Source organism: Oryza brachyantha, chromosome 2, assembly GCF_000231095.2.
Source record: "Oryza brachyantha chromosome 2, ObraRS2, whole genome shotgun sequence".
NCBI classification, from domain to species: domain Eukaryota; kingdom Viridiplantae; phylum Streptophyta; class Magnoliopsida; order Poales; family Poaceae; genus Oryza; species Oryza brachyantha.
Genome location: NC_023164.2, coordinates 4,369,436 through 4,507,188, shown reverse-complemented (window position 1 = coordinate 4,507,188; position 137,753 = coordinate 4,369,436). Strand labels below are relative to the sequence as shown.

The following is a 137,753-nucleotide window of genomic DNA, read 5'->3' as shown; positions in this document are numbered from 1 at the left end:
GACCGGCGAGAACACATCGATCCCCGACGCAGCCGCGAAATCCTTGCACATTCAGGAGGAAAAAAAATTAAGTTGGAATCTTTCTGATTTGCTGGGGAAAAAAATCATTGTTGAGAGGAGTGTAAGTGATCACTGATCACTGACCATGACCTTCTTGTCGCGGGCAAGCGCGTACGGCTCGGTGTCGGATTCGAAGCACAGCTTCCCGATGTTCCACTGCGATGCAAGAACTTAAAATTCGCCGAATATTTTCTGTATTTTGTGGGGGAGAAAATCCATGAGATTGGTGGGTCGCTTACGTCCTTGAGGGCGGCGCAGACGGTGGCGGCCACGTCGCCGTCGCCGTCGCTGGGGGCGCGGAGGAGGAGGAGGCGGGAGCCGAGGCGGCAGAGGCGCGCGTCGAGGTCAGAGAGGCTCTCGAGGAGGAAGCGGACGCGGGCCGCCCCGGCGCGCGCGGACCCCGGGGACGCCGCGACGGGGTCCGGGCGGAGGTACCGCGGGTCGAGCACGAACACCGGGTACAGCCGCCCGCATCCGCGCCGGGCGGCCTCCAGCGCCGGGTTGTCGTGCACGCGCAGCCCCTTCCGGAACCACACCATCGCCGCCGCTGCCGCCGCCGTCGCCGTCGCGGCGGCGTCCATCGCCGGCGGCGGGTTGGGTTGGCTCTGGCTCCGAATTGGGGGGAGGAGTTGGAACCGATTGTGGTGGAGTAGGTGGAACGTGAGCCGTTGATATGAGATCGGACGGAGGAGATTTGAACGTGGAGGGGCAGCAGTAGCGGTTGGCGCCGAGAGTGGCCACGTCGGTTTCTTTCTCTCTCGCCTTCTGGATCCCGTGTGGGTCACTCGGCTGTGCGCCATCTGTGGCTTTGTTCTTAGCCAACCGACATATATGCAACGAAAACTAATTTCTGATAAAATTATATATATATATATATATAATTTTATACATGTTCGTAGCGATCTAACAATCATAATTGAAAAACAAATTATAAAAAGAATTCATAAAATTAATTTTAAACATAAGACTATAGTTTAAATTTTGGCGAAGGATATATTTTAATAAAAGAACTCCCTCTCTTTCCCAATACTCCAATACGTAAGCATTTCTACGATTTAAATTTTAAATTAGAATATAAGCATCTTTTATACTATTTATAATATGATTTATCTTACTAATCACTTAACATTCAAAATTATTCTTATTTTATTCTCACATGCACTCCCACCCTATTTATTTATTATTTATTAAAGGACACCGAAGTCTTTTTCTCAATTTTAATCTCTACTAAACAACGTAAAAATGTTTACACAAAATTAACCAAAGTTAAGCTATTTGGAGTATTATCCAGTTTTTTTTAATATTCAACTGACATTATGTACCCCATTATCTTCAGCTACTTCACCATATAGTTGCCGCAAATTATTTACTCTATATGTTTAAAAATATATTTTCTCATAGTGACATTGGCAACGGGTGATCTTTTGACTTTTACAGAGAAAAAGTTCATATGACATATTTACAAATAAAAAATAATATATAAATAAAACTTTATATATGTGTTCTTGGTGATCTAAAAATAAATGGTGAAAAATAAACTATGATGAAAAATATTTAAATCAACTCGAAATTTGATATTAAAAAAAATCAAATTTTGACTTACAAGTAATGTACATTCAATGAGATTAGAAGATGTCTAAACAAGTTAGATATATAGCTTCAGTCCCCTTTTTATTGATTTTTTATATAAAATTTTAAAAGGATATTTGTGGAGGGCTCCAATAACTTTAATGACTTTAACGGGGCAACAGGGGCTCAAGCCACGCTACATCTGTCCCTGCTTATCAGGATACGTGTTAATCCGTTGCAATAATTTAATTAAAAAATGTTTTAAACGAGGGCTAAATGATTTCTTCAAAAACATTTTACGGATGCATTGCTCAGGTTACCTGTTCCAAACTACTTTTAAGGTTTATAATATACAATCCTCATAGTTCCATAATTTTTATTGATTTGAAAATAGTATGATCAATTTTTAAAAACTTTAACTATTAAAATATTTAGTTTAAAAACACCAGGAATGAATCCTAAAGAGTACTTTAATAAAGAGAAATATTTATTTACTTTCATTTTATAATATAAAATTACAATCAAAATAGATTAAATTATCTAAAATGATACTCTCTAACAGTTCGTCTTATTCAAATTTATATCCAAATATACAAAATTAAGGGCATACTTAAAGTTCCTATAATAATAATATAACCAAATAATCAATAATTATTTAATTTTTTTAATAAAACAAATAGTCAAATATAGAACTAAAAGTCAACGACATCATATAAGAAAATACTAAAAGTCAACGTCATATAAAAAAATATAATCAACGACATCATATAAGAAAATACTAAAAGTCAACGTCATATAAAAAAATATGGAGGAAGTAATAACTATCGGATTAACGTTTAGTTCATCCCTATAAGCACAGTAACCTGCGAGGTAATCCACAAAAAGGAAAACATAGCCTTCATGTGTATGGAACACATCAACGAGGAACCGAGTAACCGACTGCTACGGTGCTACCAGCTGCCATTTTGTTTCTAGTTTTCTACACCATTACTCAGGTAGCAGTAGAGAAACAATATAGGCACATAGGTCAGAGATCATGGGGAATTCAGATCTCCATCAAGTTCAGTAAAAAGTACTTCAATAGGTTTAACTCATTAACTACCACGGCGCACAAGAATTACAGCCAGAAAAACCGTGCTGCAAGTTTAAAAACCTCGTTCGCTAACCTCCGCTTATGATCGTCTAGACAAAGATTCAACCAAATTCACCACCATCCAGAAAAATACATAGAATCTCTACGATGACGAAAACAGCAAGCATCTGGAGCACCTCAAAATGGCTTTGTCTAACCGCACCAGATCAAAACCCAATGCCGCAATGCAGATGGATTGAGCAGCGGCGAAAGCTCGTGTATGCATTTGACGAATTCCTACTTCCCAGCAGAATCAGGGGAGACATCTCCATAGGAAACCAAACCCTTCTTCCCTTCAGAGCTAGCAGAGGGTGACCGGGACTTATCATGACTCGCTCGCTTGGGAGACGGGGAAGCAAGTGGGGAGCGATTGTGTACTGGTGGTGGAGACCTCGATCTTGATCCAGACAGGCTTCTGCTCATCGACATTGAACGCGAGCGATCCCCATGTGACCTTAGTTTTCCACCAGCAGGAGTGCGGCTGCGTACAGGACTCCTGCTGCGTCCGCCTCCCCTTCCTCGGTCTCGATAAACGGGACTCCTTGTCAGGCTTCGGCTCCTCCTCCTGTACCTGCTATGCCTCCAGGGCCAAACAACACACAATCATGGAACGGGAACATAAACTAAACGAGGACAGTGCGTGTCTACAGAATTGGTTCAACGATGATCCTTAGATAATTCACATGCAAAAAACATGCCTTAATCATCAGATAATACAATGGTGAATTTACCTTGGTGATGCTCTTCCTCTGAGTGGGCTGCTTCTATAGCGTCTAGGAGGCGATCGCTGACGGGAGCCTCGATAACCCATGTGTCTGAAAAAAATACATTAAGTTAACTTTTCAGTAATAAAAGGAAACTAGACTCCAAAAAGTTTAGTCAGTTACCTGTCACGATCACCTCTTCCACCATAACGGTAAGAATGATCAGGAGAAGGTGAGCGGTATTGTCTTGCAAATGAGTAACGATGAGTAAAACCCCGTCCCCTTCTTACGCGCTTTGACCCATCAGGAGAGTCACTCCTCGACGGGCTCCTACCATGATTTTGCGCAGGCGATATTGCCCTGCGGGGTGGGCTACCACTTTTGCTGACACTCCGACGAGATCGACCACCTTTTACAGGGCTGATACTCCTTTTAGATTGTCTCACTGGGCTTCTGCTGATGCTTCTCCCAGCACGCTTTCGAGGACTTCTGCTTGCAATCCTCCTATAAGGCCTATCTGGGCTCCGGCTAACACTTCTTCGCAATGGGAATCTTCCAGAGGTTCGGCTCGTGCTTCTTCCCTTGTCCATAGTTGGGGGGCTTCGGCTGGCACTTTTTCGAACAGGGGATCTTTCCAGGCTCCTACTTCGACTTCTCCGCTGCAAGGACCTAGCAGAGCTCCTGCTGATGCTTCTTGTTCGAACTTTAACAGGACTCCTGCTCCTGTGGGCAACTGGGCTTCTGCTTGCACTTCGAGGGGGGCTCTTGCTCATGCTTCTTCTAGGAGGGCTCATACTGATGCTCTTCTCCCGAAGTGGGCTCCTGCTTTCACTTCTTCTAGCACTTCTTCTACGAGGGCTCATGCTGATGCTCTTCTCTTGGGGTGGGCTCCTGCTTTCCCTTCTTTCAGGAGCACGGACAGGACTTCTGCCATGGCTTTGGACAACAGGACTCATGCTTACTGATGGTATCTTCGGGCTGATGGCTGACCTTTTTACTGGGCTTCTCCTTGGACTGATGCTCATACTCTTTGAGTGGTTACCACTCATGCTCTGGCTCCTGCTTATCAATGTCAGATGAAACGCTGCTCGTGGATGCAGTAAGCACAAAGAATGATTGATGTATGAAGAAGTATAGGAAACCTAGATTTGCTTCGATTGCAGGTCAGAGCAATATCGGCATTCCTTTCAGTTTTCGATTCAGTAACACCGTTTGTGCGGGTATCTCCATTCTCCTGAGGAGATTTGTCTTCTTGAGGTAGACTCCTTGGTGTCGCACTCTTGTGTTGAGATGAAGTGGCATCTTTCAAAGCAGCTATTGCCGTGTGATTTTCACCTGGAAATTCAAGTTATAGGCTGGTTATTTGTACACCTCCATAAGTGCCACCGAACCCACCGATACCTAATCCAACATAATTACTGTGACATCTGTGCGCTTTGGACCCACATCATAGACGTAAATAACAAATAAAGGTTTATCTGAATTCCAATGGCAAACATACATTACAGGTACATACATTACAGCTGACTGAGTTCTATCAAATTACATAGATAAAATCAGAGACCATCCATATTACAGTATAACCAAATCACCCCAATATATCACACCCAATACGATCAAATCAAATGAACAAAGAACAGTTAAAAATTGTTCAATTTTCACCATTTTCTCATTTGAAATATTCTGGTTACAACATTGTTCAATTGTTTATCTAAATATGACAGAAAAGTACTTGAGTTGGCATGCACGGCCCTCTATAATGATGGTTGAAGAACTTTAATTAGCGCAATGTGCTCTTTTTTCTGTTACAATAAAGGACGACATAATGTAGTACTGCAGTTTATGGAAATCTCAACAACTAAATATTAAAAAGTTCATTGGCCAATCAAATAATTAAGAAACATAAATATAAGCAGCTATAGACTTTAACAGATAGTCAGTTGCCAAAGAAAATTACCTGAAACTTGGGATGAGGCCTTAGATCTCCGTCCACGGTGGTGCTGCTTACTTCTATCATCCTCCAAGCTGCTGTCACTCGCACTTCCAGTTTCACTGTCACTCTCTACCACTCTGCTTATTCAAAAATACATGTCAGGTGTCAGGGAAGGTCAAAATGTTCACTCTGTTTATGCAAACAAACCTTTTTGACTTTTGCTTTGATTTCCTGTCACGCTTTCTATGCTTTCTCTCACGGCGACGATCACGCTTTCTTTTCCCACGCTTGTGTTTGTCCTTCTTGGAGCGTCTCTTTCTGCGTCTCCGCCTATCATCACTTGAGCTGCTGAGATCAGATGAGTCACTGGAGCAAGTATCAGACTCACTCTCAGAGTCTGACAGCTCAGACTCAGACTCAGATGAGCTTTCTGATTCTGAAGAAGAATATCTCTTCTTCTTCCTTCTCCTCCTTGAAGATTTTTTGTGGTGTCTCTTGTGTTTTCCTTCATTATTTTCCACATCAGAAGATACATCCTTGGATAACTTTGACTTCACAGCTCTCTTTTTATCTGCAGCATGAATCTCATAAATAATGTAAGTCCACTCCCTTCTTTGCAAGAGTGACAATTCTCAAATGATTAGGTAGTGGCTGAGTGTATTAGAAATTTGAACCAAAGTACCAAGTATTACCGTTGTCAATAATGACGGACCCATGATGCCTACCGTCAACGAGCTCTCCACAGTCCACTATTCTTACTGGAACAACAGGTGTGGCGCCAGCACCATGCACATCAACATATTCGATTCTCTTCAGCACATCATTTCCAAGAATAAGTTTGCCAAAAACAGTGCTCTTCCTGCAAGATAGTAAGATATTACCAAAACTCAATCAATCAGTACGAAGTTAGAAAACAATGGCCATCTTGCCATAGTTAACTTGTTATGATGTAGCCCAATCAGATTTGGAACATAAAAATACCATGTCCCACATTAAACCTCAACTAGTCATGTTACCCCAGTGGCCTGTTTTTAACATAAATAAAAATGGACATCCACAATTCCAGTCACGCTGCTTAGTGTAAAAATGTGTGTTGTGTCTCACGCCCAAAAAAAAAAGTCTGTTTTCATAAATGTTGCAGTTGATGGATTAGACTACAAAAATCCAATTTTTCACAGATACAAATACTTCATATACAGATTTGAGAATAATTCATATGATCAGAAGTTGCTAGTTTCATTTTTATAAAGTCTATACACCTAGCTGTTCAAATGGTACTCATATGAACAAACCTGTCAAGACGAGAATTATGTTTGAAAGTTATGAAGAACTGTGAGCCATTGGCGTTAGGGCCAGCATTTGCCATTGACAGGAGACCACGGTCATCATGGCGTAGATCAAAATTTTCATCTGAAATGCACGTCATAGATTTTCAATGCACATGTATTGATTATTAGCATAACTAGATGAGAACTACAGTACCTTTAGTACCAGCAAGGAAATCAACATTACTTTGGCATGTACTATTTTGAGAAAAAAAAATGACGACTCCAATTATTAGTATTAGACATCGTTTAGCACTGAGGTGGCTCAAAAATTTCAAGTCATCCGACTAAGGCGATTTGATTGCCAGATAGTCACCCAATTAGTTGCGATTAGTCCTCCTAATTGGTACTGAGGCAACTAGGCTGGATTTTCCAATTTGAAAACATTGAGGTGGATTAACATAAGCTTATTTGGTGCAACTGCTTTTATTTTAATCAGAGTTAGGAAAGACATTATTGCATTCATAAAGAATGGAACAAGTGTGACATATAACAGTTGCTAAGCATTAATTTGATTTGTAAAATGGAACACAATGATTGTAAATACATGTTCCTGCAGCAACTAAAAATTAAGCACAGTTCAAAATCGTACGGCAACCACAAAGTGATCCTTTAATGAAGAATTTATGTTTCTGCAGCAACATAGAAAAAAAAAAGCACAGCGCAGCAGTGCAGCACAGAAACCACAAACTACAAACTGGGCCTTTGTGCAATCAGCATTCTGAATGGATATAGATTATCTAGAGATTGTCTGTGTATTAAACTTTGAAGGTTGGTGCCATACTGAGTTCAGAGGTTAATACCTTCAAATGTTCCACCATATATACTTTCTCCACCAGATCCTGCAGGTATGTTTAGTCATTTGATTAAAAAAAAAGAATACTAGTACATAGAGAAAGTTTTATCATGAGAGATATCATGACAATACAATCTTGAGAGATTTAATAGTCTGTTTTCCTATATTTATTTCTTCCTCCCATCTAAAGTTCAACCCTTGTCCACAACTCTAGTTATGCCAAATGCTACAATAAATTAAAGTTATTACACCCAGAAACAACTGACCAGGTGAATCAGAATTAACATCCCAACAATCAAATTGCACATGCAAACTCTCCATATGGATGGAAACATGAATATGATAATTATTTCAGTAAAAGACACAGGAACAACCTGTTATCCCACCACCTCATCATATGAATTGAAACATAAACATGGTATGTTATTTTAGCAAAAGACACAAGAAAACCAGGAATAGCATGTTATTTCCACCTCCTCATAGATTCATAGGAAAAGAAGACATGTCAACTCTATAGAAGAAAGGATTTTGCATAACTCACCATCGCCATTTGAGAAGTCGCCGCCCTGAAAGAAGAGAAAGTAAAGTGGTTATAAAATTATGTATAACGAAGCAAATAAGTGTTTCTAGCATTGTAGCTGTTAGTATTGTAAACCATTAAAGAATAACGCAACATACAACCTTAAAAACTATATGATAAGAAATGCAGTCGAGATCATCTGTCTTGCATCCTACATTATACAGGAGAAATGGAACTGGCTAAAGAACAGAATGAAATGGAAACAAATGCTAATCGCAACACACAATCATTGTAATATAATCATCAAGTGTGACATAAAAAATAACAAATAAATAAGGGAGAAGAAAAACTGACTTGTGCCATAAACCCCTTGATTACACGGTGGAAGAGTGACCCCTTGTAATATAGTGGCTTCTTAGTTGTTTGTCCAATTCCCATCTCACCTGGAGATGACAACCTCAATTAGCATGAGCAAAAGTGTCAGAAAAAAGGAAGTGACTTCTCAAAAAGGGAAAAAAAACAAGGTTTGTCTGTCAAGTGCTTCTTGAATATGTGGGCACTTGAGTACTAGGCCAAAATGTAAACAAATGCCAGCACTACCACATTGTTATATTACTTGAATAACATACAGAGTAGATATTAACGTTTTGCTTACAGAAAAAGAGCTCATTATACAGAACATAACTCCTAGGCCTGAATTGCAGCCACACGCTTACAAGTTACAACAGGTTATATTCACATTGCCTGCCATATAGAACATGTATTCTGAATATCTCTAGCTCACACCAGTCATACTGTACATGATGTGGCTACAAAAAAAGATATGGGAAAAAAACAGTCCAAACAGGTGTATTACATATAACATTGCTTGGGATCAATAGAATGCCATTTAATTGTAGGATTCTTTAAATTGTTGGAGCATGAAAAACCCAATACAGGATTTTGAGAGGAAGATCAGTCACTTATATGAAAATTATATAACATATGTTTCTTCAGATAACAACAGATGTTATTAGTGTTTGACTGGGAACAAGCCAAATGAATATTACCTGTGCACAGTGCTCTGAAGTTCTCGGCTGTCCGAGGAGCAACATCTGCGAACAACTGCAAGGGGAAAATTTTTCACCAATAACCAATTACGAGCCTCTTTGGTTTACATCCTCAGACTAAGAGTGCCTAGTTCACAATTTCCAAGAAACTTTCTAACATGGCAAATCACCCCAACAAAGAAATACTTTTCCATGTCAGCCTAAGTGGATTGTACCAAGAGAGCAAAAGGTAAAGGGTACCTCAAAAATCATTCTTTCATCAGGCTCATCACCTATAGCTACATCCATAAAGACAATTGGGTTCTTCTTCTTTGCCATCTGCCCAAATGGGTACTATCCTGGAGCAAAGCAGACGCTTCAAACTGAATAAAATGGAAGGAAATAGATATGGTACGAATAAATTGAGATATAAGAACAGAAGTACTGAACTCATCACAATTTCTTTATGTTTTAATATTGATCCCCATACATAACTCAATCATATATATTAAGATCACGCAAATTATGGAAGCTGTCATTTTCTTAATTCAATTGTATCACTATTCAGATAAAATAACTTCTAAGTTGCATGGATTTATTGAATCAAATCCTGCATATAAAAAACAACTTTTATATTTATTGCCACTAGACAAATGTGATCCCTTGACATTGTCTTTTTTCTGCGAGCTAACCTGGCCCTAATAAATGAGAATCCAATCTTATTATTCAAATGTTCAAACTAGTAAAATCAGCTTCTACCTTAAAAAAGCATGAACCAGAAAGCTAATCGAAATTCAAGATGCTGAGTATGAAGGCCGCCAAGAAATCATCCAAACGACACAACCCCTGCCTGGATACTGTTTTTATAACGAACAACAACCCCTGCCTGCATAATGTTTTTTATAACGAACAACCGGGTGTTCCTATCTTACAGGGCATCCAACTATCCAAGTGTGACAGCCGGGGATCTGAGCTCCAATCACCGTAGCAGCGAAGCTCGGTAACACGACTCCCAACGCTCCTCGACACCCAGATCAGGATCCCACGCACGGCGCCAGCCACAAAAAAAAGCCCTCTCAAAACCCTACCGGCACCGCAATCCCCCCAAACCCTGGACCGCCGCCCTGCCCTGCCCTGCCCTGCCCTAAACCCTCAAACCAGTCCCACCGAGCCAGCCACACAGCAGAGCAGATCAACGAGCGGAGGCGCGATCCGGCCACACACCGTGGTGGGGGAGCGAGCGCGTGGTTAGACGGGACGGCACGAACCGCTGGGAAGGGGAGGTTTCGTGGTGGTGGTGGGGGGGGGGGCAACGTCCGCCCCGGGGATCCGATCGCGCGGCGCCGGAGGTGCGGTGCGCCGCCGCCCAACGCAAGGAGCGAGGCAACGACGACGACGGCGGCGGCCGCAGCGGGAGCAGCAGCCACCACGCGGCGGAGTGAGGTGGGGATAGGAAGAGCAGCGGAGTGGGTCTCGTTAACCTACCCTTCACTTAGGCGCAAGTACGGTTTTGCCCCTTCTCTCTCTTTCTGCGAGTCGGTAATTTGCTACGTGCACCACGCGTGTGGCGGTATGGACGTGGCGTGGGGCCCACGCCGCAGTGTGCGTGAGAGTGGATGGTTCTGGTGACGTGCGATCTTGACTTGTTGAGAGAACAGGGGGGCCGAGGGTAGTTGATGTGTCGATTGGGCATTTAACTTTTTATCACCTTATCAATGGTAGATAATATATTTATCAGTCTGTTAAATATAGAGACGTGTAATGATAGTTTATATCTTATTGTAGAGTAGGTCGTGTCCCGTTGCGACGTGGGTAGGAAAACACATGTTACTCTTTATTTAATGCTGAAGACTTCCGGTTTCTTCGTCTTCACGGAGCGGCGACGACGACGATGAGTGTGGCGAAGACAAAACACCGGCTCACTCTCAAGGGAGAGGCAAAAGAGACTTCTATCAATGGTCGACGAGATGGGGTTGACACGGGTCATGTCTCCTGTTAAGGGGGCAGGCACATACGGGGCTTTGACATGCCTTCGGTCTGCCGTCACATCCATTGGTCCCATAGAACAACTTACCGCGCCACGGGCACGCCGCATTTACTGCGGCGCTCTGCCACGACGCCCTGCGTGTGGCAGAGCGCCATTAAATACGACGACAGGGAGTCGTGTGTGCCCACGTTGGACGCCTCCCACACCCCATGTCCCCTCACGCGCGGGGTGCAAGGACGGAGGGTCGGGCGGCCCGACCCCTGATGCGGGAAGGTGGTTGCCTCTTTGGTCCCAGGCCCAACCCCTCTTGAGATGTGTCACGTGGGTCAAGTGCGACTCCTTTTTTTCGGACGGCATATCACCGAGAGTGGTAATAAACTAAACAAGATTTTACCATCAGGATGAGTCCAAATCTCTTAGAGTTGAGGCCAAATACAATGAGTGGATTTCATAAATCTAAGCCAAAGACAATTAGTGCCACTTAATTTTCTTTCGGACGGCATATCACCGAGAGTGGTAATAAACTAAACAAGACTTTACCATCAGGATGAGTCCAAATCTCTTAGAGTTGAGGCCAAATACAATGAGTGGATTTCATAAATCTAAGCCAAAGACAATTAGTGCCACTTAATTTCCTTTTCACTCGTTCCCTTTGTCTCAGCCTCAGGTCACAGGCAACGTTAGGTGACAATAGCACCAAAGACAATTAATTGTCATGTTCGTGGGCATTGAGAAAAAAAACACCACCTTTCCTATGAGCCCTATCATTAGTAAGTACGCATTATAAAGAGTTGTTATGGGATGGATGCCTTACGTCCTTGCACATGTCCATCTCCATCGTCATGTTGCTCCACCACTTCTTGAATATGAGCTGCTCGGTCACTAATAGATTTGTTGCGATGGTGTTGCTATTAAAGTCCATAAATGGATCTCTATTGCTCTTTTTGAAGTTGTAGTTCACATCGATGTGCACACAACAGAAAAGGTTTGCAGCACAACGGTGTTGAGTATGAGTATGATGTCGCTTTGGATTACTTCTTTGAAACCAAATTAGATTTAAATAATTGGATCAGATAATAAGAAATACAAAACATAGTATGAACCATAGAAATGAATGAATGATTTGGATTTGGCCTAAATTAAGGGCGATATAGACCCCATCACAACATTACTAATTTCTATAAATATTTGGTAGTTCTTGAAAGTTTAAAACTATGCAAGGGTATATTAAATGGTAGAACCTAGTATCGACTCTTTCTTTTACATGACAGTAACACTGACCCATTTTATAATCATATATAGAAAGATATAGTCAGGTATGGTTTCTTCGTCAATACAATAAAATACTTTTTTACAACTCTTCTTGCCTTTTAATCTACTCAATACAACAAAATTTACTTAAATAAATGCTAAGATTTGATTCTAAGTCGTTGTCATACGTAACGACTATTTTTCTCTTTACTCACTTCTCTTTACTCCATATCATCATATTTGTTTATATGAAAGAGCTAGCTAATAATCATTATTGTAAATGCTCTAATCTCTACCTCATTAAACTTTGGTTTTGTCAAATGACAAAAGATTTATTTTAGCGATGGGCTGAAGATGGCCCAAGCCGTCAACACACCCCGAGAAACCGAGATCGGACGTCTACTCCGACGGAAGTTCTCTCTCGAGCTACACCTTCACCGAGACCAAGCCATGGCCGCCCTGGCCCTGGGCGCCGCCGCCACCTGGCCGGAGGCCATCGTCCAGTGCCTCCTCTTCATGCTCGCCGCGGGCATGCTCGTCGCCCTCCACTCCCTCCCCCGCCGCGTCGCCCACCGTCTCCGCCGCCGCGGCGGCGGCGGCTCCTCCTCCTCGGCCGCCGCGCAGTCGCGCCGCCACTTCGCGCAGGGCGCGCAGCTCCTCGCCCGGGCGCGCGCCGCGGCCGCGGCCGCGGGGCCCAAGCCCAAGCCCCCCGGCCCGCTCGCCCGCGCGGCACTCGCCGAGGCGGACCGCGCCATCGCCCTCGACCCTCGCGACGCCGCGCCGCTCATCCTCAAGGGCCTCGCCCTCGACCTCCTGGGCCACCGCATCCCCGCGCTCCGCGCCCTCGACGCCGCCCTCGCCCCGCCGCTCGCGCGCTCCCTCGAGCCCCGGGAGCGCGGGGACGCCCTCGCCAAGCGCGCCGAGATCGCGCTCGCGCTCAACCGCCGCCGCCGCCTCGACCAGGCCGCGGCCGACCTCGCGGAGGCCGTCCGCCTCAGCCCCCAGAACGCCCGCGCGCACTCGCTGCTCGGTGAGTGCTACGAGAGGAAGGGCCTGGCCGCCGAGGCCCGGGACGCTTTCAAGACCGCCGCGTCCATCGACCCGTCGCTCGCCACCGCACGCGACGCTCTCCACCGGACTGACGGGAGCGATGATGGCATCGAGAGTGACTGATGTAAGCAAGCCTACAATCTCAATTCCTGTTCTGATCTTGTGCTCCTTGCAAGGTGCTCCCTATCTATTGACATATCATTGCTTGTGATTGTAGCAAATATTGCAAGGTGCCATTTTTTGCTTTGTTGGTGAAAAAATTGCAAAAATGACACTCTAAATCGTGGTGTTTCGCAGATTAGCACTAGTGCGCATGTACTGTAGTGATTGATGTATATGATTGATAGTCTTAAAAGAAGTCCTCAAAATGAATGTGAATGATTTTGTGCTTAGAACATTACACAGACTTGTATAACAGTAACGAAAAATCCTTAGTATTGAGATTTCTCACTGGCTATCTCTGTTATTTTTAACTGAAAGAAGTATGTTTCTCTGATCTCTCTTTGCAGGAACTTGCTGATGGGTGAATATTTCTAACTCCTGTTATGTCTCTGGGTTCGATTTAACGGTTGCGTTGGAGACAACAATGGTAAATGTGTAATATTATGTGTTCTTTTTGTGGTTGGTTACCTGAAAAGTATGTTATTTATCTCGCTCCGTTGTTGTATATTAGTGGACACACAGATTAAGTAGAATGGGAAATACCCAGTTTACAATTCAGTTGTTGGTATGCTAGTATCTAGCAGGATTTAGTTCAGATATGCTATATCTGTAATTTTGGATTTACTCCCATTATAATTGTTCTGTTTTCTTCTAACCCAGAATTTACATTGGACAAGCACTTGCGAAGTTCTTCTAATATGCCTTCATTCCTTTCATAAAATTTATCTTTGGGTTACTCAGATATTGAACACTGTAATACCTTGCAACAAGCTTCAACAGTCATAATCCATCTTCAGGCCATAAGAAGTGATGCACTCTTCAGATATAGGAAAAATGCTCTATTCCCAACAATGTGATGATTCTTGTTTTGAGAAAGCTTGTCAGCTACTCAGCTCAATGCACATTTCCTTTTCTGAAAAATAGAATGTAAATAGCCACTGACAGAGAAACTGAAATAAACGAAACATAAAAGGATTGGATGAGAAATAATACACAGTTCAGCAAGTACTATAGGAAACTAGGAATAAAATCATGACTTATTAATAACTCAAACAGTTAGAAAAACTGAACTGATTTAACTGGGATACAAAATGGCCAGTACAAGCCCTTTTAACTAAGTATCGGCAGGCTGCCAACAAATGGACATCCACACTCCTTTGTCTATGGGTTCATTGTCTCATCATCACTCAAAAGTGAAGTACTATGAGCATCTAAACAATTTGAAACATCAAACACCAAAACAGTTGATTTATAAAGCTTATGACAGCGTTGCTTTGTTCCAGCAGAAAGGTTGGGATTTTGAAACCTTAGAATGCAGTAATCTAAAGATCATTGAGAATAGTCGATATTATTGTCCATCTGGTGATAGGTTTCAGTTCAATTTAAAGTAAATTAACTAGGAGAAATATAAGCTTGGATAAGCTAAGGCACTGGTTTTTTGAACAAGTTGGACCATGTATCCATGTAAATATTTTACTTGCTTATATCTGCAATATGTGATGTTCACACTTTACACACAATGTTATTTTCACTACTTGAGAGATCAAACAACCATTTCTGTTTGGCTTGTTTAGAAGGCTAGGTCAACAGTATTGATAGTTTCAAAGGGGAATCATATTGACAATTTTCTGCAACATTCACTAACCCATCTCTACAGCTGTTGGGAAACAAATAGCCAACTGTATATTGGATTCTTGGTAGTGATTGATGTCATTTGGCATTCAATTGACAAATAATGGAGATTGTTAGTATTTTCTTTCTATCCTGATAGTTGCTTTTTATCCTGTAGTTGTAAATAATCTGTGGCCTCTCAACTCCTGCTCCTCTTATTACATGAGCAAAATACATCAGGATACGGTCATGTATATTGGTGTTGTACCATACATAATAACAACTTCCTGGTAAGTGATTTGCTGTACTCTTCAGGTTTTGGTATAAGTTGTTGTCCGAGCCAAGCAAATCCCAATCAAACTGCATTTGTAACGAACTTTGTTCAAATTCTTTAGTTCTATCCGTTTTGTTGAATTGAGGAACTGTGATCGGCCTTCAGCAATTACAGGTGTTTGAATGCACCAAGGAATTAAAACACAAGGGCCCGCATGCAGCACGGATAACGCGCGATAACATTGAAAAAATGTGTTCCAAATTTTGAATTCAATTTTTTAACTCCCACAGTAATACACGGTTGAAGCTGAGAAGAAAAAGGAAATGCAGACCATAGTAAAAGTTTTTAAAAAGATGTGGAAAATTCAGGATAATTGTGGATAGGATATCTAGAAAGAAAAAAAAAAGGTAACGTTGCATAAAATTTTTGCATGCCTTTGCTGTGTTTTTTTACAGTTAACATAGTAGAGATCATATTTTAAACCATCACCTTTTTAAATTTTTTTACCAATTAAAATGGAGCTCTAAAATATAAAGTAAACTTCATCATTTCACAAACTTTATTTACCAGATAGGAATAGAATTTAGTAGGTACCAGTTATATATTTTTCTATCTTTTTCAAATTTGAATTTAAACAAAAATTATCAAACCATACGGTTTGTTACTCTTACCAAACACCCACGGTAAGCACAGTTACCGTATGAGGGTGAATCATGGTTACTCCTACTACAACAATATTAAATCGTTTCATTTAATTTAGAGTAAAATTTTCTTTTGGTGATCTTTTATTATCAATGTTTCGTTTTGGATCACCCTTTAGCCTATGTTTCACATTAGAATTAGGATAGGTAAACAATAAAGCACTCTATCAGCTGAATTATTGATACAATAACCAAGCAACTGATTGTTAACCAGCTAACCCTAGAAGATTGGACTCAACCGAGACAGTTCTAGGATTAACTAGACGATTGATCTGTTGATCGCGTTATTATACTTGCATTTAGCAACCGATAAATCTTGTTATGAATCCAATCATGGTAAACCGAATTATTAACTTAATAACCAACACGGACAATATCAAGTGAGTTCGTACATATTCAAATTAAACCTAGAAGATCGGACTAAACCGAGACAATTCAGCATGGTTCATCAACTCATTTTATTAAACCTAGCAGATGAGGAGTGCTTCTAGAGCCAGATCGGATTAGATTAACATAGATCGGACATAACCAATACAGAATACAATCGAAGCCGATATGATTATAGATGAAACAATGATCTAAAAGCTTAATAAATTAACCGACAAAACACTAATATAATGTTGGCTAAAACTCTAGCAAAAGGAATATGCAAGCACTCAATCTAATCTATAAACATGAATAAGATAAACACAATTGATCAGATTAAACCGAGATAGAATCACATCTACTCAATTAATAGTGATAAACACAATCAAATTCAATCATAAACCTTGATCGAGGGTGAGCCATTACTCCAAGCTAGAATATAGATCAAAGTAACCACAAAACCTCAGATAAACCATTGAATAAATTAGATAGAATATCAGAGCTAACCAAGAAAGTCTTATCTAATCAACTCGAAGGGTTGAGAAACACAAACTTACATAGCAAAGTCAGTTAACCTCGCGCCTAGAGCTTGCTCCGTCGAAATAGGCGGTGATGCACCGAAACAAATTTGTTGATTTGTGATTGCTGTCTATTACAAACGATGGACTTTGTATTTATACCCCTACAACCGACTCAAAAATAGATACGAACACATATCTTTTAACTAATCTTAACAAATCTAAACTCTATCTTTCCTAATAGAACAAACACCAAAATTGAAACTACTATTTACATATATTTGTCTCTATGTGGACTTTCTCTCTTTCCCGAATTGTTTTCCATTTGGTTTGCATCCCAATCGAACTCTTCTCCTTGTCCGATTCAACTATTACTTTGGACTCAACCACCAATCCGATCCAACCTCCAATCATCAGTTCGATTGAGCTAATAGTCCGATTCGGTCTTCGATTCCACAATCTTGCTTCTAACGACTAAAATTCAATTTTCGACGTTAACAATACCCCACTTATCATATGTCAAAGAAATGACGGGACAAGTAGAAGATGGGACAAGTAGAAGATGGGACACTCGAGGTTGTTCAAAAGGGAGCTGGGATGATGCAAAGTGGAACAAAGATATAATTACATGCTAAAGTGAAAAATATAGGTCGAAGGGTGGCCCAAAGCGAAACATAAGTAATAAAAGATAAACATAAAGTGGAATTTATCTTTAATTTGCAATAAATTGTCATGTGTCGGAAACAAGCACTATTTGGAAAAAGGTTAACTTGATCCATGCCATTACAAATTATTAGTGTATTGATAAAATGCAATTACTATTTGTAAAATGAGGCGGATGCCATTGAAATTTTAGAAAATTAAAAACATGACACCCTACCATGATTTTTACTAACGAGATGTGCGGCCAAAGGGAGGGGGGGAGGAGCATGAGCTTGGCGTCCACCTACGTGACAGAACTTGTGACGGAAACGTAATAATGATTCTGCTGAAAAATTGGTACGTCGTCCGACTGCACGAGCGTCCGTCGTCAATGTGATGCATAGAGGGCGAGGAAAATCAGGGGTATTTAACTTTTTGTCACTCTTACAAGTGATGATAATAGATTTGTCACTGGATCCATATGTCATAGACTCATAAGGGCTCATATGTCATAAACAACGAGTGACAAATCTGTTTTAACCACCTGTAAGAGTGACAAAAGGTTAAATGCCAGATTAGATCACACTCGCGCACACGGCTTCCTAGACAGGGCGAGGAGAAAAACATCACTATTGTTGTACTGGAGTGGTTATCGGGCACAACTAAAAATCACCTGTGCTCAGGTTCGAATCATGCCAGCCGCACATATTTTCTGAGCTTTCAAACCTTTACTGTTGCATCCTTCTGTCTGATCTGAAGCACAAATCCCAAATCTAGTATATCCTGTACATTCTCAGAATTTCCAGGTTGATTGTTGTGAATGCTGGGCTATAGCTTACGTTCACAAGTTTGATCACATTTATCTTTACAGATTACTCTAGAGACAGATTGCCTCTGCCAGATGATCCTGCCGCTTACAGCTTTACACAAACCTGCTACTGTTGGCTTCCTGCAGAGCTAATGCTTGAAGTTCCTTCTTCTGATGCCCACTTTAAGCAAAGAAGAGAGTTCACTAATGGTGATCAATTTATCTTTACAGATTACTCTAGAGACAGATTGCCTCTGCCAGATGATCCTGCCGCTTACAGTTTTTCCTGTTTGCAGTCTTAGTGAGAAAAAGGCTAAGTAATGATGGTCGAGTAGGTTGAGTGAGACTTGTTAGTTAACTACCGTGTCTCTACCCGACGATAATGATTCATGCTTTTAATCTCCACTAACATATCTTCCATACTTTGCAACAGAGCTTTATTAAAAAAATATTGCTAGCTTATTGGGGGGCGGATCCAGCCGAGTGAGAGGGGGGCTGATTGTCTTTTTCCTCCCTCCTCCCTACTCTTTATATTTTTCTTATTTTTTCCTCTCGTCCTCTTATCTTCCAAGGGAATCCAGCGTGGGTGTTTAGGGGGCACGCTGGATCCGCCCCTAACCATGTTATTAAAGTAAAGTTAATAAAAATAGATTGATGTATAGATCTTAATTATTAATTATTGTTCTTTTTAGAAAATATACTGAGTTGATGGTGGGATAGATGACAGATTCACCATCACCGCTCCTTTTTTATAGGTGGGTAGATAATTGCATCTAGGTTTTTTAACTGTGGTAATTAGATAGATAAAAAAAATTGTCATTCACTGACCCTGAAGGAAATTTACAACATCGCTGATTCTGATAGTGTATTGGGAACTGATGGATTTTTTCTATGAACATAAGTTGATCATTGATGGAAGAAAAGCTTGAACACGGTGAAATTATGGACGACTCATCTATTACAAATTCGCAGTAGCTGATTCAACAGCTAGAGATCACGAGCATGAACACAGCACTGTATCTTTGCAGCGATTACAAATTCACATGTCTACACTTAGGGTTACTACAGTTAATGACAATTGGCAAGTAAAAACTTTAATCTAGCGTCAAACCTGATTTTGATTAATTATAATTAGTAAGTAATCGATTATGAAGTCACATAAGAGTCTGCTCATCAAACCAGTTAGGTTACTTCCGATTGATCCAGTTCATCGAGTCGACGGAGCCACCCCTGTTGCCGCTTGAAAGGGAACGTGAATTCAGTTGGTATTCTTTAGACTGATGTTGAAATTATGAATTAATTTTAGATTTCTCCCATTGTTATGCGTGGACACTTTTATAGTTTTATAAAATTTCAATAGCATCCATTTGATTTCCTAACTATTAGTTAAAGTTAAACCACTCTAAGTTTGATCAAATTTATAAAAATAGCAATGTTTACAACTCAAGACACACATTATAAAAATATATTAATTATAAATATAATAAAACTAATTTGGTGTCGTATATGTTACTTTCTATAAGTTTAGACGACTTATAACGTGAAACGAAGGAAATAAATTTTTTTAATCCAATTAACTCTTAAAATATGACTAAATATGTGATAAAAAATTATGCAAATTTTCACCAGTATTATCCAAACATATTTGCAAAAATGACCAGAGATGTCACGATTCGACTACCAGATCTGATATTTCCCTTGGCGTATAATCAGCCCGAGAGAGACGTGAGGCCCACGTCAATCACATTGACACGCCAGCCCCGCCGCGCGCCCCAAACACGTGTACGAGCTGAGCCATCCCCGACGGGACCACACCTGGGCGGGCCCCAGCTGCCAGCCACGCCCCGCGGCAGCCCCCTCGCAGCCGCCGACAGGTGGCCCCACGGCGCTGCCCCCTCTTTGACCCGCGCGCGCCTCGACGTCGGTGCCGCCGCGTGAAATCTCCCCCCGCCCGTCGCCGAGACGATCAGAAGAACACGTTAGAAGCAAATCTCCCAAAAAAAAAACCCCCAAAAAAAACCGACGCGTGGGTTAAAAGAGGCAGGTTTTTTGATGCTCTCCGCCTTAAATCTCACCCGTTCCGCGTGATTTTTTTTATTTTTTATCTCGTCTTCCTCCTCCGCCTTCGCCTGATCGAGATCGCTTCTGCTCCTCGCCGCCGCCGCCGCAAGCTCGCAAGTGCGAGGAGTCTCAGGTGCGCGCGCGCGTCCTCCTCCTCCTCCTCCTCCTCCTCCCCTCTCCCCGCTCGGTTTGTGTCGTTCGGCTCGGTTCGGTTCGGTGGTGATGTGCTCTGTGCTACTACTGTCTATGGTTGGTGTCGATTCATGTTTGTTCGTGGAGACTGATGGATGATGGACTGGGGGTGGGCGATCGATGCGGGAGGGGTCCGATTGACGGGGGGACGGATCGAGGGCTGGTTTGTGCATTTTGGCTGCGATCGTGGCGTTTCCCTCGCACTCCCCGTGTCGTCGAATTTGGCTATAGCAACGTTCGCGCGCAGTAGGGTTTGGGGGTGGGGAAGAGAGGGGTTCGGTCGGGAAGTCCCCGGCGCCGTCGAGATTCGTGCCGCCGTTGATCGTTCGACAGCTGTTCATCCGATTCGATGCCTGTAGGAGCCGCAGTTGGGGTGGGGCAGAGCTGCTGCTGCTTCTTCTTCTTTTATTTTTTTTCTTTTTGTGCTCTTGGAATTGGAGGCGTGGGGCTGTGGGGCATGCATGGTTCTAGCTTAGTGGTTTGTGGTTTTTTACTCGTACGTATCTTCTCTCGTTGCAAGAGAAAAGGATGAGCTATGTGCCTATGTTGGCTGTGGGTTTGTTGTGTGCTCTGAATTTTTTTAGGCTTTTATAGTTTGTCTTATTTGATGATCTTTGACCGTCATCCATTTTAATCTTTACCAAGATGTTGAGTCATATTAATATATGAAACCATGTTTGGTCATTGATGTATGTGCTATAAAATCAAATAGGATATGAAAGATGAGCTTGGCAGCAATGATTTTATAAATCAATAATCATATAGTAGTATTTCTTCGGAGCGTCCGTATATGCGTGGGGAACGGTGCTGCCAACGCGCAACGCTCAGTTCCTGCATGATGTGCTATCATGTTGTGCACTGTTCATGATACGGCCCATCTGCTGCTGGCTGGGGCTTTGATGCCCTGAGGGACTAACCCAAAGAGAATTATATCTTTTTGTTCATCTCCATGATGCAATGCAGTGCACCACATCGAACGTATACAAGAAAGCTGGTCAGCCATACTGGGTGGCTAACTTTCACCTTGTCAAGGCCAGATTACGTCATCAAGAAACCACAATAGTGCATGCAAGTGTGTTGAATCAATACAGCACACATGCCATGGGAATCTATTGTACCCATGGTGCGTGCATCCAACTTATAACAATATATAATTTAGGTCCGTGTGCTGTAGTGTTGCTCTGTCTTGGGTAGATGCCTTCATCCTAGCCCATACGTGTGCCTTCCCATTGCCATGTGGGTAATGGTGCAGGACACTTAGAGCAAGTTCAATAGTATAGCCAACTAATAGCTCCGATTCATCTATAGTCAATCTAACAGTCAACTCATACAATAGCTAGCTACAAAATATATACTACCATGTCTCATCTGGCATACACATATTATATCTTATAGTCCGTGCTGCAGCTGGCTATAAATCTGTAGTCCACTACTTTCTTTCTCCTCTCTTATCTTATTAAAATATGTTTATAGCTAGCTTATAGTTTACTATTGTACCTGCTCTTGGTTAAACCATATCTATGCCCGTGCAATTCTTGTCAGCGAGGAACTAGAGTTGCATGAACAACTAGAAAACAGGTGTGCTCTGCAGTCTGTCTTTGGAATCTACAGACCAAGATACTCCATGCAAGATTGCAAGTGCAACTAATCATTCAAATTCTAGGAATAAGAGCATACTTAAAGTCTTAAATCAATGTTTACAAAAGTGAGGACTTGGTGTTAAAATTTTGATGCATTGGGACAGCGTATGATTTTTTATGACTGTTTTGATTATTATGTGAGCTCCAATGAGGTCTGGGTTGGTGCCGCATGGCATGGATTTTTGGTTGGGTTATATTCTACTACATATAGTCAAACGGTAATATGGTTTTTACTTTACACTTTGTAGTTTGTTATTTTTTTACCTAGTAATTGGCCATTTAGAACTCAGGTACTTTGAGTCTTAGTCATGTTTTGGCCACACCAATCAAACAAATACTTAGGACTGTGGGACTATTGCTGAAGATTTTGGGTGTTCTATCAGTAATCCTCATACTGGTTTTAGTACGCTTATATTAATACAAAAGCTAAAAGGCCTGAGCTGTTCTTCTTGGTTGTGCAAAAGCAGAGAATCAAAGCATGTTAGGTTATCAAGTGATCGCTTCCTTTGGAGCTTGGTCATGGTCATGCATGGAAGCACTTCCCTAGGAGAGAATCCAAGCTAGCTTTTGGCCCCTCGGTTTTTTTCCCAAGGACTCCATGATTTGTATTTGCTTCTGCTTTCACTTCACCCAAGAGAATGGAATGGAAGAGAAGGCATATCATCCTATGGTTTTGAAACCTATATCCTCCTGGCATCTACTACCAGTCTACCACCACTGCTAGTGCTACCAAGTATAGTACAGTGATACAATAGAAAAAATAGATAGATAAAAAGCAAAAGTAAATCCACTGATGTAAAGCCTCAACCTCAAGGATGAGCACAAGTAAAGGGGTAAGGGAAACAACAGAAGAGATGCAAAACACAACCGGAAATAAAAGGAGGTGAAAAAGAATTGTAAAGAGGATGGTCAATGCACCCTTGAAGACTACTGCCTCTTGATTTCTCTCTATCTTTATTGAAATTCATGCATTATTACCAGTTATACATCAGGCCATCTCTATTTGCTTTCTGCCATCATGTTCATCTTGGGTTGTGAAATGAAGGTTAATTTAAGATGATGGGATCTTTCTCTGTTTTCGGAAATTCTTTCTCAATGTTTGCTCTCTTAAACAAAGATAAAGCCAATTGATCAACACTTACAGCTCAGCAATCCATTATGCCTGTCTTGATTTCAAGTGGTTCCTTCTTTCACTTATCCATCATCACATTCATCCACATATATTGATATTGCCTTGCAGTACAACTCCCTGTCATTTTGCTTTGGGTTTACGTTAGACAAAATTGCACATCTCTATTATGGATGGCCAGAGGGGTACTATTTTTAGTGAACATAAAGTTGTGTTTCAGTAGCACCTTATTGTTGATAAGAGAGGGAATACGGGGACCCAAAGAGGTGCTTGAATTTCTGAAAGGTTACGAGGATGTCCTTCGAAGCAAATAAACTGAGGCAATTGACCGAGCAAAAGTACAACAATTGATAGTTATCAACCTCTTATGTGTTACTCTTGTCATCATAATAAGTACATTAATTACTCCCAGTCTCAGAATAAATATTATTCACTAAGAGATCTTATCTCTGAAAAAAGTAAAGTTCTATTTGGTGAATTTAACTTAGTTGAGATGAACTTTCAGGATTTTAAACTAGTGTCAGTTTTGCTTTGCAACTTGCACATCATGCCATTTCCATGTAGATGTTCACTTGTAGGGTAGGGGGTGGTAATGGGCCAAGACCCTTGGGTTCTTTCCCAACCCTACTTAACGCTTTAAGTTTTTTAGATAAAAAATCTATAAAATTTCAGTCCACCCTATTTTGGATCCAATCTTTAATTTTTTTTTTGGCAAAACTTGCCCATTACCACCCCTACCTATAGGTATGTTGACAAAAGCTTTATGCCCCTTTTTCTCCTTGCATCTCGAATATTCACATGGGGCTATATGATCATGGATTCACCATATTCATGATTGTTCCTTCTTATCCAAAATTTTAGCCAGTCTATTTGTACACTGTTATAATATTTATTTGATATCTTAGTGAATAGTGATAGAAAATGCTCTAGTCAATTTTTATGTTTACATTAGCGTCAATGCGTCATGTCTCAGTTTCCTTACCTATTGAAGGGATTTTCCCTAGTTTAGTGTTTAGATAAACTGTTCTATGTTACACTAACGGATGGTTGATTTGCTCTTTTGGTGGAGAATTCACCAGATATAGGTTTTAGGCTTGAGCCGATGTGACCGATGGTTGGAATGGATGCCATGGAATTTCCTCAATTATTGCTAGTGCTAGAAGGCAAAGTTAGCGTCGAATATAAGGGATGAGAATAGCTTTTTATAGTTGCAAGAATGGATAGTTATATGGCAATAGATATAGCATAAGTTCAGAATGATAACAACCATTCTTGACACCTCATAGGCATATATATTCTCTTTTGTGACCTCATAGATTTACTCATTTTGGTGTATACCCATTTTCCCGTATGATCAAATAATAAGTGCTACTTTTACACTCTTCTTCTCTTCTTTCCCTAAGTTCGCTATAATAGTTGTGTCAATGTAGTATCCTGGTTCTGTTGCACGTGTCTTGATAGCTTTGGAGCACCAGTGGCACAATTGCACAATTGGTTTGATCCGTTGCATTATTAGGCACAATTAGTTAGATTTTGCACTCTTTTAGAGCAGGTATGGTTTGCCATTTGGAATCTGCTAAAGAAGAAGGTGATGTGTTGGCCCTTGGAAAATTGGAATGTCAGGAATTCTGTCGCACAGCAGTTAACACAGCAGGCCTCAACTCATGTCTAACCAAATATGTACCTATTCTTGATGTGAAACTATACATTCGCTGTCCATAAAGTTCCTGATATGTCAGTCTCGGGTGAACACAGATTAAATATCGTGTGGTCCAGACTTGCGTCTCAGTTATCCTCCTTGATTAGAACATTTGAGCTGCATACAATCAAATCAAAACCCTCAGTGGGCACCCTTTTGTTCTCTGATATTTAATCTGAAACTGTTTGTATCTCTTTTATCTAGTCAGAAAGGCCAGTTAAATACTCAAATTAGAATCTTTTCCATTTTTAGACCTGAAACCAGTTTTTGCTTCAACTGATGTTTTCGCCTAAGCACAATAATAACTCAGAACCTAACTTTCAGCCTTTTCTTTTCCTCTTGAAACCATGAGATGTCAGTTTCAATATTATTGGTTATCACTAGCTGAGTATGGTCCAACACTGTGAACTGATATCTTTTACTCGACCTGAAGATGTACAATCCTTTTCATGTGGAAATTTGGGAAATGTCAGATGCACCAGTTTGTGGAGCTGTTCTCTCATGAGACCAATAGCTTTTGACTCAACTTGTACTTAAAAGAACGAAAGGAGATATATCTAATTGAGTGTGCATTTATTTTTCAATTTACAGTCTGATCTAAATCCCCTCTTATTGTCGATCCATAATGCTCCCTAAAAACAGAAATAGTGGATAATACCTATACTAACAATCAGCTTTCTTTCTCTGAAATGATTTACCGATCTTCCTCTGAAATTCCATTTTAGCTTTGGTGGTTTTGATAAATAAATATTCTAGTGTAATAACCACTGTTACATAACTAATTGCATCTTAAATTCCTAAGCACAAGAATATTGCGCACTAGTGCCATCCCTCTACCCCATGTCTCAAAAGATGTTGCCAAGGCAGGCAGAGATGCAGGGTAAAGGAAGCATTCAAACTCCCTATATTTCTTTTGCCCTTTAATGGCTTTCTCTTCTTTTCTTTAACTCCCCTCTTCTTTCTAGTTTTACGTGATTCTCTTGTTCTTCGCGGGCCAAAGTGCACCAGAGAATCAAAGGCACAAAGATATGCCGCCCCTCGGTTTCAGCAACCCCTGCCACCGCACTATAAATACCCCTGCACATTAGCACCTCGCTGCATCACCCTTTCACTTCACAAGATTTTCCACCTTAGAGCTCACCAACACAACAGCTGATCCTTGTTTAGGTAACTGAACTTCCTGTTAGTGTTGGTTCATTCGCATGCATTATGTTGTTGGTTGTGGGTTCCTGGTTCTCGAATGCAAAAGGGAATCATGGTTCAAGTGTGCTGCTGGCTGGTTTCAGTTTGATCATTATATTCTTTTTTTAACCCCATCTTTGATGCATGCATCTTTACAAGCAGTACATTGTTGATGTGCAGGGTGAGACAAGATGAACAGGAAGCCAGGAGACTGGGACTGCAGGGCGTGCCAGCACCTCAACTTCAGCCGCCGGGACCTATGCCAGCGCTGCGGCGAGCCGCGTGGCGCCGCTGATCGTGGCAGTGGCGGGGGTGGCGACTACGCCAACTTTGGCGGCCGTGGTGGCTCCTCCTTCGGTGGAGGCTTTGGCACTGGCTCTGATGTCCGCCCAGGTGACTGGTACTGCAACTGCGGCGCGCACAACTTTGCCAGCCGCTCCAGCTGCTTCAAGTGCGCTGCCTTCAAGGACGACGCTGCCGTCAACAGTGGCGCTGGTGCCTTTGATGGGGACATGTCGCGCTCACGGGGCTACGGCTTCGGCGCCGGCGCCGGCACCGGCGCCGCCGCCCGCGCCAGCCGCCCTGGCTGGAAGTCTGGCGACTGGATTTGCACCAGGTGCGTGTTGTCACTACTCACTTGTCACTTGTGCTATCCTTTTCTTTTGGTTATGATGCCCGTTTGCTTTAGATTATCAACTATTCATCAATTCATGGCCATCATTTAATTTTTGCCCAGCCCTTATTTTGGTATGTGATAGTACATGACATGGATAATTTAGTTGTATTTATGACCTTTTGCCATGGTTATATTATTTCTCCGTACCATTTCTCACATTTTGAGGGTTTAGTTTGTTCAGAAGAGACATGAGAATCAACTAATTATGCTGTCTGTCTCCATGCATGGAAAAGCTAGTTATATCTCCAAAACTTGTAGTACAATCAAGTGATCAACTAACTATTTTTCATGCATGAGAAATCTAGTTATATCCCCGAAGTTTTTGTTTGGCTTGTTCAAAACTTGGATGCAGCCCTGTGTCACTGATGACATGTTTGTTTGCTTTAAACAGTCTATCATTTTTCGCATCTCATCCAACTTTAGCATAACTGGCTCATGAATAAACTGATGGTCATATAATTTGCAGTGCAATACGTTTATACAACCTCTGGTTTCAGAAATGTTAACACTCTTGTGTCTTCTCTGTTTAACGGCAGGTCTGGATGCAATGAGCACAACTTCGCAAGCAGGATGGAGTGCTTCAGGTGCAACGCACCGCGGGACTCCGGTAGCGCTATGACATACGAAAATTACTTGTAAATTATCAAATCTCCCCCTGCCTCCTGCCTCATGTCATGATCGATTGATTTTGCCTTGTTTCATGCATTCCCAGGCACTGAGGTGTAAGTTGCCGAGCCCCAATCGACCCGGCGGCGAGGTTTGCATGCATCAGCAGCAGCGACGACGACGAGCAGAAGCAGCATTAAGAGTTCTGATCTCTACCTACATAAGAAGAAGAAGAAAGTAGAATGCAAAAGAAATCTCCAATGCTTTTACTAGTTTTGTTTCTTCCTGTTTTAGATTTGGTTCTGATTCCCATTTGGGAGGACCCGTCGACCCCTGATTATCTATGTTTTACCCGTTTTAATTGTTTCCTGTTACCTTTCGGCATGTTTGCTCTTCGAGTCGTGTAACCCAAAAACGCTTGCGCTTGAGAAGTATTATTATCGTTAACTAGTACTGTTGCTTCTAATTAGTTGCCATTCGTTATGTGCTTTATTATCCAATATTTGTTTGATATGCTATTCGTTATGTGCTTTATTATCCAATATCTGTTTGATATGCTATTCGTTATGTGCTTTGTTATCCATGTCAAGAAAGAATTTGGAGTCTTACTGGGCCATCCGGGTTGGCTTCGAGACTCACCTTTTACTTTTCATTGTTATGAAAGTTCTTTCCATATCTAGCTTTATTACCCATTTCTAGCAAGCAGAATTGCATAAAAGAGTTGAACTGGAATTAGTAATTCAAAAATAGATGAATTTAGAGAGATACTGTGTTATTAGGATGAACCAGACAAATACATTTTACTCTAGAAAACCAATCAAAATTTTGAACACCCCGGACGGTTCCCGAGTACAGCCGAAGCACAGACAAAACTTAGTAAGCGTGCACACGTGAGATCAACACTCAAATGAGATAAAATACCTAACATTTGACGAGAGATAAAATTTTAGTAGGGGTGCACGTGAGATGGATCAATATTGTATGGTAGGATTCAAACTCCGTAATTTGACTTTAGGAGCAGAGTCTACGGTGAGCTGAAAACCGTTTGATTGATCAATACTTAGTTTCTACAAATTTCATTATGTGGTTTCAACAGTGCTACATCATTAAAATATATTTGAATGGATTAGTGAAACAAGTGTTCTCAATGCAAAATTTTACTTTACGATTTTGTACGCTAATGTTGCATCCAATTGACGAATAGAAATTAATTAAATATATGGAGGTGAAACAAATTACTCTCGGTAGAAGTTTCAATCCAGTTTCATGATCCAGATAACTGTATACACTAATTTTTATTTTTATCTTCATAAAATTTAACTTATCACACTCAAATATACAATACATAGATGGGTAGATGACATTCACTTGATTTACAGACAAGCGCGTGCCGTCAGCACGTGCGGAACGCACCAGAGCCGTTACCGTGGAAACCCGCAGCCCAATGCTATGTGTAGGAGTGCATTGGATGCTCCTTGATGGAACTCTTTTTGTGGCTTCTTGTCTTTACCTCTTTATACATGTAAAAAACACTCCCTACATATCAAAGCAGCCACCCTGCAGTCTGCAGGCACCAGCACACCCCTCCAGTGCCATGCATATGCAGTATCGTCTATCAGAGTGATCTTTTTCGCTTCTCTCTTGCTAGTAATTCAAAATTTAAAATTTCAAAGTTCAATTTTGAGTAAATTTTAGAGTTCTTTTACCGTAGTATACAGTTTTATCTTTTAGATCACAAAGAGCATTATATATAATTTTTTATAGATTATTTATTATTTGTAAATATATCGTTTGATTTTTTCGCCAAACAATCAGCACCTATGCATGCAATGCAGCGTGAGATGACAGAGATACATATGATAGATCTCGGTCCCAGTCTAAAGTGAGCTGTGCGTCGGCAAAGCAGCTTGCTCACCGGCCGGCGAGAGCGAGATTCCAGTTTCCGTGGGCATGTTTGGGAGCTTCTCCTAGGTAGCCTTTCTCAAAAGCTGCTTCTGTCAGAAACTGTCTCAAACTGTTCATAGCTTTTAAGAATATGTAGTTATAGATTCTAAAAAATGAACTAAAAATCCAGAAGCTGAAGAAACTGGATTTAATAGCTTTTTCAGATTCTTAGAAACTGACTATCAAACAACTGCTTATCTAAAACTCCTCCAAACAGTCCCTTTATTTTATACGTGGCCACAGCACAAGCCATGCAGCTTTGCCTCTCACTGCCTTTTTGTCCTTCTGTCTCTCTCTTTGTTCTGCTAGCTTCGTTAATTTTGCTTCTAAGACTCTTAGGCCGTGTTTGATATTGGATGAGAAGGTACTTATTTCTGGTACGAAAAATATAGTAGTAGATTAGTATATGATTAATTAATTATTAAAAATATAAAATAGATTAATATGATTTTTTTGAACAACTTTCCTATAGAAAATTTTTACAAAAAATACACCGTTTAACCGTTCAGGAAACGTGCACGTGGAAAACGAGAGAGATAAGATAACTAATAGAGCTACCGCACACAGCCTTACTTTAGTACCTAACCCCTCTCTTATCTTTTGCTCATGTTTACGAGTTAAAATTTAAGTTTTTTATTTTAAATTTAGAGATGATTTTAAGGTTTTGTCATTATAGTTTATTTCTAGCTTTGGCTTTTAAACCGTTATGGATACGCATATAAAAGTTTTATTCGTAAATTATTTTTCTTTTGTAAATATGGCGTTTTGTATTTTCTTTTAATATGCCAAAAAATAACAATACTCGATTCATATTTTAATACATGACATATTTGTTTTTCATACACATTGTATCATTTTTATTTGAAAATATTTTATGTAAATATAAAAATAACAAAAATAATAATTATAATATATTTAATAATAAATATTATCATAAGAAAATAAATAATAATTTTATAATTCTTTCCTAAGACAGTGATTAAACTTGTGCTAAAATATTAATGTTATTTATTAAAGTACGCAGGGCAGCTTTTATCGTGTCAAAGGCGGCTGCCATGCCTTTGGAGCCAGTCGGACACTGTGCTCATGCTCTACGTTGGAGTAGAAGATTTTCGTCTTTTGCATGCACGAGTTCTCAAGGTGATGATGTTCATTGTATGGGAGTTGCGTCGTGGGAGACGACAGGATTAATGGCTAAGACCAAACAGCTATTCGAATGACCATTAAAAAAAAAATCTTCTATCCATATCACCTTACACTCCTAAAAGATTGTCTATAATACATCATCCATATTTGTTTTATTAATATTTTACAACCACCTACCATTACGAATCTAATATACCAATTCTTATACCCCATACTCTGCTCTTATACATTGCCCGTTGGTTTAGAGTTTGGATGGCTTCGCGGCGAGCTATTTGGGCTGCCAATTACGCCGGGCTTTCACGCCTACCTACGCCAATGCCCATTCTAAACAGGGTTGGAAGAACTTCTTGCTCCCATCGTTTCGCTCTCTAGAAAAAAGAAAACGAAAACACAATTTTACGAATGGAAAATAATTTACAGGTAAAATTTTTATATACATATCTATAGCAACTCAAAAGAGAAACATGCAAAATAAATCATGATGAAAAAACCATAAAATAAAGTTCAAAAATTAAGTTTGAAAATTCAAATTTTAACTTATAAATAGTTGCAACTGTGAAACGATAGGAGCATTTATCTTTCACCCATAGTAGACAGGAAAAATAGGATGGAAAAAATATCTGATGTGCTTTAAGATTTATTTGTGCTGTGAAAAATAACTCGTCGGATGTGCTTTACAATTATTATTGTTAGGTAAAAGGAAAATAAAGAAATAAATTGCACAAGCGCAGAGGCTTGGGATCAAACTCATGCGGTAGCCTTGAAACAGATTAACCCTAAAACACAGGCCAGCTACATTTTTGTTATCACTTCCATATTAAGTCATGCAGAAGTTATATATGTATACTTCCATATTAAGTCTATTAAGTCGTATAGAAGTTATATTTGTATAGTATAGTTGTGATTTAATTCATCAAAACTATATTATAGTTATATTTGAAAGGTTTTTTAAGATTTCCTCATAAAAATTGTATGGATAGTCCCTTAATACATATAGAAATTATGGTTGATGCCTAGTACCCAGGCTCTAATATTTTCTAGTTCTGGATGTTTAGATTGTTATTGGCATGGTCTTTGATCTTCTAAACGATGTGTTTCTTGTAAAAAAAATTATATAAAGTTTTCTTACAATACTTTTGTAGAACACCTTTCTAAATTTATACTAGTTAATTCTTTTACTTATACCCTTTAATAGCTAACATAAAAATAAAAATTAAGATATCACATCAATCCGTCAATTATAGCTATCTCAAATGGAGCCTCCGTGATCTTAATCTGATAAGTTAATCACATTTATTTTTAATGATGGACAACCCCGACACGTGTTTCAGCTAAAGCTATAGCCAAACCAAAATACATGACTAAAGACAAGAAGTCAAGAACATATAAAAGCAAAAATTCCTGGATGACAAGCCATTATTTAGACTACTCTAACACATATTTTTACTGATGGCTAAAACATTTGTTTTGGCTGCCAGATGCCCAAAATGATTACAGGCTTGCTATTTGTCGATCATTTAAAACTTTTAATCTATCGATTAGCTTTTTTATCCATTAAATTTGCTTTAAGATTGGTACCTGTCCACGTACTAATTTATTTAATTTTTCTCGATTTTAATTCAACCTCTAATAAATTTGATTGGTGGATTTAATCACCAATACGTGTCCCAGTGATTCCTGTAGGTCAAAACTTCGAATGCCATCTCGTACCCACAGAACTCACTCTCGAGTGAGTTTGACTTTTGCGGCGGCGCCGCCTCCCCTCCGGAGGCTTCGAGGCGACTGGAATTTTGACATTTGGACCTTTTAAAATTCTTTTTTATAAATAGATTTCGGAAAAAAACTTATTAGATAATAGATTTTTTTACGACGTCTTGTGGTATATAACTGCGTCATCCCGCCATATGAACATAACATTATCACTTGAAGAACGGCGCCAATGATGTTGGCGCGGTCAAAAAGATCCATTCACACGATAAGGGGGTGTTTAGATCAAGAAATATTTTTGGGAGAAGTGTCACGTCAAATATTTGACCGGACGTCGGAAAGAATTTTTAGACACAAATGAAAAAACAAATTTCACGGCTAGCCTGGAAACCGCGAGACGAATCTTTTGAGCCCAATTAATCTGTCATTAGCATATATTGGTTACTGTAGCACTTACGACTAATCATGGACTAATTAGGCTCAAAAGATTTGTCTCAAGATTTCTTCCATGACTGTGCAATCAGTTTTTTTATTCATCTATATTTAATGTTTTATTTAGGTGTTCAAAAATTCGATGTGATGTTTTTGGAAAAAAATTTAGGAACTAACAAGGCCTAAGTTCTTTTATAATCTATTCGTAAAATAAGTTTTTTAAAAGGACTAAAATGTTAAAATTACAGTCCGAGGCGACCTCACCTCACCCGCCATGGCCGGACCCGCTGCCGGTTCTTCTCCTCTTCTGTCAGCTCCAAGCTTCTCCTTGAATAATTAGTCCCCCTTTCCCACTGGGTGATTCTTGGAGCATGTGTCTGCCGAGAAGGCTTGATCCGTGGTGGGCGCGGCTCGCTGGGATCGTGGGATTTGGGGGGCCGCTGGAGTCTGGGGTGGTGAATTAGATGGGTTCGTACGGGGTCGAGATGGATGATTATTGGTTGATTGGGTTGATGTCGAGGTCGATGGCGGGAGTGGTGGGGGTTTTGGTGGTGGTCAGGAGCGTGCACGCCATGTGTTCGTCGGATTGCGGCAGCCAGTGTTGAGTCTTGAATTCTTCGCTAGGCGGGGCTGAGTTGAGTCGCTCTTTGGTTTGGGTTTGGGCGGAGCTGCAGCCAGGAGCGAGGCCATGGACGTTGTGAATGTTCTTGCCTCGGCGACCCAGCTGGTGTCTGCGATGCTGGCCGCGGCCGGCGCGCTGGAGCAGGCGGCTTCCGATTTCGCCGAGGCTCCCAGGAGGCTCCAGGTACTTGAGGATTTCGTGTCCGACCTTGAGTCGTTAATGCAGCAGTCGAAGCAGAAGCACGCGCACAAAAGGCATGCGCCGCAGCTGGAGCGGCAGTTCCAGAGCCTAGGCAGGCTCATGGACCAGCTCCATGCCAACATCACCAAGGCGAGGCGGGTGTTGAAGAAAGGGAAAGGGAAGGGCTTGGCCAGGGTGGTGGTCTGGAGCTCGGTGACAGGGGATCCTCTGGTGAAGTATGTTCAACTGATCAGGGAAGATCTCAACTGGTGGCTGGAGCTACAGAAGCTGACAGAGAGTGTCGGCGATGTCATAGCATCTTCAGCCAAGAGTGCACCGTCCTTGGTGAGAGTGAAATCAGAGCATGGCTATCCAGTGTCAAAGAAGTGCAGCTATGTCAGGGAGCTCCTTGTGAAGGATGGTAGTCATCGAGTTGTCCTGATTGTCGGGTTATCGGGTATCGGGAAGTCGTGTCTTGCTCGACAAATAGCTTCTGACCCACCTGGTAATTTTGTGGATGGTGCAATTGAGATTAGTTTTGGGCGGTGGTGCAGTAGAGCAGCTTGTAATGGTAGTAGGGATGAATACCACAAACGTCTTGTTCGGAAAATATGTAAATTTCTTGTGCAGATTGGTTCCATGACTGTCAATGATGATGTGGGCAAAGATCTTGATGATGTCTGTTTCATGCTTCAGACTGCATTGGTAGGAATGAGCATGCTGATCCTACTTGATGATGTCTGGGAGCAAGATATAGTTGATCGCTTCACAAAGCTATATGATAATGATTGCCGGTATCTTGTAACAACGAGGGATGAGGCAATTTATGAGATTGCAGAAGCTGAAAAGGTGGAAATATCCAAAGATGATATAAAAGAAATTGGCAAGGATATTCTGGTTTATCATAGTCTTCTTACCGTCGAAGAGCTTCCGGTATACTCTTTTATTTGCATCTTTTATGGTTTATTTAATACTCCTTCACTTTAGCCTATGTTAGTTTTACCTAATAAATTATTGTGCACATTTTCGTCACTTACTCTTATAACAACACCCTGCAGCTAACGTATAACCTTCATGTGGATTGTGCATGTGTTACATTTCAGCATTGGTTTCATTTACTATCCTCATGTTTGACATGGCAATTACACTAATATAGTTGGGTAAATATTTATATTCATATTAATCTGCTTTAGATGATTCTTATGCGTGTATCTGTCATATAAGATGTGCTCAATATGTAACTTAGAATTACTAAAGCCCAAGTTTAATGGGTTTGCATGGCTAACAGTCCTATACTTTACAGCCTGTTGCGTATGACTTGCTGGACCGTTGTGGCCACCATCCCCTTACAGTTGCTGTCATGTGCAAGGCTCTCAGAAAGGAGACTAGAGTAGAAAAATGGGAGAGAGCAATATCGAACCTTTCCACATATGCAACTTGTGCACCTGGGCCAGTTTCATATGTGAATGAGAAAGAAGTGGAAACCACATTGACCATCTTTGGCTCTTTTGAGTTCAGCTTAGAGGCAATGCCAGAAAATTCAAGAAGGTTTTTCATGGTGCTTGCAGCTCTCTCATGGGACGAGCCTGTTCCAGAGGTCTGCCTTGAATCCATCTGGTCAGCACTTGTGCAGGACACTTTGTTCCCCCTCGTGGTCTCAAAACTAGTAGAAGGTTCTCTCATCATTAAACTGGAAGATGAACCAATGTATCATATGCATGACATGGTTTCGCTTTACCTTGAGAATAAAACAGATGATGCTGTTCAGACTCTTTTGTTCGGTTCATTTCCTGAATATGCTGCATTGGTCGCTCCTTGGCTTTTCATTTTTGGTAAAGAGAGCACAAAAGAGCGAGCTGAACAGAAGGTGAGATCATTCTTTTCTTTGCTAGAGTTCATGGAGATAGAAATTTTATTGGAAAGCACCACTCAAGCCCTTAGGGCATGCAAATCCATATCTGAATTTGAGGCTAGTAGGCTTGGCTTCAGCAAAATACTTCGTCCTCAAATAGCAGAGCTAATTTCTGTGGGGTCAACATCTCTAATTGTTGCTGTCACCAAATCTATTACAGTCATCTTTTTCCAAGGAGATTATGCCAAACTTGCCCAGTCTCTTGAAACATCAGGTTCTGTGGATAAATTAATCCATGTTCTTCTTGACTGTGAAGATTCTTCTACTATAGCCAATGTTTCAGTTGTTCTTGCCAAGATATGTGAGCATGTTGATGCTACAACTGCTGATGAAATTTTGGCAACCATTCCTATGGACCAAATTGCTGAATTACTATCTCCTGAGAAGGAGGAGTGGCACGAAACTGTGTTTACAACCCTAACATCTTTGATAAAGGTGGGAAAGTTAAGGGCTGTTGAGACAATGATTGAATCAGGAATTGACAAGAAGCTTCTTGTTCTTCTAGGCAGTGATTCTGAGATCTCACAGCATCATGCAATTATCATGCTAAAAACATTCTGTGAGGTTGGTGCGCCACTTCAGGGGTGCATGGGACCTGGAATGTTGGCTCATTTGCCTTGGCACGCTCGTCTTACTTTGGAGAGATTTGTTTTATTTGACCAGAGAGTATCTCCATCACCCAAACCTCAGCAATCCTTTGAGTTGATTCTTCACAAGATAATGCAAAGAGACAACAAAGATAACATTGAGGCGATTCAAGGTTTATTACCTTTTGCTGAGAGGGCTAATGATCCAAGGGTCCAAGATCTCCTTTTGGGAAGCAATCTGTCCAATAGGTTGGCACTGCTGCTGCAACGGAGAGACGTTGAAAGTAACCAAGTGAGGTCTCACACCGCTTTTCTGGTGATGAAATTAGCTTGCACTGGAGGGGAACCATATGTCCATAGGTTCTTAGAGGATAACATTGTTCACGAGCTAATTGACATGATGCAGTGCAACATCAATGATCTCCAGGATTCAGCATACGATGCCCTCCACCAGATTATCTTTGCAAAGGGAGGATCACTCGTCTTACAGAGATTTCTACAAGCAGGAACTATAGAAAAATTGGTAAACTTGCTTGACCGCAAGTCTGTGAAGACAAAGGAACTCACAGTGCAGCTTCTGGTAGACATTGCGGTAGTCGGAACGAAACCTTGCATCGAAAGAATGATTTCCTCCCAAATCATCGAGAAATTTGTTGCCCTCGAGAAAGCAGGTGGGTCTTTCAGTGGAGCAGTGTCAAGATACATCCAGGGGTTGAACATGTGCAAGAACCTCCAGTCTGCTGAGAGAGCAGTCATGAAGCAACAAATTTTGAGGAAAGTGAGATCTGCTGTAAGAGGTCATAATCTGGAGGCAAGTCTAGTTGCCTCTGTGGAGACTTGCATTTATGAAAAAGGAGCCAGCAGCAGCAGGAGGAAAAAATAACCATCTTTCTACAAAGCACGACACCTTTAGAGGTATATACCTAACAGTGCAGGTTGCATATTCAGATAAAATATACTGCCTCCATCTTTAAATGTAAGATATTCTAGACATGAATTTAGACAAACACTTATCCAGATTTACCCCTAGAATATCTTATATTTAAGAATGGAGGCAGTAGTCATGAATAATTCAATACTGAGATTTCTGCATTCAACGTTACAGGGTGTGACATTTGAGTCTTGGACGTTGGGCCTCTCCCATCTTTTCGCTTAAATAATTATGCTTATAAGAAAAAATATTTAAATTTCAAAATTTAAACTTGGAACTGTTGGGCTTTTTTATCGTAATTTATTTTTCAGTCTTTGCTTTAAAATCATAAGAACACTTATATAAAAGTTTATACCCACAAATTACTTTTAATTGTTAATTAATTTCAGCGAAACAATAAGGCTTTAGTTAAGATTTTAGCAGTAACCATCCAAGGAATTGTGAACACCAACAAACCAAATAACACCTGAAAGAAGATCCCATGTATATGTGCTACTATCCAGAAACAGAGAAAACTAATCGGATGCAGATGATACTGAAATATTCATGACTGGTTGTATCATCTGTGGCAATTGTCCTTTTTAGTGCACCGTGGCAATTGTTTCCCTGTGTTCAAAAACAACCCCCATCTTTTCACTTATGTTTTTGCTTATAAACCAAAATTTTAATTTTTCACGTTAAATATAGAGTGGATTTTGGATGTTTTTTCTTGAAGTTTCTATACTGCTATAAACATTGCTAGTGGTCACCAACTCCTTGTTTTTCTTATCTATACTCTATATTTTAAAGAAAAATAATGGTGGATTTCATATATATACCGTTCCCACTAACTCTACTTATTATGAGAAAAGAACCGTGAGATTAGTGACTCATATGTCAATATATGTAACAATTAAACTATGATATATGCAAAAAATAATGTTAACAACCTGTTATGATATTTTTTTAAATTAAATTTCGTTACAACGTACGGACAATGTGCTAGTTTTTTCTAAAGTTTTATTCACAGATTATTTCTCATTTACAAATATACCGCAAACCATCGCCCAAAGAATTCTCATGAGTTGCAAAAGCACTTGCATTCACTGTAGGCGCCAAAATTCGTAGAGGTGGCTGTCATGGATAAATTGAACAAGTGATCACTCCAATTGTTGTCAGGGAAGCGGCTTCTCTGACTTAAGTTAGAGGGATGTGGGTGGGCTGACAGTAGAACTCACCGTTCATAGGCCCACGTGTCAGCCACTCTGACATAGAGGAGCTCGTTCCTGTTGTCGGTGGCTTGGATCAAATTGCTGCAAAGAAATGCTGTTTGCATTCACATCACCATCGAGAGTGCTAGCTGTTGTTAGTGGATATACAGTGCAACACTGTTGTTCATTTGTACTCCTGTTCGCCGTAACACGGAGGATCCGAATTGTAGTTGTATATGATGATGTTTATCAGAGACAATGAGAAACTGCCATACATAATATGTGTATTATGTACGCTGATGGAGTGATCATTTAATTTATCTATTGAGCACTTCCTTGGATCTTCATGCCTCCTTCAAGCCTGCGTAAGCTGATTATAGATTTTAGGGTTTGATTTTGGAATCAAATTTAGTGTTTCTTCTTCACATTCATTCACTAGCTATCTTTTCATTGTCACTAAGAGGATACAAATATTCCTAAAAAATAAAAATTAATTAAGTGTTAATTTTGCAACGTTTTAAATATTCTGGACCATTATTGCAGATATATATTTATGATGATTTAAAAAGGTACAAGTTTAGCATTACTCCTATCGGAAAATTACAGATTAAAGGATTTAGTACTGCAAAACTGTAGATTTACCACTAACTTTATCACAAAATTGTGACGTTTATAACTCTAGGTAAATAATGGTCTTAAGGATGTAAACTCTAGACTATATAATTTGTGATAGCTTTACTGTTAAATTAATAGCTTTAGGACAAAATTGATGCTAAATAATAGGTTTGTGATACACCACCTTAAAAATGTAGTTTTACAACGGCCCGATCAAAATTTTGTGAAATTTACGCAAAATTTAAACTATGCTCAGCACCAGCAACATGCAAGCATATATAAAACTCAGGTTAAAGATAATAAATTCTTGATGACTAATTTTGCAGTAAGTTTTAGCCCCATTAATTTTTTGTGTGTGTGGCAGCTCTTAATGAGTAGTTCTGGCAATGCACCTGAAACCTTGATGGCTCCTAAAATGCAAGAGTAGCGCCCGGCACTTCCCCTTTATTCCAAACATTTCCATCATTTCATTATGAAAACTTGCAACAAACTTGTGCTAGTTTTGTCCTCACAATTGATCAGCAGATGGTATCAAAACAATGTGAAGGTTATTATTTAAGGAGAGGATTACTATGCCATTTTCAATTAGATTCGAGTTAATATTTTACCACACAAGGGATTAAGACTATTTTGTTTTGGAGGTATTTCTCGCTGCATGATTGCTGTGCTTCTCTTGACACATTGTTGAGCTGTCAAAAACGTCAGCTTGTCGGGCCTAATTACTATAAAACAGTATAGTGCTATTTACAGAAATATTATTGTGCATTTAATTTTGCACTTGGACCACGAGATATACACCGTATCTTTCTTTTTTTCATCCTCCGCCGCTGAATCCAACCACTTTTGGTGAGGCTCCAAGTGATCTCGGTATGACAATTATCCAGTCTTAATGCATAGTTTCATGGTATGATTATTAAGATCGTAAACTAGTTAACCGAGCCAGATTAGTTTGATGTCTCTAACATGCAGCAAGACGTCTTATGGAGACATGCATGCAATCACATAATTCAATGAGAAGATCCTAGCGAATTTATAGCATGGATCCATTCCTCCAAACAAATGAATATTGGCAAGAATGTTAGACCATAAAGAAGCTATCATATCTCATTTAAGTTGGGCTAGTCTCTTCCTAGGATTCCATACCTTGGGCCTTTATGTTCATAATGACGTCATGCTTGCTTTTGGTACTCCAGAAAAGCAAATCTTGATCGAACCTATATTTGCCCAATGGATACAATCGGCTCATGGTAAGACGACATATGGGTTCGATATACTCTTATCTTCAACGAGCGGTCCCGCTTTCAATGCGGGTCGAACCCTATGGTTACCCGGATGGTTGAATGCTGCTAACGAGAATAGTAATTCGCTTTTCTTAACAATAGGACCTGGGGATTTCTTGGTTCATCATGCTATTGCTCTAGGTTTGCATACAACTACATTGATTTTAGTAAAGGGTGCTTTAGATGCACGCGGTTCCAAATTAATGCCGGATAAAAAAGATTTTGGATATAGTTTTCCTTGCGACGGCCCAGGTCGCGGCGGTACTTGTGATATTTCTGCTTGGGACGCTTTTTATTTGGCAGTTTTCTGGATGTTAAATACCATTGGATGGGTTACTTTTTATTGGCATTGGAAACACATCACATTATGGCAGGGCAACGTTTCACAATTTAATGAATCCTCCACTTATTTGATGGGATGGTTAAGAGATTACCTATGGTTAAATTCTTCGCAACTTATCAATGGATATAATCCTTTTGGGATGAATAGTTTATCGGTATGGGCGTGGATGTTCTTATTTGGACATCTTGTTTGGGCGACTGGATTTATGTTCTTAATTTCCTGGCGTGGATATTGGCAGGAATTAATTGAGACTTTAGCATGGGCTCATGAACGGACACCTTTGGCTAATTTAATTCGCTGGAGAGATAAGCCCGTGGCTCTTTCCATTGTGCAAGCAAGATTGGTGGGATTAGCTCACTTTTCCGTGGGTTATATATTCACTTATGCCGCTTTCTTGATTGCCTCAACATCAGGCAAGTTTGGTTAATTTAGTTAATTTTTTTGTACTGTATCAGCACCTAGTTCATTACTCTTGATGGAGGGGGAAGATCCGCCTTCTTAGATTTCTTTTTCTATTTATTTTTCCATCTAGGATTAGAACCGTATACTTGGTAGATAGTAGAAACGGCACATTATGGCAAAAAAAAGTTTGATTCAGAGAGAGAAGAAGCGGTAGAAATTAGAACAGAAATATCATTTGATTCGTCGATCTTCAAAAAAAAAAAGATAAGAAGCAAAGTTTACCCTTTGAGTTTGAGTGAAAAAACGAAAATGCGAGAAAAATTGCAATCCCTGCCACGTAATAGTGCACCGACACGCCTTCATTGACGTTGTTTTTTGACCGGAAGACCTAGAGCTAACTATCGAGACTTTGGGCTATCCGGACACATACTTCGAGAAATGGTTTATGCATGTTTGTTACCGGGTGCAACAAGATCCAGTTGGTAAGGATAAAATACCCTTTCGTATTTGTATTATATGGATTTCTGGAATTGATGATCGTAGAAGAGCCCTCTTTACCATTATGTATAAATGGACTATTCTATTTGTATAGATATGGTAGAGGGGCGTATTCAACCCCCTTTTATCCACTAGTTCCCCGCTCTTTAGTTTAACAGGGTAGAACTGTTTGGTAGCTGACAAGGCTCATAACCATGGGGTTGCGGGTTCGATTCCCACTACCCGCTCCATATTCCTTCTTTATGATATATGCATAAAAAAAAGAAAGAAGAAAATATGAAAAAAGCGTCCATTGTCTAATGGATAGGACAGAGGTCTTCTAAACCTTTGGTATAGGTTCAAATCCTATTGGACGCAATCTTATTTCTATCTATTCTTTAAATAACTATACTAAAAACTAAGAAAACTTTTTTGTTTTTTGCATGATTCAAATGAAAAACCTTTCTCAACGATTTAAATTTGGATCCCAACTTTTTTTAAGTCACTGTCACATCGAATGTTTGGACACTAATTAGAAGTATTAAATATAGAATATTAATAAAATCCACCTCACACTTTGGATTATTTTGCGAGACGAATCTATTGAGCCTAATTAATCCATGATTAGCGAATGTGATGCTACAGTAAACATTTGCTAATCATGGATTAATTAGGCTTAAAAAATTTATCTAATGAAATAGCATTTATTTATGTAATTAGTTTTGTTATTAGTCTATATTTAATACTTCTAATTAATGTTAAACATCTGATGTAACAAGGGACTACAAAATCTCTAGATCCAAATAGCCTCTAAATGACAACAAGCGTATATGATTGAAGTAGCGGCTATCTATAGAGCCTAGAGGCCACAATATTATCGACAAACCTTAAATCCCATCAGGAGAGCAGCCCCCATCACGCACAGCGACCAGAAAGAAAAGAGCCAATTTCAGCTAAGAACCTTAGGCATTCGTCACAAGTAGAGTAGTTGTCACTGTACTATGGAGGTAGGCAGATGTCACTCAGCCCTGTCTTATCTTTTCGTTTATATTTATATTTATACTTAGCAAGTAAGTAAGATCTTTTCGCTTATATTTATACTTACAATTCAAAAATTATTATTTTTATTCTAAATTTAGAGTAGATTTTATAGACTTTTATTATACTTTATTTTTCGGTCTTGGTTTTGGATCACAAATAACACATATAGAAAAGTTTATTTATAAATTATTTTTATTTTTATAAATATGTCGTTTGATCTTTTATTAAAAAAACTAAACAATCACCCGCGGACGTCCATCAACATATCTTGTTATCATCATCTCTCGTAGCAGTGGTGGTGGTTATATTTTGTACTACTACTCTCTCTCCAGTCAATAAACATAAAAAATTATTGATTAACACGTGAGTATTAACACCCCGGTCCGTACCTATAAATCCAATAGCAGTTTCAGTATGAGAGATGGGAGTTAACGGGCAAACGAATAATAATTTTCAATAAAAGTTATGTGTATAATATATATATATATATATATATATCTGAAAAATAAAGTACCATGATAAAATCATCTAAACTAAATAGGCCAACTATCCACGAAACCACGGATTTTTTTTAATCTATTTATTAACCATTTCATTTTGTAAGTTTAATCCTCAAATCTAAATATTTTGATCACAGCTATAAAAATAGTACGATAGTATTATTTGACTACACGTCTATACCAACTAGATGAGCATAGCAGAATAATTAGCACGCCATCATCCAAACAACGTTGCCAGTGCGACAATGTTATTTGGCCAGCCATGCTAGTTCAACTAGCGTGGCTAAAGTATTTAGATAAAAATAAATTACGATGGAGTATACTTTCGAAATTAAAACAAACTTTTACAAGAACATATCCCCTCCGTTCACAATGTAAGTTTTTCCTAATGAATCTAAGCTGTGTTTGTTTGACGGCCGGTTAGTTAACTTACCAACATGAAAAATATACTAATAGATTAATACATGATTAATTAATTATTAAATATTAAAAATATAAAATAAATTAATATGATTTTTAAAACAACTATTCTATAGAAATTTTTTCAAAAAATATACCGTTTAGCAGTTTGGGAAGCGTGTACGTGGAAAACAAGAGGGATAAGTTAACTTAGGGGGCAGCCGAACGCGGCCCTAGACACACACACACATATATATATATATATATATATATATATATATATATATATATATATATATATATATATATATATATATATATTGTATATAGCTATTTATAAATAAATTTAGATAAGACTAAAAAGACTTATAATATAAAATAAAATATATCCAAGCCACACTACATGTACGAACTCGAGGGCATATTTGAACACTTGATTATTGAAAATAAAATCCATTACATCTCACTGATTAATTATCTTGTGTTTTTTTTTTGTTCCTCTGCATTTGTAGGTATATCGGAGAGCTGTTTTGACTTTTGACGCTTTTGTTTCAAGACATCACGCCTGACGAACGCTGCGTCGACGTGTTGTGCGCAACATTTGCGATTCGGTCCAGGAAAGACTTCAAATTGCGACCCGACGAGCCGCCCTCCGCGACGGCGCCCTGCACCTTCGCCTTCCACGCGGCCGAGCTCCGGCGAAAGGCGGCCGCCGTGTCCGACATGACCGCCTCCACGCACCTCGCGAGCTCGTCTGCCTCCAGGACCCTGTCGGCGGCCGTGGCGGCGCGCACGCCGACGCCCCAGCCGGCGACGAGGAGCGCGTTCGTGTCCTGGTCCGACCACTGCGGCGCCGCCACCACCGGCGTGCCGCAGGCGACGGCCTCCAGCGTCGAGTTCCACCCGCAGTGCGTCACGAAGCAGCCGACGGCCGGGTGCGACAGCACGCGCACCTGGTCGCACCACCCCACCACCATGCCGTCGTGCGGCGCGGGCTCGTCGCCGTCGCCGTCGTCTCTGTTGTCCTCGCGCACCACCCACAGGTACGGCCGCCCGGTCGCGGCGAGCCCTCGCCGGATCTCGTCCTTCTGCCGCTTGCTCACCGCCGACATGCTCCCGAACGACACGTACACCACCGACTCCGCCGGCTTCGCGTCGAGCCACTCCATGTAGCCCTTCTCGTCGTGCTTGTACAAGTCGTGCGACGCTTTGGAGACCTTGCCGCCGTCGAGCGAGGTGACGACCGGGCCGATGGGGAGGATGTCCAGCTCAGGGAAGGAGGCGAGAAGGTCGAGCTCCAGTTCCTCGACGGTGTTGACGAGCACCATCGGCTTTGCTCCGGCGACGCCACCGCTGCTCCGGTCAATGTCCACCTGCCGGATCGTCTTCTTGACGCCGTTGAACGCCGCGGCGAGCCAGGCGTCATCGAGATCGATGAAGAAGGTCGGGAGATCTCGGATGGCCATCGGCGGGAGGCCCGGCATGGACACCGTGAACTCCGGCTCGCCGGCGTGCTCCGTCACGAGGCTCTCGTACCCGTGCAGGTAGTGGTAGTACACGGCGAGCATGGTCGCCGGCTGGATCCAGTACAGCACCCGCGGGATGCCGCGCTCGCGCGCGACGTCGGCCGCCCACCACATCAGGAACGCGTACACGACGCACGTCACCGGCCGCCCCCGCGCGGCGAGGCGGTCCACCACGGCGGCGAACGTCTCGCGGCCGACGCGGTCGAACGAGTCGACGTTCCTCCAGGCCGCCTCGCCGTCGCCGTCGAACAGCCGGAAGCCTTCGTCGTAGCCGTCGGAGTACGGGACGTAGGAGACGCCGGCGCCGTCGTCGCGGGCCTCCTCGTCGGGCGCGGCGAGGGACGGGAACATGCGCCGGTGCGCCGACACGGCGGCGGAGAGGGTGACGTCCGCGCCGGTGACCCGGGCGAGGCGCGCGGCGAGCGCTCGGGCCGGGTTGATGTGGCCCTGCGCGGGGTACGCGACGACGAGGAAGTGCTGGCGCGCCATGGCCGGAGCTGGGCGTTCGAGAGCTACTACCCTGTGGCCTGCCAGTACAGTATATATGGCCGCCTGCATGCCCATCAAACACGTCAGGGTTTTTCACTCCTGCACTAAAATACATTGACACTTCTCCTACCGATTTTTACTCCCTCTCTAGCTTATTATTTAGAGCAATTTTACACTAAAATATATCACGCTTTTCAAGGACGTTAAAATTGCTCTATTATTAAATCAGAGGGCACCTATGTTTTTTTCTTGAGAAATGCTTAATTAAAAAGACTTATGTAATTAATCCATTCGTTTTATATTATAAGACTTTATAGTCTTACTTAGATTCATCTATTAATTAATATTAATTAATATATATAGTCTGTACATATGTCTAGATTCATTATCATCTATGTATAAATCTAGACAATGTTAGGATGTCTTTGTATTGTGAAATAAGAGTATCACGTACTCCTTCTGTCTAAATATTTGATGCTGTTGACTTTTTATACATGTTTGATTATTCGTTATATTCAAAAATTTACATAATTATTCATTATTTTTATATCATTTTATTTATTGTTCAATATACTTTTACGCATATATATAGCTTTACATATTTTTTAAAAAAATGAATAAAATGAACGGTCAAACATGTGTCAAAAAATCAATGGCGTCAAACGGTGATACCTGTAGTCTAGCTTGTCCCTATTAGACGTACCGAAGCAAGGGTGGGCGTGATGAAGTATGGACGGGACATCGTGGTGTAGCGATAGCCTCAGCTGCTTCCGGATTCACCTAGTCACAAGAGGGGGCTTCCCGACTTGATGTAAAGAGAGGACAAAACCTAAATTGTGGTGCTATTGTCTAGGGAGGGTTAGGTAAAAGGTTTTATCATGGTTTCTGTATTGAGGTATCGTGGTAATACGTTGGGGCATGGTAACATGCTTGGGAGCTATATCTTGTGGGTAAATTTGTACACCTCTGTAGAGTAAAACTATTTAAATAGTCGTGCCCGCGGTTATGAGGCGAACTAAAAGACGCACTGGAATTAGTTGAACCCCTTTAATAGCTTGTTTAATTTGGAACTAGCTTGACCCTGCGCAATGTGGTGTAACATTGGCAGTGGTTTAGGTCTGTCGCAATGTGGTTTATCATTAGATAGAGGGTTGACCCTGTTGTAGTGCGGTGTAACGCTGAACAGTGGTTTGGCCCTGTTACAACGTGATGTAACGTTGGACAGTGGATGATTATTTTAAATGTTATTTTAATTTTAATCAGTCTATTTTATTTACTGTTTTGCTAAATTACTGTAGCTTTGTGCAAATTTAACCTTAGCCTATCCTTGATACTCTATTACATTCATTGTTCTCTCTCTTGAGTGTTACTTATTGAGTACGGTGGTTTGTACTCAGCCTTGCTTAATTTTTCCCCACCAGAGCAAGTATCAGAGTTTCAATCAGAAGGTTGTTCCCAAGGTTAAAGTAAGGTTCAGCCCACCGTCGAGAATGTCTGTGGTGTGGAGCCATCATCGTTAGCTAAAGCTGAAGATTAGATGTTTAGTTTGTTTCCTTTTTTCGCTGCATTTTGATAAATAATTTTTTTATTTGTTTTTAAGTCGTGGAACTGTGTATTAATTTATCAGAAATTTAGTGTAAATTTCTGCACGTGGCACTCTCCTCTTTCTCTCTCTCCCTCTTTCCTTTCTTTTTCTTTCTCTCTCTTTCTTTTCTCTCCTCACACGAGGCGACTGGCAGGCATCGGGGTGGCGCCGGAGGACGTCGGGGCGGCGCGGCCGGGCACGGGGAGGCGAAAGGCGGCGAACGGCGGCCACGGCAATCGCGGCCGCGGCGCGGCACTGGGAGGCGTCGGGGTGGCGCGCGGGGAGGCGGCGCGGCGCCGCAGCAGGTAGCACGGCTGGGCGTTGGGAGGCGGAAGGCAGCGAACGGCGCGGGCGGCGGCCGCGGTAGTCGCGGCAACGGTGCGAACGGCGATGGCAGTCGCAGCGACGGCATGGACAGCGGCCGCGGGCGCGGCGGCGTTCGGCAGTCGCAACGATGGTGGGGATGGCGGTCGTGGCCGTAGGCGCGGCGGCGGACGGCAGCCGCAGGCACGGCTGCGTGCGGCGGTGGGGGACGGCGACGGCGGTCGGTAGAGGACGACGCGGACGGTGGCGGTGATCGGCGCGGATGGTGAACGGAGGCGGTGGTCGGCACGGACGGCGGATGGCATCGGTGGTCGGCCGTCGACGTGTGTGGTAGTGGTGCACGAGTAGTAGTAGCAGAGCAGCAGCAGTAGTACACCAAGAGCAGTAGTTGTTGTAGTGGGACCCACTGTTTGGCAAGTCCCCTGGATGGGCAAAGGGCCAAAGGCTGGCTAAATTTGGCCAGCGAGGGATGATGTTTGGCAAGTTGGATGGCTTGGTCATCTGGTTGGTCATTCCGTTGAAGCTTATTTGTTTGTTTTGGATGGCTAAAATTTGGTTTGGAGAAGCTAATGGAGAGTCTGTTAGAGATGCTCTGAGGCGCATCCGCTCCTTGCACCCCTAATCTCCACATGAAACTGTTTTAAGCACACGGGTGATGTCTACCCGGATAATATCTACCGGTGTGTTTGCATGTCATCTAAATATCGGAAAAATATATAAAAAATTAACAATATATATTAATATGAGTTATATCACTCCAAAAACATGCAAGTTTAAATTCAACTTCTATAAGTTATAGCAAAAAAATAAAAATAAACTAAAACTAGTATACACACATTACGATTATTTTTGTTACCACTTGTATACTGGTAAAGTCGAATTTAAACTTGCATGTTTATGGAGAAATATAACTCATATTAATTTATCTTATAAAAAAATTATATATTTTAATAACTATTTAAATGGCATGCAAGTAACGAATGGACATCCACCCGTGCTTAAAAAATAACTGCGTCCTAAGTCTCCACCGTCGTACCTGAATCAGCCCAAAAAATCGCCGCCTCCCCTCTCTCCTCCAACGCTACCGCCTCCTTCAAATGGCCGTCGTGTCCGCCTCCGTTCTCGGCGGCGCCTACAACACCGCTGCCGCCGCCGCCGCCGCCCATCGCCGTGTCCGCTCCGACTCCGTCTCCAGGGCCGCCTCCGCTCCATCATCCGCCTCCAACGTTGTCGTCTCCGCTCCCTGACGCCTCAACGCTTACTTACCTTCTGAGTGAAGGGGTCGGGACGACCCGGCCATCTCTTCTAGTTTTATGCTATTTCTTAGATGGCATCTTACACTTAGGTACCCATTGGATCATCATTATCCACTTCATACATAGGTAAGAGTTGGATTCAATGGTGAGGATCAAACAAAATATGATGTAGATGTAATCATATAGACCCTATTTGGTATACTCTAACATCTAAATAATCGTAGAAACAAACAGTTATGGTAAAATATTAGTTTGTAAATTAAATTACAGGGGCTCAATCCTCCAAATTTAGTCTAAACTATGAATAAAATGTCTAATCGCGCTAATAATCTTCTAATCTAATGACACCTCCAACTTCAAGATTTTTGGAGTTTCTAAAACCGAGCTTGAAAGTTTAGAGATAGAATTGTGTTAATTAAACATGGTCATTATATGTAAAACAATTGTATTTATCTCTTTTGCCAGACTGGGTTCAGAAGGAAGACATAGGGTGAAATTTTGGTAAATTTTCTATTGGCACGCTTTTTAAACTATTAAACAATGTATTTTTCACAAAAATATCACTTTAAAACCATATGAATTATTTTTACATGTTTACACTAACTAATACTAATTTATTCACTTATTCCTTTATTTGCATGATCTTTTCCTAACCTAAGACTCAACCTAAGTACTCCCTCTCTCCCCCGCAACCCCCGCAAAGAACCAATTATTTGGTTTTCGTGTAAACCATCCGTCTTATTTAAAAAATATAAAATTAGTCACACATAAAATACTATTAATTAATGTTTTATCATCTAATAAAAATAAAAAATAATCTAAAAAATTTAAATAAGACGAAGAGTCAAACATTAGATATAAAAACTAAAAAATTAATTTATTTTTGGAGGGAGGGAGTAGACCAGTATCTCTGTTCCAATATACATTTTGATGTGACATATCCTAACAGAAGCTACAGATATGAATTGAAGTAACAGTAGGATTTTCAGTCTTGCCCTGATCCATGCGAAAACTAAAATATCCCACGTGGAGGTGTGCTCTGAAAAAATATTGTTATTCACCTGACAAGTTAAATTAATTTAGGTCAGCAGATCTACAAATGAAGTAGCAGTAGTGTAGTGGAGCACTTCAATTCCTATTTCTTTTGATTTTTTTGCCTCTCCAAACTCCAATAAAATATCTGTGGTCAGCGACTTCAATGATACAGTATTACTTACATTGAAAGCGAGCGATAAAATGGGTATCGCACAAACATCCAACCAACACAGATTACTTAAAATTTACGTGAGCACTCAAAAACGAAGGATAATTTTCTTTAGTATGGAGTGTTGACTGTTGAGAGATTTATGACTGCAACATCTCGTCAATTTTTTACGAGTTCTGGTAGTGTTTAGTTTAAACCGTTCGAGCACAGGACGGACAATTAATGCAGGGTTGAGTAATCGGGGTTCGTGTTTTAAGAAAAAATTAAACGACACATTTAAAAGCAAAAAATAATGTACGAATAAAAGTTTTATATACATATTTATAATAATATATAAGCTAAGGCTGAAAATAAATTATGATAAGAAAGCCTCAAATCAACTAAATTTAAAATAAAACTTTATATTTAGCTTATAAATATATGAAAAAACGATACAAGTAGGGGCGAACCGAGTAGGTGAGAGGAAGTGTCCGCGCATGTGGAAGTTTAACTCTTTTTTTTTTTCCTGTGAGTACCATTTTTTTCTATAAATACTTCATCTTTTCTAAAATAAGCAAACATATCATTGACGTAACATAAATCTAAGCAAATGTGTGTCTATATATATAAACTATAAAAGTCATATTAATCCATTATTATGTTTACAATTTATTAAAAAGCCTTCTTGCTTTGTATGATCATATTCATCTTCTTCACTTACCCTCAAACATATAAATAGATTCATTTATCAAGTTTTTAATGGATATACCCCTTCCATCGCCGAGTCAAACTTCATTAAGTTCAACCATAGGAAAAACATAACAGCATTTCCACCTAAGCAAATATATACTACTCCTATCAAAATATATTTGATGTTAGATTTAATTAAACTAACAGTGTAACATATATTGCTATATTTTCCTATAAACTTGATCAAACCTTTTAAAAAAATAAAACATCAAAACTTTTTGTAATACAAAAATACTTCATTAATTCACCGTGTATTACTTTTACATGCCATTCATAATTTTCGCCTAAAAATAAATCTCCTTCGAACGGTCCCGACTGCCAACGTCTGATTTATTTGAAAGGTCGACCTGCTGATAAAATATACTGCCACGTGGTCCACTTTAATAGTTTGATATATATATGGCACATGACGCATGCAGCTCTTCCTGTTTATATTTGTGATGTTTCTCCTGACGCTGAGGAAGATTAGTACGCAAACCAACTTCTATCACGCACGCACCAGCGAGAATTAATGTTCTTTCAAATATATTCTTGAGAAATACTCCAGGGAAAGGGCTAAGAATATGACAGGTGTATTCTTTTATGGATAAGAGGTAAGATTATCTGATTTTTTCCAAAAGATACTTATGTAAATGATGAATTAACCTATGTAAACTTTAAAATATATTTAGAAATATAAAATAGTGATCTAACTTTTTACAAAATACAGCATTAAAACGTATTGATAAAAACCAAGAAATAATCTACACTGTAACACCATAAAAGAATATCGGTTAAGTTCGTCAACTGGGGTAAGTTATCTAAATTCCCTCGTTTACTACGCGCGCTTGCTAAACTGCTAAACGATGTATTTTTTACAAAATTTTTCTATAAAAAATTTGTTTTAAAAAACATGTTATTCTATTTTGTTTTTTAATAATTAATCATATATTAATCTATTGCTACGTTTTCTGTACCGGATAACTAACCCATTCCTCTACTACCGAACGCGGCCGTACTATCCTTAATTAAAACCTTGTAAATTCTTACCAGGAGTGCATCGATCTAAAACATTCACAGCTACGTTGCAAAAGGAATTATACGTAGGATCCATGAATGCAACGTTGCACCAAGAAGTACATATATCCTCGGCTTCGCATTCGTTCCTATTGGTTTGAGGAAAACTACGGTCGGACCCAAAAAAAAAAAAAGAAACTCGGGCTCGTAAGTCTTGTGCGGGCTTGCGTCAAAAGCCAAACCAGCTAGCTCGAGCTAGCTTGCAAACCATTTTTATTGCTCAGCGAAGTTGTTGTTTGTTAATTATGATTATCACAGAGACTATGTCGAATGAAATATCATAAATTTGTTCTGGTTTTATCTCGGTATTCTTTTCATGATTTTTTTCTACAATGATAATTTTACTGATAGGTTCATGGGCCAACTCAAACTGATTTTATGCCAGCAAACGAACCGAACCGAGCTGGTGCGAGCTCATCCCTCGGGAAAACCAATTGCTCCGTTAAGTACGCGTGCAGCCATTTTTTGAATTCGGGCTTAGCCCAAATAGTTTCTCAACTTAGAGCAAGTTAAATAGTGTAGCTTTAATTCATCTATAGCTAATTCAATAGCCTATTCATATAATAGTTACCTATAAAACATCAACACATGGTCCCACATGTCATACACACATTTTATCTTGGAGTCCTTGTGCAGCTGACTACAAATTAATAGCATATCTCTTTAAAATATGTTTATAGCGGGCTTATAGCCTGTTATTGTATCTGCTCTAACCTAAGGCCCGTTTGGTAGGCCTCTAAACTTCAGATCCTAGCTCTAAACTCTAACTCCAGTGAGAGCTGCTCCTGTGGGAGCCAGAGAGTAGATCAAAACTGTTTGGTTAACTTGGTCTGCTCCAGAACTCCTAAAAGATAAATACAAAATAAAATAGATTGATAATAATAGCCTTGCGGATCATGTGTAGTTATGATTAAACCATAATTTAATTATGTTTTTTATATAATTAAATATTGATTATTTTTCTTTTGAACTTCAACAACACAACTATATGGTTATAAAATATTATATGATAGTTAACACATAATATAAATATTTAGTAATAATATATAGTAGCATGACAGATTCAAGTAATTACAATAAAATAATAAAGTATAGTAGGTCTTTTGGCGTGGAGTGGAGTTATGGAGCAGCAAAAACCTAGCTCTATCCCTGTAGTTCATTTTTCAGGAGCAGTTCCGCCAACTCCGCTAAAAAAAATAGAATCTGTACCGTTTGGCACAACTTTGGCTCCAGTTAAGTTAGAGTTAGGAGCTAGAGCTATGCCAAACGGGCCCCTAATCTGAAATTTATGCTTTTACGAAGATTTGAAGCCAAGATCTTATCTCATGCTTATAAAAATATTGCAAATATTTTTTTTTTAGTTTTTCATAGGAAAAGACAAATAATCGTCCCATGATCTTCCTGCGCAGTTTGTCAGTTTGTTGCCGTGCTTATCCAATGCACATGAAGACGCCATTACACTGGAAGAGACCGAGGCCTGGTGAATAGTTGGTATGAAAGCCGATGCAAGTGCTAGCAAGCTTTTAATGTTTTATCCCATACTAGCTAGCTAACTTCATCTTTTCATTTCTAATTATATGCTTATAAATTAAATTTTAATTTTTAACTTTCAATTTAAAGTTAATTTTAAAGTTTTTTATCGTAGCTTATTTTTTAGTCTTCGCTTTTAAATCAGTAAAACACACCTATAAAAGTTTTATACGTAAATTATTTATCGTTTGTAAATATAGCATTTGATTTTTATTCGTCTTTTTAGATCTCAAAAGGCATATGTGTTTGTAATAGAACATGTATATGTCTTCTTGACAATCTAAAAGTCAAGACTGAAAAATAAACTACGATGAAAAACCTTATAATTAACTCTAAATTTAAGATTGAAAATTTAAATTTTAGCTTGTAAAGAGGTTGAACATGTGCGCTTGACTTACATCACCATGTGCATTGTTGTTATGTCCGACGTGTGATCCCAAAACTTTTTCAACAAATAAAGTTACAACTTTCTAATAAAATATATTGTTTCGGTTTTCAGACTAATATTTCTGATAAATTAATTGCAGATATATGGAGTGAAATTTACTCAAAGAATAATTCTTTGGTACGGATGTTTATGACAAACAAATGCCGGCCCAAGATCCATTGGATTAGTGGGCCAGATTGGGGCTGCTTCTGCTCTCCGTCTTTGAGCCCAGCAAGGAAGAGGTTCGGCCCAGCCATCACTGCCGGCTATACCACTATATAGAAATATATTAAGGCCCGCCTTTGGTTGAAAGAAAATTCATAAGAATTTTAAAGGATTTCATTTTTATAGGAAATTTTTCCATGAAGCCCTTTGAATCAAAGGAATGAATCCTATGAAATTCCTATGAAATGCTCCTTCCTATACAAGTTTTGGAGAAAATTTAACAAGAGATAGAACCTCATGAAAAAAATTCTTTGAGTCTTTATCTCTCCTCAAATTTCTATGTTTTTTAATGGTCCAGTCCAACGGTTATTTCTACGTTTTTTCTGTGTTTTGCAATCCTCTGTTTTACACTTGCATTTCTGTCAGAATCATATGTTTTTTATATTCCTTTTTTTTTTATTCCTTTGATTCAAAGGGACCCGATTTCATATACACATCTTATATCTTTTATTTCTATAAGGTTTAGGTTTTATATACAACTCATAGATTCTATTTATATAGGTATGGATTTTATATACAAGTCTTAGTTTCTATTTATATAAGTTTTAGATGTCATGTACAACTCTTATAATTTTTAGATCTATGTTTCACCTTTTGCATTATTTATTTTTTTCTTATTCCAATATGCTAAATTATATGCCATGATTAAAGTGTTTTTACAGCTGCCTTTGTTTCACGATATAAGCCTTTCTATCCTTGCATATATTTACATGTATATACTAATAAACCTAGACATATATACGATTTATATGTATTTATCAATGAATGAATCTAAGTACCATATGAAATGGAAGTAATAAATAAAACTGCAATTAATAATTATGTATTTTTTAAAAAATAAGATGAACGATTAAATTTAAAAAAAAAAGGAGGGAGTACTAGCTACACCATGATACATATTTTATCCATTTCTCACTTGTTGACTAGGCATATGTTCGTTCCCTCTGGCTAGTTAGCCAAATCAACTCTTTTTTCTTGTATGTTTTCCAAACTACTAAACGATATATTTTTTGAATTTTTTATAGAAATGTTGTTTTAAAAATCATTAATCTATTTTCAATTTTTTATATCTAATAATTAATTAATCGTGTACTAATATATTATTATGTTTTCTATGCCGGTTAACTATCTTAGGCCCCGTTTAGTTCCCAAAAACATCACATCAAATCTTTGGACATCTAAATAAAACATTAAATATACATGAACATTAAAACTAATTACACAGTTATGGGAGAAATCGTGAGACGAATCTTTTGAGCCTAGTTAGGACATGATTAGCCATAAGTGCTACAGTAACTAACATGTGCTAATGACGGATTAATTAGACTCAAAGATTCGTCTCGTGGTTTCCGGACGGAATCTGAAATTTGTTTTTTCATTCGTGTCCGAAAACCCCTTCCGACATCTGGTCAAACGTTCGACATGACTTTTTTGCCAAAAATTTTTGCCAACTATACAAGGCCTTATAAGCCGAACGCAGCCTAGCTCCATCTCATAGCACATTGGTTGGTAGTACTTGGTACTCCCTTATGAAAACAGTATTTTCTGCGGACTTTTTTATCATTCTTGAGAAATATTTTAAAATACTAAGAATTTTAAAAATTTTAGTACAAATTTTTATCCTCTTAAGATACCAGACACCTCAAAATACCACATTTTTTATCCTATAAAATATAGTACCTTAACATACTTTTCAAAGACGATAAAAAAACTCATTTTCTGTTGTCCTATCAGCTTCAGGCATTCTGCCCATGAAACCAAAAGGTGCGCGCCCTCACCCTCTCTCTCTCTCTCCTGCCGCCGCGGCGCATGGCGACAACGCGCGCCATTCTGGGCCGTCAGTTTCACCTATCCCCACTTTCGCCGGACCCCGTGGGCCAGCCCGCGCCGGTGGGCCGGGCCCCGCGTGTCGGCGTGATGGGCCGCGCGCGGGGGAGGGGCCGTGGCGCCTCCACGTAGCGCGCCTCCGCGTCTTTGGATGCCGCCACCCGCTGCATGGTGCCCGCGGTGGCCACGTGGCCGGTCTCGGAGACGTCGGATGTTTGCCCTTCGACGGCTGGGATTGCGCGGCTAAAACCCAAACCCCACGGGTGCATTTAATGCCGCCCCCCGAGGGTAGTTTTGCACGTAGCCCCATTACGCCTCGTAGAATCACGATCTAGTCCCTTTTCTTCGTACACTTATGCAGTTTAGGGACTAAAATGTAAAATATAAGGGTATGTGTGAAAATATATGAAGTTTTGGGGTGTTTTTTGGTGAAATATTTGTGGAGTTAAAGCCAAAAAAAAAATGCTCTCATGGTCCATGAAGCTGAAACTGAAGCACACGCAAAATCTCTTCGTGCCGGCGAGAATGCAGGAGCAGGCGACGAGCTCGCGGCCGTCTAGCTCCGACAGGTCGTCCAGCTCCGGCGGCCACCACATGGAGATCAAGGAAGGTAAGCTACTGGCAACCGCCACTTCGATCGATCCCTTTTTCTTTCTGAATTAATTATGATTGTTGATTGGTTTTGATTCTTGATTTTTCTTTCTGGGTGATTTTGGAACCTGTTCTTGGACGAGAAATTTTGCTTGTTTTGGTAGTTTTTTTTCTCTCTGTTTGATTGATTGGTTTTGGTGGGGTTGGGAGCTGCAGGAATGGAGAGCGACGAGGAGATACGGAGAGTGCCGGAGCTGGGGGTGGAGCCCGGCGGCGCTTCGACGTCGGGCAGGGCGGCCGGCGGCGGGTCGGAGCGCGCGCAGTCGTCCACGGCGCAGGCCAGCGCGCGCCGCCGCGGGCGCAGCCCCGCGGATAAGGAGCACAAGCGCCTCAAAAGGTGCGGCCTTTATATTTGTTACTAGTAGTAGTAGTAGAGTTTTTGTAGTTCTTCCCTTGTGTTTATATGTCTATGAATGCATTTCGTGCTTTATTATAATCGTTCGTGAAATTAAACCAAATGATCTGGTGTGAATGTGTGATCATTAGAGTAAGTTGTGTATGCAATCTATCAATCTAGTTGTTTCGCTTTATACAACGATAAAAAAATAATTCGTTGGTAAAACTTTTATAAATACGTGTACTTAGCAGTTAAAAAAAGGCTGGAAAATAAACTACTACGACGAGAAAAACCGAAATTAAGTTTTAATGTTGATTTTTTAAAAAACTATTCTTATATAAGCTAAAGAGTAAATGATGGAGCATATGCCTGTTTAAGAGAGTTTTAGATTTTGAGAAGCAGTTATCTGGTAGCCAGCTTCTGAGAATCTGAAAAAGCTCGTTCTCGAGTTTTTGTATTCTTAGTTCATTTTTCAGAATCTGTAACTAGAAATTCTTAGAAGTTATAGATTGTTTGGGGCAACTTCTAGCGAAAACAGCTTTTGGAAAAAACTGCAGCCATGAAAATCTGCCCCAAACAGACCCTATGTTTAAAAATCAGTGGTTATATCTGCTGCGATTGGTTATGAAAACAATGCTTCCTGAGCTCATGCACAAGAACACCGGACTGTGGCGATAATCGAAACAGCTTGCTCTTGAAGTATGAATTTAAATCCTGATAAAATCAGTTGGGTTAGGTTGCATATCTCTGTAAAGAAGCTTTCATGAGTTGGGTGTACGATTGATATTGTGCTGCATGCATGCTCATCTAGATAGTTAGGTTGGGATACAAGTGGATGGGAAGGAAACAGTTGCGGGCACATCACATATGATGCTGATATCTCTCTACAAATTGGTCCCCACCTTCTCATTCAATGCTGCAAATCACAATGCGTGTTATGAAACCAGTTTTGAGGTTTTGGCATCAATGGGAGTAGTTAGGCGTGTTCGTTGCCCTCTCTAAGTTAACTTACCCCTCTTGTTTTCTGCATGCACGTTTCCCGAAGTGCTAAACGGTGTATTTCTTTGCAAAAATTTTTTATAGAAAAGTTGTTTAAAAAATCATATTAATCTATTTTATATTTATTAATAATTAATAATTAATTAATCATGTACTAATCTATTACTACGTTTTCCATGCCAGGGTAAGTTAACTTACCCCTTCTCAAACGAACATGGCCTTAGTGTTCTTGTAATAAAAAAACAGAGAGTGTTATGTTGTATTTGCAATCAGTACAATGTGCTTCCACTATATCAATTGTTTGTTACCACATGAAACTCTAGTCAATTATCTCAGTAACATCAAAAGTATGACTGCACACTGATATACTTTATACACATGCATATTGTAAGGGACTGGGATGACGAAGCTTCTCTTTGTGTTATATTTGGACTCTATTTTTGGATTGTCTGCTAGATTAATGTGAATTTAATGACAATTCAGAGCACATTAATGTAAAATGGTTTAGAATTTGGATATCTCTTTTAAAACTTTGTTTTATCTATGTGTATATGTAACCTAGGATTTGTATCAGATATGGTTTGATTGTAGTGTCTATAAAAATATTAAGGTTGCTGAGGAACCGGGTATCAGCACAGCAGGCGAGGGAGAGGAAGAAGGCATATTTGAATGATCTTGAGGTGAAGGTGAAGGAACTTGAGAAGAAGAACTCGGAGTTGGAAGAGAGATTCTCCACCCTACAGAATGAGAACCAGATGCTCAGACAGGTCAATTCTCTTCTAGCTGATTCCTCGCAATTTTTTGTGTTGTACAAATTTTAGTTCTTTTTACCATCCTTAAAAATTACCTTGCGATACCAAAAATTTTAGTGTAAAATTATGTTATCTCAAGGTACCAAAATTTCATACTAAAAATATGATACCTCGAGATATTTTTTTCAAGGATGTTAAAAAAGCTCAGAAATAAAATATACGGTTTTGAATAGTCACGCTATGTTTATTTAGTTCTCTTTTTGAACACCATGGAAAATTAATGATTCCTCCGATGAAAAATGTTCTGATCAAGTTGTTCTTTGTTCTTTGTGCAGATACTGAAGAACACCACTGTAAGCAGAAGAGGGCCAGGTAGCAGTGCTACTGGGGAAGGTCAATAGTGGAGAACATGACAGCAAAAGTAGTAGCACACTTTATGCTGGAATATGCTTCTGGGTTGAATTGATCCCAGAACATTGTGCCTGGAACTTAATTTGGTTCGATTAACCCAGCAAAAATCAAAGAACAAGGGTAATTAAATGGGAAATTTACCAGGCTGTGCAGATGATGATAATATACCACACTACCTGATGTTTAGGACTATATACATATTTCTACATAATCCAATGATCAGACCTCTGAAATGTAACTATCGATTGCATAATAACATATTTTATGTACATGACATTTTTGTGAAGAATGCACAGCCTGTTCCATTTCTGAACTTGATTGCCCTTTGCTTCTGCTTCTGCACAGCTTTGTGAGTTGACTCCCATGACTTGTCAGTTGTCAGTAATGTCAATCTCTGTTCCATTTCCACCTTCTACTATGACCATGATGTGTACTTTGTTTCATGGTTAGGGCAGCCCAAATCTTCATGGAATTATTGCGGTTTTGTTGCGACTAGTGAGGTGGTGATCGCCGCACGAAGTTTGCTGGGCTTTTCACGCAATCACCCGTCGGTTTAGGCTTGGATAAGTCTTGCTAGAACAAGCAGAATATGGCCTGTCAACTGTCAGATTAACCAGATTCCCTTTGAGAACGTCTGTGCCACTCACTGATGTATCAAACGGCCTGTGAACTGAAACTCTGTTTCATCAACTGCTACAGTATGAGTTGATTTATATTTCTTCTATTTATTTCGCTTGACGTGAAAAAACTTGTAATAAGCTGATTTATTCCTTTGGGTGCGGCAACCGGAGTATGAATTTTCCATTTCCTGGGAAAAGATCGACAGGCATGCATTTAATTTCTCTCCTCTCTCTCTCTCTCTAGGTTACTACCACGTAATTGAACGAATCAATGTGTCCTTTTGGCTTGATCAAGTGACAGGTCAGGTCTTCAATTCGTTAGGTATGTGCCTGGCACATTTTGGATGAGTTTTAGTTGAATTTTTGTTCTTCCTTTTTAGGCCATATTTAATCCACATACGGAAGTTGTCTTTAAGCATCTCCAATCTATCATATAACAATTAAAATGACAGGTCATACAATCCAGAGTCTATTTTATTGTCTATAAGTTATTTAATATTTTTATATAGTTAAGATCAACTGCAAATAAAATATTAAAAATTTATTGTCTACAAGCTACACAACAGAGTTAAAGTCATTTATTTTTTTTAGAGTACGAGCTGCAATCGTCTGCAGATAAGGCGACGGCACCATAATCTCCTGGACAAAGCAGGGACTTTTTTTTATAAAAGTGCCGTCTCCAACGGAGACGTTGTACATGCCCTTAATCGCTAGGCAGTCAACGCAGTTACGGATGGTTTTAGTCCACTTTATGCGATATTTTGTTGCGAACGGATTTTTACCTAGTATACGATATGGCACCAAGTTTAGTGCTGCATACTTCTTCTCAACAACGATGGGGAGGTGGTTTCAACAATCTAATTATAAATTAATGATATTATATATAATATATAACCATATTATTTTAGTGCAGTAGGCTCGTCGAGCAGCAGAAGATTGAAGCTTAATCTTGTAGTATTTTCTTATCTTTGTCCGTTGAAACTGGAATCTGATTTTTTTTTTAACTTTGGTTATGTATATCAATGGATATAGATATTGGATTTCTATTTGTATATAACTACTTATATATATATAAGTAAGCCTTCAAACTGTTAACCGGTGCAAAATCTTGGATTTGGGTTCTCCAACTTACAAGGTTAGCCTTAGTTCGAATATGCACATATGCAAAATATTCTTCTCATTTTTCTCTAGCACGCGTAAGAAACTGCTAAATGATATGATTTTTTACAAAATTCTTGGTCTAAAAGTTGCTTTAAAATTATATTAATTTACTTTTTTTAGTTCATAATAGCTACTACTTAATTAATTATTTTCACCGATGAAATATCTCGTTTTATGTGATATTCTTCTTCTTCCATCGCCTTCAAACCCTACCTTAGAGTAATGTCAATTAGAAGAGCTAGTTGTTAACTTCAAAATTTTCTGTCATCAAGAGTTGCTATAGAGTCAACTTATACAATAGCTACACATAAGTATACTATATACAACTCCCTTTATTTTTTATTTAACATCGTTAATATTTTAGTCTACGTATGACCATTTGTTTTATTCAAAAAAATTATATAATCATTAACTATGCTGTTGTGATTTAATTTATTATTAAAAATACTTTAAGAATGATCAATAATTTGGTATATGTGCACAAAAAAATTAAGTAAGATAAATGGTCAAATGTAGATTGAAAAGTCAAATGGTGTCAAATAAAAAAAATCAGAGGGAGTATATCATTAACTCACGGTCCACCTCTCACACTGATACAATATCTTAGAGTTCATGTCGTAGTTACATATAAATCTATATCTCGTTTTTCTTCTCTCACCTAATCATAAATACGATGTAGTAATTTTTAGATCCTACTTACTTGTTGTGCTCGCTCTGGGTGTGGTGACCATGGGCCAATCATGGCCCTCCAATCCATGAGTGGCGGACAAGATGATGTGCCACACTGCTCTCAATTTATAGTGATCTGAAGCTCTGTGATTGACTGGTTGCATCCATAGCAATATTTTGCTACATCTAAATCTACCTAAACTACTTAGAAAGCACATCCGACCACCCTCCATCCCCTCCCCACACCACTCGTAGGGCTTTCCTATGTAGCTTCCCTAACTACCGCAGTATCATCTAATCTTTTATCCTCGATCTATTCTCTCGGTCCATCTCCAATTGTATAGACCTAACTGTTACAATGCACGCGTATATTATTAGCATTACTAAATAGTACGTATTGTACTTTTTTTTCACTATCTACTAGTAGAGTCAGGCCACGTTCGGGGGTGGGGGTGGAGAGGGTTAGTTATCCGGCGCAGTCGGAGGATTCGCATAACTTGCAGGGTCAAAATTCAACATCTAATGCTGGCATGTGCAGCTCTGTCACCTGATGCCTTCCCTTGCATTCATCCATCCTTCCCTTTCTTTTGATTCCAACAAACTCAAGCTAATGGGGTGTGCTTCTTCTAGATCACTGCGATTTTGACATAATCTCTTTGGTGTTCTCTCCTTGTCTGCTTCTGCCTCCTTTCAAGGTTCCGTCATCATGCACCAATTTCTGTGCTAATGTTCTTGCTTTGCCATCATCATGCAGAAGTGGTCAATTATTCATAACCAGAAAGTGATGCTAGTAAAATTGCAATCAAGTCTTTAATAATAAAGAAATCAACTTGCAAGAACAGGAGGAGCAGGCAAGCAGACAACAACAGAAACAAGAAACTGTCACTACCTTGAGGGGGAGTACAAGGCAACCTTAACCCCAAAAAAAAAACATCACATTTGAATAACAGAAAGGAGAAGAGAACAGCAAAGCATGTTGTCATGGTACAAATAAACAACCCTAGGGGATTATCCTGAGAGAGAAAAAAATTTAACCAAGCAAACAAACAAGGGTGGTTGACCTGAGAAGCAGAGAAAATGAGAGCTCAATGCTGGTGAAGATTTGTCCCCCTTGATTTGTCATGTGTGTTTACTTTGTCCTGTGCTGTTGCTGTGACTGTGGAAGTGGGCCCCACATGTCAGGCCTCAGGCTTTAATGTGAGAGGTGGTCTCCATTTATTAGAGTCACCACCTGACCTGACCACCTTCCTTCTCATCTGCTGTCTTCTCCTTGGCTCCTTCTTCCTTTTCTTCTTCCTCCTCCTGGTGATCAACCAGCATGGCACTGTCATAAAGGAGCTTCTGGTTGAGAGATTTTGAAGTTTTTCTTGCCCTCTTCCTCTGCATGAATCATGTGCAAAAGGGTATTGGGGCTGTAGAAGCATGGTGATGATGATGTGATAAATATCTTGGGGTAATTGGTGGTGAGTAGTTGTTGCTGTGGTTTCTTGATACTTTGCTTCAGGGACAGGCCATGGACAGAAGGAACCAAGCTCCTTTGGTGAGTAACCTTGCTTCCTTTCTTTCTCTGTAATTGAATATGTGCTTTTTCTCCTTCAAATTGTTGTGTGTTTCATTCAAGGATGGATGTGCAATCCTTGGATTGGTTTTGATGGTCAAAATTTAGAGGGTTTCTGGCTTGTTGTTGGACCGAAAGATTTCTGCTTGCTGATTGGTTTTGTGTGAGAAGATTCACAATGCCTTGTGCTCACCAATAAGCAAGAAGTTGTTTTGGTTGGTCAGTTCAGAGAATCTGAATTGTTTGTGGATAGGAAAATTCCATATCATACATGAAGTTGTAAATTATGTGAACAAATTACTGGGTTTATATGCTTGTATCAAAGCATTTTTTTTTATTCATGGGAAAATCTATTCAGTTAGCCATGCATACTCCAAAATTAGCAGGATGCTCAGACTAAATTTTGGGAATAATTACAGTTTTAGTTAATCACGGAGTATTATTAGAAACTCAGTAATTGAAACAACAAAAGACATGGTCCCCCACAGGGTAGTTCAACCGTTTCTGTAAGTAGCTGTTGTTTCATGACACCATTGTCTGTCTCATGTTCTTGTCTAATCATTCTAGGTATCATTCACCAATTAGCAGTCAATTCTAAGAAACGAAAAAAAAGAGAGAATTTTAATCACCATAAAGTCACCAAAATTATGGCACAGTCACATCCATTACCTAAAAACATTTTTCCTGCTTCACATTGCTTTTTTTTTTCTCGAACACGCGAAGATTTACGCGGCAGAACAAAAAATTGTGAGGACAGATTCTTCAGCTACCTGAAACTCAATTCTTTTTTTTCTTGTCTTGTGATTGGATAGGTTGATAGCTCAGCATGCTTGTGCAGAGTGGAGAGGTCGGTCGCCGGCGCCGCCGCGGCGAGGCTGGTGCCGAGGGCGAAGGCGTGCGTGCAGCCGAGCCTCAGGGCGTCCATCCACCCGCTCAAGCCGAGGAGATCGCCGGGGCGCGATCACCGCGGCGGCGGCGACGGCGGCAGGCGGCAATGCCTGCTGATCCCGGGGCTCCCCGACGACCTCGCCGTGGCGTGCCTCATCCGCGTGCCACGGGGTGATCACTGGAAGCTGAGGCTGGTGTGCAAGAGGTGGCTCCGGCTGCTCGCCGGCAACTACTTCTACGGCCTCCGCCGGCGGCTCGGGCTGGCCGAGCAGTGGGTGTACGCCGTCAAGTGCGACGGCGGCGGGCGCGTGTCGTGGGACGTGCTCGACCCGTCGCGGCGCGCGTGGCGCGCGCTGCCGCCGGTGCCCGGGGAGTACGCCGGCGCCGTCGGGTTCGGCTGCGCCGTGCTCGGCGGGTGCCACCTGTACCTGCTCGGCGGCAGGGACCCGCGCCGGGGGCCCATGCGGCGGGTGGTGTTCTACAGCGCCCGGAGCAACCGGTGGCACCGCGCGCCGGACATGCTGCGGCGGCGGCACGGCTTCGGGTGCTGCGTGATCGGCAACCGCCTGTACGTCGCGGGCGGCGAGGGCGGCGTCGGCGGCGGCGGCATCACGTCGGCCGAGGTGTTCGACCCGGCCAAGAACCGGTGGTCGTTCGTGTCCGACATGGCCGCGTTGCTGGTGCCGTTCGTCAGCGCGGTGCACGGCGGGAGGTGGTACGTGAAGGGGCTCGGCGCGCAGCGGCAGGTGGTGAGCCAGGTGTACTCGCCGGAGACCGACGCCTGGTCGGCGGTGCCCGAGCTTGACACCATGGTCGCCGGCTGGAGGAGCCCGAGCGTGTCCCTCGGCGGCCGCCTCTACGCCGCCGACTGCAAGGACGGCTGCCGCCTGCGCGCCTACGACGAGGCCGCCGGCGCGTGGACCGGCTGCGTCGACAGCGGCCACCACGTGGGGAGCTCCCACGCGGTGGAGGCGGCTGCCATGGTCGCGCTCGACGGGAAGCTCTGCGTCGTCCGGAACGACATGAGCGCCTCCGTCGTCGACGTCGCCGCCGGCCAGGCGGGAGCCCCGCGATGGGAGACCGTCGCCGGCAAGGGGCAGATCAAGGCATTCGTCACGAATCTCCTCTCTACCATCGCCGGCGCCCGCGCCCGCGCCAAGAACCGCGTCCTCCATTGCCAGGTCCTCGAGGCCTAGCTTCGCACAGTGATTGAATTACTCCATGGAAAACAAAAAAAAAAGATCATTTTTTTTCTTGTCCTCTTCACATTCTACTGCGACAAATACATCTGAACCGAAGAACTCCAAACCATGATCTGATCAATGTACAGTTTTTTCCCCCATTTTGTCTTAAAACTTTAACCGGTGTACAGTTCATGCAGTGATGCGAATTAAACAAAATGATGCTATGATGAACAGCAAATGTGGTGAAATGAAATCATGCGAAGCTCTGATTTTCTTTTTCCCGGTCTTTGTTGCTGAATCGTCAAGAGGAGACTTGGCAAGTCAGTGAATGTGCAGCCATGAATTAAGTGAATGCGACTGATGTATGACGAGAAGAACTCAAGAACTCTTCCATGGTTGATGTTTCGTAGGAGTATGATCATGTCGCCGTCGACGTCTCGGTGGGTACGGGTATTCTAGAAGTACGAACACGACCAACAGACGAGAAATATTCTCGCCACAGCCCCTAGTCATATTAGATGTTTGATATCTATTATAAATAGTAAACATAGTCTATAAATAATACACATACATAATCTTAGACTAATTTGCGAGACGAATCTATGAGCCTAATTAATCCATGATTAGCCTACGTGATACTACAGTAAACATTTACTAATTATGGATTAATTAGGCTCAAAAAATTCATCTCGTGGATTAGCTCTCATTTATGAAATTAGTTTTTTGATTAGTCTATATTTAATACTTCAAATTAGTGTCCAAACATCCGATGTGACATGGGCTAAAAAGTTTAGCCCCATCTAAACAACCCCTAGGTCCCTGACTATAAATAGTCTCTCTAGTTTCAAATATACTACTATTCAGCCATAAATATTTTGACACTCAGGGCAATAGATCAAATTTTTAACTAACAAATTTATATTTAAATAACTTTATAAAATATTAAAACCATGATACTGACTAAATTTTCTTTGATCCACTGAAGTAATTATGAGTTATAAAATTACATTGGATTTATAAAATCTTTCATGCGTAATATACATGTTGCTCGCATAAGATTAAACATTTTTTTTATTTTGCTATAGCGTTACGTTTAAATTTGTTAACGACGTGGTTTTGTGAAACTTATCGACCATAGCAACCGGGGTTATGTGCAACATAGTGCATACCAAAATCCATGTGGTTTCATGCAACTTGGACTATAACAATAGTGGTTTTATGATATTTATTCTAAAATATAATGAGTTTATGATAATATAGTACTCTCTCCATGCTTTAACGGATAACCCTATTGACCTTTTTAAGCACATGTTTGATTATTCATCGTATTAAAAAATTATGATAATATGCAGAAAAATGCATGTGATAATTAAAATATATTTATTAATAAATCAAATCATAATGAAATAATGATAATTATGCACTCCACCCATCCTAAAATAACTTCAGTGTTCACTTATCCTACACATATCACTGCAAAAGCAAAATGACTATATATACTCTAATTTATCAAATTTCAATGTTACTGTATCTACTTTATCTAGCCCTAATGCATTTGTCCCCAACTTTCACGGACGCTAATGCAATGATTGCTTCAAAATAAAATTATTTTTGGGAGAAATAAGATGATGAAAGGAGTTATTTTGGAATGGGGGGAGTAACTTTTTCAATAAGACGAATGCTCAAAAACATGCGTAAAAAAGGTAAACGGTGTTGTTTATTAAAATACAGAGGAAGTAGGATTTGTTGAGAAAAAACTATCATATCAATATTTTTATTTTTAAACTAAGCATTTGAGCTATTATTGATGTAAGAATTTTAAATTTTGATCGAATATTGTCCTAAACGTCAGCTTTTTACTGAATGCATTGGATTTTTAATACTATGAGAAATAATACGAGAAAAACACCCTTCACGAAGACTCTAACTATGGACTTTCATTCATCTCGATCCTAACTGAATTATTTGGCAATACTATAGTCATTGAATTTTGGTAGCCTGGAGTGGTTATTTGGATATCTGGTTTTTAACAAAAGTTATTTGTTATGCATACATTTTAAATCCTAACAACCATTAAAAAAAGAACTGTTTGAATTTTCTTATATGATGCAATGCAAGTTTGAATTTCTCATGTGATTTTACATGCTGGCCTCTAAAATCTGCTAAATAAAATCTAGTACTAGCCAATGAGTTGTGGGCCTCAGATGGATGGCCCAATGTGTGATGGGCCTGCCAACCCATTTGGCCCATTCAACGGAGCTGAAGCAATCAAGCGCACCGCACGAGTCCGCCCCCCGCACCGATGCCCTAACCGCTGGCCGACTCGCCGGCCGGCCGGTCGCCGTCGGCCCAGGAGCTCCCGGCCGCATTGCGCCCGAGCGCGAGTGGCCGGTGGCGATGTCCGGCGCCGTTCCCGACACCCCCGCGCACGGGCCGCCGCCTTGCGACGCCGCCTGCGAGCCCTCCCCGGCTGGCTCCGCTCGGCCGCATGCTGGCCAGGCCCCCGTTTCCGGCGTCGCTAGCGATCGTCCGGCGTCCTCTTTGGTGCCCGACGCCGGTTGTGACCATGGGCCGCCGCCTGCGACAGCTTCTCAGCTTGCGGTAATCACCATTATTTTGCTTAATTTTGATGCTGCCGTCTGGATTTCGGGGCTGTGTGTTACTAAGGTTGATTATTGTTTAATTGAAGTATAGTTGTGGAATTGTGGTAGCGATAAGCAGTACAATGATCGAGATGTCGTCATGACATAAATCTAGTATATTTAGTGAACACAACTACTTCCTTTCCATCTCACGGCGTAAGACTTACTAATCTTGTCTAAATTCATATGGATGCTAATGAATCTAGAAATGTATATAACTTACACGCATTTCTCAATAGATGAATCTATGCAAGATTAGAAAGACTTAGAATACGAAACGGGAGCAGTAATATTTATTGATAGCTGGAGAAAAAAAATTGGTGGCGGTGTACCTTGAGATTTCAGTGGTGAATATACAAAAATGATCTCTCTTGGTGTCAGCAAACCAAAAAACTCCTTGACGGTCCGCTGTGGACATCGTTAATCATATTTCCTTTGTCCCCAAAGTGAACATCTTTGGTATGTTATGATTATCATCCATTTGTTGTAGGATTATGATCAAGCTGGTTTACCTAATTGTGTGCCAAAAGTGGGGATGACCTTTAATTCAGAGAATGAAGCCTACAACTTCTACAACTCTTATGCTAGAAATGTTGGGTTTAGTATCCGGAAGAACCACACAAACACTAGGGCAGATGGGAGTCTTTGCTCCAAATATTTCCTGTGCAGCAATGAAGGGCAGCCAGTGGTAAGCACAGCCCAGCCAGGGCGGAAGAAACGGGCTTCAACAAGATCTGATTGCAAAGCTCGAGTTCAGTTCTACATTACCCGAGAAGGTATCTGGACAGTGCAGAAGGTTGAGCTTGATCACAACCACTATCTTGTAAGTCCTGATAAGTCGCACATGTTAAGGTCCCAGCGCCGTTTAATGCCATCTTATCAACAGGTAGTGAATCAAATGCGGAATGAAGGTATTACAGCAGCAGATATGCAGAGGGTATTTAAGCAATGGTCCAGGGGAGCTGAAAATGTGCATCTTCTGAAGAAGGATAATGAGAGAAAGTACCTCCAGCCAAGTTATGCACAAAAATTGCTTGAGTATCTGAAGAACAAACAAACAGAAAATCCTTCGTTTTTTTATGCAGTTCAGCTGAATGATAATGGCCAAATAGCAAACTTCTTCTGGACAGATTGTCAGGCAATTGTGGATTACGCTTGTTTTGGCGATGTTGTGTCTTTTGATACAACATTTGAAACAAACAGGTTTGAAATGCCATTTGCTCCATTTGTGGGAACTAACCATCACAAACAACCCATTGTTTTTGGAGCTTCCTTGGTATATGATGAATCTTCAGAGTCTTTCCATTGGCTGTTTCAAACCTTCCTTACAGCAATGTCTGGGAAGCAACCGGCTACAATTTTTACAGATCCCTCTACTGAAATAGCAAAGGCTATTAGGTTAGTGTTTCCGAGTTCAAGCCACCACCTGTGTTTGCGGCATATCTGTCATGATGCTGTTAAGCATTTCAATCATGTAATTTGCAACCATCCAGAATTTCTGTCTGATTTTAAGAGATGTATCTATGAAGACAGGTCTGTAGCATTCTTTGACTTGAAGTGGAAAGAATTGGTTAACACATATAATCTAGATGGTAATGATTGGATGAATAATTTATATGCAATGCGTGAAAAGTGGGCTGCTGTTTATTGCCGTGACTCATTTTACGCTGACATGGTGTCAGCACAAAATGCTGAAGGCACAAGTAATGCATTCAAGAATTTTCGGAGGAAACTCGGTCTTCCAGAATTCTTAGAGGAGTATGAGAAGTGTATAACTAGTCTTCGCCGAAAAGAACTAGAAGCAGATTATGATTCCCGCCATACCAGTCCAGATCCCTATGTTCCTGATTTGCCTATGTTGAAGACTGCTGCTGAATCCTATACGAGGAATTTGTATTCGCATTTTGAAGAAGAATTCAAAAAATTGTTCACCCTGTCTTGTTCATTGCTATCGCAAGACAGAACATGCAGTACTTACAAATTGGCACCTTTCAATTCTGGAGAAGAAGCATATGTCATTTTTAATTCTGAGGATACAACAGTATCATGTTCTTGCAGGATGTATGAGTGCACAGGTATGCTAGCATATTGGTTATGTTGCCGAAACATGAAATTTGCATGCTTTTTGCTATGATCAGGAGCTATGTATTTTTGTAGGTATGCTGTGCAAGCACGCACTGCGAGTCCTCAACTACAGCAACATTTTTACAATGCCATCACACTATGTTTACAAAAGGTGGACAAAATATGCAAAAGATGGATTATTTTGCTGCAGAAACAAGTCGCAAAGTGGCAGTGAAAGTTCAATGTTAAGATGTGCTCGTATATCTCAAAAGATGCACTCTGTTGCTCTAAGACATTCGATGTCAGAAAAGGCGCTTCAGTTTTTGGAAAGTGGGGTAGATAAATTGACATGGGAAGTAGAAAATTTACTTACTCACATAAACTTAAATGGAAATGATACTAGCCAATCTTCCGGCTTTTGCAACGGTGCAACGGTAGAGGTTTAAGCCATTCAGAGTCCCTGTACAGCGAAGGGGCGTAACCTGCAAAAATATGTAAAGTGTTATCGAGGAGGAAAATGGAATGCACTGCTGGAAGGTCAGGTGCCTACAAATAATCAACTGTTATTTTCTGTTTATGTTAATGCACATTAAATATTGTTCCAAACCTTTAATTTCGTGAGGCATTACTCAAAAAGAGAGAGAAATTTTCAAAGATTGTCCCTCTCGGTATAGAGTGCATCTCATTCTTAGCTGTTGTGGTTCTCTAACTTTTTCTCCTCTTTGTTCAGGGATGAAACTGGCATGATTGTAGGAATATCATCAGCTCCATCTACTTGGAGTTAACTTCCTAGAACTTCAGCCTGCGCCCAGAATCGAGGCAGAGTTTATAAAAACTCTGTAGTTTGGTGATTGACCGATGCTGTGTCAGTTTCAGCAGCTGAGTTGAACGGTTATGTTTTGGTGATGTGCGAGGAATGTAACATACAAGGAACAAGTGCGTAGTATGTATGAACACTGGAGTAGTACTGGAGTAGTATACAGTAACTTGTTAGGAGTAACTTTGGACAATGAAAATACAGCATATTGGCCCTGTGTTCCTTTTCACTCTCAGCAATTTGTTTCACTGAAATTAAACATAACCATGATCTTTTGCTGAAATTAAGCATAAGCAAAATGATTTATTAATAATTATAAAATAATTTATAGGTAAAACTTCTACATACGTGTTGTTGACGATCAAAAAGCAAGGCAAAAAAATAAACTGCGATGAAAAAACTAAAATCAACTTAAAATTTAAGTTCTACAATTTAAATGTTAGCTTATAAGTATAAGTGAAAAGCTAAGGTGCTGCATAATCCAAATGTGCAACATGCCACTCTACTTATGTATGCTTACATTTTTGTTGGATCTTTCATATGTGCAATTTGCAGCTTTTGTTAGCTAATCGGCTAATCCAACCTTCAACATACCAGCATAAGCGAAAATTTTAAGTTTCAAAACTTAATTTTGAAGTTTATTTATCTTCGGTTTATTTCTATCATTTGCTTTCAAATCACCAATAATACACATGTAGAAGTGTTGTGCGTAAATTATTTTTTCAGTCATGGTTGTGTTCTCTTCTCTTCTTTACCAACTTTTGCACCCTTGTTTTCCGTATGAATGCTTTCTAAAGTACAAAACAATATGATTTTTAATTAAAAATATAAAAGTTGCTTTAAATTTTATATTAATTCATTTTTCACATTGTGTATGTCATATTTTAATTAATCATGTGTCAATCAACTAATATAGTTTTATGATAGGGAGAAGTTTATACCTTGTCACCAATAGGGGTAGACAAAAAGCTAAAGCTCATGGCCTGGATCAACTCAAACTCGAAGTCTTAATAAGTCAAGCTGAGCAGGACGTTTAGCTCGTGAGCTTAACAAGCCAGCTCATAAAGCCGCTTGTTTAGCTCGTTAGTACCAAAGATCACTATAATTTTATATATTTAGAATTTATTTATACCCATTTAGCTTGTTAGTACCAAAGGTCATTATATTTTTACATATTTAGAACTTTTTAACTAGTGCTTAGCCCTAATCACATCCAAAGTATTATATTCAGTGAATACTTTGTTAGTTAATGTATATTCTTATGGTAATATACGATGAAATGATAAATTTATAAATTATAGATATCATTTAAATACTACCTCCGTTTCATATTATAAGATTTTATAGTCTTGTCTAAATTCATCAATTGATGATCGTATATAATTTATATATATGTATGTATGTCCAGATTCATTAGCATTCATATAAATCTAGATAAGATTAGAAAGTCTTATATTGCGAAACAGAGGGAGTAAGATTTAGCTTGTTAACAAGCCTAGCGAGCTTAAAGAGCATACTTGTGAGCCAGGTCAAACTAGACTTTTAGCTCGTTAATGTTAACGGCCCAACCTAACTCGTTATCCACCTCTAGTTCAAGTCTATTCAAACGTCATATAAAAATAATTAATAATTATATATTTTTTAAAAAAATACGAGTAATCAGACATATATAAAAAAGTTAACAGCGTCAAACATATAAACTGTTTCGGTTAATGGTCACATGAGCATTCTCCCATTAGGGGAGGTACAGACTATAAGCCAGCTATAAACATATTTTAAGGTGATAAGAGAAGACAGAAGAACGACGGACTATAGATTTATAACCAGCTACATCACAGACTTTAAGACATATGTATATAAGCTATTAAGTTGGCTCTAGGCCATTTATAGCCTATACTATTTAACTTGGTTTTTTTGGGCGTACGCGAATCCAAACAGAGGATACCATCGACTACAGTATGTTTCATGTCTGGCCCGCATGTCAACGACAGGACCTGTGTCGCGCCGTTGGTCCTGTGCCAAAGCTGAGCTCCGATTGGTTAGTCGACGTGTCTGTCTGTCTCCAGGCCTATTTATTCATTCGCTCGTCCCGCGTCACGGCCGGCGACCTCGCCGTCGTCACCGCCCGACGCGACGGCAGCGATGATATGACGGCCGACCAGCCGCCACTCCCGCACAGCCCGCCCCCGCCGGAGCCGGATGACGCCGACGCCGACGATGACGAGGCGCGGGTGTGGTCCCAGATAAAGGCCGAGGCGCGCCGCGATGCCGACGGCGAGCCAGCGCTGGCGTCGTTCCTCTACGCCACCGTGCTGTCCCACCCCACCCTCGGCCGCTCCCTCGCCTTCCACCTCGCCAACAAGCTCCGCTCCTCCGCGCTGCTCTCCTCCACGGCGCTCTACGACCTCTTCGTCGGCACCCTCGCCGCGCGCCCCGAGCTCCGCGCGGCCGCCGCCGCCGACCTCCTCGCCGCCGGCGCCCGTGACCCGGCCTGCGCGGGCCGTCTCTCCCACTGCCTCCTCAACTACAAGGGCTTCCTCGCCGTCCAGGCCCACCGCGTCGCGCACGCGCTCTGGTCGCAGCAGCGCCGCCGCGCCCTCGCCCTCGCGCTCCAGTCCCGCGTCGCGGAGGTCTTCGCCGTCGACATCCACCCGGCGGCCGCCGTCGGGAAGGGCGTCCTCCTCGACCACGCCACGGGGGTCGTCATCGGCGAGACCGCCGTCGTCGGCGACGGCGTCTCCATCCTCCACCACGTCACGCTGGGCGGCACCGGCAAGGCCGTCGGCGACAGGCACCCCAAGATCGGCGACGGCGTCCTCATCGGCGCCGGCGCGACGATCCTCGGCAACGTCAGGATCGGCGCCGGAGCCAAGATCGGAGCCGGGTCGCTGGTGCTCGTCGACGTGCCGCCGGGAGCCACGGCGGTGGGGAATCCGGCGAGGCTGCTGCTCGCCGGAGACAAGCGCGATGGCATGCCGGGCGGTGAATCCATGGACCATGCCTCCTTCATGCAGCATTGGTCAGACTACACCATTTGAGCAGCACACAGTTCACAGAGAATCTGCCGCACCTACAGGCACAAGTAGAAGCATTCAAGTCCAGTGCTAGCAACTGGAGTAGCAGCACTGCAGCAAACTAGCAATGCGCCAATGCGGATATGTTTTTGCATGTAAATGTTAAGGTTGTGTACGCACATAAATATTTGCAAAAGTTTAATTACTAGTTTAGTGGCTGTAGTGGCCTGAGAAGTTTATTTGGTCTTGAGTTTAAATTTTCATGGGAGTGAACTTCAGATTAGATTGTTTGAGGGGGTTAAATTTTCAATATAAAAGGCTACATATACCTTTTTTATAAACATTTAAATAAGACGAATCATCAAATATTTAATGTGTGTTAAAAGGTTAATAAAATCATCTATTAAAATACGGATGGAGCAATTATCATGGTAAACATTTGATTTTAGTTGGTTTTTACCAAATTCTAACGAATCACATTGAATTTTACCAATGATAACCTTATCCATAAAGGTTTACAAACCATATTCTCCGTAGGAATAAGTTTATTTAAAATCCATTAACTTGACAGCGAGTTTGATTTTGTGGATCTGGCCCAACCTTCAGGGCTGGAGGCTGGGCCTGCGATAAGGCCCGGCCCATAAATCCGGCTCCGCAGATCCCCTTGCGCTGACACTGGGGCCCACCTGCCAGTGCCTGCCGCCTCCGCGGACTGAGGCTGCCTCACCCGCCTCCCCTCGCAAGCGCAGCGCCGCTCTCCCCCGCCGCCGAGACGAGCCGAGGAGTTGGAGAAGAGAGCCGAAGCAGAAACCCTAGCGGCGGCGCGGGGGCGCGGCAGCTTCCTCCCCAGCTCGGCTTGCGGGGGAAGGGAGGGCGAGGCAACACAACGCGCCGCCATGCTCGCCGCATCGGCTCGGCGGGTGGCGGCTACCGCCGCCGCCGCCTCGTCGTCCCATTCCAAGCTCGCCAACCAGCTCGCCCACTCGCTGAATCCGCAGGTGAGGATGGCATCATCTGGCACGGCCTGGTTGCCGCCATCATTTTCTTTTTTTTCTCGAGAAAAATTCGTCTCCCCCAATCGGGAGTGCTGCAAATCATAGCGATTTTTGGGCGCGGGGCATTCGCGATGGTTTCGGCCATATGAAGGATGAGATTTTTGTGTGTGATTCTGATGCTTGTAGCGGTGGATCCACGACCGGAACAAGAGGGCGATGGAGCTGGTGGCTAAGGGGTGGAGTGCCCTGCAAGAGGTTGATCGTGTCATCGATTACGCCGACCGCAACGACAAGCGCCTGATCCCACTTCTCAGGGTACAGCTCGGGATGATTCGTCCCTTTCTCATTTTCCTCCATTTCTCCACGATAAACTAAGCGCCCTAGAATAAATCTACGCAGTGTTGAAGTGATACTTAAGCCCAACTGTTTGCAACTTTGGCGTTTCCATCGTTCATTTACGTGTCTACTAGGTACTAGTAACTGATTCTGGCCATGGCCAATTGAAGTACGCTGACATTCTACCGAGTCGTCTTGCTAATCTTTACAATGCGCGCGTCGGCTGTTTGATTACATTGTAGTGTAGCGCGTCAGCTATTGGTTTCGACCAATGTTTTTTTAACGTTTTGTTGTGCCAATCTTCTCCATGCTGTGCACCAGGGTGCAAAGGAAAATTTTGAGCTGGCTCTAGAGATTGACAATATGAACACTCATGCGAGATTATGGCTTGCGAAGATGCATTTCAAGTATCATGTTCCTGGAGCTTGTAAGGCCATGTGGGTTAGCTTTCACTTCTGGCAATGTTAGTATTGCATGGCTTTCTGTGCGATTTTATCTTACAAGTTTCGTTGAGGTCATTTCTCATTTCCCTATTCCCCATTATTCCAAGAGCCACCAAACACATTGCAAAAACTACCTTAGTCGCAGATTCTGTTGTTGTTTTGAGGTAATTGATACCCTTAAAAAGGAAACATATTATAAGTCTATCTGGTTCGTTCTATAAGAGCCAGAGCCAATGCAAAATGTCAATAGGAGTTGATATGTTGGTATGCTCATGAAAGAAACTAAGGGCAATGACATGCATTTTCTGTTTTATTTGTTTCTCTCTCATTTATGGGGTGCATGGAAAAATCATTTCACATCCAACTGGCTACATCAAACTTCACTACAACAGCAGTTAAAGCATCTTAACTTGACAAAAATTTTTAGTAAAAATGTACTGCATGGATTAACTGAGTTAGGTTAAGTACTAGAGGAATTAGGTCACCTGGCTCGATCTGACTTCTTGTTGAACATTTAATGTGCTGCCAGCACGTGAAATATAACTTACTGTCAATTGATTTGTCATGTGGATCTCTCGATTCTCTTCTCACTTTTCATGGGTGCAGCGGTGCTGCTTTGTTGATTGAAGCTGCAAACATGGGCGATCCAGATGCACAGTATGAACTTGGATGCCATTTAAGAATTGAGGTTTTCATGCTCTGTTAACCCTTTTCCCTTTCACTTAGTTGATTAAATCATGCAGTTTTATGTTATTCTGTTGAGCAGTACATTCTACAGATTGGTTCACGTGGACACACTATTACTTTAGTTGATGGTTGCCTCTGTTACTTTTGTAGAATGACTATGTTCACTCCGATCAACAGGCTTTTTATTACATTGAGAAAGCTGTTGACCAGGTTTGATTCTTTCCTGAATGTTGAACACGTCTTTCTTTATATGTTTCTTGGTGAGTCTTCTCAATTTATGGTTACTGCTTTGATTGCAGTTGCATCCTGGTGCTTTATATCTTCTAGGTGCTGTATATTTAACTGGAGACTGTGCTAAGAGGGACATAGCTTCAGCAATGTGGTGTTTCCATAGAGCTTCAGAAAAGGTAGTCATTTATATTAGTCTTGATGGTGAATGAAATATCAACTCAAAAGTCTATTTCATTTACTTTTAGATAGGGCAGTTGATGATTGTTCTTTGTTCTGAGTTCTGACCCCCATCTGCAGGGACACTCTGGAGCTGCAATTGCATATGGATCACTTCTATTAAAAGGTTTGTATAAAAGCTGGTGATTCTATAACAGTTTGAATCAGTGGAAATGTTAACAGGATTTATCCCAAATCTCATTATCCATTTATTTTGTGAGTGTTCAGGTGCTGAAGTACCTGAGGTTATTACCAGGTTCAACTCGGGTAAGAGTCCATCAACTGGAAAGATGCGAAAGAGGCCCGTACAGCAGGATCCAGTAAAGCTAGCAAAGGAGCAGTTTCAGATTGCAGCAGAAGCTGGATGTGATCTCGGTTTGCGGTGGTTGAAGAGGCTCGGGGACTATGAGAGTCAACAAGAACAGCTCAAGCAAATCCAGCAATGACCACCTTCTATATAATCCTGCTTCGCTTTGGCATTGCTCTATGTGGACATGCGTTTGACATACAAATGATATAGATAGACCGTCAGATTTTTCAAGACTCAACTGTAACCGTGTAGTTGTATCCGAAGCACGATGTAAATTTTGATGTCTGGTCCTACGCTTTTAGAAGGTAGCCTTGAATTTGAATGGATCTCCTTTCCCTCCTTGGGATGTTGTCGTACCAGCCGTGTCATAAGAGGTGATTGTCATATTTGCAAATGAAAAATAATATATAAATAAACTTTTTATATACGTGTTCGTAACGATTTAAAATACAAGGCTAGAAAATAAACTAGATAAAAAAACCAGAACGTACAAATTTAAGTACAAATTTAAGTTGAAAATTTAAAGTTTGGTTTACGAGCATAAACAAAGACGAAAACATAATGGTAGGCCCGTGAAATTGTAAGGGAAAAAACTTAGTCTCAAACATCAAAATTTAAACCTCGTATCTAAAAGTAAAGTCTAAGATCCACTCTTCTAAGATTCACACCAGGAACGAGAATTTTAATGTACAAATGTAAAAGTCTCTTAATAAATACAACAGAACAATTTGTTATTACCCTACTTTCTTTTTATCCACATTCATGCAACAAAGATTATTCAATAAGTGATAAAAGTCAACTCTGTATAATAATAACTTTTCTCTTTCCTATATACCATCATGTTTGCTCCATGGAAATAACCATTGTTCGAGTCTAGTTTCGAGACTTGCTCATACATTTGATAAATAAGTCAAATCTAAGTCCAACATATAGTTGCATACTTCACAAGACACCCATATCCTAATGGCAAGTATACACCTTGAATAATATAAGTTCATATTAGTACATGACTTTATAACCACGTGCATGAAATATTATGGCAAGCATGATAAAAGACCACCTAGACCTACTATTAGCATGTCAACATCAACATATATTTACGTGGAAGAGAGAGTGAGCAAGATAGAGTAAAAATGCGGCCAATAAATAGTCCCTCCACCTTGTATGAGAGGCTCTTATACGTTGTATTTCACTAACATGTAGTTGATGCTAATTATTGCATGAGTACACCTATCGGTTGGAGCAAGAAAAAAGATAAATGAAAATGGTAGGGTCCAACTAAATAAATAAACGATAGTATTACTATTGTGATGTACACATGAAATGATAATATATACAATTACTCCAAAGGTTACCTATATTACTTATTGTAACTGATGTGGTGCTAACGTATAGATGATCAAAGTAGGTAGTGACTGATGTTCTCTTAGAGCAAGTATAGTAGCGTGGATTAGATATTAGCATGTTAATATCAACAAGTGCTTACGTGGAGGAGTGAAAAAAAAGTGTTACTATCTCAGCATAGTTGTTGAGACTCTGCAACTCGGTTATCAGCAAACTACTTGTTGATATTCTCAATTGCATCGATGCAAGTGTGGAATGGAGCAAGATGGAGAAAAGGACGAGGGATAGAGAGGGCGGGCCAACACTAAACAAATAAACAAATACGTGAGTGATCTTGTAATTATACGGACGTTAGTATTATTGAATACATGTAAAAAGATAATAAATAAATACCAGTATGATTATCTATATCACTTACTCAGGTCATTTCAGATTTATCCTAATTAATTCATTTCTATATTTGACTAGAAATTTATATAGTTTAACAATGTGTGAATTATATATTCCGAAAGTATTTCTCCCGATGAATCTAAAACATAAACCTTGTAATGTTAAATAATATAAATTTCACATAAATGTTTAACTTATGATAAAATCCGAACAATAATTAATTTTAAACAAGAGAGGATTACAGTTGATATAAAATTATCACGACGATGCTAGACTTCCTCCGTTCGATAAGATATTTTGAACTTACTTCTAATAAATGTATCCATAGATCGATAAATATGTTACACATACGTCTAGATCATTAAAAAATTATATACGAGAGTTGTCCTAAAAATTCATAACAATCTATTATTATATTTTTATAACTAATAATTAATTAATTATTCGTTAATCCATCACCATAACTTTCCCGCTCGGCCGTAAACTCTTAGGTTTACGGTTTACCGTGTAAAGTCAACTTCAGAGGGAATGCGGTTCGGTTCTGGGACCAGGTACAGAAAAAGGAAAAACGGGAAAGCCCCCAGACCGTAACCCTACCCCGTATAAAATCCCAGGCACGCGAGCGGTAGGGCTTTCCTCCCTCCCTCCCTCCCGCTACCTCCGACGCCGCCGAAATCCTCCCTAGCTTCCACTCCTCGCGCTCTCGGTTGCTTACTTTGCCTGGTATTCCCCTGTGGGGTGGGGGAGAGGCGGCGGCGGCGGAGGCCATGGAGGAGGTGACAGAGGCGGTCGGCAACCTCGCCATAGAGGGAGGAGCCGCCGGCGCGGAGGCGCACAAGAAGAACCGCATCCAGGTCTCCAACACCAAGAAGCCGCTCTTCTTCTACGTCAACCTCGCCAAGGTTAGTGAGGAGGATTAGAAAATTCAAATCTTTTGGGGGAGGGAGAGGCGAGAAGGAGCGTCGTTGTTTTTTGTGGGATTGTGCTGCGTTCTTGGGCTTAGGAGTGTAATTTTTGGGAGGGGTTTCTTTTGCTCTGCTCCGTGGGTTTATCTAAACCCTCTCCTTAGTCCCTCGCAGCTAGGGTTTTGGTCTCTTGTTTGGATGGATATGCTAACTCCGTAGGGATTTGAATGTTTGCAGAGATACATGCAGCTGCATAACGAGGTGGAGCTCTCGGCACTCGGCATGGGTATGTGTTCTCTGTTCATTGTTCATTGATGGATGGGTTAGGCACCTGTTCTTTTGATTTAAATTAAATTTCGTTAAGCTACTTCAGGCACCTGTCTGTTAATTTGATTTTGTTCTGTTAATTAAATTCCGTTGAGCTACTTCAGGCACCTGCGCTATTAATTTGATTTTGTTGTTGAAATATATCTAAAAGTTACTTTGGTTCTAGAAGTACTAGAAAATCAGCGCACCTGTGGGCTGTGGCGTGCTTGCTAATCTATAACAAAGTTGATACTACTATTTTAGAATCTTTTTTTTTCAAATATAGGAATTTTGCGGGCTTTTCAGTTGTGGAAACCTGCTGGCTTGAGAAGTAGTAGTAGTAGTAGTAGTAGTACCTATGATGTGAGTATTACTAAAAACATCAAATTCTGGTGTGTATTGAGTATTGACCAGCGGATCGGTATTTTCTTTTATAACGTAGAAACTCTCTGGATAATGCTGTTTTCCTGGTCGGTTTCCATTGGCTTCTTGGATGGAATATTGCTTCCAGTTGTTAGATTCTTGTTCTTAACAAGAAAGAGTAGTTCATCCATGTGGATCCCTTTGATCAAATCTGAAATTACCAATGTCCCTTTCACTAAAAATCTTGCCCTGTTGTGCCTTTCAATTTAGTGTCTGGTATACTTTGATATGTTGTTACTTATGCTAAAGCATGTTTTAGGGGCTGTAGGGTTGCGTGTTTCACATTTAATTTATCATATACAATTTATATAAGTTAGCATTAATTTTGGTGTTAACCGTTTTCCATATTTTAATGTTTCGGACAGTGTTTATGCGTAATACTTGATGCATCTTGCTTTCCGTTTCTCCCGCTTGGGCTTATGCGCTTCTTTATTTAAATTGATTCCTTTTGTGCACTCCTTACCTGTTTCGCTTTGTTTTACAGCTATTGCAACAGTGGTGACTGTTGCTGAAATTCTGAAAAATAACGGCCTCGCTGTCGAAAAGAGTGAGTCTTCATTGCTCATAAATGATCACTTGATTAATATTCCCCTTCTGTTCTCCTGCCTTAATCCAAAATTTGTGCAGAGATCATGACATCTACTGTTGATGTCAAAGATGATTCGAGGAGCCGCCCTATCCAGAAAGCCAAGGTTACTGTTATTCCCATGCTTGACATAGAAACTTTATTTTTCCATATTGTATATGGTCATTGTTTCATGCCCTATGATTTCCATGGCCAGATTGAAATATTGCTCAGCAAGACCGACAAATTTGACGAACTGATGGCAGCAGCCGCAGAAGAGAGGGAGGCCAGGGAGGCTGCTGAGGCCGAGGAGCAAAGCTAAATATTTGGAAGCCAAGAACATTCCTGTTGTAGCTTTGATTTACTGTTCTGCTGCTAGGTGCCATATTTGAACTCCTTGAGACATCAAGGGACAGTGGTTGTATAATCAATTGAAGGGCACAGCTTATTAGTGTGCTTTTGCTAGTTGATTGGTTAGGTTCTGGTGCCAACTTATGATAATTAAGGTGTATGAGCACGGTGCTCATCTTGATCTGTCCCAATTTACATTTGGAAGATGTCCAGTTGCTTTGACAGTATTGTTCTTTCTGTTTGTTTTATGGAAGAAGCACAGTTTCACGAGCCATCATAGTCACTGATGTGTGGGTCCCATCATCGATGGGACCCACAAGTCAGTGACTATAACGTCACTGCCATAATGGTGGAGGATCTATATCCATCATGTCACAGCTGCATCTCCCAATAATGATATCAAACTGGAAATACATCATTTAGTGTATCGAGTGGAAGACTGAAAGCACAAAAACTCATCTCCAAATACTGAAATAAAAATCTGAAACACATATCGAGATACAGAAATACATCAATGTATATTGCAGATATATCACTCTGAATACTCAAAATCATACTAGAAATAATTTATTGAAAACAAACTTGAAATGCATCATTTTTCTTAAAAACAACAACAACATGCCTCCTGAACAGAGGAAAATCTAATCTATATTTTTCATCCAAATGATAATAATTCACAAACTCCTCAATATTTGCTTTATTTCTTAGCAATCAAATCATGGCGCTTGCTGCCACCAGCCACCATGCTCCATCACACCCATGCACGATCAGTCACCGTCTTCTCCGGCGACGGCGAGCGCCATTCTCAAGCAACCTTCTCCTTCTCCTCCTCCTCGTCATCCTCGACGCACCCCGCCTCAAGCGCCGGCACCTCCTCCACGAGCACCTTCTTGAGCGCCTCGTAGCACATGAAGGAGATGCCGGCGGCGGGCATGAGCTTGATGCAGCTGGGGCCGAGGCCGCGGTAGAGGCCGGCGGCGCCCTCGCTGCGGAGGATGCAGTACATGGCGTGGAGCACGTTGCGGTAGACCTGCCTCCCGCCGACGGCGCCGACCTGCATCTGCTTGCGCGCCACCTCGAGCGGGAAGGTGGCGGTGCTGGCGATGGCGCCGGCCGCCGAGCCGATGAGCAGCGTCGCCGCGGGGCCCACCTCGGCGCGGCCCGTGGCGCGGCGGTAGAGGCGGCGCAGCGTCTCGTAGGCGTAGAAGTTGGTGGCGGCGTACGGCACGACGCCGATGAGGCTCGGCGCCAGCCCGCGGTAGAGCTCCGACGGCCCGCCCTCCCGCACGATCTTCACGAACGCGTCCAGCACGTTGTCGTACGCGTCCTTCTGCGCATCCAGGATTTTTATTTTTAATTGTTATAAAATTGATAAAACAGTATATTTTGTATATATTAGCTTCCATCGTTTCGCTTATAAGAAGAAAAAGCAAAAAACGCATTTTTGCAAATAGAAAATAATTTATAAATAAAACTTATATATATATATCCATAACTATTCAAAAGCAAAATGTGTAAAAAAACATAAAATTAAATCCAAAATTAAGTTTTAAAATTTAAATTTTGGATTATAAACCGTTGTAACTGCGAAACGATAGGAGCCATTAATAAATAATATTTTTCTCTTATATTTATTATATATATATGCACTTAAGTTGGGATTTTTTTAATCCTGGACCATAGCTCCACCTATGCTTTTGCACGAAGAGAAATCATAATCTCATGGTGATTAGCACCCGTCTTTTTGCTATTAGAGAAAATTTAAATTTTTAATCTTAAAATTAAAGTCGATTTTGGGTTTTGTCACCGAATTTTATTTTACAACTATCTTTTAGATCGCTAAGATAAATATATAAAAATGTTATTCGTAAATTATTTTTCATTTACAAATATGCTCTGTGATAAAATCAAACAATCATCCTAGTTAGTCGGCGGATCGATTTGATTTGATTATGATTTGGACTTTGGAGGTTTTGATGAGGTTTTTTTTGTGTTTACCTCGATGGTGAGGCGGGTCTTGACGAGCTCCATAGGGTAGGTGCAGAGGGTGGAGGCGACTCCGGCGAGGGCGCCGGCGACGAGCGGCGTCGGGATGGGGATCTTGGCCGGCTCGCCGTCCTCCGGGGTGAGGTACTTCTTCGCCGTGTCGTAGGTGAAATGCTGCATGCACAGACGCCGCCATGGGGATGATCACGAGAGAGATTCATGGAAGAGAGCGAGGAGATGGAAGGAAGGAGAGATGAGCTTCGCGGCTTGCCTCGATGGCCTTGCTGGGGGCGACGCGGAGGACGTTGACGCCGTTGCCGCGGAAGAGGCCGGTCCAGCCCTCGTTGCGCATGATCCACCGGAACACCCCGGCCATGGAGCCGGCGCCGCAGCTGCCGACCATCAGGTGGGTGCGGATCGTCTCCAGCGGCGCCACGAAGGTGCGCGACACGGCGCCGGCGATGGCGCCGCTCACCAGCCGCCGCAGGTGCGGGTTCCCGATCTTCACCCTCACCTTCCTCAGCGACAGCAGCCCGCCGCCGCCGACCCTCTTCTTGCCCTGCCTCTTCCGCGCCGCCGCCGCCTCCTCGGCCTCCAGCTGGCGCGCGACGTCGCAGTTGTCGGTCCGACCCTTCGCCGCCGGCGCGCCCCCGGCGGAGATGCTGAGGCCGACGCTGGCGAACAGCGGCGGCGCCCGACGAGGGAACTCCACCCTCTTGCCCTCGCACTCTCCCTCGGCCGAGCTCCACGGCAGGGCCAGCTCCGGGACGAACCACCCCTTCCTGTCCACCGTCAGCGCGCCGCCTCCAGCCTTGCTCCTCGTCACCATCGTCGCCACCGCCATCGTCGCCGCCATCGATCACAGCAGCTAGCTAGCAATCAAACCAACCTCCCGCCTGCAAACTAAAACATCAAACTAAGCAAACTCGATCGCAAGAACAAACAAACTAAACCAAGAAACCAATCGATCAAAATGATTACAATGATCTATCAGCGAGCGCCTGCTTCTTCTTCCTCTTCCTCCTCCTCACAGGCGCTCTCGGGTTCGTTCTTGGCAATGGGAGCACCAATGGCACCGCCATTTTTATAGCCAGTCCGGCCACCACCGCCAGGGCGGGGGTGGCGTGCTCTTCGCCGGGACGAAAGCCCAGCTAGCAGAGCCGCTCCCCGCCGCGGGCGGCACGCCTCCAAATGCATCCGGCCGGCGCGCTCGCTCTTTGTCTCATCCGCAATACCGCTGGCCGCTGCACGGTGCCACCGGAATCTGCAGGCCGCGCCGCGCGCGCGCGGGCGGGGAGGGGGGCGCCGTGTGCGTGCTCGCCGCAACAGAAACCCTTTCTCCCGGAGGAAGAGACACGCGATGGAGAGATTGGAAGCACGCGGCGCCGTGGTCCTTAGGCAGGCAGGCGCACCCGGCGCGTGCGTGCTCCGCGAGTTGCATCCTTCGCTTTTCGCTTTTGATTATAAACCAAATTTAAATAAACTTAAGATAAAATTTAAATTTCTAATCTTAAATTTATAGTTTATTTTTATGTTTTTATTATAGTTTATTTTTCAGATTTTGCTTTAAGATCTATATAAACACGTATGTAAATATTTTATTTATAAATTATTATTCGTTTATACATACACCGTTTGATTTTTTCATGAAAAAAAAAGAAGATGAGTCGATTTGAATTTAAAGAACAATGTTGGTGGTGTGATCGGCGAGCGATGTGGCTGGGTGGAATGGGAGAGCGGTGCATTGCACTCGCATCATACACAACCCCTCCAATTCTATTTCATGTAAACATGTTTTTATTTTGTACTAATTAATTCAATTATTTATACTCTTATATAGTCACCATAAAAGTCAGATAAGCCAAAATCTTTTGTCATTTTTCAAACGGAGATGGGGGATCGAGGGAGCAATATAGCAAGGAGGTTGGGCTTTTCGGCCACCTTCACGGAAAGCATAGATAGATAGTTTTACACTTGTACGGTAGTACACTAGTACGTACTAGAGGCCGTAGCGTAACACTAGATAGCTGGCCGGAGAGGGGAGCACGGAGCTGCACACGCATGGGGCACGTCTCATCGCTGTGTTGCCAGCCAGCCTGGTGGCACCCCGGCAATAGGCTGATTCTCGTGCGCCTGGGAACGTTGTGGCCTGGACAATAGAAGGTTAAAAAACCAACCAACTATAACTAAACATAATTTGTGGTTTACTTTAGTTTAACTAATTTTTTAACTTTATTTTTTAACGCTTTAAAATTAAAAGTTAGTTAGTTTAGTTAATTGGATTAGAGTTGTTCACGTATTAATCGTGGGCTGACATGCATCCATTAATTCATGAAACTGCTTGGTTTTTGAAAAAAAAAAGCAAAAGTGGTTGAGATCAAACTAGTCAAGTTAAAAAAATCAAATTATAAATTTAATTTTTGGTAAAAGCTGACTGAATTTCACTGATAGTTTAATGGTTTTCATGAGAACAGAGGAAAACACTCCGCGCTAGTTTTCGAAGGTGGACACTCCTACACGTACCTAAAAAAATTCTTATAAACTTATACAATCAAGGCTATCAACTATTTGCATTTAACTGCTCCCTCCGTTTTATTGCAGGATGTTTTGGTTCTACCTAAATTCAATAGGAGATTCATGTATATATTATAAATATGTGTGTCTAGATATATTAGCATCAAGACGATTTTATAATATGAAACATATGTAATAGATGATAGCTAAAGAAAATCTAGATTTATCAATGACATGCCACGTATACTAGTGTACATAGGGTTCTATAACAAACTTTACTTTTCTTTTTAAGGTGGTTCCTCTTTTAAACCCCGGTATACAATATGTTGGAATGTACTGAGATAAATTATGCAAGCACAAGCTGCGCATTGGTTGTTACCATATAGGTGATCATGTGCAGAGTAGACACTGAGGTTTCGAATAGTGGTTTTGTTAAAAAAATATTAGTTGTGTAGCAAAATCGATAATCTGTCGTGACAGGGCTTTAGGCAAGTGTTCAAATAAAAATCTCTTTTCCTTGAGAAAAAAAAACAGATCCAGTTTTAAAACTAAAAATGAATTACATTTATCCTTTTGAAATAAAAAACATTGTAATACTAAAAAAAGAAGATGGAGTTGATATAAATTTCCAGTTGAAATTGCTGATGAATTACAGTTACCACCAGGACTTTGGTGGTGTTATGTTTACTTCTTATATCCTCTTTGTTTGAGCTTATGTCTATTAACTTAAAACTTTTATACAGTTATAGTAAGCTAGTGTCTTAAAAACTTCAAATTTATAAAGGGTGCACTGCATCTATTCCAAATTTAAAAAAATACCTACTTCAACATGCCTTCTGGCTTAATAGTGTAATAGTGGCTACAACTCTTAATTCTTAAACCATCTATTTCACCAAAACTCTCCTAGCTTTTAAACCGTAAACTGAAAAGTCGGTTTAAAAGTTTTTACCATTACACTAAGCCAAAATAAAGAGTGTCTAAGCTGAAATTTTCCCCAACCACACACACTATTTGGACCTAAGAAGGAGCTTGGAGCATGAGAAATCCTTTTAAAAAAAAGAAAATATAACAAAGAAAAAGGAAAAAAAAACCCCGACCTTCTACATTTTGGACGGCGCACGACGAAGCCTTCGAAGCCATCCATGATCCAACGGCCCAAAAGCCACGGCGACCTCGCCGAGCTCATCTCCCTCCGTCCGCCAAAAACCCAGAAGCCCGCGTCGAGCTCGCCCTAGGGTTTTAAACCCCGCCCTCTTCCCCATTCCGCCGACCACCTGCTCCCCCCTAGGGTTCCGGCGAGCTCGGGCGCGCGCCCCCGGCCGGCCATGCCTCCGCCCCCGCCCCGCGAGCTCCTGGCCGTCGTCGAGGCGGCGCTGCTCGGCCCCTCCCCGCCGTCGCCGGCGCAGCGCGTGGAGCTCCTCCACGCCGTCCGCGATGCCGCCCCCGCATTCCGCGCGCTCCTCTCCTATCCGGTGAGCTCCTCGCCCCGGTCCCCCTCGCCGCACTGTGGCAGGAATCGTTTGGTTTTGATTGTTTTTTTTTTTTTGGCGTCTGTGTGGTGTGCGTGGGCAGGGGCCGAGGGCGTCTGATCGGACTCAGGTGGAGGCTAAGGAAGTGCGGCTCCCGGACATGCCGCCCATAACGCTTGACGACACCGATGTGCAGACAGTAAGCTTCCTCATCCAACCATTTGGTGTGATGCGCCATGCATTTACCTGATTTTACTTGGAAACTATGAGAAATGCACAATTGTTCTGCTTTAGTTGAGCTCCATGTGATTTATGTTCTCCTGAACCCTGATGTTGGCTGAGACCAGAACATTTTGATTAGTCTCCGGTAGATATCCTATATGGGATAAGTTGCATACGCATGAATTTCGATGAGATGAACTGTGCTTTTGCCTGTGAGTTAGTGCAATTTTATCTTTTTGTGAGCATGCCGGATGCTTTAATGCTTATGCTTCTTCATAGTTTCATCATGAAATACTTTGTGTAAGCTCTTGTGGATTTGTGGTTAAATAGGTTTCAGGAGGTGATTTTTTGGATTGGAGGTAGCTTGTTCTGTAATGTCTCCATGGACAGTCAAGCATTTTGGTTAACAATTGTTCAAATTTGCAAAATCTTGAGCTGTGCCTTTAAAATCTTAAGACAACTGAGGTCACATATGATGTTATTTTATTTAGATGCCTATTTATCTCAATCAAATGCCAATTATCGCAGTGTAGTGAAATTAGGACTAAGTCTCTTTGCTTCTTTGCATTGATACTTTCAAACCAAAGAACCACGAAGGAATTATTGTCATGCTTCATATATGCAACTAGGTTCTCAGCATCAACGTGCAACATGGCTTATGACACCCTTTTTCAATTCTTAAGATATATGATAGAGAAAACAAGCCTGAGTGACCATACTGTGCGTTAATATGTGCAGAATATATATTCTTGAACCTACTCAGAAATTCATTACCATGTGTACTACATCTATTATGCTAGTGTGGAAACATTACCATTTGGTCACATCACCCAAATACCTCTTTATATTGAAGCATCAGATCTGTTATGGCTGTTGTGTTTGCACAGTTGTGCCTATAATATAGGTCTCCATGATTTATCATTTTATTTATTTATTGATCTTCATTTGTCCCCTGATATATGGCATTAAGTTCCTCTTTTGCTTTCTTCACACGACACTTGAAGTCAAAATTTCTGCTTATACATTTTTTCAGGCCCTCAAGTTGAGTGATGAACTCAATCTTAATGAGATTGAATCCGTTCGCTTGCTAGTTGACGCCAACAGAGAGGTACACTTTTCATTATAATAGTTATCTCTAATTTTATATAGATTATATTTGTTTACTTTAATCTGACCATTTATACATTTGTGTAGTGGGTTCTATATGGGCGAGAGCCACTGGAAATATATAGGCTTGCAGCTGGCCTTTGGTACATGGAGAGAAGAGATCTTATAACCTCTTTGTACATTCTGTTACGGGTAGTCTATTGATCATGTCCATTCCATCTATAAACTACTATACTATGAGATTTGAATGATGCATTGAATATTTTTCTTATCTTCTATAGTCTGTTGTACTTGACCAAGGGCTTGATGCTGATCTGATGTATGAAATACAAAATCAAATGGAGGCTCTATTTAATGATGGTCTCCGGCAGCGTATAATTACACTTGTAAAGGTTAGATTCAATGGAGCTTGAATATTCTCTTTTGTGTTTATTTAATGATCAATGTTGACGACAAGTTCAATAGTAACAATGGGAAGGCTAATCCAAATTCAGAGTCTTCTATTGACAGATCCAAGGTGTGGGCTTAACCTATTTTTATGAGAACTGGAGAATACATTTGAACTCTAGCTTGTAGGCTGAAACATAGTCAAAGCAATGGATATGGACAGGGAACTAACAATGCCAACTATGGCATATGTTGGTGCTGTGCTGACATTGTCTACTCTACTCATTATGTTTGCAACTCAGTTTGAAGTTATGTCATTCCATCAACACTTTGGAACTATTAGTCATTTAAAAAATGTGGCCCTTTTAGAGGACTTATAACCGCACTTTCTTAGCTTTGATTTATATGTATTTAATTAGGTTCATGCATTAGATTTTTCATGAACATTACTTGCTGTAGTGTTCTTTTTAAAATATTTTCAACATATTTGCACACATGTTGAAAGTTGTGTCGTGTCTGAAGCATCATTTTTAATAAAGGGCATATCACATTTTGGAAATTTCATTGTACTGTGAATATGGAAAGGTTCCATACCATTTTTTTTGGGGTGAAAAACCAAGATTGACAGCTCTACATCTTCTATCCATAAAGGAACTTAATCGTGAAGAACCAGCTGGCGTTGGCCGACCAAGCTCTGAGCCCTATGTGCTTGATTTTAGAGGGGCTCTTGTGGAAAGGCGTGCCATTGTTTCTCGTGAGAGATTAACTCTGAGCCACTGCCTTGCTCTTTCTGCACTTATTAAATTGATGAGTAAGTGAAATGCTCTGTAATTGCTAATATAACCTGTTTATAACTTTCTGAATTGCCTGTTTAGTGATTTGAGTGACTATCTTTTCAACATTTCAAATTTTCCCTGAAATTCAAATGTAGGAAGCTCCATAGTATTTCTGAGTGATCGAGAATCTTCACTAATGACATGAACTTCATTTAGGTCCCAGGGAGGTTAAAGATGTATTTTCAATGCTAAAAGACTTTTCAGCTGAAGTTAATGAAAATACTAGCGTGGAGCTTCAGGTTTGAAGTTTGAACTAATGACTGAAAAATTGTAGACATGGTATTGTTATAGCTTTGAATCATTAATTGTTGTTGTACAACTCTTACTATCATTTATCATTGCAGATCACCTATGGCGTTCTTTTTTCTCTAGTAGTAACTTTTGTTTCTGATGCTTTAAGTACTTCCCATGAGAAAGCATCTTTGTCATCTTCTGATTCTTCGTTCAGATGTGATTTTCATGAACTGGTAATCTCTATGAATGCCTGAACTTATTATTTTTCCAATCCTTGTTTAGTTGGTACATATGGAAAAACTATGTTCATGGCATGCTTTCCTTGTTGAATGTCAGGTGATGAGGTCAGATAACAATTCTACTATTGAAGGATTTGTTGGTGTTGTGCGACTTGCATGGACAGTTCATTTGATGTTAACTCAAGATCGAAGTATTGCAAGGGATACTCTCACTAGTTCTTCGGGAGACGTGGCAGATATATGGGCATGTCTGGAGATTATTTGTCGCCAGAATACTTTTCAGTTTCTGCGGGAACGAGTTATGCAAACAGCTGCCTACAAGGTATAGTAATTCCAGATCCTGACATCATCTGACCGAATAACTGTAGACCCTATTACAAATGATCCTTACTGGTTAAGAAAAAGTAGATTAGTGTAGTAAAATGAAATATTTTATATGCTCTTTTAGGATGTCCTTGCATAACCTTGCAGCTAGTAAGCTTCTTGTTAAACTTCTTCTTTATAAATTTGTTGACTCTTTTATGATTTGTTTGGCATGCCTTGTTGGTCTTTTTGTCCTTACTCCTTACTATATAGATTGAATGATTGACTGGTAGAATAATTTTATTTTCACTGAGACATGCTAGAGGCAAAGTGACAATGTATTTGACCTCCCGTTGTTCTCCGCTTTGTCTTTTGTAATATCGCCCTGTCATGTAATACTTCTTTAATGAGACCCTTTATGAAAATCCTGGGACATTTATCAACTACTATTGATTGTCTGAATTGGCCTACTTGGAATTCTAGTGGACGTAAAGAAATCAAGCATGGATTACACACATAAAATTTGTGCTGCTTTCACTTTATTTATTACTGTCTTTATGCCATTTCCTTGGTTGTCAGGTTAAAGAAACTACGGGCTTGTTTTGATACTGGGTTTGGGAAAAAAAAATTCTCACCCACCAAGGGACATCTTGTAATCCTAGCCATCCATGCCTCATAACTCATTTCATCCTAACCATCCACTCATTTCCCTTTCCCACTTCCACCTCTCTTTTCAAGCTTTCCATCATCAAAACAAGCTCTATATGCGACCACGCATGAAAAAAATGGATTATGCTATTCCTTATCACTCTAACATGGCTCTGCCTATTGCACCTGTAAGCATGAATGAGTATATTGCTGCATCCCCTGAAATTTGAGTTCATGCACTTCAGCATGAGATTAGAATGTGTAGCACTTTCATTTCAGCGTAAGTTGAAATAAAGCATGAAATTTTGCATGGTTATAGATGACTACAAAGGCTATACATGCAATTTTTGAGTAGTACTCCGTATATCCAATTACTTTAATGCCTTTAAACTAAACTACTTAGCCAAGTCAGCACAGTTGTGGGATTTGTAATGTTCTACATAGTGAATAACGGGTTTCTAGATTTGCAGTGTGCTGCATTTTGGTATACTATTTGCTGTTTAGAGGACACCATATTCCCACATCATAATCTAAGATATTCACATTTTTTGAATTTGTGTGCATTATGTAAATTTCCATGAACTACATACTATGCATTGATTTATGGACACACCAAGCATACATTTCCTGAGATTTTTCTTTGCAAATGCAACCTATTGCATTATGGCGACTAGCTCCGAGCCTACAATCGCAGCTATCTGCTGCTGTTTTTTTTATCGGTACAATGCCACAAGTTCCCTATCATATTTTGGCCAAACTCTGATTATATGCACACATATGTAGGTTGGGCACATGAAAGTGAGTTCAGTATTTCTATGGCCAGTCTTTATGCTCTTTATATAATATTAGTCAAAGTTCCTTTGCAAGAATTTCTATCTATATATGGTGTTAGTATATGATTTTGTGGCTTTTGCTGTTTCTTCTCATTCGATGCAGAATGACGATGAGGATATTGTTTACATGTACACTGGCTACATTCACAAGTTGATGATGTGCTTTCTTTCCCATCCGACTTCTAGAGACAAGGTTAGAGTAGTTCTTCAAAATATGATGATACAACTAGATATCTAATCACCTCTCTTGAGTTCATGGGTGCAAAACAGTGACATATATCCTTGATAACAGATAAAGGAAATAAAGGAAAAAGCAATGAATGCCCTCAGTCCATATGGTTCACTCAGAGATCATAGAGAAGGTCCCAGCAGAACTGGAGAACAAAATGGTCAGCCTAGCAATCAGCCTTTCATCTCTCTCCTGGAATTAGTTAGAGAAATATATCAGGTATTGCTTCTTGCATCGATATATTCAATGATATCAATGGAACCACACATGCATGATTTAGTTTGATTTTCATGGAACTAAGGTTTTATATATATCCTTTCTTGGTTTTGCCAAGTATAATTTGTTTGAGCTTATTTTCTGTAAAATTGTAGCACTTGTGTTGGTTACGACTGCTTTGGTTCTTTCCCACGATACAAGAGTTACTCTGACAAATGCAACCTTTAGTTTGATAACCTTTGTATCTGTTATCTATGATATAACTGTATGTGTCATGCAACTAGTTGCTTAGACATCCTGTATTGATAACTGTTCCAGCGGTAATGCTTAAAGATACGTAGAATGCATAAAAGAGTCTCTTGCCAATTGCTGTCTAGTTTAACCATATAACAGATCTTCTTAGTTGATTTAAGGTGTGAGCTTGAGTGGTTCTGCACTGTGAAGAAATCCTCTTCTTGATCTGTTCGCTATAGCTAGTTGCTACTGCTATCGACTATTTCAATTTTGAACTGCATGGATGTTTTTATATTATGATAACCTTGTTCTGCATTTCCTAGGTCGTTAATTCTGAATTTTGATTTAATTTACAACAGTAAACACAATTATATATTCGCTCTGTTTTCTTTTCTAGTTACAGAATGTCTATTTCTGTAAACAGAAGGGCATTCGAATATGCTTTAACATGATGTTTTTCACTTCACTAAGCTCTAATTTATAGATCTTTCTACAATTATTTCATATTTCTGTGCTCTCATCAGAACGAACCTGAGCTAGTGCATGCAAACGAGGAACTGTGGACCTTTATCACGTATGCAGGAGAAGATCACACCAATACACAAACTCTTGTGGCATTCCTTGGACTTCTTAGTACTTTGGTATGCATAATGTTGCACATCACTGAATATTCAATCTTTTACACCATCTGTAACAATCTGGTTTTGTAGGCTTCCAGTGAAGTTGGTGCTGCCAAAGTATATGACTTGCTCCAGGGAAAAATCTACCGCTCAGTTGGTTGGAGCACTCTCTTTGATTGCTTATCTATTTATGAAGAAAAGTTTAAAGAATCCCTTCAATCTTCTGCAAGCATGTTGCCTGATTTTCCTGAAGGGGATGCACAGGCGCTTGTTTCATATTTAGCTGTTCTTCAGAAGGTCTCGACTTTCCAGTATTTCATTATACTGTCTTGGTTTCCACCCAATCAAGTTTTAATCAGTTTCACATAATGCTCTCAAATCTTTAATGACTTTGAATGGATTATTTTCTATATCTATATCTGTACTTTACATAGAAGGGAGTAGCTGTGGTGGCGAGTGGTGGCATCACCCCACCACCAACTCCCCAAAATTTTGACATGTGGGACCACTATCCATCCCTCTCCAAACTATACAGTAGAACAGTAGACAGACCCTTGAAGCTCTCAACCATGATCATCCTTGCACACTAATAACAAACGCAGCCTTTTTGTAAGGGGTTGAGAACTTGGCAAGCAAACACTTTTAATTTATTATAAAATTGTATGCTGAAATCCAAAATATATCTCTTTGCAATGTGCTGATGTCATTTTTTAATTGAGCGAAATGTACGGGTATTTTGCTACTTACACATTACATGGCCTTTTTTGCGCAGTAAGAGCATTGTATTCCAGTGTTAATTTTTCGCCTTACAATTTGGTCTTATTGTGGATTTCATTAATTTGATCTGATGAGTTAATTATAGCATAATACTGCTATTATGAAGAAATTCTGACTGTATAGTTCTGCCAAAAAGCTAGAGAAATCGTCCTCAGACTATGGCTAGGAAATCTAACTTAGTCGTGTAACTCCTTAACTTGGTTATGCTATCTCTGAGGTTATGGATGGTAGGATTTTTGTCAATTATTAACACAATACTATTGTCTTATCCATGTATCGTGCTTTTGGATTCTAAATGACTAGCATGTTCTGGCCCAATTTGTGCTCAGGTCTGACATGTTTTACTCTGTATTTTTGGTTTTAGCTAGATGTCTTTTCTCCAGTATTGTTTACTTTTGTCTCCAGATGCATTTAATTTTAAATTGCCGTGTGCTGTTTTTGTTTCTAAGATACATGCATATTCATACTAATCTGTTCCTGCTCCTCCTTTTGCCCATGGGTTATCTTCTTTCTTTATGATGCAGTAATCACATATATCTATTTGTCTTATTACATAAACTATCAATATGCTGTAGGTGGTTGAAAATGGTAATACTATTGAAAGACGGAAATGGTTCCCTGATATTGAACCGTTGTTTAAGCTCCTCAGCTATGAAAATGTGCCCCCATATTTGAAGGTACGCAATTTTAATCATTGTGTACTTTTGACACCATTTACCATTTTGTGATTTTGCTTTTATGATCATATGTATACTAAAGTTTATGTACAGGGAGCTTTGAGAAATTCGATTACTGCATTTATCAAAGTGTCGCCACTCTTGAAGGATGCCATTTGGAGTTATCTTGAACAATATGATCTTCCAGTGGTTACGCCTCCACTTGGCCAGCATAGTGCAACACAGGTATCATGTTTGCTATCTCAATACACTTACTTTTATCTTTTGAACTTGTCTGAATGGTATCACATATTATCACGACACATTTTCAGACATATTTCCAATTGTATATTTCTCTAGTACTTAACCTTTGGTTTATCTATGCTTTTGTAACCAACATGTAGGTAAAATGAATATAGATCCTGTTAATTATGCATTGGTTGTTTCATATCTCTGCCATTTGAGGACCTTAATCTATGTGTTGTGACTGTTGCCAGATGTCAAGCTACTGAAAGTGTTAAATTTTAGGGTTAATTTATAGAATTTACTGTATTTGCGTGGTTTTTGGTATTCTCATTTGCTAGAAGCCTAGCACACTTTCTAACTTTTACTGTTGGGAAACACCTTTTTGATAACCAAGAAAATGTGGATATTGTGTTCTGACAGGAACTGTATGCTACATGCAACCCATTAGTGCCCATTTAAGTGTACCACATGCTTTTTGATAGTTTTGCATTGACTGCATTACTTGTTGGATAAGCTGTTTAGTACTTAACAACACATTAGCTTTATGTGGTTTAGATTTGTCTATCCCTTGGAACGCCATTTAAACTAGGAGGCATTGCTATTCTCAGAAAAAAGGGAGGCACTTATGCAGATTGATTAATGCTGTAAACTACATTGCTGATCGAAGAATGTGTTTGGCAGGTCTATGACATGAGGTTTGAGTTGAATGAAGTTGAAGCAAGGAGGGAGAGTTATCCATCAACCATATCATTTCTCAACTTGGTCAATGCTCTAATTGCAGAGGAAAGAAGCATAAGTGACAAGGGCCGGAGGTACTAACTATTCTATATTTTTGCTCACTCTTGAACATTTTAAAGAGCAAGATTCTTTCCTTAACAGGTTTATGGGTATATTCAAGTTTGTTTATGAAGACGTCTTTGGGCCTTTTCCTCAAAGAGCCTATGCCGATCCTCGGGAGAAGTGGGAACTGGCAGTTGCCTGCCTCGAGCACTTTCACATGTGAGTGTAACGATAATTGCATTCCTTGCATTTTCTCTTTTACCTTGTCATTTTTTCTTTGGATGGCAAATAGTTGGGGAACCATGGGAACCATAATTGATGTAATATATTCAAAGAACTGTATATCAAGTCGTACACAGGAAATTGAAAGAGTTTCAGCCCATGTAGTTAGATGTCTTCCTCAAAGAGAGTAAACCAGCTATAAGTGTTTTACAATGCAATGATACTCTAAAAAACAATTGGCAATTGATAATGTGCAGGGTTTTAAGCATGTATGACATCAAGGAGGATGATATTTTTGCTGCTGTTAATGCATCTGGACCTTCGACTATATCTCATGCCTCAATCGACAGACAGCTTCCTTTGCTAGAGCTACTCAAAGTATGTCCAATTGTTGATTTCATGTGGCTTTAACATCTTATGCAAGCTGAATATGAATATTGTTCCAGGAAACTTATGATAATTTTCTTGCAATTAAGTCCCTTTTTTCCCAGAGTTTGCTCTGTCACTGCCAGTTTGCTACTGTATATATACCGTGTAGTTTATATGACTAGAAAGACAACATTTGAGCAACCTAATAGAAAATTGAAGATCAAAACACACTATAAATTATTTGGATAGAAGGCTGGAAAATTGAAGCTGAGCACTTGTCAACTGGTATCCTGTGAGCTTTGTTTTCATGTATTCCACCTTATAGCAGTATTGTCTGTTTTGAAAAAAAACAACAATTGGCAGGAATTTACTTTAGGATTTCACTTAGCATTGCTCAGCTCATGCTCTCAACAGATTAAGGACTCCTTTTGTTTGAAGGAATCTCATATCATAGGGTGGTTTGGAAGATTTTATTTCTTGGGAAATTTTATGCCACCTTTGGAACATAGGAATAGGATAAAAAAAAAATCCAATGGGCTTGTTTCTTATGCCTCCATTTCACAGGAAAATAAACATGAGTTCATAGCTCTTACTTTGAGTAGTCCAATGCATTCTAGCCCTCCACATGTGATGCTATCCAAAATTCCTATAAACCATCCAAAGACACCACCTATAGTTATCGAATCCTGTAGGATTCATAACCTGTGACAATCAATTCTTATGTTTATGGATTCCATCGGTCCAAAGGAGCGATAATAGTCTTAACAGATAACCACACCTTTGTTGTTCTCTTCAATTTACATGAAACTTATGTGCATTTTTTGCTTGCTTTTGCTTTATGTGGTATATCCAACCTCACTGATATACATCTGATGTTTCTAATAATGTTTAAATATTTTGTTTGAACTTCTATATGTGTCTATGTGCTCTGTATAAAGTCTGTGTTGTACAATTCTAACACAGGATTTCATGAGTGGAAAAGTTGCTTTCCGCAATATTATGAACATCATATTAGTGGGTGTGGACACTCTTATTAATGAGAGAACTACCCAAACTTATGGGATTCTTCTGGAGAAAACTGTCCATCTGTCATTTGAAATATTTATTCTTGTCATGGAGAGAGATCTGGTGCTTGCTGATGTTTTCCGTCCACTCTACCAGGTTTTCTTTCTTTATGGCAATATCTTTCCTTCGCTGGTCATTCCTCTCTCTATCTGATGGTGTCTCTGTTATTCTTTGAATTATGCAGCCCTTGGATGTCGTGTTAGCTCAAAATCATAGACAAATTACAGCTTTGCTGGAGTTTGTACGATACGATTATCTTCCTCAGATTCAACAATGCTCTATAAAAATTATGGGGATTTTGAGGTATATCCTTATTACTTATGTTTCAGATTGCTATTTAGTGAAATCTACCTTTTATTCCTTGTTTACATCTTCACTGGACTCTTCTCACCACTTTGTTTCATGCAGTTCTAGAATAGTTGGTCTTGTTCAGTTGCTTTTGAAAGCAGATGTTGCTAAATCGGTAATTGAGGATTATGCCGCTTGTTTGGAGTTTCGCTTTGATGATTTCCAGGTCATAGAGAACACAAAAGATGATGTTGGTGTTCTAATACTACAGGTTGTTAATGCAGATTTAGTGTTTCTCTTATGTATTACTTAATAAGTTAATATGCCTGTCTTCTAAATATAATAACTTTTTTTCATGCAGTTACTTCTCGATAATATTTCTCGTCCAGCTCCTAACATTACACATTTACTCCTAAGATTTGATGTAAATGGATCCATAGAACGAACGGTTTTAAAACCGAAGTCGCACTACAGGTTAGCTCTAGCTCTTAGCTTACATATAACTATAAGTTTTGTTTGATGAACCATCATTATTGCGCTGCAGTTGTTTAAAGACAATTCTTGACAATCTTGAGAAAGTGACAAAGCCAGATATAAATGCCTTGCTGCACGAATTTGGTTTTCAGGTTAGTTTTCCCAGGATAGAACTCAACTTCTTATTTTAACCCTTTTAATGTCAAAATTGACGTTTGGCTCATCTTAATTCAGCTTCTGTACGAGTTATGTCTTGATCCTTTAACTTGTGGACCTGTCATGGATCTCCTGAGTACAACAAAATATCAGTTCTTTTCTAAGGTTCACATTCTTGTTTTGTTCTTTTAAACTAGCAAAAAGTTGAATAGGAAGTTATATTATTTTTCTTTCTTGCTGTTCCCAGCATGTTGGAACCATTGGTGTTTCACCACTTCCAAAAAGGAACAACAATCAATCTCTTCGTATTAGCATGCTCCATGAGGTATGATTTCTAGGCATGAACATTTTGATGCTACCCATTTGGGATGTTTTTGCCTTTTTGATTGTTGGTGTCTGTTTGGTTAATTGTTTTGGCAATTCCCATCCTGTTAATCTACAGCTTGTCAATTTCAGAGGGCATGGTTGTTAAAGATGCTAGCGTTGGCGTTGCATGCATCGGATATATCATCGTCTGTGTACCGGGAATCCTGTCTTGCTATTCTATGTCATACTTTCGGCCAATGTGCTGAAAACTTGAGGAGTGCAAATTTGTTGCAATCTCCTGGCGCGAGCAATTTATCAATGAACAAAAACAAGGTAATGCTCTAGATAACTTCTATTCTTATTTTCGACATCCTTTTTTATTATATTGTGTTTATTTATGTTACATACATGGGATAATCCATCTATTTTTGTTTATATGGCCCTTTTGTTGGTACTATGTGTAGTTTTGTTTGTGCAGGCCTTTGCCAATATTGTGTTGTGCTTCTATCAAACCATTTTCATTCATTAATTATAATTCTTCATGGGAAATCCACACTTAATGCAGTCAATTCATGGAAACTATGAACATCGTTTCCAAACTCTTTCGTGTGACTTGCATCTCTTAATGTTCAAATTGTACAAACATCTGGAACTGTTTAAGGAACTGTCCACTAATATGATCATTTCATTAGGCACTCAGCTCTAACCCTGCTTGTGGATGGCTTGCTTTGTTTGGGGGTGGGGGAAGGGCCTACAGTGTCTTCTGTCACTGCAACCTTTTCCATGTAGTCAGGGCGCTTGGGTTATGGAAATAGTGTACTCCTGTTTTCATGATTAATAAACTCCAAATTGCATGTCAGTGTAATCAAATCCCCACCTACTGGGCCCATTCTTTATGTCTTAGATCGCTATGTTGAGCTTTTTGGGTGCAATTGTAATGACGCAAGATTGAGGACAGCACAAACTCCATAAATATCCCAATTGCTACATTTTCATACGTTGCTGGTCAAATAAGAGATTTTAACTATGTTTTCATGCTGCAATTCTCATGTGTGACTATTTTCACCTAGGTTTTGGACTTGCTTGAAGTTATCCAATTCAGATGTCCGGACACCTCCATTAAATATCCCCAGTTGCTTTCTAACCTGAGACTTGAATCAAAGGTGTGCCCTTTACACTTCGGATTTTTCAAAGTTTGATTGGTTCTTATCTAATTCTTGTTGCTAATAGATCGAAGAGATCCTAAGAAATTCAGCAACATCCGAATTTGGTGGTGTATATTATTATTCAGAGCGAGGTGATCGATTAATTGATCTGGATGCATTCCATGAAAAACTTCTCCAGGTTATATTTCAACCTTATTCGTTGTTATTAGATTTTTATGTTTTTTTAATGGTTTGCTTCATTTGGTACAGATGTCTCTTTTATTGAATCCTCAATTAAGTGAGTCTGAGAAAAACGAGCTAAAAGAATCATTCCATCAAATGCTGAAATGGGCCTGGAGATATAACAAAAATCTTGAAGAACAAGCCGCCCAGCTTCATATGCTGACTGGCTGGTCGCATATTGTTGAAGTTAGTCTTTTGTTTGTGTCTGCTTATCTTTTCTTTGGGTGAATTTTTTTATGTTGATTGTTGTTATTTTTCTCTAATTCCAGGTAGCAGTATCTAGAAGGATGTCATTACTTGAAGATCGTTCTCACTTATTGTTTGAGTGAGTGTTGCCTCCCTTCTCTTAGAATACAAAATCTTATTGTTGCAAATGCACCGACTTTACTGAATACACATTGCATGCTGCAGGCTCCTTGATGCTTCATTAAGTGCCACAACATCTCCAGATTGTTCAGTAAAAATGGCATATATTTTAACCAATGTAAGTTTGTTGTTAATTCGCTTGTATCAACTGTTAATCTCTTGATAAAGTTCCATGACTGCTTTGAACTTGTAATTTATTTATGTTGATATTTTCAAGGTAGCATTGACTTGTATGGCGAAACTACGGGATGAAAGATTCATTTGCCCAACTGGTGCGGATTCTGATGCAGTTACTTGCCTTGACATTATTTCGGCAAAGCAGTTGTCAAATGCAGCATGTAATTCATTATTATTCAAACTTACGATGGCAATACTGAGAAATGAATCATCTGAGACCTTGAGAAGACGGTAGCTTCACTATCATTGATGACTATGAGCACCCAAAACATTTCTGTACAATTTGTTATTCTCTTTCATAGAAAATATATGCTGACTTTGATTTCTTTGCAGCCAATATGCATTACTGTTAAGTTATTTACAATACTGCCGCAACATCCTTGACTCTGATGTCCCTCCATCCGTTCTTCGGTTCTTACTACTTGAAGAGCAAGAGAGAGATGATGATGAACTTAGTCTTCAAAAGGTCCTTTCTGTTACATTATCTTTGCCTCGTGTTGGGAGCACTACCCTATTCTTACCTTGTTCTTTTTAAAGGTTCTCAAGGAACAGAATGAATTAGTGTGGACCAATTTTTCTATCGTAAGGAAGGAAGCTCAAGCAATCATCGATTTGGTATGCCATTCTTCTGTTCATGTAAAAAATAGTTGAAATGCTTGCCATTTCTGAAGATGTGGCGAATTTTTCTCATTGCCATCATATTGAGGTGGCCTATGGGCTTGTTAATGTATAGACAACTTACACTTTGTTCAGTTCTTTGGCTAAGTTGTGCATGTGCTAACCTCACAATATGGTTTGGATAAACTGGAGATGGTTTCGGTAGATATTTTTCAAGATTTAGATGTAGATGCACTGAGCAGCTCTGCCTTTTCATGGTTTGGCTTGACTATATTTCAGCATTTTAGTTGAGCACTTGAGCACTACAATATGATTTATGCAAAAAAGATTCAATGAAATTTATACAATGAAAGCATAATAATGCTTATGTTTATTGTGCTGCATGTACTCGTCCGTTCCATATTAAAAGACTTTTAGCCTTACCTAGATTCATCAATTGCTCAATGTTTTCTCTTTATGGTTTGTGTATATGTCTAGATGCATTAGCATCTATATGAATCTAGGTGAAACTAGAAAATCTTACATTGTGATGAAACGGATGTAGTATATGTAAATAAACTAGAGGGTACATCATAAGTTGTTATATAGAAGTAATTATCTGAAAATTTAAAACTGGTTACATGACCACATGAGATTGATTAGTGATTGAGAAAATTCCCTGTGTACCCTAGAAGTTTACCTAATCCCTTCTATGCCTAAGTTTTGCTCATTATCTGTTATGCCCCTAATTTTAGTTTGGACCCTTCCATACCCTTTCCATTAGTGAATCATTAGTTGGCAATTAAATTCTTATCAAATAGTCCATTATGCCCTTTTGTATGATAAACATATGGAGTACATATCGTTGGACTATGTAGAAATTTATTACTGTGAGACTATTGTACCTTTTGGTTTGTTCTATGATATTTAGGATAAAATTTATATTTAGATATGACATAAAAAGTTAATATTTAATTATTAAAAGTTTTTTATGAATCATATTTTTTGATAGTAGTACAACAAATTCTTATGTCTTATATACACAGATTTATATTGTACTACTATGCAAAAAATGCTGCATATGCAACTTTTAATAATTAAAAATAAATATTAATTCTTGATGTTATATATAATGATAATTTTGTCATAGAAATATCTTGCATAAACAAACTCATAAATACAATAGTCTCACATGATAAATTTTTACACTTCAACAATACACTCCATAGATCTATATATTTCTCTATGCCAAAGAGAAAAGTCGACCTTTTAAGGAGAATTTAACGGTCAACTAACTGTTGACTAATGGAAAGAGTAAGTAAGGAATCAAAACTAAGAGCATCCCCAACAGCTCATCTAAATTTGGTCATCCATATCTTCATTTAGATGATCATTTAAACTAGTTTCATCCTTCATATCTCTTTGCTCTCCGCTAGATCATCCATATATGATATCCTCTATATCTTTTTGGAGGATGGAGAGAGATTATCCAAATGTAAAGCTTCTCTCTCCTAATATGGATGACATCTAAAAATAGATGATAGGATGACTCTGTTGGAACTTAATTTGTAGTCTTCATCCTCTATTTTCAGGATAGAGGATGAGATGGATGAGCTATTGGGAATGCTCTAAAATTCGGTGGTATATGAGGGAATAAGCAAAACTCAGGGGTATAGAAGGGATTGAGCAAAATTTAAGGGACACACAGGGAATTCTCTTAGTGGTTAGCCAGCTATGTATGGATTAGTGCATACATTTATAAAAAATATATGAAAAACTATCCTAATCTGAAATTTGTATACATTACCACATGAGATCAATTATCCACCTACATGTGGGCATGTGCAAGGTTCACAACACAGCATTACCCAACTCTGTTTATTTACTAAACAGACTCTACTTTAGGAGTCGCGGATCTCGGTCCGAGTTGTTTAGCGAATGACTCAAGCAATACATCTCTATTTCGAGGTGTAAATCAATTCTACTCTTTACCCTACCCCTACCTTAATAAAAGAATCGATTTTTTTTTTTAACTTTGACCTTGTGAGCACCCATTCCAAAACACACACACACATGCCGGGGGGGGGGGGGATTAGGTTTTTGTGTGAAATTTAACTGTCCTTTTCCTAAAATATACAGTTCTCAATTATAAACTGTCAAATTTAGGCCATGAGAGCGGACATGGTGGCTTCTTTCTATTTATTTTATTATATTATTAGTACTGCTGTATAGTAACGTTTTCCATCAACCATACCCTTCATGAAATTGGTTATATCTTGTACATATTTGGAGCTTATAAAATAACCAAGTTACTTCTTTCATCATGTTAGTGATGCTATTTATTTTATTTTCCATCTCTGTTCACATCACAGGTTGCCAAGGATGCTATCCATGGAAGTGAAGCAGGCAAAGCTATTTCATTCTATGTTCTTGATTCACTAATAAGTATTGACCAGGATAAGTATTTCTTGAACCAACTTCAGAGTCGAGGAATTCTCAGAACATGTCTAAGTGATGTTAGCACCTATTTTTCTAAGGTGTAGACTTCATTTTCTTTCTTACCTTCTCCCAATTAATCTGCTATTGTAGTTTGAGGCTTTGTTTTGTCATGCACATGCCATCATATTTTTACATTTTCTTGGAAATGAGCTGTGACTCTGCTTGTAGACCTCTATAAAGGGATGCTGTTTTTGTGGAAACTATAAGGGTAGGAATTTAAGATGGAATTTCCTAGTGGTTTACTTGATGTTGATGGATGTTTGTGTGCATTATTGTTGAAGTCATTTGGTTATTATTGGGTGCTTTTTTGGATGATCAAGGCTGAATCATGAAAGCATGGCACTGGCAAAATGGCCAGGATTATTACCTGCCTCGAAAAGTTTGGTTATGCTCATTTGTTTTTCTGAATGACTACACAGAACATCTTTTATGAATCCTGAGTACTGCATTCCTTCCATTGAATTTGCTTGGTCCTGTTTGAGATTATTGCCATTGATTAACTACTTTATCATAGGGATAATTAAATATTTCAAGAAATAAACTTAAACAAATACTCCCACATGTCCCATGATACTATAACTTTTGCCAATTTTTGAGGGGATCAAGGTTCAGGTGAAAATGGTTGTGATTGGTTGAGAATAGGAAGTGGCAGAAGAAATTAAAGGGTATGGCTGTGATTGGTTGAGGTGAGGAAGTAGTATTTTGGGATAAATTTTAAATGGGAGAGGTAGTAATATTATTGAAGGAGGGAGTAACTTAGAGCAAGCAATCTAAACAATGTAGTAGAAGAAAATTCTTGGACAGAACATACTGAGGTATGGAGCAAATACTCCGTGGCAATAATCCAATATAGCTGAAAAGAACATGATTCTGTTGTGATAATCTTTTGTTTTATGCCCTCATATTGCAGTAATTTTGTGAATGCTACTGGTGTCTTTATAGAATTATGTGTTTGCCGTTTTGTCATTGACTTTCTTTTGCATCTTTGTAGGAAACATCATTCTCGTCAGAGTCTTCACAGAGGTTTTGCACTATTGATGCTCAATTGTCATTACTTCTGAGAATCAGTCACCATTATGGGAAACATGGCTCCCAGATTCTGTTGTCCATGGGTGCTCTACATAATCTTTCATCCTGCAACCTCATGGGTTTACAGAAAAAGGTTATTTCAGTCTCTGTTACCAATGTGAGTGCTTATCCTCTGTTCAGACAATTACAATATGTTTATGCTTTAGGCAAATTCAAGGCTCAACTCCACTGTGGTGAAAGCACGAGCTGGGGAAATTGACAAGAGGAGGTCACTTACTGCACCGATACTTAGAATCGTCACATCTTTCACCTCACTTGTGGACTCTGCTGATTTTCTTGAGGTTAGCCAATGTTCTGGAGGATCCATATTTTCTTCATCTCATATGCAAGTTTATTTGGAATCAGATTAAGTGTGCACTATAATGCAACGATGAAAATAGGGCCATTTTGTGTAAACCTTTTTTTTCTTTATATGGGGAGTTTGGAGCACCCCACTAAAGAATTTCACTAGTTTCAAAACCCATATGTTGCTAGGGGAAATCATCATATTGCCCAGCACATTGACCCATTGTATTACCTTGGCCAGCTGCTTGGCCTACACCACAACTACAACATTTTCATTGCCCCACAGCACTTTTGACCAAATTGGACCTGCAGAGACTGAGGTAGTCTTGGGAATTTGTGCATGGAAGGATCTTAAAAGCTAAGCTGTTTGCTTTTATTGTTAATATAAGTATTTAGGGAGGTGTGAAGGTAATATACCATCATTTACCAACAATGTTGAATTTATGCTTTCTCACAATGAGTTTATTGAATGCTGCATGAAATTTAATCGTAGCTCCCATCATTTCGCTTTCTGGACAAAAAAAAATGAAATGCTTATTTGCAAACGAAAAATAATGTGGATAAAACTTTTATACACGTGCCCATAGCAATTTAAAAGCAAATGCTGTAAAAAACAACGATGAAAATACCACAAAATCAACTCCAAAATTAAGTTCTATAAAATTCAAAATTTGGCTTATAAACAGTTGCAAAGGGAAATGATGGGACCCATAGTTTACTTGTTGGTTAAGTATTAACTGCCGCATATGGTTCGAGGAGAGAACCTTTGAAAAATGTCTGTACCCATGGTTCTCTGTAGTTATTTCAACCCAGTAGTAAAAGTAGTAAAAGTACATTATAGTGAGCTATTATCTAAGGTGAACTAAATATTTGCATATTGCTTTATTATGATTTTATCATTTCATGACTTGATACCACATAAATTTGTGGTTGTGCAAGGCATGGTCTCCATCTATAATTTACTTGCAAACCTCATCTCTGCCCTAACTAGATAATCTTGTACCTTTATTTGACTTTCTAATCTGATAATTAACCTGCTAAGTGGCTGTAAGGGCTGGCCTGGCCTACTGCGATAACATTTGACAGTTTGGTGAAAATTGGTCAGGTTTTTAGAGGATAAAAAATTGGCCTGAGGTGATGGTTTTGTCAAGAGGGGTAAAATGGACTTGTTCCATAATAGTATAATACCTAGTACCAGATTTTTAGGTAGTAGGTAATGTCACATCAGATCCTAGGTAGCTACATTTGGGACAGAGGGAGTATTATTTTACCTCACTCATAAACTTGTTGTCTTTTCCATGTTGGGGAATGACATGGAGCTAATGCTGGTCATGAACTTCATTTGAAATGCATTTTTCTATGCTTTATAATCTTTCTATATTGTCATTCCTCTTTATACTAATTTAATTCTATGCTCAGGTTAAGAACAAAATTGTACGAGAGGTAGTGGACTTTGCCAAGCAGCATCAATCCGTTTTTAATAGCATTTTAAGGGAGAGCATATCTGGAGCTAATATATTGACCTTGGAGCGACTTAATATAGTGGTCTCTATTCTCGGCAAGGTTTGCTATTTTCTTCTTATTTGATTTTGGTTATTTTTATGATGTGTCTTCACAAGTGCTACCTACATTATAGGTATGGGCATATGAGGAAAATGATGATTGCAGCTTTGTCCAAGATCTATTTTCCATGATGCAATCTCTTTTCAGTCTTGATTTTGGGTCTCTCAACTTTATGCAATCACCAAACATGATTGAGGTACAATCTTGTTCTCTTTACCACAGCTTCATCATAACTATGCATATCCATGCACCCGGAGACTTTTCTAATGCTTGCAGGTGTTATTTCTTACCAGAATCAGAAGTCAGAATTGATAGTGTTTGGTCTGTGCTTTAGTCTTATCTCCTATCTATATGTTCTGGCTACAAAAAAGGATATGAGGTTTCAAGTAAGATATTTTTGCTATCATCCCTCATTCAATTTTCATCAATATCTTAATTGTTTGGTACACACTGCTCCAAGTCTCCCAGATCTTGTTTTGAAAATTTTATACTACATCAAAATTGCCCTTTATTTGTATCTGTTTATCTCATGACCAAAAACAAGTGATATGGCTCTCAATTTACCTATGCAATTTCTCTTATTGTCAATCAGTTGCATATAAAATTATGGCTGCATGCATTAGGAATGGAGAGGATAATTTATTTCTTGTCACCAATCTTCTTGCTATGTTAGCCATCTGTTGATATTTACCTTTTTTTTTTGTATATCCTAAGTTCATATAATCAGCTGCTTGAGCTTGCAGATTTCATATGATGATAGTAGCGAAAGTGGTCAGCAGCAACCAACACTACAGCTGGTTTCAGATCTTCTAAACTCAATAACACTTGCTATGGAAAGAGTAGCTGAAGAAAAATATATGTTGCTAAATAAGGTAGCCGATGCTAATTTACATGTTCATTATGTATGCTTTATTATGCTTAGCTTTAAAGTGAATTATCAACCCAGAGTAGAGGAAATTCATTTGAAATCTCAGCAGTTCATAATGATTTCAGTGTAACTATGCATTCACTGTCTGTTTTCTCCTGCGCAGATTCGTGACTTGAATGAGTTATCTAGGAAGGAGGTTGATGAGATAATAAAATTATGCATGAAACAAGATTGTATTTCTCCCAACGATAACATCCGTAAAAGGTACTTGTTGCTTTCCCTTTTGTCAACAATTGTCCACAAAGTTCTTAGGTAAATAATGAAGATTTTATTGTCATTTGTCAATCTCTGATCTTCGACCTTACCTTCAACCACATACAAAAGGTGGAAATATATTTAGCAAGAAGGCAAAACTTCTTCCTTTGTAACCCCTGTCTTTTCTCATTCTGCTTGGCATGGCAGTACTCACCAACCCATTGAAGAACAAACTAGTTTGAGCATTGAGATATGCATTGTTAAGTGGTAGCCATGAATATCTCTTACAGTAGCTTGCGGTGCGTCATGATATTATGGTCCTTGTCCATACTCCATAATATCACTAAGTGAAGAGCACCCGCAGAATGGCAGGGTGATGACTTCACAGAGTCCAGAGACTAAATGAGGGTCAAAAATCTTGGGATAAATGCACCACCTCATTATTTAATGATAACTGAACTGTTAATGTGATAAATTAACTCCATGCCACAGTGCCCTAGTTGACCCAATGGACATGACTTGCATAATATCTTACCTGGGGGGAGATATTGTTGCAATAACATCTACATGGGCGGTTTTTATGATACATATTGTACATGTAACAAAAGTTTCTCTCTTGCAGGAGGTACATTGCAATGATAGAATTGTGTTGCATGGCCGGCAACCGTGATCAGCTCATAACCCTTCTACTCCAAATCGCAGAATGCGCTGTCACTATTTTGCTTGTTCATTTTCAAGACGAGTATGAACAATCGTTTGTTGTGCAGAGGTTTTATTGTCTTTGTGTTTTTTGTTCTTAAGCTTAAAACTTCATTTCTGTACCTTTTGTAGGTCTTGTTCAAAAGATCTTTCTTCATTTTGTGATGAGTTGCTTCCTATCCTGGAGAGGCTAGAGCATTTTAAAGAGGTATGGTGCTCATAAATAAATTATGGATTGCTAGTCTTTTCATTTTTTCGTTAGGCCTAATAAACTTTTCATTAACTGTATCTCTGTATGCAAAAACAGTTATGAAAATACACCCTTTAAAATGTGACATATTACCATGTTTTCTGTCAAGATGCTTACCGACAAGTTTGACATGTATACGTAAATGGATCTTCCGCATTGAATATGCTTTGTAAATGAACCTTTTATATTGGCTGGACAGGACAAAGTCGGGCGGAACCTCAAGCTATTTCATCGATCTGTTACCACTCTAAAAGAGATGACCATCAGAAGCATGTCCTTGTGAAGAACGAGGGAGAGATGTCAGATGTATACAAATGTAACCCTTTTGTAGCATATAGATTTCAAGCTGTAGAGCCTATGTTGTACACCGTTACATACTGTAACATGATGCTAGTTGGACAATATAACTCTAGGGCACTAGCCAGCTGTGTCAGATGCAAAATTTCCGTCTTGTGAAGGGAAACCTGATCAAGGATCAGTTTTTGAAGTTTTGAATCTTAGCTAACAGTCGATTTCGTCATTTGCATGAAACAAAGGACTGAATGCCTTGGAACTCTTTGCAGATGACAAGTACAATTTATCGTCATGCAGCTGAAAAACGTCTCCACTATGGGGTAGCCATGTCCCGTCTGTTCCATGTAAACAACGACATATTTTGTCCAAAAGCATGCAGCTATGCGGGTTCAAAGTTGAAAGCAACCGCAGTCTTGGAACGTACACGTCTTTCTCATCAAAATACAAGTTCACCAAACGATGGGATTAAGAATTTAACAAGTGTAGAGTGTATGGTAAAAAATTGTGATTCTGGATCGTCAGTTTACACGGGCAGCCATGTACAATGCATGGCAGAAAGCTATGAATCCATACATACCATCTAACGAGACAAAATCACCCCTTAAAATGGCAAAAAGGTATCAGACTGCACATTCAGATCTATGTTTATGGTGAACTTTTTATGATATATCAACATACACTAACTTTCTTTTCCCCTATCATTTTTACAGGAGCTGGGAAACACACAGGCCACACGAAAAATACCCCCAAGTTAAACGAAACATGATGAACAGGATAGCCAGATACGAACTCCTACATCATTGGGCATTCGAGCAAAAGCGCAGGCGAAGAAGAGAAGCTCCCCAGATGCAGCGTCTCTCGGTGCAAGTCCATCTGGCAGCCTGCTCATTCTTGCCCTCACCTGTCCTGCTCCTCCTGCACATTGCTGCCGTCCAGAGGTGGCAGCGAGAAGGCGCTCACCGTCGAGCTGCCGCTCCTGATCTCTCTCAGCGCCCTGAGCGCCGCAACCGTGCTCTTCATGTGCATGCTCTTCTCATCCTCGGCCTCGTCCTGCCCCAGGGCGTTGGCCGAGGAGGAGGAGGAGGAGCTGGGCTTGGAATTCTTCTCCTCGCCGTCGCTGTCTTCTTTTCCGTCTTCGCTCGGTAGCGACGACGGTTCATCGTTCGCCGGCATGAGCCGGTCCAGCATTTCCTCGCATTCCTTCACCAGCTTGTACAGGAGGTCAGTGGTGAAGAAGGGTTGCTGCAGCACCTTCTGGATGAAGGGGAGACGGATCATGGAACCGGTCCTCTTGTCGTACTTCTTGAGGATTTTAACCAGTCCTGCAATGCAAAAGAGGAACATGTAACACAAGCCTTTGCACCAAAAAAAAAAAAAAGAATTTATATGTAAAAAAAGGGATGTTTATCCAGCAATGATAGTACAAAACAGAAATACTAGCATACCAAGTTAGAAATGATGGTGATTTAAGCAATAACAATCCGAGGAATATTATAACACTGCTATAGGTAATATCTGATGTACAGGTTATAAATAGTGTGATATTATACAAGTCCATTTTGTCACAACAAAGTAACACAACTGCAACTCCATGTAAAGGAAACGAATGAACGTTTTTATTGGTACTGTTTCATTAAAAAATACCAAAATGTATTAAAATTAGTTGTTACATCTTCTAAAACAAATAAAACACATATAACGATAAAAGAAAGAGTGCCATGTGGTCCCATCTCATCGGTTTTTAACTTCAAGAGTTCTATGCAAATAAATGTTATATAAAAATATCTAACATGATTTAGTGGGTACCACACTTAACTTTAGTATCATGTGTATGACCCATATCCTATGATTAAATAATTGGTTGACCCCTTCTCAGAAAACTTGACCTTTCTGAAAAGGATAGGCGGCACCCACCACGTGTCCTAGCTTTCCACTAGGGCTTCTATCTTCGGATTTCATGAGTCACATGAACTCAAACCGAAAAGATAAAATTCGTCAAAGAATGTTAAGAAAAATTCAATGAAATTTCAATTTCATTTCACCTCCATTTGTACTACTGGCCCACAAGACTTATCAGCTTACGTATTCTCACACCCTGACAAAAATCACACAAATACTAATGCTGCATCCTAACAAAAATCACCCAAAATTTTTTTTTTGCAGGCCCCAACAGCTCCCAGTGTGTCCTACTAGAACTACAGTAGGAGAAAAAAAAAAGAAAAGCAGCCATAATGTTTCTATCATGTGAAGTGACATGCCAGGCCAGTATATTCCGCAGCCTGACATGGAAAAGTGCAACTCTGGAATTACTCTGAAATTAGTACTGCTAATTGATTCAGAAATCCAGAGGTGACAGAGAATGGATTGGGGGGGGGGGGGGGGGGGGGGGGCTCACCGGTGTAGTTGAGCGCGCTGTAATTCTCGAGCAGCACCATCTCGCCGTGGAGATCGACGATCTCCTTCCTCACGCGCATCACCTCCTCCTCCTCCGCCGCCGCCGTCTCGGCCGCCCGCTCCCGCAGCTCCTGCGCGCGCGCGCCCATGGGGGGGGGGGGAGAGGAGGAATCAGAGCAAATTCACCCAGAGACGACGAGACGGAGATGAGGTGTTGCTGGTATACTACCTTCTGCTTGATGACGTACTCCTCCTCCTTCTCGAGGAAGAAGAAGTTGAACTTGTCGAGCTCCGCGTCGAGGAGGCCGACGAACCCGGCCCGCTCGGGCGCCGCCGCTCCCGCCGTCACCGCCGTGCCGCCGCCGACGCGGCGGCGCTTGCCCAGCCGCTCGCCGGCGCGGCAGATGAGGTTGAGGCGCTTCTTGAGGTCCTTGTAGGAGAGGAACTTGTCGCGCCACTCCGGCTGCATCTCCAGGATCTGGCCGCTCAGGCTCTTGCCGAACTTCATCCTCGCAGACGATCACGACCGGATCGTATCGCCGGGGAAACTCGAAATTGGGATGGAAATTGGGGTGGAAGAAGATGGATGGATGGATGGAGGAGATGGGAGATTGATGGCGATAAATAGAGGAGATGAGAGGAGAATATTCGTGACGGGGATATCTCGCGGCGTGGCGCTCTTTTTTTTTTCCCTGACGAACTCGTCGGCTTGGAGGTTTTTGGCTTTGGATTGCGGGTGGGAAATGGTAGGTGCACCCAAGAATTTTACCCCCGAAAAGTGCTTTGGGTATGTGGTTTTTCTTTTTATTTTATTTTGGGGGGTTTGGTGAAATAGTTCTACCAGCGCACGTCAAACCGATCTATGGTTCAAACTGAGCGGATAATATTGCTCACATTAAACCTAACTAATTGAGCTAGGTCCACTTGGCACTTTGGTACGTGAGGATCATTTGGTATAATTGTTATCTACTATAATTTATTGACACGCCAATATTTAGTTACCATCTCAAATATTTGAAAAGTGCTTAGTAAAATTTTAGAAGATTTCATTCCCATTTTTTCACTTCTGCTTATACTTATAAGGCAAAATTTGAATTTCTAGCCTTAAATTTAGAGTTGATTTGGGGTTTTTTTTATTTACTAAAGCTTATTTTCCATCATTGACGTTTATATCGCTAACAATACATATATAAAAATTTTATTCATAAATTATTTTTCATTTGCAAATATATCATTTGTGTTTTTTTAATAAAAAAGCCAAACAATCACCCCTAGAGCCGTTAGTAATTTGTGAAATGATGAGTTCAAAAACAAACAAAATTGGTGTACATATGTTTATCGTGAGAACGCTATCAGAGTATCATAAATTAGTAGGTTTTAGTGATATATTGTCATAGAAATGATGGTCTAGAATTCAATATCTTGACAATATCTTGTTATAAATGCTAGATATTTAGCACATTCGTTTTAAAATATAAATATTTTTATTTTGTTTTAAATCACTTTATTGGTCAACTTTTAAATTTTAAATGGATGATATTTCCTTTCTAAGCATCCAACTGGCTCCTAAATCATTTAAATGACTAAAAATATAGGAATTAGTGTAGAAATATTTATACCGTGCTACAAGATTCGAATTATATAAATACTTATATTTTGAAACGGAAGAAAGTATGACTATAGGGAGTGTTTGTGAAAGAGGGTGTTGAATGTAGTACTATAAACTTCTTACTTGTGAATATACTTTATATGAGATTCTTCAAATATTGAGTGGAGACAAATTGATCAAACTCCGAACTAGAAGTAGCCGAAACTAGCTTATAAAATCAACAAATTCCCCTTGTAACCCTTCCTTTTCGAAGCACACCAAGTGTAGCTATTTCTTTCTAACATGTTAATTTAACACTTTTTGCTTAACAGCATGTTAATTTTACTTAACCCAACGGGCCAAGTACACACACCGCTTACCCATGCAGTAAATTAAAACTAGCTGCAATCTTAGCTGTAAGTTTGCCCAAATTTTCAACTGCAAATTGCATATTGCAGTGACAAAAAAACTTAGATATTAGAAAATGACCTAATATCAATTAAATAGGTAGAAGTGAGACTTCGAACCAGACTGGCTAGAAAACCTCTGGGTGTTTCTCAAAATTTAGTGACAACAAGAAATGCTCTCGTCGTTTTTTCTTATTGCGAACGATCCGTTGAATTTTTCCCACGGAATATTCCACTCTTTAGAATAATAATCGTACTAATTAATTTAAACGAAGATTAATTAACTCTGACGAGATATCGCACAGCCAATAGAAGCGGTATCTTCTCCTTCTCGCGCATCGGCGTTGACGATCGCCACGATTTCGATTGGTCGCTCGTTGCAGGTGGACCACGAAATTTTTTAATTTTTTTTCTATATATAGGATCGTAATTAAATTAATCAGATGCTCTTCTGGTTCATCAAGCAAGCTCCCTGACATTTTTTTTAAAAAAAATTCCAGCAATTTGGCGTGGCTCTGTGAATGCCCACTCTCACGTAATCCAATCAACGTTTACGTATACATTGACTTTCTTTTTTATCAAATCAGGAAATAAAACTGAGCATGGCAGTAGCTAGCCGGTGCAAAAACCACACGGTGAATTACTTTAGCCCTTGTTTAGTTGCCAAAATTTTTTGGCAAAAAAGTCATGTCAAACGTTTGACCGGATATCGAAAAGTGTTTTCGCACACGAATGGAAAAACATATTTCAGATTCCGCCTAAAAACCGCGAGACGAATCGTTTGAGTCTAATTAATCCGTCATTAGCACATGTTAATTACTGTAGCACTTATGGCTAATCATGTCCTAATTTTAAGTACATAAGTAAAATGTTGTTTGAAATTTTATATTTTATCAGTATATTATTTATTTACACATAGTTGTGTCCAAAATTAACTTGTTTTTCCTTTCTCAGGTGCAATTTTACTTTCACCTCGTCTTTTCGTTTCTGCTTATAAACCAAAATTTAATTTTCTTAACCTTAAATTTAGAAGTTATTTTGAGGTTTTCATCGAAATTTATTTTTTGATGTGGCTTTTAGATATCTAAAAATACGCATATAAAAATTTTATTTACAAATATGCCTCACCCTTTTCTTTTGATAGCTGCAGCTATCATGACAATAATTCAACAGTAATTCGTTAAACATAGGTGGAAAAAACGAGATCATATACTCCACGAGAAGCAGCCTGGTAAGTGGCAACTAATCGACCGATTTGTTATTAGCAAGAGTTTACCTGCGTTAATCCTACGGGAGATCAGATAATTAACTACCTCACACAAATGCTACACTAGCTAGCTAGTAGCTCATCTCGAACTCAAAGTCATAGCGCTAATGATGTGGCGGTTTTTTCCACGCAAAAGAAAAAAAAAAAGAAAAGCCGGGCTACATCGTACGGCGGAGAAGATTCCGGGCATATTCCACGGTGCGTTCCCCAGGCGCGGAGGAATATCCAGGCGGATATGCCCTGGCCCGCATCCCGTCTCGCATTCTCCGATGAATCCAAAAATAAATAAATAAATAAATAAACACACAAGAAAAAGTGGGAAATAAAAACGGAGGAAGCATCTGCTCCTCTCCTGCCGGCGAATATCCATCCCGTCCGCGCGCCGCCGGCGTGGCGGGGTGACGGCGACGGACGCGAGGTCGGGCCCACCCGTCAGCCGGACGCGGCGGGCTGACGGCGTGAGGTGGGCCCGGCCCGAGGGCGCGGCCTGGTCGGGGTCAAGTGGGCAACGTTGACTGGATCGTGTTGCATGCTGGAACAGTGATGTGTGAGGCTGGTTGGCTGACTAAAAAGTATTATTCGAAAAGATTCCTTAAATGGTGCGAAGGAAGTGTATTTCTCGCGAGTTCTCGTGTGTGTGGGGTGCACACTTTTATAATATCGTTCAGGTGTGTGTGGTTAGGTGATGAGAAATATCGTGATAGTGATCTACTGGTTGTTTAAGTAAAGGCTTGGTTATGATAATGTTTATGTTGTCGTGCAGTGTGGATCGTGAAAAAAACCGTACGGAGATGACCGCTAGTCAAGTCTATGGCCCACTTTTCAAATGGTGTACTTGACATATATTTTTTAAGTGGTGTCTTCGAAGTGAGACCGTGTCACTGAAAATAATAATAAAATTTTGTCGTACTGTGTTGCTATTTTAGTCAAAAGGATATATATATATATTTTTTAAATGTAGCCTCTTTATTTATGCTCGTATAATCAAAACCGTATAACATTATATTTATGATGGACTGTACCTATATATTGTAGATAAGTACTATATTTGTATTGGTGATCTTATTTTGATCGAGCATCATGTGATGTCTAATTGGCGGAGCATGGTATACCCTAACAATAAACAATATGCAGTATGACTCCTCTTCCAAATTGAATTGTACAATAAAACGTGACCCATTTCTAATTACTATGCTATACACATATTAGCTTGTCTGCCACTTAACAACATTATTTAGAGCATGATTTGATAGATTGCAACCCTCCATATATTGAACCAAACTTCCCCACTGAACCAATTTTGATAAGATAACCCAGAGATGAGCTAACGCAAACATGAAATTTAAACAACCACTAAATCAAACCTAAGTTATAACTCAAATAAGAGAAAGAGAAAAGGAGGAACAACAAAAACAAAAACAACAGGGCATCCGCATATCCATGGATATACACGCGGCAGTCCATTTGGAGCCATTCAGTGATGGAAACAAGATCAAAGCAGACTCTACTGACAGCCACATCCTTCTGCTTAATACAAGGATAAGCGAAATACTTTCACCGTCTCTAAGTATTTGACGCTGTTGACTTTTTTATACATATTTAACTATTCATCTTATTTATTTTTTTAAAAAAATATGTAAAGCTATATATATAAAAGTATATTTAATAATAAATGAAATGATATAAAAATAATTACTAATCATGTAAGTTTTTTAATAAGACGAATAGTCAAATGTGTATAAAAAAATCAACGGCGTCAAATATTTAGGGACGGAGGTAGTAGTCCATTAATGATTAAAAATAATTTATAGATAAAAATTTTATATACATGTTATTAATAGGCTAAAACAAAGGCTAGAAAATAAACCGCGATGAAAAACTTCAAAATTAATTTCAAATTTAAGTTTTTAAATTTTAATTTTTAACTTATAAACCTGAGCACAGGTGAAAAGGCGTGGCGCTAAGTTTTCTCAGTCTCTGGGAGCAAATCATCTGACCTTTTCGATCCGTGAAGCAAGCAACCGCCCACAGCTAGCTGAGATAAACATGAACCTAGCCGCTTAACTGGCCAAATGAGACGGGAAAAATATTCCTGCATATTCTCGCGGGAATATGGGGGCGTGTGTAGGGATGGGAATGGGTCAAGACTCGTGGGTTCTTCCAGAACTCTATTTAATTCTTAAAAATTTTTAGCTTAAAACTCTATATAATTTTATTTTTAACCCGGTTTAAATCTGACTCTTAAATTTTTTTTGGCAAAATAGTTGAACTCGATCTTCATCTAATCCAGGAAGTTGTAGTGTGTAGACTGGTTCAGATGACACGTCATGTGGATGTGGTTTAAGCTTCCACAGGCCAATGGAAGTAGTCCGGTTGGTTTCACCTATTGTCTCTCAATTATGGCTCAATTTTGTATAGTATCAGCTTTATCTTTTTGCTTTTAGTTTAAATTTTTAATCTTAAATTTAAAATTGATTTTGGAGTTTTTTTTATCGTAGTTTATTTTTCAGCCTTTAATTTTAGATCGTCAAGAATATGTGTATAAAAACTTTATTCATAAAATATTCTTAAATATGTCGTTTAGTCTTTTCCAAAAAACGAAGAGACGATCCTCAACATGTTTATCTTTGTCCCATGTCAGCTGAGCCTGTGTGTATTTCTTGTACTCCCAACTAGGCTAATTGAAGTTGGGTGGACCATCGATTGGCACGTGCGAGGTGAGCTATCGTATAGAGCCCATGAAAATTAGTCTATCCAAATTTTTATATTTTAATACAAGCCAATGCATTCTAATATGTTTCCGGATATCTTATTCCATTTTCTTGAGAAGTTCTCAGTTTGTTCTCAACCGATTTGGCTAGAACACTTGTTTTATTTGGCTCCATAAAACGTCCGATGATAATCATAATAACCTTTTGCAATTTATAGCGACAATATGGATAACCATTCTGCACGCTAACAGTTTGTTTTTTTCTACCTAGGCAGAGAAAATTGAATCATTAGGACACAATTATTTTTTTAAATCTAGGCAGGCAGATCACCGCCACCATTAATGAAATGTACTCTTTTGCTTATTGATATTGTCAAAATATAAAGGATCATTTGGTGTTTTGCACCAACGCCCCAAATTCTTAGATACCACCTTGATGGTAAACAGACGAAGCTTAGCTGGTCAGACTCCTTGTGGTGAAATCTATCCAACGAGTTCAAGTCCTAGAAATAGACATGGGTGCCTGCATTTTCAACAACAAGATATCTGAGCTTTTATGGTTTTTCGTAAAAGAAATATAGCTGAGAGAAAAAGATAATAAAAAGAAAAAAAAGACCACTTTATGTCTCTCAACCTTTGGTCAAAATTTATTTACGTCCCTCATGTCCATATAGCTTTTGATTTGTATATGTTCTATGTGGCGCTTACAAGATAAAATAAATATATTGTTTCATATTTATGTCATACAAAAAGATACAAATATCATAGGACCTACATATTAGTAGGTCCCACCTCACCCTTCCCTCCTCTCTCTATCTCATCTTCCTCTCCTCACCTCATCTTCTTTCTCCTCTTCTCCCATCTCTTCTTCCTATCCGGCGGTGAGCTCGAGCTTGAGTATTGGTGGATGGTGGCATCAAAGCGGCAATGATCTTTGGGTATTGCAAAGGCAACGACAGTGGTTCACGATGTTGGTAGTGCCACTAACTAGGGAATAGAAATTGAGGAGACCAACCAAGGGGAGAAGATCAATGCGCTTAGGGAGAGGAAGGAGGGTAGCGGTTTTGGCTCGTAAACACCAGCACAGTGGCCCTAGGTCTCGATATCGAGGCTGAGGTAGAGGGCAACACTCACGAAGAAGCATGTGTAATGCTTCGAGTTTCTCCTGTGCCACCCCACATCGCCTCTTTCTCTCCATCTCCGCCTTTGGGCGGTAGGCATGTGCGTGCTTGTAGGTAGGGATGCCATCGGAGGAGGTGCGTGTGTGGTTGTTTGCAAGGTCCGCCTTCTTTACCTCCTTCTTTCCCCTCTTAGCGTGCCGATGTTGCTCCTCCGCGCCACCATGTTGCCCCGCTTCACCTTGCTAGCCAACACTGCCAACCCATTAATTCATGGGTTAATTAGATTCATGCCATTATAAATTTGTCAGTTTTGAAATATGCCATTACTATTTGACTAATCGTAAGGATACCATTATAATTTCAGAGTTATTTGAAATATGCCACTCCATACCCTTTCAGTGCATTTTTTAAAAAAATTTAGACCAAATTGCCTCTAATGTTCACTACACCCTTTGCAAGTGCAAAGGGCACTTTGGTCCCAATTTTTTTTTTACAATGGTATATTTTAAGTAGTTCTAAAATTATAATGGCATTCTTACAATTAGTCAAATAGTAACATATTTCAAAACTGACAAATTTATAATGACATAGATCTAATTGACCCTTAATTCGTCCTCTTCTCTGCTCGCTTCCCTTAGGCGATGGCCGGCTTCAAGAGGATGGCATGACGTTGTTCCTTCTGGAGGGATGTCATGCTTGACCACTCCAGGTAACAAATGTCCATTTTCTCAGCTTCGTGCCATTGGCTTAGATACAGAGGCTGCTGGTTAGTCCCTCCCTCGTCGTCATCGAGAGTGGATGTTAGTTGGCACAAGCCACCACTGGCGGCGGTGAGAGAAGGGGATGAACCGAGGACACTGTGAAAGGTCCACTATCATCATCGGCAGCCCCTTCTCCATTGGGTCCTCACATGATGGGTCCAAGAGAGGCATACCTGATAGTGCGACGTTCCTCTGCTGTTGGGGTGATGGGCACCTTGATGTTGTCTCATCTCTCTCTGGGCAACCGCCAACACTGCATCAGGGAGGCATGTAAAAGGGGGAGGGGGCTAATGACATGTGGGTCCCAATGTAGTTTTCTAACCAAACACCCATTGACACGTGGGCCCATTAGTGTTAATATTTTAATTTTTATTTCTAGTATTACATAACATCGGACGAAGACTAAATCAAACAAGCCACGTCTATGCAATGCAATCCCAAATCTCTATCAATACTGTATTAGGACTTGATTTGCACTGAAAATTGAGGGACATCCTATATCTGGTTTAGCGGTCGAGGGATGCGAGTAAAACTCGACCAATAGCCGAGAGACATGAAGTGGGATTTTTTTCTTAATAAAAACTAGAATAGGCAGAACGGAGAGGAAGAAAGCCCATTCGATTCGGCCCAGAAGGTAAATTTTCAGCCCAAAATAGGGAAATCTCACAGCCCATTCAAGACTACTAACGGGCCCTGTTTCCTTTACATTTTCACGACGCCGTGCGCGCTCCCCTCCTCTCGCCGAGCCGGAGCCGCCACCGCCACCGCCGCCGCCAACGCCGGCGACTCGTCGTGCTCCGGAGGCGCGCTACTGGGTCACGTTGTTGCGAGGTAAGCTCGCTGTCGCCTACTACTTGTTGCTGCTCGGGTAGGGAGAGGGGTTGTCCCCCGGTGGTGGGCTGTTTTTGGTGGGGCGGGGGGGGCTCCGATCTGATCGCGGGTGGGATTCGTGACGGGCGCTGCGAGCGGCTGGGGTTTGTGGGGGGATGGAAGCGAGGAGGTGGAGGAGGCACGCGGTGTAAGCGTGTTTGCGTAGGGAGCTTTTGGTTGGGACGAAGCTAATGCGAGGGAGAGGCGTTTGGGAGCCCTAATTGCGTGGGGGATGATGTGGCGAATTTATTCGGGGAATTTGAGCCGTTCTCGCTGGAAATCTCTTCATAATCTGTCCATTTTTGTTTTTCATTCGATGCCAAATCATGTTCTGGCTTTAAGTGCTGTGGATTTCAGTCGGATTGAACATGCGATGAATGAATTGGGCGTGTCTGTTGTGTTAGTAATCTAACATCCAGTGTGCAAACATGCTTCACTGGTTTCTGATGAAAAGAAATGCCATGTTGGTTGTGATGAATGCAGCCTTCCCAAGGTTTAAGTTTAAGGTATCTGAGCTGATTTCCCTTTTCCTTTCTTCTCTACAGATTTCTGGATTTATCTTCCGTCATCAATAGAATGGAGCAAGAAGAGAATCATTCAGCTGATTACTTGCCTGCTCAACCTGCTAATTGCAACGAATTGGAAGGTACCTGGGCTGTACTATTCTTCAATGCATGCCGATATAAAAGCCACACAATTGAGAATCCATATTCACGCACAAATTCATAGCAGGAAAACTGTGGCAAAGGAACCGAAATGAAACTTAGGACTGCTTTACAGAAAATGCATCTCATGAACCTTGAGAACTTGGAAGTAGGCAAGTTTGTTTTCAATGAAATGCCTCAGGAGTCAGGAGTTAGTTCAAGAAATACAGTTACAAAATATCATGTTCTGTGCCGACTGTACTTTTCTTATTCATTTTGCTTTATTGGCTGATGGTTGTACTGTTTATCCGTTTATGTACTTGTATTGTTCTTTATGCAAACAAAATGTCATCCTTTACAAAACATGCCCAGTCATTTCTATTGACAAAAAATAACCATACATATTCTAATATTGTCCAAGTCGAATGTGTTTTTTTTCCCATTTATTACATAAGTGACAATTCAGTCTTCTTGGAACTTGCCATACTAAGTTTGAGCTAATACTTCGAGGGCCAATTGAAAAAAATGCTGTCACAACCACAACCATCTTCGTAAAGAGTAAAGATTTCATGATGACTGAATGCATCACATGCACCTTCTTTGTGTTATAAGCACTGCAAATCTTCTGTTTGCTACCCGCATTTCAATCAGTGAACTGATAAATTTTCTTCCTTATTACAGAATCACCTATAAAGGAAAGGTGTTTTGAGCAGAGAGAAGCTCTTCTTGGGGAACCTCGTTGTGTTATTTGTGGCCGATATGGTGAATACATCTGTGATCAGACTGATGATGACATCTGTAGTGTTGAATGCAAGACAATTCTTCTTTCTAGACTTTCTGCTGAAACGAAGCCAGCAGTAAAAGCAGTAAAGCGTGTAAATCTTCCTGTTGGTGATGAGAGCTTTTGTATTCGGGACAAAAATTTTCCTAAAATACCAAGTATGCACGATGGCCAGATTTCTTCACTGAGAAGCAAACTTGATATTCGTGTCAAGGGTGAGGATGTTCCTGACCCGATCATGTGTTTTTCTTCCTCTGGTCTCCCTGAGAGGCTTGTGCTCAATCTTGAGGCTGCAGGATATGTAATGCCTACTCCAGTGCAGATGCAAGTCATCCCTGCATCAATCTGTAATAGAAGCTTACTTGTCTCTGCTGATACTGGTTCGGGGAAAACAGCTTCTTTTCTTGTTCCCATAATTGCACATTGTTCACAGGCGCGGTTACATGAGTGCACAGACAAGCAAGGGCCATTAGCAATAGTTCTTGCTCCAACTAGAGAGCTATGCCTGCAGGTGGAAGAACAAGCAAAAGTGCTTGCAAAGGGTCTACCTTTTAAGACTGCGCTAGTTGTTGGTGGAGATCCGTTGGCTCAGCAAATCTACAGAATTGAAAATGGCATCGAGTTAATTGTTGGCACCCCTGGAAGGCTAATAGATCTACTCATGAAGCACAATGCTGATCTTAACAATGTTTCTATATTTGTTTTGGATGAGGTAGACTGCTTGCTAGAGAGGGGATTCAGGGATCAGGCCATGCAAATCTTCCAAGCACTTTCACATCCCCAGGTTATGATGTTCTCGGCAACAGTAAATTCAGAAGTTGAGAAGATGTCAAACTCACTGGCTAGGAATGTCATACATATTTCCTGTGGCAACCCAAGCAAACCAAACAACTCAGTTAAACAAGTGGTCATTTGGGTGGAGTCTAAGCAGAAGAAGCAGAAGCTTTTTGAGATAATGACAAGTAAGCAGCACTTTAAACCTCCTGCTGTTGTGTTTGTGAATTCTAGAGTTGGTGCTGATCTCTTGTCCGAAGTAATTACTGTCGCTACTGGATTGGAGGTTCTTTCTATTCATGGCGATAAGACAATGAACGAGAGAAGAGAAAGCTTGAGAAGGTTTCTCAAAGGAGAAGTGTCTGTTGTTGTTTGTACTGGGGTGTTGGGACGTGGAATGGATCTCCTAAAAGTTCGTCAGGTGATATTATTTGACATGCCAAACTCCATTAATGAATATGTTCATCAAGTTGGAAGAGCATCTCGAATGGGTGTGGAAGGTATGGCTATTGTCTTTGTTAATGACGAGGATAGGAATCTTTTCAGAGAACTTGTTCAGGTTATGAAGACTGCAGGTGCTCCAATTCCTCGGGAACTTGCAAACTCAAAATACACAACTGGTATACCCCTTGGCAGTGGTAAGAAGAGAAAACTGATGTCTAGGGGACATTCTTGACCAGGGATACATCAGAATGGTTTTTAATCTTTCTTAAGTATGAAAAGTAGTATGCCTCTCTGGAATGTTAGCTATGTTTTATCTTCATGGGAGTGCAAATGAATCTTAGCATCTCTGGTGGAAATGTCTACTTATCAGGAAATTTCCAGACTCTCTGAACCAACATGACTCAGGGGAAGTACATGGAGTCATGAAATCAGGGTACATGGCAAATGTAAAGGAATATATGGCACATGTAAATGTCAGCAAAGTGTAAGTTAAAAAAGATTCTGTCCAATGGATTAGTTTGCATTTCCCTTTATTGCACTGTTTATTCTTACATGATGGCTTTCAGGATGTGTTATTTTACTTCCTATATTTTTCTTTTGAGTCATTTTTAACTGGGTTATCACCAAGTTAAATGTTAAATTTGCAAACTTATCTACACCTACTAAACTAAGAGTTCTTCAGTGTTCTATACTTCTATGCAAGTTTTTATGCGGTGGTTTCAACTGCTTTTATGAGTAGCTTTAGCTACCCTCCAATGAACCTCTAGTAGCAAATGTTAGTATCAACTAGCAGATCGCCCCTGTGTTGCAACAGAATTTTAATAAAAAAATATCATTATTCTGTTATTAAAGTAGAGTTAATAAAAATGGTTTGATATATAGATCTCAGTTATTTTTTCTTTCAAAAAATAAAAGAGAGTTGGTGGTGGGGTAGGTGGCAGATTCACCACCACCCACCACCACCACTACTCCTCTTTATAGGAGTATAGATTAGCTTTAACGTTGCCTTCCTCATATACTGCCTAGAATCTTGTTCTATCTCCCATAAAGTTGTTCTGCTGACCAGCACAGCTACAGGTAACAAATGTCCGGCTGGGTTGAACCTAAAGTCTTAATATTTAAGGTCTTGGATCAACCATGGAAAGTGAATTCATTTGATAATTTGAATGCAGGAGCCAGGAAGGCTCCACTGAATTGGAAATATTACTGAAAGCTTCGTAAGTAATGATTGTTCTGAACTTCTGATTGAGGTTTAGTATTACTTATGTTGAATTCCAAAGAGAAGCGTGGGTAATAAATATCTCATGATATAGATAAATCAAGCATCAAGAAACAAATTAATTGCATATATAGTTAGCAACGTTTGAACAGTACCAGGGGTCTGGGACCACATTATTATCATTACTTAACCCTATTGAATGGGGCAGGTTGGACCCTACACTTTAGTGGTGGTGGTTCTTCTTAGTCCTACTGAAGGTATAGAATAGGTTGATAAGCTGTCTGGAGCTTGTTGCTGACCAAATAATGCTGTGTTAAATATGGCAGTTTAACTTGCTGGATAGGGATGGTGCAGAACGACCTATGATATTTAGATCATTTAGTGGAACTAGAGTGTGTCAAGGAGGACCCATGGGTTGGATCGTACCCGTCCTCTAGATAGGTGACTAATCTAGCTAGTGTCTGTCTAGATTTTCTTTTTTCACAATTGATTCAAACTTGTATGGAAAATATCCAATTTTGTCGTTTTATTTGTTGTTTTCTTGTTACAAATTTGATGTATGCATAGGGAACATGTTGTAACTGTTACAAGCGCAAGTGTGATAGCCATATGAAAGGCAAAATATCACATGCAACTACCATATAGATCACTTAGGAATAGTAATGGAATTATCCCTTGTGAGCTGCACAATTGTGGGGGTACAGCACATGTCAAGATAACTTACTCCTCTCCAACTTTAATGTTAAATTTCAGAAACTCCCTGCCCGCATCCTTACTAATTTGTGAACATCTGTCTCCCCCTCTTCAACCCACATTCACACAGAACATCCTCCCCCATATAATGTGACAAGCTAAGGTTTGAATCTGGCAAGGTGGGGATAGATCTTGTGAAGGTGACAAAATTAGTATTGTCACTGAACGCACCTCTAATAGAGTAATAATTGTCTTGCTCTGGCAGGATGGGTAGCATGATGTGCGGCGGTGGAGATGTAGTTCTGACGCTTGCTCTGCCGGTGGCGATCAAGCACTGATGGGGACATACTGGGCGTGGGACATGAGGTCCTGGTGAGCCATGTTGATGGTGGCTAACTCTGATGTTGGCAACCCTAGATTTTGGGCTGCGGAAATCCTATATCAACCTCAATATGCTTGCAAGAGGCAGATAATTGTAGAGGACATGGGCTACAACCATTCCCTGCATTTAGACTAAGTAGTAGCATGAGTGATCATGTATTGATAAGCTATGTATAGCCCCCCATTGAATTAGCTGAAGCTTCGCCATTGGTGCTGATGGTTGCCACAGCACATCATAGTCTGCACCACTATGACATGGTTTGTGCCTGCCTAACTTCGTCTGACCACCACCCTGCAGCCTCCACTATCCTCCCTGCTAATCACTCTGATTACTATCCAGCCTGTCATGAGAATCCACAGTTCCGCACTGCTGTATGTATCTATACCACAGTTGTGCTGATCTGCAAAACACTGCCAAATATTGCTTAGTTGCAGCCTTGCAAGCTTCACGTAGCTTTCTCCTTGCTCCTTTCCACCAGGTCATGATTTAGCTTGGTCTGGTGGAATGTGGACTTGGGAAGTCGAAGAGAGATTTAGTGGAATAACAAGCATTACAGAATTCTTTACAGCCATTGCAACTTATAACATATTTTGTCAATTAATTTAATATCTGTTGTGCTGCAAACTATATTTGTTTTTTAGTAATTTTTTTTGCAATTGCAATGACAGTTTATTTACACTAAAACAGTTTGTAGCACAATAAGATAGAAACCAAGTATGTCGCATTGGCATAATACTTCCATGCTGTGATTGCTTCCATTTAGTTTTTTGGTTGAAAAGCAATTTATTTCTTTGTTATTAGAATTTGAACGACGATTCCTGCAAACATGATGTTGGAGCTAGCATTCTTTAAGATACCTGTGGTGGATTGCCTAGCGTTCTGGATAAATTAGAACATAATTTATTTTAAATGTGGTTCATTTTGTCAGCTTATTTAAACCTTTTCAGGTAGATCTATTGTGTAACAATTATCACTGCACAAAGTAACTTAACGCTGTATGCTTTACTATCTTAATAAAGACGGCATCACTGATTGATTTGAATAGGATTGAAGCAAAGGATGGAGTTAATGTTGGGGACCAGAAGTCCATAACAACTATTAGGCTGGGCAAATTTATTACATCCTTTTGCAACATAGAAGTTCCTTGACCAGCTAATCTGGTACCTGAAAAATTATCGAGCACATATTAGTGGAAAATTTTGGGTGTTCATCTTATCGCTAAATCTTGACACTAGAACTATGCATAGCCAACACACTGCAAGCCAGAGCATAGAAGAATGACTCAGAAATAAGGTTACTGCACTGGATGAAGACATAAGTTTACAAAGCTTTTGGTTGTTGCAAGAAAAATCTCTGTGAGGGTTAGAACAGTAGCAAGAATTATAGAAGCTTTTAAAAATTATCGATGGATAGGCCTCCTACTGCCTACTTAATGAAATGAGATCGTCAGATAGAACTGGTATAAAACATGTTTTTATGAAAAAGGTAAATGGGAGAGAACAGACAGTAAGACACAAGTTAAAAGTTTCCATTTGTATTTTGTTATAGCGAGTTGATGATAAAAATGAGCAACTTAAGTAATATATAGGAGTAAGAAGCCAAATTCAATAAGTTTTCTACTTTTCATAGACATATAGGTCTTACTCAAAATCTATTTTGCCATGTTATGTACAATGAATGTAATGCCATTTGTTCCCAAGTACTTGTTGTGCAGAAGCTATGGTTGGCAGCTTGTTTCCTTCTATGTGCTATCATTTCTGTCTTTTGATACAGTCGTACATTAGGCATGATCAACTAACTGAATTGGGCCCTTATGCATTGACTGCATGCCTTGCACCAACCTGTAAACCTCAATTACAGTTCTGGCACTTGTTTCTTTTGTTGTTCATATGTGTTCTGGTTCTGAAGCTTGGAAAGAGAAGGAAGGGACTTCGCTCTTCATTACACACTGTCTATGTTTATACTTATAGTTTGCTATTTCGGTTTCTATACGTGTGTAGCATATATGAACTTTTCTTTTACTTGCTAGTGTTGAGTTAGCATCCCAACTGAAGATCCAAAACTGTTAAGGTTCACCCGTTTCAATATTTGCTTGTAGTTGCCAATGATTGCTCAATGGTTTATGACTACAACAGTACTGATATATGGGGGATGGCAACCACTAACCAGTATGTAAAGTATTTTCAATGACTCAGCTTCTTAGATGTCTGTCTGTTTAATAAATAAATGGCATGAGCTTTAGCTGCCTTAATTTTGTTCTTTGTCAAATTTTCATTTCAAGGCTAATACCATATGTTCCTAGTCTGAAGGCAATCTTGATGGCAGCCTAACATGGATATCATTCATGTCGCATTCCCTTATTAAATGATGGGAAATACAATTTGAAGGCCTTTGAGGTGTTTGCTTTACACCTGTACTCAAATAATTCTTGATGGCCCATGCATTTAGTCCATAGCTCACACCCCTGGTTTAGCATTTGATGTTTGCATGATGTTGGTCATGTTATGATATATCAATCAAGACAAGAGCAGTTGAGCACAAGATTGGCAGAGAGAAGTATTGGGAAAGAAATCTTTCCCCATATCTGTTTATGGTAATGCAGACTGGTACATTCAGAATTGTACATCTGAAATGGTGCCATCAGAGACCCAACCATCTAATAGGTTATAGATGACTTATATTTAGTGAACTAATTTGCACCTAATTCTCCTCACTGAATTTCATTTTATTTGAGTTGATAGAGCCTAGAATTATTCATTTACCGGTCAATAAAAGGTGGTGTGTTAGTTGAGGCAATGAAACTATGGAAGGACTATGTGTTCCTTTATGTTTAGCACTCTAGCTGCTTTCTGTTTTGTCTTGTTTGCTTTATAAATGTATTTTCTCACAATAAATGCAGATATACTTGGCATAAATACACAAAAGCAATTGGTGTTTTCTTCTCATATATATTTTATAAAAATGTCCATGGCCCTTTCGAATCATTATGTCATTTGAAGGGGGTATTTTTCACAAGTATCACCTTCATCATATTCTTAATATTTCTCAACAGAGTTCAACATCGGCATCTGAACAAAAGACGAACACTAACACAGAATAACAATATATTTATTTCCTTTATGAGAAACTATATAACTGATGTTGATGTGTAACAAAGTATGCTGATGGAGACTGACTATATAAAGCTTTTCATAAACACATATAGCTACACATAGTTTTAAACATATATATCTTGTTACTTGCGTCAAGTAATACTGTACTAGACATTTCTATTGTACTGTAATCTGAATTGCCTGTGTACCAGCAGGAATTCTGGAATCTTGATCTAGACTCTAGAGTGGTGACTTCATTATGCTGTTTCATCCAAGCTTTTCAGATGACAAAGCTTCCCTCTCCCTCTCCATGTGATGGTGAAGCTGGACTGCTCCTGCTCAGCAGCTCCTCAATCATTTGCAGGGCAATCCTTTCCTCGTCATCCATTGTTGCCTGAGAAGCTGCTGCTGCTGATGTGGGTTGAACTGCAGGTTCAGTTGATTCTGCCTCTTTGTTAAGCTCTACTGTCATCACCCAGTTGGAGTCAGCACGGGCCCCTGCACGCTTCTGCCACACACCAATGTGGGACTTCTCAGGGTCAAGGCGAAGGCAGGTTAAGGATGGAGATGGTGCCTTGCAGCACTTCCGGAGCTTAGCACTGAGAATCTGGGACAGATTGCCTGCTGAGGAGTTTCTGCTACCGCCATTGCTACGGATGTCCCTGTCTGCGGCTATGGCAAGATCACCAGTGGAGTTCCTTTGCACAGGGAAGTTGGTCTTGGCATTGCGGCCACTCATCAACACAGCAGCCTCGTCGTAGGCTCGTGCAGCTTCCTCGGCCGTCTCAAAGGTACCCAGCCACACCCTCCTCTTGCTGCATAAGTTGCAAAGAACATGTGCATTGTGACTTAGTAGACAGATCAAAATTTAACATTGTTAGCAGAAAAATTAGAGGGATGATAGAAGGGCTTACAGTAGGGGGTGTCTGATCTCAGAGACCCAGGAACCCCAGTGCCGCTGCCTGACTCCGCGAAACTTCTTCTTTGGCTGTACCATTTTTCTGCAGTGGAGATTCTCTGCCCCAGAAGGACAGAGGAGGCAGAGGCGAGGGAATGAGCTGCTAGGCACCTCTGAACAAAGGTGTGGGGGAGGAGGAAAGCACTTGTTTGAGTGAATATAAACTGCGCAGCCTGTACTTGTGTCTATAGTGCCGCGTTAAATGTGGTGAGACGTGTAGGTAGTCAAATAGTACGTGTCAGAGATGGAGAGAGAGAGAGAGATTGTATTTGGCATGATCATTATCATAATGCAGGGGTTGGGGTCACAAGCAGTAGCAAGTATGTGCCAAGGGATAAAACTAGTAGTACGAGATAGAAAGAGTGAAAGAGATTATGTTTGGCCTGGTTTTCACTGGACATGATCATGCAAGGTCTGGGATCACAGACAGTAACAAGTGTGTGCAAAGGGATAAAACTAAGCCAGGAGATACAGGTGAAGAGAGAATTCAGGGGAGGGGCAACTGAAGGTGGTCCACAAGGACTGCAAGGGTGGCTGTCGGTGAACTGTGCGGGTATTAGCATAACCACCTTCTCTGCTAGGACATTGGTAATTAACACTCACCTACGCCCATGGTAGCCACATTAATTGTGGGGCAACCCCGGGTTGATTCACATTAGCTCCTAGAACAGCAGTATAAACTAGGCTAGTTGTTCTGCAAAGCAATTGTGCATTTGTGTCAGATCAACTCCAGGCCAATTCTTCCACAACTATGGGGTGTGGTCCAGTCATAACTCATAAGTTTTGAGTGCCATTGTATGCATGGACGTTGTTATTAACTAGGCGTCTAAGGTCAATTTCAATGGAAGTTTTATAAACAATAAATAGGGTGCCACGTAGGTATTTTTGATGATGTGGCAAAGTATTAATGAAGAGAGAGATGAAATGAGTTCCATGGGGATGAAACCTTCTATGCATTGTTATCTAGACAGTTTGTGTCTTGCATGTAACCTAGGAAACAACAATAGATGAAACTATGCATTGAGAGGGGTGTTTCATCCTAGTTTTAAACTTTTTGATAACATGTCACTCTAGGTAATCGTGTTCATGAAACTTGCATTGAGGATGGCCTTATGGCAAGACTTTTGCTGCAGAAATATGCTTGGGAATATTTTATGCTTTATTTGTGATGCCGTGTTGATTTTTCTCTCGTCTTGTATGGAAACACTCTTCATTTTTCAACACTAAAGTCTTGTTTTGCACTATAAAACTGTGAGTTTGAAATGTGTAAGAAAGTGTTTGTAAAATTTGGAGTTTTTTGGGTAAGACTTGTAGAGTGTATTTTTCAAGTTTTCCAGTTGTCATTATTTTTGACCTGGGACTGCTTGGGGTTGGTTGGCATTTAAGCTTGTCTAAGGTAGCTCCATGTACAGCCTGGTTATGATGATGGCGTGTGCTCACTGCTCTCTGCTCAGTGTTGCTCGACGCTCTAGCTGATGAATCATTTATATCTTTTTATGTTTTTCTGACACATGTTAAATATTTCTTCATGATAAATTAAGAGTAACTACTTACTCGGTGCACAGAACATGATAATGTATTTTATTCACAAGTAGCAGAGATCAGGAAGCTGAAGTATGAGCAAAGAACGACGTTTCTCTTGGCGACTATAGCCTTTCCTTGATCAAATAACTGAATTCTTGTGCTTAGTGTAGCTTGCGAGCTTCCCTGTTTGCGGCTATCCAGCATATTTGTTACCTTTTCTGTTTGGCTACTTGTTGTTTAACACATCTTGTTTATTATTGAAGTATTGATATAAACTATTAGTTGATCTGTGATCTGTTTCCCTTTTGCTCTCTTCATACATGGCAATACAGTGAAGGATCAACTACAGTATTTGTGGGGTTCTCTCTCTGCACGCATGTCACTTCTTTATATTCTATGTAATTTTTAATGGAAATGCTCCAGTAGTCCAGTCTGGATTCTACATTTCTGCTTAAATGAGATGTACTGACTCTGACCTTTGGTCTATTTGCAGCCTTATTTCATGGCAAGATTACTTCGTACACCGTATCAACATTGAAGTATCTGAACAGTCTGCCTGCAATAATTGGCGGCTTGTCATATTTCACCTATCAACTGCCCCTCGCTACAGATGTGTTCTGTAAAAGTGATTCAGATTGATGAAGTTCGTTGCTCTTGTCGACTGGTTAATTAATGAGAGAAACAGGTATTATGTGCAGTGCGTTAGTTTTACGGTCTTGGCTCCACAGACATCTCTGTCAGAGTTTACTACACTACTATAGATATAAGAAGCTTCTGTCTCGTATCTGCCTCTGACACACTGTAGTACACCCTTCATTTCCTCCTGCAAACCACTTGAAACAAAAGTACAGAAAGTCAGAAATATGATCATGTGCTAGTAATAATGTAACATGACAGAAAGTCAGAAATATGATCATGTCCTAGTAATAATGTAACATGATACGGTACCCATTGGATTTGATCATTTGAAGCTCAAGCGATTTGTCTCTAGTTTCCTCTGTACCTGAGATAAATCATTGGGTTCGTGTGTCATTTTTTATTTTTTTTATCTTGTTGCTAACATCATCTTTTTTGTGTATTTCTGAAAGCTGCCAGGTGTCTTAGCGATCATGATCGTTCGATGAATTATTTCCGGCAAAATTCTGGACCTTAGCGGGATATCGGAATAGGGCCGGCCGGTCTATCTTTGCTCTCTGGTCTGCTATACCAGGTATCTGTGATGAACTGGTGTGGACCTCGGCAATCGATTACCATGATCATGATGATACATTTGTCACCATCTGCTAGAGTTCTACAACTCTTACGTCTGCAGGTATCGTGTATACTCTTTGTTTTACAATTTCAGTCCCAGCTAGTTAGTAGTTACTTGAGTCATGATGCTTCCTGACTATTTGCTCCCTCCGTTCCATATGTGTTTTAGTTTTTGCTCTAAATCAAACTTTTCTAATTTTAGCAAGTTTTATAGAAAAATGTATTAGCACATAAATTAGTTTTATTAAAATCCACCATGTAATGCCCCCATAGCATATTTATTTGGTATTACAAAGTTCATATACCCCATCTTTTTTCTTCTGTTTATACATATAATCAAATTTAAATTTTCATCCTTAAATTTGGAATTGATTTTGGAGTTTTTTAACAAAAGTTTATTTTCTAGGCTTAACTTTTAGATATATATAATTTTTATTTATAAATTATTTTTTATTTATAAATATGCCGTTTGACAATCACCTCTATAGAGTTTTTTGGGGCAGCTAGCTATCTGAACGGTGTGTCTTATAGCATCTCTAAGAGACCAGGTAAATGGATAACCAAGCTAAAATTTAATTATTGTGTGAAAAAAACGATATTCAAGAGAAGAACTATCTAACCTAGTAGACTATTAGAATGGCTAAATTTTTTCCTCAATAGCTAAATCTGGCTAGTCTCTCCCACCTCATCTCAATAGCCAAACCTGGATGGGCTCACATGTCCGTTAGAATTTAGCTAGTGAAGATGACCAGTCTGTTGGAGTGTACATCAATTTAGCTATGGAATCACTACACCTCTTGCTCAAAATGAAACCTATATTAGTAGCTAATGCTAGGAAACACAATTTTTATGTCATCGAGAGACATCGAGTGGTTGGATGCTTCCCAATCTTACATTAGGAAATAATCTTCTTGCTTAGTTACTCCTAAAGAAACTTGTTGTTTATTACTGTGTTTGCCGTTATTAGTCGGTTACCCGTGCTAAGATCTGGACATCAAAGTATATATGGTTTGGTGAAAGAAGTAGAAAGAGGCAAGTATGATAAGTGCAGCTGTGCGTTGGTACTACAGTACCACTAGCTGCTTTCTAGCTACTGTTGAGTACCAGTACCGTACTGTTCTGCTATGTTGGTTCTAAAAAGTTGCTGAAAGGACAAATCTGGGGACAACGCAATAATACCCTCATTAATCACTCTTATTAGTAAGTAGATCTCTAATGGCTGCCTTCCATTTCTCATGCATGCATGCCCCCGAACGCGTGCCATCACAACTCACAAATAACGTTCATTTAGGTTTTGTTTGGAAGGAGTGTAAGAAGTCAGTTTCTTATAATTTAGAAAAGTTGTTTTTTTTTCCAATTTTTGACTCTAGATCATTTTCTATATACTATAATAAATGTTAATTCTCATACAATTTTACTTGGGAGAAATTCTGACTTCTAAAGATTCCGTGAGAAGCTCAAAAAATTCCCATAGATGTGTTTGTCTGCTTGAGATGGTATTCATCCATCTATGCCAAATTTTGGCTCGAAGTGAATCCTTTTCGAATGTAGATCAAATTAAGCTAATTTGCCCTTTGCCCTGGACATATAAATAAGAATAGTGTAGTTATGCCATTCCTTTCACAAAATATATAGTTTTTTACTTATCATCATCGCCAATATTAGTGAATAGTGCGTTTCTCAACACAAGCGTATCCTCTGGTACGCTCTCGTACCCTTTGATTGCACTGCTTCCGAGACAAATTGCACATCGCCATGCGTGCCTTCTCTGAAGGTGAAGTTTGAGCTTGCCGTGGTTGATGAGGGCAACCGTCTCTATATCACTGGGCTTAGCCTATCCAGTTAGGAATATTGATATATTTATGTATCTCCCTCTTAATTAGGAAGCTTACAGTCTTAAATTTAAACTAGAAAAAAAAACTTATTTTAGGACGGAGGGATGACTGTAGTTAGGAAGAATTTAGGTTCAAATTATAGCATCCATAATCGTGCACAGCATTGTGTGTCTGGTAGAATTTTGTGAGATCCACGTATAGAAAAGGCGCACTCATGGGTGCGTGTTATGTGTGACTTTGTGTAGATATTTATCCGTCCACTAGCAGCACATCTAGGGATGGCAATGGCCCGGAACCCGATCCCCGACAGATAAAAACTCTATTAGGGTATGAAAGTGGGGTGAAGTTAGTATCCATGGGGCTAATATTGGCTTAAAGTCCCCCCTCATCGGGTAAGGCGGGGGCAGGTATGTTCCCTAGCCCCTCGTTCCTGTATACCCGTGGGTACCCATATAAATTGCGAATATATAGATAAGTCATTAGCCAACTCAATAATAGAAGCCCAGTAGACCCAGATAGCAGCCATATAAAAGAGCAGAAATAGAAACCCTAGCTCTCTCACAGCCTGAGTGGCATGTCCACCGACACCCGACGCCGATTTCTCTCTTTCTCTCTCGTTCGCTCTTTCTCATTCTCTCTTCATCGCCGTACGGCTGGAGCATGGAGGATGCAAGGCCGTAGGGCACCAGCCGCCGTCTGCCTAGCCCACCGTCGCCGCCCTAGCTCACCGTGCCACCGCGTCGCGCTAGCTCACCGCCGTCGCCTGCTTGTTGTTGTCGCCGCCGCCGTTGGCCTAGCTCATTGTGCCACCGCTTTTCGCTAGGTTGTCGGCGCCGCGTAGCTAGTCGCACCGTCGCTTTGCTTGAGGTCACGACTGTCATGTCATCGCTACGTGCTAGGTCGTCGTCGCCACCCGAACGCCGCCGGGTATAGGCACCTGTTAGGTAACTCGTACTCGCCCGGGGGTGGAGCCGGGGAGAAATCCTCTCCTGTTCGTGGGGATGGGGATAGGGATGTGGATGGGAATGGGAATATTTCATTTCTATTGGGATGGGAACGAGGTGATAAAACCTGACAGGTGCAGCCTCGTTGCCATCCCTAAACACATCTGAGTAACTTCTTATATACTTATGCACGAGTCCTATATACTTGCGTGTATAAGAGACATGCATCGATGACACTAACACTATTGTTACATATTCATGCTATTTTAAAATATAGCTATTTTAATATGAATCTAAACATTTTTTTATCTATATCTATAGCTAAAAATAGCTATATTTTAAAATAGATACGGTACGTAGACATGTACAAATTAAACTGCATAAGAGCAAGTATAATAGATCCTAGTCAGCAGGCTAAATAGATGTCCATGTCATAAAAATCCTAGCTGGAAGAGAGAAGTGAGGAGAGAGAGAAGTGTTGGCGAGTATTTCGTCGTCGACTCGTTGCTGGTGCAAGCAGCCCACCCGAGGAGGAGTGCTCAAATGGGTGGTAATTAATTAAATAATCTGCTAAATGCTCACTTTGCATGTTGCTCATTAGAGCAGGTACAATAGAGATGCTAAGCTGACTCTAAAAAAATATTGCTGAGTTGGCAAAAACAAAGAAGGAGAGAGAAAATGGATGGATGCTTAATTTAGAGATAGGCTGCACACACAAAACAAGAAATACTACTTACAAGATAAAGAAAGAGATGTGATAGGGTACATAAAGAATATAATAAGCTGAAAATTAGAGTCTCTTATTGTATGTGTGAGCTACAAAATTACTTGTATGATATGGAATGAAATTGAAGTAGACAACGGATGCTACTATTGATCTTGCTCTTATACTGGACTGTTTTAGTGCTAACTCAAGATGATGTGGCAACTTCATTTCGCCAGCAATCGGCGCAACCATTAGCTTTGCTCTAACGTTCATGTGCGTGTCCCAAGCGTACGCATAGGTTAACGCACAGGCATTTGCATACTTTCGAGGCATTTGTCCTCTACACATGCATGTAGCCAGCTAGGAGCCCTTGAGGAGGTTGCTGCGATGCATACTTGCATTGGAGTTATCGACGTACTATGATCCATTCGCGAACGACGGGTGGCGTCCGAATGTCCGATCGCTAGCTAGCTCTCCGACGTCCATGGCTTAAAAAAACTAGTATTACGATTTCTATATCCTGTATCATAAAGAAACTAGTATTATTATACATAACTCATACAATATAAACATTACTAATCCATATATAAATTTAATGCTACTTATCTCTCATCATGTGTTAGATGTTATAGTTATGTAGAAACTGTCTTATATAAGACATTTCCTTTTCTTTAATTGTTTAATCGCTTGTTACATCATCTTTTATCTTATGTGGTAATCCATTTAATTTCATGAACATCATCATAGTCATTGCATTATGAATGCCATAATATCTCTGGTTTTTAACGTCTAACGCTTTGACATTTAGTGTAGCGTTTGGTCATTAATTTCTCTTATTTAAAAAGTTCAATGTAAGTATACTAAAATGAATTTTGTGCTTAAAGTATTTTAATGATAGTCACAAAAGAATCAATGGTAGTTTCAACAAAAAATGGACAGAACAAATAGCTAAATGTTAATGTGTCGGTGCGTTTTAGAATGGAGGGGACACTATATATCGTGTAACTCTTTTTAGCGCATAGATAGACATTCATTTATTTATTGCATGTTATTAAATAATCATTAAATTGATCATATAGATTATTATGAGTTATGCAAAAGTTTAAATACGACTACTATAAGTCTAATAAAAATAACAAATATAATTATGAATAATGCGTATACTAGTTTTAGTTTAGACTTTTTACAACACGTAAATGTTGAATGGGCTTGCATGTTTGTGCAGTGATACGTCTTATATTAATCTATTTTATTATTTTTAAAATGACTATTTAGATGACGTGCAATAATATAAATGGATGGATATCCACCGGATTGATAAAGGTATTATCTCTATCATATACTGCTCAATTAGAGTTCATTTTCTTACGTTTATAAGCTAATTTTTTATCTTAGTTTATTTTCTAGTCTTGGCTTTTAGATCGCTAATTATACATACACAAATTTTTTTATTCATAAATTAATTTTAGTTTATAAATATGTTGTTCAACTTAATTTCTTCAAATAAAATAAAAGCGGAAAGATGACCGCTTGCGCTCAAATCCAGATTGCCCGTGAAAGCATCCAATGCAACAACCAGATATATGTATAATTATATGGCTATGAGGCTATGAGCTACTACTTACTGGCTGCGGCGGCTACGTTAAGTTCCTTGGTTCCATCGACGACGCTGATTTGCTCCATGAAATGGTGCAGAGTTAGAGGAGAAGATGACGAGTTGGCCCTGTTCTTTCTTTTCCATCGATAGATCGCTGGTACTTCCGTACGGTGCATTTTGTGTAAACATATTTTTGTAAAAGGTTTCTTTGAATTATTTTCTAAAACAACTTATTAACTTTGTATTAGATAGTTTATTTGTTTATGTCCTCAAACAATCTATTTATGTATTACATAAATAGCTTTGAAACAAGACGCCATGTTTGCTCTAGAAGCTAAATATTAATAATAAAGATCTTAACCTTTAGTCTATGGCAGGTCCAGATAGAATGTTATAGATTAATCGATATATTCATATACGAAATACACTTATTTCTGTAAAAGTGTATACAAAACCCAAACATATAGAAATAGAACATAAAAGTTGCATGTAAAATATAAACATTATGATATTAAAATTAAGAGCTGTATATCTATCCAAATGTTATCCGTAGACATAAACATTTTAGAGTATTATAATAAATCATACTTTATGAGAGTTACATGCAAAAGTGTATGGGGCAATCTTCTACTACCTCCATTTCAAAATAGGTCTACTGCTTGTCTTATAAATATCCTGACTGACGGTACATGTGGAATTGACATTTTGGCTCTTTTAAAAAAATTATTTTATAAATAGGTCTAAAAAAAACTTACTGTGTAAATAGATTTTTTGACCGCGCCAACGTCATTGGCGCCGTCATCCAAATGATTTTGCTGTGTTCGTGTGGCAGGAGGACAACGCCAATGTCATTGGTGCCGTCATCTAAATGATTTTGTTGTGTTCGTGTGGCTGGGATGGTGCCAATGTCATTGCCGTCCTATACAACGCCGGCGCCAATAAGGTTGGTGCAGTCAAAAATGTCTATTTGTACAATAAGTTTTTTACAGATCTATTTATAAAATAAGTTTTTGAAAAGGGCCAAAAATATAAAAATTGCAGAACGGTACAGCGCGTGTACGTGTCTCTCTCTCTCTGTTAATTTTGGATTCGACAGATGCATCAAGGAACGTTATTATGGAAGATATATCGATGCTAATGCGACGAACGGGTTTGATCGATGGATCGGACTGTTTAATTTTAAGTGATGTGATCATGCGTACATGGACGACCGGATTAACTCTCCGTCCATCGCCAGCCACGTACACTGCAGCCGGAAGAGTGATTAA

At 40.1% G+C, this 137,753-nt stretch overlaps 18 protein-coding genes, 1 long non-coding RNA gene and 1 other non-coding gene across 33 annotated transcripts in view; 14 read left to right on the top strand and 6 right to left on the bottom strand.

Moving 5' to 3' along the window:
- Nucleotides 1-795, bottom strand: part of LOC102712225 ((6-4)DNA photolyase) — a 4,958-nt gene extending 4,163 nt beyond the window's left edge. The window contains exons 1-3 of one of the 2 annotated variants that reach the window (XM_040521191.1): nt 300-795; nt 145-216; nt 1-42 (exon numbers count right to left, since the gene is read on the bottom strand). The exon at nt 1-42 is cut by the window's left edge and continues 39 nt beyond it. In XM_040521191.1, the coding sequence (XP_040377125.1) occupies nt 1-42; nt 145-216; nt 300-641 (456 nt within the window). In that variant the 5' untranslated portion in view covers nt 642-795. The remainder of the gene's footprint in view (nt 43-144; nt 217-299) is intronic. The other variant, XM_006646991.3, reaches the window with a different exon arrangement.
- Nucleotides 796-2,702: 1,907 nt separating this feature from the next.
- Nucleotides 2,703-10,501, bottom strand: LOC102711769 (peptidyl-prolyl cis-trans isomerase CYP95). Of its 4 annotated transcripts, none has more exons than XM_006646989.3 (14): nt 10,336-10,501; nt 9,329-9,426; nt 9,089-9,143; nt 8,394-8,482; nt 8,061-8,085; nt 7,527-7,565; nt 6,691-6,808; nt 6,091-6,257; nt 5,606-5,969; nt 5,423-5,535; nt 4,608-4,800; nt 3,649-4,524; nt 3,493-3,576; nt 2,703-3,341 (listed from the first exon to the last, which is right to left on the bottom strand). In XM_006646989.3, exons 2-14 carry the CDS (start codon nt 9,404-9,406, stop codon nt 2,999-3,001), a joined length of 2,544 nt encoding a protein of 847 aa, XP_006647052.1. In that variant the 5' UTR covers nt 9,407-9,426; nt 10,336-10,501; the 3' UTR covers nt 2,703-2,998. The 4 variants fall into 4 exon arrangements, with proteins under 4 accessions (XP_006647052.1, XP_006647053.1, XP_015689356.1 ...); XM_006646990.3 differs by having other exon boundaries at nt 2,703-3,335; XM_015833870.2 differs by having other exon boundaries at nt 2,703-3,332.
- Nucleotides 10,502-12,681: 2,180 nt separating this feature from the next.
- Nucleotides 12,682-14,147, top strand: LOC102700687. Its single transcript, XM_040521277.1, has 2 exons — nt 12,682-13,479; nt 13,865-14,147. Exon 1 carries the CDS (start codon nt 12,756-12,758, stop codon nt 13,476-13,478), a length of 723 nt encoding a protein of 240 aa, XP_040377211.1. The 5' UTR covers nt 12,682-12,755; the 3' UTR covers nt 13,479; nt 13,865-14,147.
- A 6,098-nt stretch (nt 14,148-20,245) lies between these two features.
- On the top strand, nt 20,246-28,086 carry LOC102711498 (TATA-binding protein-associated factor 2N). Of its 5 annotated transcripts, XM_040520521.1 has the most exons (5): nt 20,246-20,631; nt 21,654-21,813; nt 26,521-26,956; nt 27,553-27,651; nt 27,729-28,086. In XM_040520521.1, exons 3-5 carry the CDS (start codon nt 26,532-26,534, stop codon nt 27,733-27,735), a joined length of 531 nt encoding a protein of 176 aa, XP_040376455.1. In that variant the 5' UTR covers nt 20,246-20,631; nt 21,654-21,813; nt 26,521-26,531; the 3' UTR covers nt 27,736-28,086. The 5 variants fall into 5 exon arrangements, with proteins under 5 accessions (XP_040376455.1, XP_040376453.1, XP_040376456.1 ...); XM_040520519.1 differs by lacking the exon at nt 21,654-21,813 and having other exon boundaries at nt 20,249-20,631; XM_040520522.1 differs by lacking the exon at nt 21,654-21,813 and having other exon boundaries at nt 20,252-20,631; nt 27,553-27,623.
- Nucleotides 28,087-33,104: 5,018 nt separating this feature from the next.
- Nucleotides 33,105-38,632, top strand: LOC102711041. Of its 3 annotated transcripts, none has more exons than XM_015833818.2 (3): nt 33,105-34,586; nt 34,957-37,067; nt 38,242-38,632. In XM_015833818.2, the coding sequence occupies exons 1-2, from the start codon at nt 33,540-33,542 to the stop codon at nt 37,033-37,035; spliced, it is 3,126 nt and encodes a 1,041-aa protein (XP_015689304.1). In that variant the 5' UTR covers nt 33,105-33,539; the 3' UTR covers nt 37,036-37,067; nt 38,242-38,632. The 3 variants fall into 3 exon arrangements, with proteins under 3 accessions (XP_015689304.1, XP_006647049.1, XP_006647050.1); XM_006646986.3 differs by having other exon boundaries at nt 38,175-38,632; XM_006646987.3 differs by lacking the exon at nt 38,242-38,632 and adding an exon at nt 37,258-37,362.
- A 1,326-nt stretch (nt 38,633-39,958) lies between these two features.
- Nucleotides 39,959-41,098, top strand: LOC121053434 (photosystem I P700 chlorophyll a apoprotein A2). Its single transcript, XM_040520299.1, has one exon. It carries the CDS (start codon nt 39,964-39,966, stop codon nt 40,936-40,938), a length of 975 nt encoding a protein of 324 aa, XP_040376233.1. The 5' UTR covers nt 39,959-39,963; the 3' UTR covers nt 40,939-41,098.
- A 598-nt stretch (nt 41,099-41,696) lies between these two features.
- TRNAR-UCU lies at nt 41,697-41,768 on the top strand. Its single transcript has one exon. It is a non-coding gene; the product is annotated as a tRNA-Arg (tRNA).
- Nucleotides 41,769-43,723: 1,955 nt separating this feature from the next.
- On the bottom strand, nt 43,724-45,414 carry LOC102700408 (cyanidin 3-O-rutinoside 5-O-glucosyltransferase-like). Its single transcript, XM_040520362.1, has one exon. It carries the CDS (start codon nt 45,412-45,414, stop codon nt 43,882-43,884), a length of 1,533 nt encoding a protein of 510 aa, XP_040376296.1. The 3' UTR covers nt 43,724-43,881.
- Nucleotides 45,415-55,995: 10,581 nt separating this feature from the next.
- Nucleotides 55,996-59,466, top strand: LOC102710465 (transcription factor HY5-like). The gene is made up of 4 exons (XM_040520484.1): nt 55,996-56,118; nt 56,316-56,496; nt 58,106-58,262; nt 58,583-59,466. The coding sequence occupies exons 1-4, from the start codon at nt 56,034-56,036 to the stop codon at nt 58,646-58,648; spliced, it is 489 nt and encodes a 162-aa protein (XP_040376418.1). The 5' UTR covers nt 55,996-56,033; the 3' UTR covers nt 58,649-59,466.
- Nucleotides 59,467-62,370: 2,904 nt separating this feature from the next.
- On the top strand, nt 62,371-64,894 carry LOC121053492 (F-box/kelch-repeat protein At1g55270-like). Its single transcript, XM_040520483.1, has 2 exons — nt 62,371-62,648; nt 63,479-64,894. Exons 1-2 carry the CDS (start codon nt 62,622-62,624, stop codon nt 64,748-64,750), a joined length of 1,299 nt encoding a protein of 432 aa, XP_040376417.1. The 5' UTR covers nt 62,371-62,621; the 3' UTR covers nt 64,751-64,894.
- A 2,404-nt stretch (nt 64,895-67,298) lies between these two features.
- LOC102710178 (protein FAR1-RELATED SEQUENCE 5-like) lies at nt 67,299-70,484 on the top strand. Its single transcript, XM_006646984.2, has 5 exons — nt 67,299-67,339; nt 67,871-68,176; nt 68,267-69,455; nt 69,538-69,981; nt 70,175-70,484. The coding sequence occupies exons 2-4, from the start codon at nt 67,916-67,918 to the stop codon at nt 69,888-69,890; spliced, it is 1,803 nt and encodes a 600-aa protein (XP_006647047.1). The 5' UTR covers nt 67,299-67,339; nt 67,871-67,915; the 3' UTR covers nt 69,891-69,981; nt 70,175-70,484.
- Nucleotides 70,485-72,408: 1,924 nt separating this feature from the next.
- Nucleotides 72,409-73,563, top strand: LOC102700123 (probable serine acetyltransferase 1). The gene has a single exon (XM_040520361.1). The coding sequence runs from the start codon at nt 72,409-72,411 to the stop codon at nt 73,297-73,299; it is 891 nt and encodes a 296-aa protein (XP_040376295.1). The 3' UTR covers nt 73,300-73,563.
- A 467-nt stretch (nt 73,564-74,030) lies between these two features.
- On the top strand, nt 74,031-76,886 carry LOC102699845. Its single transcript, XM_015833447.2, has 8 exons — nt 74,031-74,273; nt 74,457-74,585; nt 74,928-75,043; nt 75,656-75,737; nt 75,887-75,946; nt 76,036-76,143; nt 76,265-76,310; nt 76,412-76,886. Exons 1-8 carry the CDS (start codon nt 74,172-74,174, stop codon nt 76,627-76,629), a joined length of 861 nt encoding a protein of 286 aa, XP_015688933.2. The 5' UTR covers nt 74,031-74,171; the 3' UTR covers nt 76,630-76,886.
- Nucleotides 76,887-78,857: 1,971 nt separating this feature from the next.
- LOC102709900 (uncharacterized protein At2g34160-like) lies at nt 78,858-81,001 on the top strand. Its single transcript, XM_006646983.3, has 5 exons — nt 78,858-79,129; nt 79,370-79,418; nt 80,346-80,408; nt 80,489-80,553; nt 80,644-81,001. The coding sequence occupies exons 1-5, from the start codon at nt 78,995-78,997 to the stop codon at nt 80,746-80,748; spliced, it is 417 nt and encodes a 138-aa protein (XP_006647046.1). The 5' UTR covers nt 78,858-78,994; the 3' UTR covers nt 80,749-81,001.
- A 581-nt stretch (nt 81,002-81,582) lies between these two features.
- Nucleotides 81,583-83,619, bottom strand: LOC102699570 (adenine nucleotide transporter BT1, chloroplastic/amyloplastic/mitochondrial). The gene is made up of 3 exons (XM_040520359.1): nt 83,035-83,619; nt 82,776-82,937; nt 81,583-82,107 (listed from the first exon to the last, which is right to left on the bottom strand). The coding sequence occupies exons 1-3, from the start codon at nt 83,617-83,619 to the stop codon at nt 81,583-81,585; spliced, it is 1,272 nt and encodes a 423-aa protein (XP_040376293.1).
- A 2,884-nt stretch (nt 83,620-86,503) lies between these two features.
- LOC102699288 (nuclear pore complex protein NUP205) lies at nt 86,504-108,914 on the top strand. The gene is made up of 45 exons (XM_015833014.2): nt 86,504-86,749; nt 86,850-86,945; nt 88,002-88,076; nt 88,163-88,267; nt 88,357-88,467; nt 89,114-89,273; nt 89,455-89,537; nt 89,643-89,765; nt 89,869-90,093; nt 91,659-91,748; nt 91,848-92,003; nt 92,759-92,875; nt 92,945-93,151; nt 94,207-94,308; nt 94,402-94,533; nt 95,215-95,345; nt 95,413-95,532; nt 95,793-95,913; nt 96,868-97,065; nt 97,154-97,272; nt 97,378-97,528; nt 97,619-97,731; nt 97,802-97,883; nt 97,966-98,052; nt 98,135-98,212; nt 98,344-98,526; nt 99,264-99,356; nt 99,424-99,537; nt 99,609-99,767; nt 99,851-99,906; nt 99,993-100,065; nt 100,165-100,355; nt 100,458-100,590; nt 100,662-100,739; nt 103,094-103,258; nt 104,212-104,382; nt 104,456-104,590; nt 106,014-106,157; nt 106,231-106,353; nt 106,451-106,543; nt 106,901-107,029; nt 107,189-107,289; nt 107,903-108,022; nt 108,112-108,187; nt 108,429-108,914. The coding sequence occupies exons 1-45, from the start codon at nt 86,603-86,605 to the stop codon at nt 108,510-108,512; spliced, it is 5,550 nt and encodes a 1,849-aa protein (XP_015688500.2). The 5' UTR covers nt 86,504-86,602; the 3' UTR covers nt 108,513-108,914.
- Nucleotides 108,915-108,970: 56 nt separating this feature from the next.
- Nucleotides 108,971-111,617, bottom strand: LOC102722837 (SPX domain-containing protein 2-like). Its single transcript, XM_040520462.1, has 3 exons — nt 111,147-111,617; nt 110,919-111,048; nt 108,971-109,845 (listed from the first exon to the last, which is right to left on the bottom strand). Exons 1-3 carry the CDS (start codon nt 111,423-111,425, stop codon nt 109,421-109,423), a joined length of 834 nt encoding a protein of 277 aa, XP_040376396.1. The 5' UTR covers nt 111,426-111,617; the 3' UTR covers nt 108,971-109,420.
- Nucleotides 111,618-119,522: 7,905 nt separating this feature from the next.
- On the top strand, nt 119,523-126,750 carry LOC102709621 (DEAD-box ATP-dependent RNA helicase 41). 4 transcript variants are annotated; one of them, XR_005811191.1, is made up of 4 exons: nt 119,523-119,602; nt 120,187-120,287; nt 120,967-122,768; nt 126,677-126,750. XR_005811191.1 is itself a non-coding variant. In XM_006646982.2 (3 exons), the coding sequence occupies exons 2-3, from the start codon at nt 120,218-120,220 to the stop codon at nt 122,514-122,516; spliced, it is 1,620 nt and encodes a 539-aa protein (XP_006647045.1). In that variant the 5' UTR covers nt 119,523-119,602; nt 120,187-120,217; the 3' UTR covers nt 122,517-122,817. The 4 variants fall into 4 exon arrangements, 1 of the variants encoding a protein (XP_006647045.1); XR_005811192.1 differs by lacking the exon at nt 126,677-126,750 and adding an exon at nt 124,462-124,898; XR_005811193.1 differs by lacking the exon at nt 126,677-126,750 and adding an exon at nt 124,257-124,275.
- An 885-nt stretch (nt 126,751-127,635) lies between these two features.
- LOC102709337 (ethylene-responsive transcription factor WIN1-like) lies at nt 127,636-128,791 on the bottom strand. The gene is made up of 2 exons (XM_006646981.3): nt 128,585-128,791; nt 127,636-128,485 (listed from the first exon to the last, which is right to left on the bottom strand). Exons 1-2 carry the CDS (start codon nt 128,665-128,667, stop codon nt 127,951-127,953), a joined length of 618 nt encoding a protein of 205 aa, XP_006647044.2. The 5' UTR covers nt 128,668-128,791; the 3' UTR covers nt 127,636-127,950.
- Nucleotides 128,373-131,664, top strand: LOC102709143. Its single transcript, XR_001549516.2, has 3 exons — nt 128,373-128,461; nt 130,646-130,837; nt 131,248-131,664. It is a non-coding gene; the product is annotated as an uncharacterized LOC102709143 (long non-coding RNA).
- Nucleotides 131,665-137,753: the final 6,089 nt, after the last annotated feature.

Excerpts from the sequence above, each read along its gene's own strand:
- LOC121053492 (XM_040520483.1), top strand. The coding sequence starts at position 62,622 with ATGGACAGAAGGAACCAAGCTCCTTTG. Across the intron at positions 62,649-63,478 it reads GAAGGAACCAAGCTCCTTTG|GTTGATAGCTCAGCATGCTT; the intron begins GTGAGTAACCTT and ends GTGATTGGATAG.
- LOC102722837 (XM_040520462.1), bottom strand. The coding sequence starts at position 111,425 with ATGAAGTTCGGCAAGAGCCTGAGCGGCCAGATCCTGGAGATGCAGCCG. Across the intron at positions 111,049-111,146 it reads AGTACGTCATCAAGCAGAAG|GAGCTGCGGGAGCGGGCGGC; the intron begins GTAGTATACCAG and ends GCGCGCGCGCAG. Across the intron at positions 109,846-110,918 it reads CAGCGCGCTCAACTACACCG|GACTGGTTAAAATCCTCAAG; the intron begins GTGAGCCCCCCC and ends TTTGCATTGCAG.
- LOC121053434 (XM_040520299.1), top strand. The coding sequence starts at position 39,964 with ATGTTAGACCATAAAGAAGCTATCATATCTCATTTAAGTTGGGCTAGT.
- LOC102700408 (XM_040520362.1), bottom strand. The coding sequence starts at position 45,414 with ATGCAGGCGGCCATATATACTGTACTGGCAGGCCACAGGGTAGTAGCT.
- LOC102700123 (XM_040520361.1), top strand. The coding sequence starts at position 72,409 with ATGACGGCCGACCAGCCGCCACTCCCGCACAGCCCGCCCCCGCCGGAG.
- LOC102709900 (XM_006646983.3), top strand. The coding sequence starts at position 78,995 with ATGGAGGAGGTGACAGAGGCGGTCGGCAACCTCGCCATAGAGGGAGGA. Across the intron at positions 79,419-80,345 it reads GCTCTCGGCACTCGGCATGG|CTATTGCAACAGTGGTGACT; the intron begins GTATGTGTTCTC and ends TTTGTTTTACAG. Across the intron at positions 80,554-80,643 it reads GCCCTATCCAGAAAGCCAAG|ATTGAAATATTGCTCAGCAA; the intron begins GTTACTGTTATT and ends TTCCATGGCCAG.
- LOC102699570 (XM_040520359.1), bottom strand. The coding sequence starts at position 83,619 with ATGGCGGCGACGATGGCGGTGGCGACGATGGTGACGAGGAGCAAGGCT. Across the intron at positions 82,938-83,034 it reads CCCCCAGCAAGGCCATCGAG|CATTTCACCTACGACACGGC; the intron begins GCAAGCCGCGAA and ends CTGTGCATGCAG. Across the intron at positions 82,108-82,775 it reads AGACCCGCCTCACCATCGAG|AAGGACGCGTACGACAACGT; the intron begins GTAAACACAAAA and ends CTGGATGCGCAG.
- LOC102710178 (XM_006646984.2), top strand. The coding sequence starts at position 67,916 with ATGACCTTTAATTCAGAGAATGAAGCCTACAACTTCTACAACTCTTAT. Across the intron at positions 68,177-68,266 it reads GTATCTGGACAGTGCAGAAG|GTAGTGAATCAAATGCGGAA; the intron begins GTTGAGCTTGAT and ends TCTTATCAACAG. Across the intron at positions 69,456-69,537 it reads CAGGATGTATGAGTGCACAG|GTATGCTGTGCAAGCACGCA; the intron begins GTATGCTAGCAT and ends GTATTTTTGTAG.
- LOC102711041 (XM_015833818.2), top strand. The coding sequence starts at position 33,540 with ATGGACGTTGTGAATGTTCTTGCCTCGGCGACCCAGCTGGTGTCTGCG. Across the intron at positions 34,587-34,956 it reads TTACCGTCGAAGAGCTTCCG|CCTGTTGCGTATGACTTGCT; the intron begins GTATACTCTTTT and ends TATACTTTACAG.
- LOC102710465 (XM_040520484.1), top strand. The coding sequence starts at position 56,034 with ATGCAGGAGCAGGCGACGAGCTCGCGGCCGTCTAGCTCCGACAGGTCG. Across the intron at positions 56,119-56,315 it reads CCACATGGAGATCAAGGAAG|GAATGGAGAGCGACGAGGAG; the intron begins GTAAGCTACTGG and ends TGGGAGCTGCAG. Across the intron at positions 58,263-58,582 it reads AGAACCAGATGCTCAGACAG|ATACTGAAGAACACCACTGT; the intron begins GTCAATTCTCTT and ends TTCTTTGTGCAG.
- LOC102709337 (XM_006646981.3), bottom strand. The coding sequence starts at position 128,667 with ATGGTACAGCCAAAGAAGAAGTTTCGCGGAGTCAGGCAGCGGCACTGG. Across the intron at positions 128,486-128,584 it reads GAGATCAGACACCCCCTACT|CAAGAGGAGGGTGTGGCTGG; the intron begins GTAAGCCCTTCT and ends CAACTTATGCAG.
- LOC102711769 (XM_006646989.3), bottom strand. The coding sequence starts at position 9,406 with ATGGCAAAGAAGAAGAACCCAATTGTCTTTATGGATGTAGCTATAGGT. Across the intron at positions 7,566-8,060 it reads CGACTTCTCAAATGGCGATG|GATCTGGTGGAGAAAGTATA; the intron begins GTGAGTTATGCA and ends ACATACCTGCAG. Across the intron at positions 4,801-5,422 it reads GGCCTCATCCCAAGTTTCAG|GTGAAAATCACACGGCAATA; the intron begins GTAATTTTCTTT and ends TTGAATTTCCAG.
- LOC102700687 (XM_040521277.1), top strand. The coding sequence starts at position 12,756 with ATGGCCGCCCTGGCCCTGGGCGCCGCCGCCACCTGGCCGGAGGCCATC.
- LOC102699845 (XM_015833447.2), top strand. The coding sequence starts at position 74,172 with ATGCTCGCCGCATCGGCTCGGCGGGTGGCGGCTACCGCCGCCGCCGCC. Across the intron at positions 75,947-76,035 it reads TTGAGAAAGCTGTTGACCAG|TTGCATCCTGGTGCTTTATA; the intron begins GTTTGATTCTTT and ends CTTTGATTGCAG. Across the intron at positions 76,144-76,264 it reads TCCATAGAGCTTCAGAAAAG|GGACACTCTGGAGCTGCAAT; the intron begins GTAGTCATTTAT and ends CCCCATCTGCAG.
- LOC102699288 (XM_015833014.2), top strand. The coding sequence starts at position 86,603 with ATGCCTCCGCCCCCGCCCCGCGAGCTCCTGGCCGTCGTCGAGGCGGCG. Across the intron at positions 99,907-99,992 it reads CGTTCTCACTTATTGTTTGA|GCTCCTTGATGCTTCATTAA; the intron begins GTGAGTGTTGCC and ends TGCATGCTGCAG. Across the intron at positions 103,259-104,211 it reads TTAGCACCTATTTTTCTAAG|GAAACATCATTCTCGTCAGA; the intron begins GTGTAGACTTCA and ends GCATCTTTGTAG.
- LOC102711498 (XM_040520521.1), top strand. The coding sequence starts at position 26,532 with ATGAACAGGAAGCCAGGAGACTGGGACTGCAGGGCGTGCCAGCACCTC. Across the intron at positions 26,957-27,552 it reads GGCGACTGGATTTGCACCAG|GTCTGGATGCAATGAGCACA; the intron begins GTGCGTGTTGTC and ends GTTTAACGGCAG.
- LOC102709621 (XM_006646982.2), top strand. The coding sequence starts at position 120,218 with ATGGAGCAAGAAGAGAATCATTCAGCTGATTACTTGCCTGCTCAACCT. Across the intron at positions 120,288-120,966 it reads TAATTGCAACGAATTGGAAG|AATCACCTATAAAGGAAAGG; the intron begins GTACCTGGGCTG and ends TCCTTATTACAG.